The sequence below is a fragment of the Adiantum capillus-veneris genome, chromosome 2, assembly GCF_014529385.1.
Source record: "Adiantum capillus-veneris isolate H3 chromosome 2, ASM1452938v2, whole genome shotgun sequence".
Lineage (NCBI taxonomy): Eukaryota > Viridiplantae > Streptophyta > Polypodiopsida > Polypodiales > Pteridaceae > Adiantum > Adiantum capillus-veneris.
The window spans coordinates 160372339-160516517 of record NC_140932.1 but is presented as its reverse complement, the minus strand read 5'-3'; the positions used below and the strand labels follow the sequence as shown (position 1 = coordinate 160516517).

At 43.9% G+C, this 144179-nt stretch overlaps 2 protein-coding genes across 6 annotated transcripts; both read right to left on the bottom strand.

Annotated features, from left to right (window-relative positions):
- Positions 1 to 13407: 13407 nt before the first annotated feature.
- LOC147463964 (uncharacterized) lies at positions 13408 to 35831 on the bottom strand. Of its 2 annotated transcripts, XM_086492074.1 has the most exons (9): positions 35711 to 35831; positions 35508 to 35568; positions 35103 to 35318; positions 34650 to 34865; positions 34188 to 34403; positions 29866 to 33909; positions 29592 to 29794; positions 18600 to 18644; positions 14016 to 18506 (listed from the first exon to the last, which is right to left on the bottom strand). In XM_086492074.1, the coding sequence occupies exons 3-8, from the start codon at positions 35307 to 35309 to the stop codon at positions 18641 to 18643; spliced, it is 4890 nt and encodes a 1629-aa protein (XP_086348200.1). In that variant the 5' UTR covers positions 35310 to 35318; positions 35508 to 35568; positions 35711 to 35831; the 3' UTR covers positions 14016 to 18506; positions 18600 to 18640. The 2 variants fall into 2 exon arrangements, with proteins under 2 accessions (XP_086348198.1, XP_086348200.1); XM_086492072.1 differs by lacking the exons at positions 14016 to 18506; positions 18600 to 18644 and adding an exon at positions 13408 to 14009 and having other exon boundaries at positions 35711 to 35828.
- A 16649-nt stretch (positions 35832 to 52480) lies between these two features.
- Positions 52481 to 141798, bottom strand: LOC147463963 (glycosylinositol phosphorylceramide mannosyl transferase 1-like). 4 transcript variants are annotated; one of them, XR_015185517.1, is made up of 6 exons: positions 140907 to 141794; positions 140171 to 140585; positions 139926 to 140092; positions 139761 to 139831; positions 55915 to 56049; positions 55658 to 55794 (listed from the first exon to the last, which is right to left on the bottom strand). XR_015185517.1 is itself a non-coding variant. In XM_086492068.1 (5 exons), the coding sequence occupies exons 1-5, from the start codon at positions 141068 to 141070 to the stop codon at positions 52660 to 52662; spliced, it is 951 nt and encodes a 316-aa protein (XP_086348194.1). In that variant the 5' UTR covers positions 141071 to 141798; the 3' UTR covers positions 52481 to 52659. The 4 variants fall into 4 exon arrangements, 3 of the variants coding, with proteins under 3 accessions (XP_086348194.1, XP_086348188.1, XP_086348192.1); XM_086492068.1 differs by lacking the exons at positions 55658 to 55794; positions 55915 to 56049 and adding an exon at positions 52481 to 52793 and having other exon boundaries at positions 140907 to 141798; XM_086492062.1 differs by lacking the exon at positions 55915 to 56049 and having other exon boundaries at positions 55054 to 55794; positions 140907 to 141790.
- Positions 141799 to 144179: the final 2381 nt, after the last annotated feature.

The following is a 144179-nucleotide window of genomic DNA, read 5'->3' as shown; positions in this document are numbered from 1 at the left end:
TGGCAGAAGTGTGCTTTCAATGTACTTCGTGTACTTACCTTTACCTACACTCTAGCAAGCTGTAATTGCTTTGGAGTGATCATACACCAAATTCATATACATAGATATGGAGCCGTGGTCCTAGAAGTATTGCCTTTTCCCTCCGCGTGATACCACAAGGAGGGCATATCAAAGATATAGTAGCCAAAGAAATCTATGGCCAACAAAATTTAGGGAGTCGTGTTCCTTAGATCAAACATGTATCGTGATGTACCTTTAATTTTTGACCTTGTCAAGGAGGATATTGTACTGGAATCATAAAAACAACTAAACAGTTGATGACCAAAATTGTGCCTGAGTTGGCCAATCCTACTTGCATTCACCCTGGAAAACCCGTCCATCTGTCGTATCGACATGGGTGGATCACGACTATTTATGACTCCATCGAGTTTTGGAAAAAAATTTCAAAAGGCAAGACCTAGAAAATCCAAAATGCCAATCTAAAAGGAAAGATGCCCGTTGGCATCGTGAATCATAATAAATCTTCACTTTAAAAGACACAAGCCTTGCTTGTATCTGGTTTACTATAATTGGAATTAGTGATCGGCCTTGCCAATTGCCTTTGCTTAACTAGTCATCACTCATGTTTGGCTCTCTTTTACTACTAGGAATCCTTGCTTTGTATGTCATAGCTAAGAGTGAGAGCTGACTTAGTAGCCCACTTTGGGTATTAGTGTTGTTGTTAGATTTTCATGTCCGTACAGCCAAGACAACCAAATCTTGTACATTTCGTACTCGTCAGTAATCCCATATGGAGCCTTGCTCCTTAGTCCAACTTGTAATAACCACATCTTTAGTTGGACAGGAACGGGATGACCATGGTCATACTTGAACCCGTATGTAGTCTCTCAGGGCACCATAGCTAATATTAACAAAATGAAAAGATGTTGATGTGTAGACCGTGATTCCACAATCGATGGATAAGGGAGTTGTGTAGGCCAAGAAGCAAGATGCACTAGTCGTTGAGGGTAAAGTGAAGGATCGTGCACTCTTCGCATAGTTATACGCACTTGCGCCATGAATGCTCCACTCCTTTTCTGCCTTGGGTTTATACCCACCGCCTGTGATGTAGCGTTCATATAGTGGTCAATCCTTGTAATCATTACTAGACAGATTCTACTACTCATTTGATCATTCATACTTTGCTAGTTATCATTATGTTTTTCAGACTTAACTGGTTGTTTGGGAGTTTGGACCTAAACAGGGACCATATCCAAGCGATCCACTGGTGTCTAGAAATCCTCCCCTACTGGCTGAGCTAGTATGATATGAAACAGGTTCGATGGTTCATCGTCTAATTTTGAATTGGCGTTGTTGGTGCGTTGTCTAATCTGGCATATTATAGTTTAATCTTGGGTCCATTGTGGACCCCTGGCAATAGTAGTCCTAATAAATCTTTCAACCTAACTCTTCCATTTGAGAAAACCCAATTCACTATATAGGGACCGGCGGACCAAGAAAATTTCAAATTAGGTTTCTTCAGGTCTAACTTAAACTAGTGTAGCAACACTAACTCCCCCTTTGTGAATAATATGACTTTGATCTTACTATCATGCCAATTTTTCCTACTCTATTGAACCACCTCTTGCTTTAGCATAGCTCTCTATCTTATCTTATCCAACCTCAGTAACTCATTCAGTCTTTGGTGATGCCTCACAAATGCTCCTGCAATGTTCATGATGGACAGGATTTTTAGAGAGTATAGGTCACTTGTGGGTACCATTGTCTCCTGTACCATAGACAATCTTGAAAGGTGTTATTCTAGTGGTCACCTTATGAGCACTCAATACGCCCATAACACAATCTGCAATTTTTTTATCCCAGCCTATGAGGCTCTTTCTGAATGATCTTTGTCAGTATGGTTTTTATGGTCTTGTTATTGCTTTCAGCTTTCCCATTGCATCGAGGATAATATCGAGTTGATTTCCTATGCTTGATTGAGAAAATGTAAGTTAGTTTCTCAATGATTTCATTAATGAAATGGGTTCCGTGATCTGACACGATCTCTACCGGATAGCCAAATCTGTGAATCACGGAAACCATGTTGTAGACTTTGCAGAGCTGTTCAGTAACGCCTTGGCCTCTACCCATTTGCTGACATAGTGTGTGGCCATCACAATATACTTGTTTTTCTTGGATGTGACCTTCTTGAATGGACCCATGAAATTCAACCGCCATTTCATGAATACTCCTCCAAAGCTCCCATTGTGAGCCTTTGTAATGACCTGCATCCTACCCTGCATAGGCACACACCTTCAAAGAACCCCATAAATGCCTACTTTGTGCAAGGCTCCTCCAATGATGGTGATTTTCAATATTTTCAAAATCAATGCCTTCTTAATCGCTTAGGACCAATCTTTTGGAAATTCTCCATATTGGAGGAAGTCATATACATCCTACCATTTTGGATCTGGTCCTTCCATTGCTAAATTTCAAAATAACTCAACGTCTGTTGGATCATCCCTCAACAAAATTTGTGAATACCCTTTAGTAGTTCTTGATAAAAAGTCAGCACCACAGTGAATTTTGTCTGGCTTATGGAATATCTTGAATTCAAACTCCATCAAAAACATCATCCATTTGATCAGTTGCCCTTGGATAATGGCTTTGTTGATTAGAAACAAAGGAGTCCGATGATCAAGATAGAAGTGAAATAACTTGCCCAAAAGGTAATGTATGAACTTACTGCATTGAAAACCATTCGGACTGCCTCACCCTCTATTGTGGAATACCCTTGTTCAGCTATACTGAACTAGCGACTGGCAAAGTAGACTGGATAGTTTGTCTTCCCGTCAGGCTTGGCCAATATTGCTCCCATTGATATTCCATATTCATCTACATAAACATAGAAAATCACATCCCATTTCAGTTTGCAAAGTATCGGTTTCGTATTGATCGCCTCCTTCAAATACTAGAAACTGGCTTCACATTCTCAGTCCAGATAAATTTCTTCCTCTTTTGAGTCAATTCATATAGTGGAAGTGCCTTTGCTGCAAACATATGAATAAATCTTTTGTAGAAATTGACATACCCCAAGAATGAGCTCAGTTCATATACATGTGTCAAAGCTCTGGCCTACTGAACACACTTCACCTTATCCTCTGTCATTTCAATACCATTTCTAGACACAATGTGTCCTAGAAATTGACCTTTCCATACCATAAAAACTGACTTGAATGGATTTAGGCAGATTCTCTTCTCTTTGCATCTCTCAAAAACCATTTCCAAAAATAATAGATGGATTTCCTTAGTTGAGAAGATCCTAAAGTTTTCCATTAAAGTAGCCAGGGCTTTGTGCAAAGACTCACTGAAGATCTCCATCATGCATCTTTGAAAGGTTGTTGGAGCATTACATAATTCAAATGGCAAATAAACGCTCCCCATTTAGTGATGAACGGTTTTTTTGCTCGATCTTTAGGTGCAATCTTCAGTTGATTGTAGCAAATGTAATCATCCATAAAGCTGTACATTTCATGGCCAGCAATCTCGTCTAGCATCATATCCATGAATGGAGTGGAAATGGATCCTTAATGGTCTAAGCATGAGATTTTGATAATCCACATACCCTCAATTTCCCATTCTTCTTCAGAAGAGTCGAAAACAACCAATCATTGCTTGCCACTTTAGTAAATGAACATTGCTTTCAGAATATTGTCAATTTCTTCTTTGACTTTCTCGGCATAATAAGGGTTCATTTTATACCTTTGTAGTCTCATTGGCGGCATCTAATTTCAGCAATATCCGATGTTGACACACTTTTAGATCTACTCCTTTCATATTTGTGTGCTCCCAGGAAAATATCTCTTTGTATTTCTCAAACAATGCCCTAGCTTTTTCTTTGATTTCTAGCTTCAGATGTTTGTTGATCTTGACCAGCTCATTTGTGCCAAGATTCCACTCTTTGACCTCTTGATCATCTGGAAGTAACCAGTTCATACCACCACCTTCTCAATTGGCCAATGACTACTTCTTTCTTAGTTCAAATACCAGGTAAAAACACAAAGGTAATCTAAAAGTGCCTTTGGGATGGTGTGTTGAACTTGCTAATCTTCTTATGCATTACATGAATCACCCAGCTCTGCAAGTAAGGTTCCATCTCTACCCGTTCAGCAGTCTGGTCTAGATGTTTTTTTTGCCATGACTTGCTTCTAATATGAGCTTGAACTTCTCTTGATCTGGCGTTCAGTCGTCAATCTAAACTATTCGTTCGCCAATATTCGACTCTTTAAATTGATTAGGATATGGACTCCTCTAACTATCAGCTTGTTCCTTATCCATCAAAATGACACTCAAATCTATTTTTGCAAGTGGAAAAACATTTAGTGATGCAAACATTCAATCGATTTTCTTGGTACCATACTTCTTGCAGAGCTCTTTTGGTCCAAGTGTCTTTTTCTAGCTTCTTGTGTTGTCATGTTTGATTTGAATTCTCATTTTGTCTTCTTGAATTTTTGGTGTCTCATTGGCATGATCATGCACCGCTCCAGCAATTTTGAGCCATGGTCTACCCAAAAGCATTCCATATGCTCACTGTACATCAAGGACTAAGAAACTGGTTTTGAATTTTTCCTTGCCAACTCTGGTCTGCATGTTCTCAATTAATCCAGTAGCTTGGCCTACCCTACGTTCAACCATTTGTATTCTAAATGGTGCTAGCTTGAGGTCCTGAATCCCCAACTTTTGTCTCAGATGCTCTCCGAGAATTTTGACTCCAGCCCCACCATTCCAATATGACTCATGTGAGAACAGTTCCCACTGCTTCCTGAGTTTGTAGTCCACTTGATTTACTGAAACCTCGTCATCCCTAATGGTTTCTAGGTCTAGTGCTCTGGCCTCTGTCTCTGTGCTCTCCGAGATGCTCTCCGAGAATTTTGACTCCAGCCCCCCCATTCCAATATGACTCATGTGAGAACAGTTCCCACTGCTTCGTGAGTTTGTAGTCCACTTGATTTACTGAAACCTCGTCATCCCTAATGGTTTCTAGGTCTAGTGCTCTGGCCTCTGTCTCTGCCTTCCTCTTCTTCCTGATAACCTTTGCAACTTCTGGTAAGGTTCTTCGAATATCATCTAGCTTAATGGTGAGCTTTTGGATTCTTTCACATACTTTAACATACATCTCACCTTGTTCATTACTAGAACTTCTATCCGGGCCGAAAGATCTTTCTTCCAACTAGGTGTCGTCACACTCCACTGAGTTGGCTTCCTTTATCGGTTGTTGTGGCTAATTTCGTGATAGATCTTCTGATTGCTCTTCAGACTTCTTCTTCCTCAGATAGTACTAGCTTCATCCAAGTCTAATGTGACTTCCTACATCCCCTCGGCCAGACTTTGAATTGCAGCAATCATAGACTCGTTCAGTCCATGTGTTACCTTCTCTCCACCAGATTCCCTAGATTGCTTTTCTTGAGCACCCAAAGACTAGGTGGCACCTTGTGGATAGTCCTGGACTCATAGCATTGTGGATACTCTGGCATCTTCTTTGTCAGGTCATGTGTAATCTTAGCTGCTAGATCTCTTTGTCCCTGCCACTCACCCACTACCTTGGCCTTACCTTTCACCTTCTAAATAGCCCTCTGTTGCTCCCAAAATTCATTTCATCATCTTGCTTTACCTCCTTTCCAGGTTCCTTTGAATTTCTTTGATTACAATATGCCTCTACTTTTGGGAACCGCTCTCACTGGTACTGGCTAGCAGGTGGCTTCTGCTCAGCTACTTCTGGTTTTGCATTGTCTCAGCACTGAGTTGAAAAATCGGCGTACTTCCCATGGGTGTATCAGCTGAAATCTATCTTCTCAGAGTCATCTCTACCCCTGCCTTGACCACTGCCTCCCTGGTATCTCCCTCTACTAGCTCCGTTATTAAAAATCATAGACAAGTCCTTTCCCTTTGTGAAATGTTGAATTTTAATTTCACAAATATTCTAAATGTGATTGTAGGCTTTACAATATGTACATTAACTCCATTCGTCTGACATGTGCACAATCCATAGATCTGCACTTCGAACACAGGTCTCCACTTTGCTGATTGAGGGTCTATTCTGCGCCATTTCAACAATTTTCTTGGACATCTCCTCCAGTTTCTTCATCCAGGATCCTTTTTTTTTGCTCTTAGCCTTATCATTTGAATTGTTATCTGATGAATTGGAAGTAGAGGTGGATCAGACTCCTCAATCGTCATCTTAGTATCACTTGAATTTTTTCTACTCTTGTGACCCTTCTCCTTCTTGGGTTGTTGTTCGAGTTTCAGAGCACGATGCACGAGATCATTGAATTTCTTTGTCGAGGTTGGAACCTCTTGCTCCCTTAGCTTTTTACTTCTAAACACACTAAGGAACCAAGCCCTCATTCTTTTTCCGGGTGGAATTCATGCAAATCTCTGGTCAATTCCTTAATTTTCTCAACATAGCTCCAAACTAACAATTTACCTTGTTTAATTAGGTCCAGCTCACATAAGATGTCTTCCTCCCCTTTGTTATCTGAATATTCAAGACAAAATACTTTATTAGCTTACTGTATGTTCTAAGTTAGCATGTTGGGTAATGGTAGGACCACTTCCGAGCTACATCCTTCAATGTCTAAGGAAAACATTCTCCCCACTCGTCTTCGCCAATGTCTTTGAGCTCAGCATATTGCTCGAAAGCCTGAATATGGACATATGGGTTGTCTTTCTTACCCCCTTTAAAAACTGGAAAGGCAATCTTCAAAGAAGTGGATCCCTCATGGTGCATGCTTTTCTCTTTTGAAACAGACTTGCACTCTCTGGTTCTTCTTTTGCTATAGTGATCAATGTCTGCTTCCCACCGATCGTTATCATTTGTTTAAGTTACAATATCTGGGTCTGGTTTTCGCTCCGTCTTGCTGTTTCCTGACATGTGACCCTTTTTGCTTCCATCACTCTCATCCGTATGCTTTCTGCTTTGCCCTTGTCTTTCTTTTGAGACCGACCAGATCGAGAGCCTCGCTCTCCCTTCTTTGAATGCCTCCTCCTAGACTGATAAGAATGATGGGACTCCTCTAGCTCCTCAATATTTCGTTGATCCAATTTGGCCGAAGGTCTCATTGTCAAGCTCAACGTCAATTTCAGAGCCTTGCTCTGACTCCTTCGAGATGATGGCGTTGACCCGATCTGGATCCTCCATAAATCAGGTTGCAGGTCTCCGGCCACGAGCAATTTGTTTGAACAGCATGACTATAATAAGCTAACTTGAAAAACGCAACCATGGGAGCAATTCAACTCACCACCGTGATCGGCAAATGGAATGGGTTGGTCACTTATGAGAGCTATTCAAGGTTCAGTTAGTAGAGTTAGCTAAACGAGTTCATGCAAGTTGACTTTCAGTCCACCACAGCATACAAAAACAAGATAGATCTGAAATGGAAATGTGAGACTGATACTGGAAATGGAAATGAAACTAGAATATATTCAGATAAGTACATCTCATAATGAGTACAACAGCATGAGCCAAAAGGATACTCTTAGCTAAATGACAAAAGAGTACAAGAGGATGATGAGCTCTAAGAATAGCAATACACAAAAATAGCCCATCAAATGAGTAATGGGCCCTATTTATAGTTATCGCACTAGGCCTCTGTTTGTTTGTCCATTATACACTTATCGCAGTAATTTGGCTCGATATTTACCGATTTCGATGCTAATCTTACTTCCCAATTGGGGGATATTCCCACTGTCTACACTCCGTTTCATGGTGGAGCTTTCTTTAAGGAGCCACATATATCAATAATCAATACTGACCTACAAACTTGGCACACATACATAGTTGGATTGTACCGTGTCCCCCAGCAAGCACCCATCCATAGCCACAAGAGCCTCGACTTGCCATCACGAGATTCTTCACCCACTCGATGGTAAGGAAATCCGTATGTGGCCTTTAGCATGGACAAGCAATAGACCGCATGGATTTACAAGGTGAAAATATCATGAAATCCATGTGCCCATGGATACACTTGCTGCTTTCAGTAACACACATTTAAGGGGGCACTAACTGAGCGTGGTTTACCTATTGAATGGACGATGCAGATTGATGTGTAGATCCACAAAGCAAGCGCTATGCTTGATCCGAGCAACTATAGGATGATTACAGTTGGTGACGTCTTGGCCAAACTATATGGTGCATTGTTCAAGTAGGAGCTCAATTTAATGTGAAGAGCGAGGGCTTAACATGACAAGGATAGGCAAGCTTCAAGAGAGCTTTTCCTACCACTGATCGTTGTAAGGTGTGAGCTTTGTCCTCGAGTCACTAGAGTATGAGCCAATGAGAGAGAAAAGGTGGAATTCTCCCACATGTAGTGGACCTACAAGGTTGTAGAGCTACTTAAAGCTCATTTCATGAATAAAAATTCATTTCATGTTTGCATTACATCTCTTGTTTATGGTTAGTTTGTGATGGGTTAGCAAACTACTCAAGATCGTGTTTATGAGTCCAAGATAATCTATCTTGGAACCTAATTCGCTTGAGTAACAATCTAGCCTAGACACACTTACTTGTGTGCATTATGTTTGTCTTTCATCCACCCTAGCTAGCACGATCCCATTCCCATCAAGTGGTATCAGAGCTTTGGTGTGCTAGCTAGGTTTGTGACAATGTAATAATTATTTCCGTTAGGCTTCTCTTCTCTCTAATTAATTCATGAATAGGCTATGTGTGGGCAAGTTCATGGTGAAAGTTCATTGAGCCACTACTCTCCACAATTAGGTTAAGCTTGATTAAGAGACGTAGGTTCTTTGCATTCAATTAGTGTATCGTTGCATTCATGTAGTGTACCTCCCCCTCCGATTTCTCTTCCAATAAGCTCTCTAATTGAGCATCATTGAGTAGGTTCTTGCATTTTCTTTTGGTATCGATTTTTCAATGTTTTAATCCCTCGGTTATTTCCATCGCACATACCTATTGCTTACAATTTTTATGTGTGGAAATAGTGCTCATTGCAAGCTTTCCATAGACTCATCGAACACTCCATTCCGAACCCCGAAGCTCCTTCAAACATCTCACCATTTTCATTCCAAAAATGTGTGTGTGTGTGTGTGTGTGTGTGTGTGTGTGTGAGAGAGAGAGAGAGAGAGAGAGAGTTTGGTGTGTGGAGCTTTGCATAGGTTAGATTAGATTTATTATATTAGAAGTGTATTGACGATCAAAGCTAATAGCCTTGTTGGCTAGCTTAACTTGGCTATGGTACTGTTGGTGTGGGTCATGGGTTCAAGGTGGGCTCATGAGCGGACCTGAAGCAGGCAATCAATTGCAGTAGAATCCTCGGTCAGGTCCGCAAGAAAGTGCTCACGCGCAAAAAGTTTGGAGCCCGCAGGAAGCCATGTGTGCTGCTCGGTGCCCTGCATAGTCTGCCCGTGCCTGTCCAAAAGGCTGCCCATCATGACCCTGCTACCCGAAGACTGACTGTTTGTTTTTGCTAGGATCGCCCTCCCACGGCTTGCCCTTTGCTCCCCACTTTGCCAAGCTCCAACCCCCTTGCCAAAGGGCAGTTCCTACAGCAGAGAGCAACAGCAGCCCAACACCCTCAGCGCAAGGCCTTCATTGGAGTTTTCCAAAAGCTCTCAAAGCCTTTCAAGGACACGTAAAGACTTCCTTCGAGCATCAATTCAACCGACAAATTTCGAAGGCTTCTTGCGAGCATCCAAAGAAGCTTCACATTTATTCATTCAAAGGCCTTCTTCAAGGTTTTCAAAGCAAAGCAAGGGCTACTTCCGTTTGTAAATAGGGGCTTCACCAACGATGAAGAGGAGCTTCGAAAAGGGGGTAGAGCTTCACTAAAGGGGAAAAAATCTATCTCTCTCTCTCTCTCTCTCTCTCTCTCTCTCACACACACACACACACACACACACACACACACACACAACTTACTCCAAATACTTTGCAACCAAGCACAGCAGTTTTTTACAATATATATCATAATCTACATTTTTGGTGATGATTTCATAGTTGTGCTAGTGTAAAGAGGTAGACACTGCATAGGAGAGTCTCCTAAGCTAAGACCCTTCTATTAGCACAGTGGGGGAGAAGGGAGTAGACAAGTTCAATGGGGAAGGGTTCCATACATGGACGAAGTGAAGGGGATACTTCATGAAGAAATGTTTGTGGTATGTTATCAGTACAACCTTAAAGCAGCAAGGCAAAGCCAATGAAGTGCATACTAGGGCATCTGCGCTCACAGCAAGGCACAAAATTTAGGCAAAGATGAACAAGCCTAGGAATTATCGTCACTTCCTTGCAAGACAATTATGTGCATTTCATAGACGAATGTAAACATGCACATGAAGCCTGGCAAGTTCTAGAGAGCAATTTTGGAGCTAGGACTAAAAGTAGTATAGTCAATCTCAAAAGACAACTTTACAAGCTCACTATGATTGAAGGGGAGGATATTGCTAGCTTAGTTAATAAGCTTAAGAGCATTGTTCTACATCTTACTTACATTCACTATGAGGTACCAAAAGATGACAAAGTGGCCGTACTTTTAAGTGCACGTCCACCCTCCAAATTCACTTAGTCTCACCATCCTTGAAGAAAAAGAACCAGCTCCAACATTTCAAGACGTCATCAATTCTCTTCAAGCAAAGAGAAGAAGTAAAACGGCACATCGACATCATCAGGAGGAGCTTTTGTCGTATCATCACCAAGAAGATGATATTCAACGTCATTATCAAGTGTAAAGAAATGTTAGGATTGTGGGAGAATGGGACATGTAACAAAGGATTGCCACACCAAGTCTTGCAACAAATATGGTAAGAAGGGGCATCCTCCTCGATGCTACTTAAGTGGAGGCAACATGAGTGGAGAACGCAACAGTGGCCGCAACAACAAAAAAATTTACAAAGGCAAAAAACCTGTAAGAGGATCGGCTCATGTGGTGGAGGACGAAGAAGAAGAAGAAGACAAGAGTAAGAACAACTTTGTCTACTACAATAACATACGGTGAAGATTGTAGCCTCTCTTCTAGGGGAGGATTTTTGTCATCCTTTGTGGATCTACCATCCTTAGTTGATATATATTGACATCTTGTGTGGATATTGTGTCATCCTTAGAATCTTCAATGTATTATCCTAGTCCAAATCGCGAGGGGAAGATTGTAAGGTGTGAGCTTTGTCCTAGGGTCACTAGAGTACAAGTCAATGAGAGAAAAGGTGGAATTATTCTACATGTAGTGGTGCAAGGTTGTAGAGCTACTTAAAGCTCATTTCATCAATAAACATTCATTCCATGTTTGCATTACATTTCTCTTGTTTATGGTGAGCTTTTGATGGGTTAGCAAACTACTCAAGATCGTGTTTACGAGTCAAAAGTTAAATCTTGGAGCCTAATTCGCTCGAGTAACAATCTAGTCTATACTCACTTGTGTGCATTATTCCTAGCTAGCACAATCCCATTCCCATCAGCCACATATTCATCATGAGATGTTTAATTGGCCACGCCAAAGTGAGAAAGAGACAACTTAATTGATCCTTTGCAAAGCCCTTCATAAAGTGCCACTAGAGATGCTCTTCCAATGCCTATAGTGATTTGGCATAACATCAAGTATGACATGGAACATTTATACATTATATAAGCGAGTATTTGGGAGGGTCCAATGTTGGGCAGATATATCAAAAACCATGGCTAGCAAGATGCCAACTCTCCCCCACACTATTTGCATTGTACATAGATGAGGTAGCCGATTGCATTACACGTGGAGTGGCAATAGAGTCAACTTGGAAAGTACTCCGCTTCATGTTATGCTCTGTTGGTTCTCGAGTCTCCGAGGTCTAGAATAGCACCTACGGAGTTGCAATATGGGCACCAATGTAGCCGCCTACTAGTGGATACAAATAGAGCCACCACATGTACTCGTAATGGCGTGCATGACACGACAAAGCATCAATACCTCATGACATCAGCACCACCCATGATAGTGGAGGCCAACCATTTGCCTTCTAAAAAGAGTAAAACAAACCCCACTTCATTGAGTATCATAGAGACCTTTCAAGGCTGCCGAAAAATGGATGGGGAAGGGGATGGAGGATCATGCTATGCCCCAATAATACAGTAGTTAACACATCGACAAGAAGAATCTTGATATGAACCACTCCCATCACTCTAGAATGACAAACATGCCACGCATCCACCTCACATGTGTGAGGAACAGAGCCTTGAAGCAAGATATAAGAGACATCGATATCACCCAAGCTAACCCCGTATCCAAAGATACTATACTAAAAAGATGAGTTCACGAGGATGGATTCCTAGAGAGACCCAAATACATGACTTCTTACCACATGGCTCTAGGAAAGAGACTCTCAAGCCCGAGGTTGATCACCTCTCCTTGAGATCAAGAATGGCAGAGCAGCTCAGATCCTTAAAGATGCAAGGATACACATTTTACGCGAGGAGGAGGAGGGGGGTAAGGAGCTAAAGTGAAGCGCGTTGTGTACATAGATGAGCAGCCTACACCATAATCAAGGCCAGATACACAAACCTGTTCAAAGAGCCGAGTTTGTAGACTCTAGAGTGATCTGCTCAGATTAGATAAGCTGTTGACACCCTTCACCAATGTAGTACACCATACTAACACTCCCAATGTAGAGTAATATGGGAGCTAGCTAGATTTCACATCATGTTCCCCCAAAACAGTTTATGGTAAAAATGAATTCAATCATTAACCATTGAAGAATGAGAAAAACCCAATTCACAGGGTACAGAAATGGAGCGAGCAAACTGAATAAGTTGCTGAAGAGAGATAGGAATGCATATTTGTGTACACGGACCACATTTAGCATGGCAGAAAATGAAGCACAAGTCAAAGTACTTTAGTACCTTGGATTAGCTGGCATCTCATTTACCTTCTAGTAAACCACAACTTTTAAAACACAAGGGAGCTATAAATGAGAGCATTTACATCACGAAATTCACCCCTTGCCAAACATGATTAGCTTGAGATGAGTTTACCCACAGCAGATATAAGCAACCATAGTTTTCTACCGGAAAGAATAATCATTGAAGAGTTATAATTTAGTTCGTCAATGGTGATTTAACCAGTGCCATGGAACTGTAAGCAAAAGCACTACTTATAAAATGCAACAGTTTTAAAACTTAGTGACAGCGAAATCAGGTGTCATCAGAACTTGAAAAGGGTATGACATGGGCTTTTGAGCTTTTATTTCTTTCACTGTTTTGCTTAAGCTAAATTTCCCTTCTTTTAAGAAATCATTGAATGTTCTTCTCCTTTCTGTGGAGCACAAATATGTGCACAATTACAAATAGAAAGAGGGAGGGACAAGCTACTGTAGATAAAAGAGTGACTGCACTCCAGCTGCGAGAAATATCATCACGCAATCAATCTTTACATCACATCGATGGTTCGCTACTCTTGAACAACTCTTGAAAATTAAAAATGGTTGAACAACTTTGTTTCACTGGAGGTTGGCAAAATGGAAAGACTTAATCAGAAAGGAGATAAAACTGATTACTCAAGAACCTCGATACAGCAGAGCCTTCATAGAATCCTTTCCCACCACTACTTTAAACAGCACATATGCACAAATGACCAGCACACTGGGCACCACCTTCCCTCCAATACTGAAATTGCAAATGCTAATCAGACAGCCCAAAAAAAAAAAATTAAGGTTTAGGAAAGAAAAGAGGCCACAAAACAGATAATGTCAAGACAGAGTAGACTGACGTGACAAGAGTAACAGACGCACCAACTAGCTACCCTAGCCCATTCAACTACTACATGCACACTGCCAAAAGAGACTCCATCAAAGTGTGAGCCAACTTGATCCAACTCTGATCCATCATCATCCTCATGACAACCTCCCAACAGAGTAAACCCACTTAATCTGACTCAGACCCGTCATCGTCGTCATCGTCATCGTCGTCCTCCTCCTCCTCCTCGGCCTTTACTGGTTTCTCCTCCTTTATTGGTGACTTTTTGGGAGATTCTTTTGGGGCTTCCGCCTGGTTTGACCTGCAAAACACAAAAGGCCTCAGCAATCCTTTTTATGATTAAGCAAGCAAATCCAGAACAGAAATTCCTGGTGTCAGCTGTTTGGGGTCGACTAGAGAACTTTCTGAAGAAACCCACAGTTTCGGAAGAAGCTTCCAGAGTATCTGCCATTGCTCAAGTCAAAAAAGAGGACAACGTAGGCCGCAGCTAATTGAAAAAGGGCAGAGGGGAAAGCAAAAAGAAACAACAGTCAAGGGTACCACAAAACCAAACACAAATCCGTCTGAAAAAATAGAAGCACACATATATCAAAGCTTATTTTCCAGTGAAACCAATAGTACATTAAGACCCGAAAAGCGTGGATAAGTATAGAGGTTCAAACTGCTAAATTTCCAATAAATCCGGAATTCGTGAAACAATGATTCCACATAGCCACTCGCCACAATGTGGTCCTCAAACGTTGGAATTTTTCATTGTCCCTCATTTGTCGGCCACTGTTGAAGTTTGTTTTGCTAGGTCCAAACAAAAAGCCAATCAACACTACATACATGATAGCCAAAAATTCTCTAGTTCAAGGCAACACCAGCCATGACATCCACTCACATTGCGGACATTGGGTAACCTTTTTACGAGGGCACCTGCTCCAATCTTCTTGGGAAAAAGGATGCTTGTTCCAGTTTTCTCGAATCATTAAGAGTAATAGCATACGTACTTTGTAAGGGGGGGTTTCCTAAAAAATGCAATATCGTCCCAAACGCTAAGTATAAACAAAGCCATTCCAGAAAAGTCTCTTCTTTCAATTTTCAGTTTTTGGGCAGATACAGTCTTTGGGTATCATCCTTGGTCCTTTGAACGAAGTATCGTCAGTCTTCATTACGTCAAGGTCATGGAACGAAAATCCTAACATATTATCTTGTACATTCATGTGCAAGACACGGGACACGTCTGTTTTAACAACAGGAGACCCTCACATGGTCACCGGAAGAATCTGCTCTTCAACCCGAGACTGGTCAACTCAACTGGCAAGACCCTAACATGGTGACGGGAGAGGTTCTGCTCTCGCCAAAAAAACATCTTCAACCGAAGACAGGTCAAGTCAACAGGAAGTAGTGTGAACATAGCTTCTACTATTAAAGGCAATGAAGACTTTTCGTAGAGGAGGCACACAATCCAGCTTGTGTGTTTGCCATAGAAACATAATCACGCACCCACCAAAAGCATCTCTCCAATAGCAGGTTTAAAAGTCAGCAAGATCCCACAGTAATGCACTGAAATTGACAGATTAGGTGACTGGCAAATTACACGATCCCTCAGAAATTACAACAACATATTCTCGTGCAAAAAACCACGTAAAGGAGTTTTAATCCAGCTGGGAAGCATACAGTTTACCTAAGCAAATTCGTTGCCTAAAGCTTGTGAGGATAGAGCTGCTAAACCAGTTTACAAAGGTAAATAAGCCCAACCACTGAATGCCAGACATCCATCTTTCTTACATGAGATAAAATGCCAGGAGACTGCAGCATTTGGGATTCAAGTCCAGTTCTCTGGTAAAATTATTGCCCATTCTCTGGTAAAGTTATTGATCATGTCTTGCATCCTGCAAACTAAGCTGGAGAGGTGCCTTATGATAACATGTTAGTGCATCTCAGACATGCCATCATCCTTTTTGAAGTGAAGGCCAGGATAAGTCAAAGCACAACACGTATCACATTTGTAAGTAAAAAGCCTTGATTGCAATTAAGTGCACAACCAAATTTGCAAATACTATGGCAACTAGTGTACAAAACCGCTACATTATGTACGCCCCTTGTAATCACTACATAGATGGAACTGGCATAACTAAACAACAGCCCAAATCACACAAACCTGTAAGAATCCTCTTGATGAAGATACAGAGATCACAGGCAAAACAAGTAGCTTTTCAATTCCCAGTGCCATATACCAGACTCGACATTTAGCAGTCAACCTTATGGATGAGGCTCTTTACTATGCGCATTTCGTACGGCTAATTAGGAGAGAAACCTTTCAGCTAATAGATGCCTAGCCTGGCCCCAGGGCCCACATTTGTTTAATACTACCTAGCTGATAGTAGCTAACGCTCTAAATAAGTTATAAAGAAAACTGATAGTTAAAATCTCATGGTATTAGGTATCCAAAACTACCACCACACACACTCATAATTGAGCATACATTAATCATATGTCTTATGTACACCTTCATAAACTTTACTATCGTATCAAAACCTACATTTGAAGGAGAGCACAAGCTATTGACTCATGGCAGTCACCAGCAAGACAGTACACCCATCCAACCCGTTTATGTATGACTCATATGAAAAAGTGTGTGACTAACAAATGTCACAAGCCCCATAGGCATGTGGATTCTGTGATGCTAGCAAATACAGCAGCCTTTTATAGGAAAATTAGTGCTCATGTCCCAACGTTCTTCTTAATAGACCGTTGGCTGAATCACCAACAGAGGCAGTAGAAGTCTCACTCGTAGATTCTATAGATGTGACATATTTTGCTGAAGAAATAAGCATGACTCTCTGTATACCAGACTTTACAAGCTTTGTAAGCATGCAGAGTCTGTAATGATAGCAAATAGGACAGCCATTTACAGCAAAATAAAAGCTGATGTTCAGAAGGTACCTTTACCGGCTCATCAAGGAATGAGTAAAGTCGGGCCTGGCCACGTCCCAGAGCTTTCTGGAGTGAAGAATTCTGGATCTAGATCTACGATAGCGTACTACTTTCTACAAGTCCAGTGACCAATATGGTCAAAATACTGATATCTTTTCTTTTAAGACCAGTTTATTTTATAGACGCCCCACTCTTGCCAAAACCTCTGAGACAGCAAAATCGTCTAACTGTAAGTTTCATGCGTCTCTATTAAAGTGTGTCAGGACGCATATATATTTTTTCTCGAAGTTTTAGAGCCCATAACCCTGAAACATTTCTTGATTCCCAAAGCCTTTGTAAGCTATTTGATGCTCATTGCTTGTTTGCAAATAAAGGGTTTCAGTGCAAGCATCATCCTGATCCTAGCAAGGAAAAAGTACAACATTGTGTCTGTTTATAGAACTTGTTGAGACAAATCCTAGCTCTAAAGAGCTACCTCACATAAGGTCATGGTGTCATTCTTGGCCAATTCAGATTTTATTAATAGGTTTGAGAAATAACATGGAGGGCTCTTCAGCCGTAACTCAACCCATTACTTGCTTTCCCAACCCCATTTCTAGGCCGTAGTAAAAGCCTAAATGAAACCCGTTTCCTAAAATCTTTGCCCCTTTTTCATCAACATTATGTTCCCAATATACATATATTTGACACCTATAGCTCTCTGTAGCAAAAACCTTCTGGAATTTGAATCAGCTGAAAAGGTCACAAGCCAAAGACTATCCATGGAATATTTTTTAGTCGATCGAGTCTATGAATTGCTAACAAATGACATAAGAATCAACATTGAGACTTGTTTGGTCAAGCCCTGCAACGACTACATCAAAGGTCAGCCATGATGATGAGACCAGAAACGATCAGCACGAAAGGGAACAGACTTGTTTGGTCAAGCCCTGCAACGACTACATAAAAGGTCAGCCATGATGATGAGACCAGAAACGATCAGCACGAAAGGGAACAACCAGTGGCATATAGAGACCACTAGATAAACTAAAAGTGACATCTTAAACCGCACATGAAGACCTACAGCTTCTAGCCTAACAAAGGTCTGGTTCAATGCACTACAGCCAGATGGTGCTTATCAGCAAAAGAAGATAACCACTAAAAGCAGACTTGGCCGGCCAGTATCATAACTAGGCAAAGCTAATTCCTAAGTCACACCAGCTTCTCATAAATGCCCAAGATTTGTCTAAAGCTTGTAAATGATACACTAGAGCATACACCTAATGTTTTGTTGGTGAAAGAGGTGCAACCACAGTCTTCAATCAGCCACCCAAAATAAGGGTTTTAAAAGTGCTCCACACACACTAAGGATTCTCGAAGGTCATCCACCATATGATCGATAACCAGCCATGAGGGAGCTCCCAAGTCGTCATTACATTAGTTCAAAAGAACAACTTTTGCCCAGAAAGATTTGCTAAAGCCAGGGACATGGCATAGAGCCAGTTCAAGAAACCTTTACTGTCAATGGGATACCCTCATCTATTTAAATGCACATATCAGCCAATAAATTTGCCTCCACACTTTTTAACTGGGACAATTACGCCTCACATAAAGTGTGTCACAACTAACTTTTGAGAGAAGAACATGTTAATAAAGATTGCCCACTCTCCAGCATTAAATGTAAATGCAAAGAGTACAGAGAGGCTAGCTTACCTTTCACCGTAAATAAGCTTTCGACAAGAGGTCAAAGATCTTAACAAAGGTATAATCCCCTCTCCCACTGTAGAGTGTGAATGTGTCTCACCTGCTAATTTACCTCAATCTAATTGATGAAAGACCCTTCATGAATATTTCACGAGTATAAGCTGTCACATTGCTTGACAAGCTGCGACAAAACCTTGCAAAAAGGAAATTTTAAATGTGAATCATCCTAATTTCGTTATAAGACCCTCACTCTGGACCTTTAGTAATTTTAACATAGCCATATTACCTTTTGTCTGCACGTGACTCGAAAACAACTCCAGGGCAGTATTACCTTTACAACAGAAAAAGAGAATGTGGACCAACATCCATCAAATGTCAAGGCTTATCACCCTTTGTATTAATCTTGAAACCTTTTAAAATTTTTGATAACGAAATTGATAGGATGATCAACGGCTCTTACTATGCACAAGGAACATATGTAGCTAGTGAATACAGCCAATTAGTGATTAACAAGACACAGAAAAGAGAGAGCCAATGACAGCATAGAGTAGTTAGTGGTGTAACCTATTCCAGCCTTGGCAGATTTGAAGACTTCAAGACCCAGCATTTTGAGGGTCTGAGAACATCTCCAAATCTTCAAAAACTATTCACCCTACTCGCAGGCCCAAGGAACACAAACTTCACGAGAGAATAAACTTGAGGCTATGCCTGTTAGACAAGGTAAAACTGACAGTGCAATGTGATAAGTAGCACACCCAGTACCATCTACTTAAGATCTTCAATTAAGTATCCAGCCTGGATACTTAAGATTTTCAATTAAGTATCTAGCCTGGAAACCTAGCAGACTGCCAGTTTAAGAAACCTTCTAAAAACTAACTCGAGCCAGATTGCCTAAGAGTGGAAGGAAATACTGTCTTGTGCTACCTGTTCGTCAGTCAGAAACTGAAATCACAAAACACCGAGCAGAAAGCCAAAATTTTCCAACCAGCCTCAAGTGCACGTGCACACTCAACTGGACCCAATTGAAATGAAAGCACATCATGACTAGTCTACTTCTTGCATGGCCTTTGAAGTTTTAAGGCCTTGTGGTTTTCTGTACAAACTGGTGATGGTCACCGCACATTTCCTCTCCCCCAATTCCTATAAACATACGGCCTTAGCAAGGTCAAACATATTACAGCCTCTAGAATTAGGAGTAGCACATGGGTCTTGGCAATTAGCCAGCTCTGATCTGGAATTTTTTCCCTGATTACTGTGTGAACAAGAGTGTACTAAGAATATAGACTTATAAAAATGTATTCTAACGAGAGGGCAGATCTACATGACAGCTACAGGAAAATGACAAATGATCCATCAACTCCATGGACAACAAGTCCAACCAGCACAGGCTATCCAACTTTCAGACGTAAGTATGAACATCCCAAACCTTTTGTCGTTAATGAAAGGTGGCAACCTAAACATGCCTCTCAGTGCACTACCCCCATAGCAACAGAGACCAAAAGCAACCAAAAGCCAGTCTACATATGGTTTGTCACTTTACACTCCTCCGACTTTTCTGATTACGATAAGCTTCTCTAGTGACCAAATCACCCACTGTAAACACGAGTAAAAGTCACCAGTTGATAGCATGGCAGTCACATGGCAGATGACAGTAAAAGTCTGGAAGCAGCCAACTGATGTCTTGACTTGGATAGCCCAGGATAAACACTGGGTCTGTGCCAATGTGGCAAAAGTTGGGACCACTGGCAGTAGCCCGGCTTGTGGAGGACTCGCTCACAGAGACTGACATGGCAACTACGAGTGACAAGCCAATTAAGTATGGCCATTGGCCACCAGCAGACAGGAAATCGTAGGTGATTGAGTGGCTGATTGTGCCAGATTATGGGAACGGTACAGTGTGGAACCAGAGCTCTTTGACGAATAAACTTGCACTCACGTTGTTGGAGATGAACATGATGATGACGAGGACAAATTAGTATATCATTAAGCGCCATAGTCGGAAATAGGCTAAGATGTGGAATACTTGTTGAAGAATATAAATTAGAGTGGAGGAGGAGGGATAGATGCATAGAAGGTGGTGAGACTTGTCTCATGCAAATGGCATGGTAGTGGTCATTCTCAGGTGCAGAGTACAGAGCTGATGAAGTGTCACATGGCACTGCCGTTACAGATGATACCATATCCGATTGGCAATCTGGCAGCAGGGCATATTGCCAGTGCCACAATAACAGCTAATAATTACTCTGGCAGGGTTGCCACTTCGCAGCAATGCAAAAGAATCGCCTTGAATGGCCTGCACAGCAGAAAAGCAGCTGGAAGTCAAGCAGATAAAGAAAGGAATAGATGCAGTCAAAAAGCGAGAGGCAAAGAAAGAGAGAGAGAAAAGGCCAAAGTGACCTTTGAGAGAAAGTTACAATGTGGTGGATCTGATACAAAGTCTGAGTAACAAAAATTATAAAAGAAAAACTATAGAGAGAGAGAGAGAGAAGCATCCACAGAACAAGTAATTCGCAGATTCTTTTTGGTGGGCAAAAAGTTCCAACATAGACCATCATGCAGAATTAAAAAGCAGCTGGAATTTAGAAAATTAAAAGCTCTTCTGAACTAAGTTGAAGCCCAAGGGGCTTTTCAAACAGCTTCTGAAGTTGGTTTTTTGGCTAGTTTGTGAGTACCTGTCACAAAGTGATGACGTGGCGGACAGCAGAAACCCTAATTTCTGCCAGAAACCCTAAAATTCCTGCAAACCCTAATTTTTGCCAAAAACCCTAAATTCCGGAAATCGCGGAGGCGGATTATTTTATTTTTTTTTAAAAAAAAAAATTGGAAAATGATGAGCGACGCGAATTTTGCTTTTGCTTTTTTTTTTATAAAAAAAAAAGAGAAAAGACTCTCTAAGAGAGAGAGAGAACTGATGCTTTTGATTTTAAAAGCTTTTGGGGCTCTGCTTTTGGGCATCCCTTGTAACCTTTAAATTAGTGGTGAGGGCCTCACTTCTCAGAGCATCTGGACGCAGAGTCTGAGAGTGAAACCCTAACCGCTCTCTTGTACTTTGATGATTGATTAATACAAAAAGAAATACCGAAAGGGGCGCCAGTCTTTGGGGCCAATATCTCTAGGCACGGAACTCCGCCGGGCCAGTGCAAATCTATTGTGATCTGTGAATTGTTTTGAAGTGGTTATTTGGTGTTGTCGCGGTTGATTCTTGACTTGGAGTGTCCAAGTTTGTTACAGTGGTATCAGAGCACGGCCGATTTCTCTTCTACGGGAAATCCGATCCCCGAAATTTTTTTTCCGCGGCACCTATGGCTTCAGGCAATGATCAGTCGACTCCCTCTGCATCTGGAGATGCGGGCTGGGATCACAACGAAGATTCAGACAAAGAGTATGGCCCGCCTTGGCCTACGTAGGCGGAGCGGCGAGAGATAGAGCGTCGCCAGTTGATCGGCGATGCAACAAAGATGATGCTCAATTTTGCCAAGGACCCGAAGATGGCAAAATATATGAACCAGATCTCTTTGGAAGAGGTACAAATGAAGTGGCAGAGAACCACAACACCACTCCCGAAACCCGCTCTCAAGAAACCTTCTGCCTCCAAGAAAATATACGGAGCAGGAACTGGAGAACGTGGTTGATGCACGGATTGCTCAGCTTTTCGACATGCAAAAGAAAGGCAAAAAGCACGGTAAAAAGCAGAACAAAGGTACTGACTTCCCGGGATACTTGGGTCGTCAGTCGACATTCGACAAAGCAAAGAAACGGAAGAAGCGTGTTCGATTTGAAGGAGTACCCAGTTCTTCTTCTTCTTCTTCTAACAGTTCTTCTAGCTCCTCGGATTAGAGCGAAGAAGACAGAAAAAAAGCAAAAAGCGAAGCAAGACACAAAGCTTCGGAACGGGCAAGAAAAAGGCAAAGAAGGCTACATCTCGCCCAGAGACTGACAGTTCTACTAAGGACTCGTCTACAGACAGCTCAGATTCCGATGACGGAAAGTTTTATGCGAACAAGAAGAATTTTTACAAAGCCAACCAGTATGACTTTCTCGAAGATAACAGCAAGAAAGTCCGAGAGTTTAAGGAAGGTGGCCACTCGATCAAGTTTGATACTTTTCAGGATACTCAGATGCTTCGAAGGCTTTGTCTTTTATACAGCAGTTTGACATCGCTTTCGCGGGAGGACGCTATTCAGAGCACTCCAAGATTCGGAGAACTGCCTCTTACTCTGAGGGGAATGCTCGTACTTGGTGGTCCACGCTTCTATTAAGCAAGACTGTGCCAGTTACATGGCTGAAATTCAAGAGGCTTTTTATTTCTTCTTGGTTGACTCAAGAGTTTGAGCGAGATATACGAGCTGCTTGGAACCATCTCCGGATGACCAAGAGCGATACAGTGAATTCTTATTGTGAAAGATTCTGGAGCTCTTTTCTACCCGCCTCTTCATTCAAGAAGATCTCGTTCAGAGAACAGATTGAGCGGTTTACCTTGGGTCTACCTACAGAGATCCGAGATCACTGCTTGGAACAGAAGTCAGCTTCTATTCAGGAGTTGATGAGTCATGCGAAGCGGGGCTTTGCCATTCACTCTGGCAGTCTGACCTACCCCACAGATGAGGCCATGACACAACGAGCCGAACAGACTTCTGGGAATGAAAGTAGAATGAAAAAGAGCAACCCAGAGAAAAAAAAAGGATGCACGACCCAAGCTTACTCCTGAGGAGACAGCTCGCTTCATCAGAGAGGGGAAGTGCTTTGGATGCGGGAAACATGGACATATTTCCGCAAAGTGCCCTAATAAGGCACAGAAAGAACAGAATGATAAAGACGACGACAGGTCTGAGAGTTCGAGAGCAGCTGAGGAATGTGGCAGAAAAGGCAGATAGAAAAGCAGAATTGGTACCACATGGCGTGGGACTTGCACCGAATCAAATGAATGAAAGTACAAACTTTGCCGTTTTTTTTTTGGGGCAAAGTGAAGGATCAGGAAGCTCTTTTGAAGGAGCCAAGGCCAACTTCTTTTCACTTGGAATTGACGGCTCGATTTGGAACTACGCCCGACAGACTGACGCCACAGGCGGAGGTAGTTCGACTGGCACCCGGATGGGATGTTGCCATTACACCGAGCATTGGCAAACTTTGTTTGCAATGATAGGGGTGTTCAGGGCACGCGAGTGACGTTCTACTCGGGATCCCTTGGTACCACAAGAACTACGCCGTGGTTGACTACCGGGCCGAGAAAGCGACTTTGATAAATGAAGGGCTTAGAGATTGTACTTGATGAACTTCAGTTTTCTTACTCATTCTTTTGGGAGAACTGAACAATGGATAAAGATTGAATATGTTTTGACCTGAAGAAAAGAACGCCAATATTTTTTTTTCTCCACGCTCATGCCGATTGCTTTTGAGAGGGCCTGAAGATCATACCATTGATCTGATATCTGGAAGCACGCCACCGAATCGGCCACCTTATCGTGTGAGCCGAGTACAGAATGAAAAGATTATGAACTCAGTGAAAGACCTCTTGGAAAAGAGTCTTGTCCAGCCTAGTACTTCACCGTATTGCTCTCCAGTGTTGTTGGTTTTGAAGAAAGACAGATCTTGGAGAATGTGCATCGATTATAGCACTCTCAACGAAATCACCATCAAGAACAGATTTCCGATTCCTAGGATCGATGATATACTCGACAGGTTACAGGGATCCTCGTGCTTTAGCAGGATTGACTTGAAGAGTGGATATCATCAGATCAGGATAGCGCCAGGAGATGTCTACGAGACAGCTTTTCGGACGACTTTTGGGTTATTTGAGTTTTTGGTGATGCCTTTTGGCTTAACCAATGCTCCTGCGAAATTTAACCGGATGATGGACAGGATTTTTCGAGAGTACAGGCTATTTGTTGGCACTTTCTTTGACGACATCATTGTTTTCTCGAAGAATGAGGCAGAACACAGAGATCATCTGCTTCAAGTCTTTTAGGCATTACGAGATCACACGCTAGTGATTAATGCAAAGAAAAGTGAATTTTTTCCTACCATGGATACACTTTTTGGGACACATTGTGTCAGCAGCACAACAGGAGTGCAAATGAACCCGGCCAAGATAGAGACTATCCGTGATTGGCCCGATTTGAGGAATGTCCATGAAGTTAGAAGCTTCTTGGGACTGTGTTCGTACTACAGGCGGTTCATACGAAAGTTTGCAGAGGTTGCTTCCCCTTTGCATACCTTGACACAGAAAGGAGTACCTTTTTCGTGGGGACCCACAGAGGTGACTGCCTTTCGGACATTGAAAGAGAAATTGACTACAGGACCAGATTTGACTTTGTCGGACTTGCAGAAGTCATTTGAAGTATTTTGTGATGCTTGTGGTCGTAGTCTGGGTGCGGTCTTGATGCAAGAAGGCCATGTCATAGCTTACAAGAGCCGTTTGTTCTCTAGGCCGAAGATGACAGCACAGATCTATGGGAAAGAGCTTTTGGCGGTTATCCATGCTCTTACTCAGTGGCGGCATTACCTACTCGGAGCGGATTTTACTGTCTTTACAAACCATCAGAGTTTGCGCTACTTCTTGTCACAGAAGCAGCTTTCGGAAAAGCAGATGCGGTGGGTGAACATCTTGTCACAGTTCCACTTCCAGATTGTCCATGTGCAGGGACAGAAGAATGTGGTGGCAGATGCTTTGTCTCGGAAACCGTTGGTTCTGGCTATTTCCGCGATACATCATAGGAGCTTCGAGGATATGGTCGATCAGTATGCCACAGATACAGGTTTTGAAGATATTTTCACACGGATACGGGATGGGGAGACAGTAGCTGGATACACCCTTCGGGAAGGCTACTTGATGAAAAAGACTATGTTGTGCGTTACACAGCCGTTGAGGGAAAAGGTTATGACTGATTGCCACTGTCCACCTTTTACGGGTCACCGCGGCATTGCTACCACCATGAAAGGGGTAGAGAGAGATTTCTTTTGGTGGAGACTGAAGAAGGATGTGGAAGAGTTTGTGCGCAGTTGCTTGGTATGCCAGAAGGTCAAGTTTGACAGGCATAAAGCATAGGGATTGTTACAGCCTTTACCCATACCCACCCGCCCCTGGGAAAGTATTGAAATGGATTTCATTTTTTTTTTATCTCCCGAGAATACAGAATGATCACGATGATTTTCCGATTACATGGCACGCCTGAGACGATTGTCTCCGACAGAGACCCTAGATTTATGAGTTTGTTTTGGAAGGCAATTTGGGAGAACATTGGCACGCGGTTGCAGTTCTCGTCATCGTTCCACTTGCAGACTGACGGGCAATTTGAGATTGCCAATTCAGTGATTTTAGATTTATTGAAGTCTTGTATCTCGCATCATAAGACTCAATGGGAAAAGAACTTACCTTTGGTGGAATTTGCCTACAATAACACGATACACTCTTCGACGGGGAAGACGCCATGAGAGATTGTTGAAACTGCTGCGAAGGTTCCATCCTTCCTGAGCACGAAAGATTAGAAATTTGAAGCGGATGAATATTCGCGAGATTTGGATACGGCTTTTGCCAAGGTTCACGAGACTTTCATAGTGTCAAGAACGACAGAAAAAGGCAGCGGATCGCCATCGTCGCGACTGGAAACTGAAGGAGGATGATTGGGTGCTCTTACTTTTGAGAAGGCACGCCTAAGAAAAAAAAAAGGGAAAGGAGAGGCTTTTTCCAAAGCTTAGTATGTGATACTACGGACCTTTCCAGATTACTGACAAGATAAATGATGTCTCCTTCCGATTGAAACTGCCAGATACTTGGAGGATTCACAATGCATTGCATGTGAGTCTCTTGAACCCTGTTAAGGGTGATGTGCCTGATGATGGGGAGCCTGATGAGCAACCCAAAGTGGAAGAAAACGAGGAGATCCTTGTTCCTGAACAGATTTTGGCACATAATGATACGAAGAAAGGTAAAGTCCGAAGGCGGTTCTTGGTTAAGTTCAAGAACTTTCCTGCATTTGATGCGAAGTGGATGGAGGAGGAGGACCTAGCAGATACTCCTCGGATTGTGAAACTTTACCTCGATGTTTTGGTTTAGCATAGTCTACTCCAAACGGAACGCAGGATTCAGCTTGGCCGGAGATCTGGTGCAGTGGGATGCACAAGAGGGGAGTCACTGCACTCCTTTGTCAACAGATGCCTCGATTTTGATACTAAAGTCACTGATGTCTCTTTGAGCTTCAGGGATACTGAGAGCTGACAGTATTCTGCTGGATGACTTTATGAAATGGAATTCCTGATTATGATACTGATTTGTTCTTGACTTCTTGTGAGTGCAGGAACTGATAGCCGAAATGACTGCAGCATTTTGGTCTGATTGATCTCGAATAGACATGGTTGCAATAGGGGTTAGTCAATCGGACATCGATGAGGTCCCGATTGGACCTAGATGTGATTGCTAGCTACATTGCCGATAAATCATGGTCTAAGATCCGAATGAATGTTGAATGTCATGTGATGTCCTGTGATGTCTGGTGATGTCCTGTGATGTCGTGTGATGTGACTGTCGATTTTGTACATGTGCTAGATGTGTGTTCCTAGTACGTAGGTACTAACAGTCAGTGTTTGCTAAGACGGTTTATGGCTTTTGTCGGTTTTGCAGGCGTAATCGCGGTCGATTTCAAGAGGGGGGTATGTCACAAAGTGATGACGTGGCGGACAGCAGAAACCCTAATTTCTGCCAGAAACCCTAAAATTCCTGCAAACCCTAATTTTTGCCAAAAACCCTAAATTCCGGAAATCGCGGAGGCGGATTATTTTTTTTTTTTTAAAAAAAAAATTGGAAAATGATGAGCGACGCGAATTTTGCTTTTGCTTTTTAAAAAAAAAAAGAGAAAAGACTCTCTAAGAGAGAGAGAGAACTGATGCTTTTGATTTTAAAAGCTTTTGGGGCTCTGCTTTTGGGCATCCCTTGTAACCTTTAAATTAGTGGTGAGGGCCTCACTTCTCAGAGCATCTGGACGCAGAGTCTGAGAGTGAAACCCTAACCGCTCTCTTGTACTTTGATGATTGATTAATACAAAAAGAAATACCGAAAGGGGCGCCAGTCTTTGGGGCCAGTATCTCTAGGCACGGAACTCCGCCGGGCCAGTGCAAATCTATTGTGATCTGTGAATTGTTTTGAAGTGGTTATTTGGTGTTGTCGCGGTTGATTCTTGACTTGGAGTGTCCAAGTTTGTTACAGTACCCACAGGGGCGGTGGCGGTTTAGAACAAACGAAGGCTACAGAGAACAAGTAAGAGCCCTCATGTTCGCACACTTGAACAGAGGTCCAAATACTTGAACGCAGAGTTGAGGCTGAGTTGATGCACCTCAGTGGGTATGAAGGGTACCAACACTCCGTGCCAGCAAATTTCAAGTAAAAATGCAAAGAGGTGGTCTTCCCATGTAGATTGCGTGTTTTGACAGTTTCATCACTGTTCACTTTTCAGGGCAATGCTTCTCCGCCAAGTGGTGGTCTCCCCATTTAAATTGTGCAAGTGTCAATTATGACAGTTAGTTACTATTTTGTCTCTAATTGTCATGGTTTACTAGATTTTGTTTGTTGTTTGTCTCTAATTGTGAGTTGTACATTTGTTTGTTATTTGTCTCTAGCTCTAGTGGTTTGCTACTTTACTGCAGCCTACCTTATCCATGAGAACATTAGGACAAGACGGTTTACAAGCACATGCTGTTAAAAAATCATCAGCCTACCACTGACAAAGCCAAGAACTCCTGCTCTGGAAAAAATGGACAAGATAGCCACAGCACAACGGAATGAACTCGCAATGTGAGAGGCCAAGACAAGCCAGCGCTACTCCCAGGACACCTCAAAGACATTAGATACGCATCCCTTTGACCCTTTTGCTTTTCACTATAGATGCATCTTGTCTAATGCTTTTGGCCCAACTTTGAACAATTTTTAGAAAAATCACTCCAACTTTTTAGTTTTTCTTTATCACGACTAGTGTTTGTAAAGCATATATTTGTAGGTTTGTATGTATGTAGAGTAAGGTATATAAATTTGATATATATGCACATGTACATGCACGTGCATATGCATGCATGCATACATATACATACATACACACACACCTCCAAAATCATCGTATGAGACAAGATGAACGACCTCAAAAATCGAATCAGTATGTAGCTTAACGGTAGTGTAAAGCTGACGTATGAGCTGGCATGGAAAGACGAAGAAATATTCTTTCGTGACGGACAATTGGGTAGTCTCAAACATGCTGTAGACGAGTTGGAGAATCTACCACTTTAGAATCTTCCAAGAGAAGTGTCCCAAGGTGACTTGCATATCCACGAACTCCATGTTTCATGCTTAGACAATGCATGTTATTCACCTTCGTCAATTTACTACACATCAAATAATGCCAAACCCTCATAGTCTTCATCATGGAATACCCTCACGATCAACATAGAGCCTGGCCCAAAATACACATGTAGCGCTAGCCACTCATACAACTCTAGTTTACATAGCAAAAATAATAAGTAAAGATAAACAAAATGCAAAAGGGTCTTTTGCTCCAAATATGACCAGCATATAGATTACTTGCTCAAGTAAGCTTAGGATAATAAGCAACCTTGTGAAACAAACAACAAAGAAGAACTTGCATGCATTACCCGCAAGCGCACCCCAAAAAAAAAGGGAAAAAAAGTCACTATCACACAATCGATAACACAAGGAAGACTAAAGAAACTCGCGACTGCACTAAATTCAATACAGGACAAGGGACAACCTACATGAAGCTACATAACATATACCAAAAGTAATCCTCTAAGGTGCGAAGCTTATAAGGTCGCAAAGTGTCACAGTACTCTACACTATCTGCTGTACTGTTTTACAGAGCTTGAAAGCAGCAGTGTAGCAGATTTCAGAATCCAAGCACTTAATGGTGAAGGCTTCTACAGTTCCCATGTTTGTTTCTACATCAATGTCCAGATTTTTCTCCCTTACATTCCCTTTGGTGCTTCAGCTTCAAGGATCACATATAGGTGTTCAAAATCAAATTCAAGCAGTGATAAAAACGGGAACAAAGCCTAGACTGCCGGACAACTATCATATAAAGTGGTCACAATAGCAAAGAGAATCAACCAAAAAAAGGGTTTTCAGAAAAAAAATGTGGCAAGATGAAATGGCATAGTAAAACAAATAAGGAAGAAGGCACCTGGTTGAAGCCAGAAGTTTCCAATGATTACCCTACGAAGCTGGCCATAAAGAGCCTAAAACAAAACAATGTATTAAAAAAGCCAAAGAAAATGCACTTACTGCTTTTGCTTTTTTGCACTATCTTGCTTGATAGTCATGACCAAGTCCAAGGTTTTCTTCTGGTGCTCTTCGGACTTTGAATGTTCCTCGAGCCCCTGCACAGTGTAGCAATCAACACGACATATACGACACCACCCTGAACTTCCTCCTTGTTTCCTCTTCCTTCCAAAGTCACTGCGATCTGCATCATCATTAAAGGGGCCCTACAAAGGAAAAACACCATAAGAAGCCAGTTCACAGGAGATTACCCACAGAGGACACAAGACTTACTTACAGGGTTAAATGGAGGACCGCCGTTCAACGAACCAAGAGGAGGCCTATGCCCTGCAAACCCATGAGGGAAACCCGGACCTGGACCACCCTTAAAATGGCCTCGACCAGCATGAAGAAAAGGCCTTCCAGGGTTGACAGATTCATGTAAAAGAGGATTTGGATGCACATCCAGCCCCTTGACTCGAGAATCTTCAAACCTGAAATTCTCACGTCCAAGATCTGGTCCAGAATGTAAAGGAGGGCCTCCATGTAAAGAATCGAAATGCCCTGGCAGCCCAAAAGGCTCCCTCCAACCTGAGCCAAAAGCATCTCTTCTGGGAGGGAGAGACAAGGAATCTCTTCCAGGACTGCGCATCGATGAAATAGAATCTGACCTGCTTCTGGTGCTATCTCCACGGGGCCCCAGAAAATCAGTAGATAAACCAACTCCCTCTGAACGGCCAGCCATCATCTCAGAATGAGGAAACCGCCCTTGTAATCCCATCTCAGATGAGAACCCAAGCCGGGACCTTTCCTCAAAGTTAGAACCAGGGCGTAAATCAAAATTGCGTCTTGTTTCAATGTCAGGATCAAATCTGGGTCTGGGTTCCCTGTCCAGAGAAAACTTTGACCGTTGATCAGCATCCAAATGGAGACCAGGGCGTTCACTGTCAGGGGGGAACCTAGGCCTGAAACTATCCAGATGATAAGGAGGGCGAGGGAAATCAGAATCTGAAGAGAGCTTGAAGCGAGCCTCATTATCCATTAGCATTGAGGGCCGAGAATCCAGGTCACTAAATTTAGAGCGAGGATCAGCATCAAGTTGGAATGGGGGCCTTGAATCCATATCCATGTGAAATTTAGGCCGTGATTCACTGTCCAGTTGAAAAGGTGGATGTGGAGGTGTGCGGCGGGATCCAATGTCTGACAAGGTTCCAGGTCTGGGTCCAAAATCGGGAGATCTGCCACGGTGAAAAGCATCGGATGGGTACTTGAGATGAGCTGCAGTGTCTGAAGAAAAGCCAGATCTCACACCCATATCCTCTAATGCATTGCGATGGCCACCAAATTCACTCAGTTTACGATGAGACAAACCAAGTTCTGTCGGAAAGTCACGACCACCTGGAATCTCAGGAGTAAACCCAGGCCTAGAAAATAACTCACGCCCTCCAGAGACATCGGGAGGCATGCCAGTCCTGGCTCTTATTTCCACGTCTAAGGGTGGGTGAGGAGGTGCTCTAGGAGGCATATCAGTAGAGCCAACTATTGGGAAACGGCCCCCAAAATCTAATGGTCTAGGCGGACTCCCATCCCGATAACCTGGATGCTGCAAAGGAGGGTCTGGTCTAAAACCAGCTCTTTGATTTAATCTTTTTTGGGACTCTAGTAAATAAGAGTCGTCAGCTCTGGGTCCTGAAAACTTGTCATGGTCGAAGTTCTTTCCACTTCTAGTCTCATTTTCAAACGCAGCAATCTGCTCCATCAAATGTCGACTTTGGTCAACTGACATAGGCCTTGCAGCATCAATTGGAGGTGGCGGTGGCACGAAACTTTGATTGGATGATTCAGAATAAGCTCTTTGAGGTCCACCAGCCAAGAGTGATGGAGTCAATGGAGAAGGTGCATGGGACGGTGACTGAGGCTCCTTGAAGAAAGCTGAAGCCCCACTGGGACGCCATTGAGGCGGTTGATCCCTCAAAATTCCCTGAGAGAAACTTTGCTGCTGTGATGTAGGTCCTGTTAAAGGCGGTCTCTGTTCTGGATACATGCCAGGTCGCGGAGCCATCAGCTGAGGCATTCCAAACATAGCCTCCGCAGGTGGTGGGCGTGGTGGAGCACTTTGAAGTTGTTGATTCGGGCCTGGGAAAAATGGACCAGCCCCAGGCGGTGGCGGAACAGGAGCCCGGGGTCGCGGAATCCCTGCCATCTGTGGAAAACTAGGTAGTAGTGGTTCCTGTGTTTGCTGCCCCTGTAGATCTAGCAACCTCATTTGATTAGGTGATTGATGTGTGGGCTGATGCATGCCTGGGCGTGGTATTAGAGGCTGCATCTGTGGAGGCTGATGCTGGAGATGTGACTGCATCGGTGGCATCTGCTGATGAAATGCAGGAGGAATCAAGCCAGCATGGGCCTGATTTAACTGAAGAGGAGTCAGATTATGAGGACCAGGACCCAACTGACTGCGCTGCAATAATGGGGGGTTTTGTACCTGTGGAGGCAATGGTTTCTGCTGCATTGGTGCAAGAATCTCTTTTTGCTGCACTGGAGTGGCACTTTGTATTTGAAGACCAGTTGTTGAATTTTGGCTCGAAACCACAGGCTTTGACTTTTGTGCAGGTGAAGTATTTTGCTGCCCTTGGGAACTCGGAGATTGAGGGTGCCCAATAGTACTTTTTGAGGGCGACTGAGGTGCCTGGGTTTGTCCTTCCTTTTCTTCTGATTTCTCCTCTTTAAAGTCTCGTTGTGAGCCTTTCTTGTCAGGAGGAGCTTGCTGTTTACTGTCTGAAGTGCCTGAATCCTTTGAATCCCCAGCTGGACCACCCTTCGTGACACCAGAATCCAGTAACAACAGCTTTTTTTGTTCTTCAACTTCATTCTCCACCTTATGAGGTGCCTTAGCTACAAGATGGTCAGTATTATCAGTACCTGGTGGCTTCAAAATATCTTTGCCATCAACAGCAGTTGCAACTTGACTATCCTTTGCATCCTGCTGCCCTTGCAAACCAGGCTGAGGTTGGGTTGTCCCAGGAGCCTTCTCCTGAGTTTGAGAAGGCTGTGCCTGCTGGTTACGTGGAGGCCCATTCATTGCTTGCAAGGGAGCTGCAGTGGGTGCTTGTTTTGGTGCTTGAACTCCTTGTCCAGCAGCAGACACTGGTTGACCTGACATAACTGGTGGCCCCTGTAAGACCCCCTGTCGAAATGTCTGGGGAGAAGGTTGCATGTGGCCAGCAGGACGGGGCTGCATCGACTGCTGGAAACCATGGTGTTGAGGCTGATGGGCTTGTGGATTTACAGCATGTCCTGGTAAGTTCTTTCCTTGCCAGTGTGCCTGTGTCGGTTGATGCATCTGGGCATACTGAGGCACAGATTCATGCCCTGTCGGCCCCGCTTGAGCAATGTGAGGGTGACTATCTTGTGACCATCCCGCTGGTTGTGAATGCTGAGAATGCTCCCAAGGAGGATGTTGATGAGACTGATGAGCTCCAGACATAACTTGAGGGGGAGCAACCTGGTGCTGCGCTGGCATTTGAGAGTGTGCTGCTTGTGCCTGGGGCTGTTGCGGAAAAGGATGTTGTGCATGAGGGTGCTGTGCATGGGACTGAAGAGGGTGGGGCTGCTGTTGAGGGTGGGGCTGCTGCTGAGGGTGCAGCTGCTGTTGTGGGTGAGACTGGAGCACGTGAGTGTGATGGGGATGTGGCTGCTGCTGCTGCTGCTGCTGTTGTGGCTGAAAAGTAGGAATAGACTGATGAGGCTGCTGTGCATGCATATGAGGCTGAGGTTGAAAATGTTGGGGCTGCCCAGGCATGGCAGCATTGGCTTGCTGTAGATGTACTTGCTGGGGATGGGCTTGAGGCTGAGCATTAGGCTGTGCAAATTGAACATTCTGCGGATGCCCTTGTTGAGGAAATGGTTGCTGCTGTGGAAGGGTCTGGGGTTGGTGTTGGAGTTGGGGCTGGGTTTGAGGTTGAGGTTGAGGTTGCAACTGGGATTGAACATGGGCAGCCTGAGGATGAAGTTGTTGGGCCTGCTGCTGAGCTAAGGCCTGATGGGGATGCTGCTGAACTGCTGGCATGGTTTGGGGTACAGCTTGTTGATGTGCGGCCTGTGCAGTTGGCATAGGTTGTCCTACAGGTTGTTGTGCTGGGTATACTTGTGGAGCTTGCATATACTGCTGTTGAGCTGCAGCTCCAGGCACTTGCTGCTGCTGTTGAAATTGCTGTTGTTGATACTGTTGATACTGCTGATACTGTTGATACTGTTCATACTGTTGATAGTACTGCTGATACTGCTGCTGATACCACTGATCCATTGCAGTCTGCCCCTGCTGAGGTTGGCTGGGCTGAACCTGTCATACAAACAAACACATGAACAGCTGACGATAAGTGACAAAGAAGGTAAAGATAAACATAGCATTTCAGCTGTAATAATGAGACAAACACACACACGAGCAACAACTAACAATAAATAAGAGCGTTGAAGACTATGGGTGGCATTTGCGTACATAGCAGAGCAAGCAATTATGGAGAAGGGAAGACGAGCATCTTCTCATGCAACCACATATACACAATCTGTAACCATACACATTGAAATGACCCATATCCTTCACACATTGAGGACAGGCACCTGTGCAGCAGAACCTGGCTGAACTTGGGTAGCAGGAATTTGTTGAACAACTTGTTGAGATGCGCCTGGCTGAGCCTGGGGCTGAGCCTGAACCTGCACCTGGGCCTGGGCTTGGGCTTGGGCTTGGGCTTGGGCTTGGGCCTGTGCCTGTGCCTGTGCCTGTGCCTGTGCCTGACTGGGATCAAGTGCTCCTGGTATTTGCTGGACCTGAACACCCTGCACAGAATGTAACCTTGAGCGCCTTTCCTTCTAGACTGAACAAACAAAGCTTTACAGACAAGTTGCAAACTAACTGAAACATGCACTCAAGGGTGTACAAAATATCACTATGAGAAGCATATTCCTAACAAGATATTATAAAGGAACAAAGCTGTAAGCAGACTACATATTAAATAGACATAACATATTAAAATTAAACTCTCTAGCAAATCTTTAAACTGGTTAGGAAGTCCTCATACTTACCGTACAGGTCTGAGCATGCTCTTGAACTTGCCTATGCAATATCTGCACACCACACCTGTTGCAATAGACTGGAGAATTTCCATATCCACATGTAGCTGTATGGGCAGCTGACTCGGAAAGCAAACCTTGCCAGACGCACCCACTCTTGTGAAACAGACAACGTACAGCAATACGACCAATGGCCTCAAATACTTGCGCATTCGTTTCCTGTAGGTTCTGCCAAAGGTCATAGCAATAAAAATAAGCACCGTAAACTTCAACAGCATTCATATCGAACAAAGAAACTTAACATTGGCTATAAAAGTCACTAAAAGATATCAAGCATGCATTAAGTAATGACACGCAGAAAGTAGTAAAGCTTCCATGCCAACAGTGAGTGAGAAGGCATTTGTTTAATCATTGTAGCCAAGGGCATCAAAAATAACTGACAATTTCTTGCAAACAGAATAATACCTTGGGGTCACCCTCATTGATGGGATGATTTTCGTAAGGGCAGCAGCGGGTGGTCCCGACAATGTACAGAACGCATGGTCTACAAAATAGATGTCCACAAAGAGTCTGCTGTACCTCAGCTGGATGAACGAGCTGCCTGCACAGAGGGCAATAGTATTCACCAGGAACCTGTTCGGGATGGACAATGCACTCCGGATCGAAACCCATCTTATAAACCTACAATCAACCACAGCATACTCCAGCTTTACATAAAAGCGAGGGGTGAAAACATGATCAAATTTACAACCTATCATACACAGTCTAAAAATACAGACCTCTATTTCTTTGAGACAAAACACAAAGGCTACCTACGTCTGATCCTCAAAAGAAGAAAAATACCGCAGCCGATCATTACCAAGCCCTTACCTGCAACGAGGCCTAGCAAAAACGTCCAAGCATTATTCACTTCTAGGGCACAAGATGGACTCTGCAAAAGAAAGTGGAAATTAGAACGATTTGATGAGCTACGCCAGAGAATCAGTCCATCCCCGCTTCTCTCTCCTTCGCTCTCTCGCTAAAGAGACCTTGACAGCTCGAAGTCCATAGCTAAGGGCAGCAAAAACACTCACAGAAATGCGACGAGGAGCGCGAACGAAGAGGCCGTGCAGCACAAGAAGACCCCAACTACAGAGAGTCTCGCGGCCTTTAGGTTTTTTTCTTGCTTCGCCTAACGAGGAACTATAAACCCAAGATAATTATTTGCGTATCAATGCAACTAACATTGAGAATTTGAGAGGCCGTGAATGCTTCATGAGAGAGAGAGAGAGAGAGAGAGAGAGATGGGCTAAGTCTAACTTTCTATCATTGTCGATTATTATTACTATTATTAATAGGCAAAATTACCAAAATACCCCTCTAATTTGTGGAAATTCTCAAAATACCCCTCAAATTTCAAAAATTCCCAAAATACCCTTGTATCTATTTTGGTTGGATTGTTCAAGGTTTTTTAATCTTTATTCCTTTTTGATAATTGAGATCCGTTTTAGCATGCTTAACATGTAATTTTCCACAAATTACCTCACAAAAAAAGGCAATTATGTCTAAAGATAATGAAGCAATTCATCTCCAAAGCCTACATAATCAACTAAATTCTGGATTTAGCATCTTTTATTGATAAGCAATGAGTCTTCTTATGAAAAGCTACAAATTTTTTAATCTTTGGAGAAATTTAATTTCACAACCAAGGGTATTTAGGGAATTTTGGAAAATTTGAAGGGCATTTTAGGATTTATGACAAAATATTGAGGGTGTTTTGGGAATTTTTGAAATTTAAGGGGTATTTTGGGATTTCCACAAATTAGAGGGGTATTTTGGTCATTTTCCCTTATTATTATTATCAACAATTAAAAAATTGGTTGAATTAGCACGAAGCTTGAGCACATCACTCAGATAGCCAAAGAGACTAGCAAGACGATCTTGTTGCCTTTAAAAGGACCTTCACACATGGAACATTGTGATTCCAACCCCTTCATTTGCTGAATGTAACCAATTTCCCGTAAGTTGCAGCAACTTGCAGCAAAGGTGGTTGGCCATGTAGTCAAGAGCCTAGATTATCTCGACCACAACCCAGCCAAGAAGGGGGATCCAACTCATTCATACCCCTCTATTGCTTTACAAATCAGCTCTCAGGCTGCTTTGTGCTCGTTACTCGAGAGAGAGGAGAAGAAGAAGAAGAGGAGGAGGAGAATTTTAACGTAGTAGGAAACTATCCCAAGAGACCTTAAAGATCTATCTGACGAGGAGAGTTGACCTCGAGAGGGAAATGGCATAACCAATCTACCACACTTGGGTGATAGAGAGAGAGTGAGAGAGTGGACACATCCATACGCTCGTAGAGGATAGATTATCGTCCTCAATTCTAATACGATGTGTGCCATTCACATAATCTATACTTTGACAATGGTTCTAGATGGCACATCTTGTCTCATTGTGATATATTCACTTCTCTTGAGCTTGTTCCTAGCAAGTATCCTATACACATATGTCCACAAATGCCTCTTATCCAACCAAAGGAGTTGGTAAACTAGTGCAAGCTAGTGGCAGCTCTTTCTTCACTTGGTGATGCAATTATGTACCTAAGATCAACAAGAATTTACGATATGTCTATGTGCTTGTTGTTCTTCTTGCTAAATTTGTGGTTGACAAATGTATTGTTCGTGATCTTGATTGAGGTGATACAATTGTGGTATGTGGCACTTGTTTTGTAGGCTATGTAAGATTAATCTTTCGAAGAGAAATGTGTTGCTCACACACGAACAATGGTCATAGAGGTGAAGTGTGGCAGTCATGTTGTATAGAGTGTTCGAACTTCTAATAGCATATGCTTTCTTTAGTATTATTGGAAAATGTACAAATTGTGGAGCTATCTTTATTACTACTTTGGAGCTCAAAAATCTTTAAAACGTTACAAATGGATTGATCGGGTCTACATCAATTATGGGACCTGATGAATATAAACAGTTTTTGAATAAGAACATGGTGAGAAATGCCCCCCCTCACAGAGTGTGAGGAGTTGTGTCACGTGTTTTGGCCAAGGTTATAGGTTAATTTGCCAAGAGCAAAGCTAAACCTTGTGAAGCATGCAATGTAATGGAAATGGCCTATGAATTTTGAGAGTAGAGGAATTAGGAAATTAGATAAAGCACTTTTGTGAGATTACTTTGTGAGCATAGCGGGTGAACTTAATTGATGGTAGCAACATAAACATGGTACTTAGTTAACTTGGCATGAACAATACTTTTGCAAGAGAGAGAGAGAGAGTTTAGAGAACATGACAATAGTTGAGGATCGATTCATACGGAGCCGGTCCCCCCTCCAATAGGCATTTGTATTATAGTTTCTCCCATCAAGAGAGACTTGGTACAATACAATCTTTGTGTTCCTTGTGACCTAGGTGATGCAACGAAGATGGAAAGCTGCATGCATCACAAACATGACATAAACTTTGTAGAAAGCATTAACTATCCCAAGCCTTAGTCCCAAGGCCTCAAACACCTTCGAAGGTGGAGAGAGCTAGTGGGAAATGAGGATAGGGAAGAGAAAGAAGAAACATTCCATAGGAGAAAGAAATAGTTCCTCACTTATCATCACTCTTCTTGCTAGCATACATAATAGCATAGTAATGAAGATGGAGAAGATGGCAAGCTTAAGCATTGAAGCATGGCTCTTGGTTGGATTTGCATTCCATAGCCAAGAGTGTTGGTGTAGGCTCTCACTTCTCACAAGCTTGGAGAAGGAGGTGGAGTTCCTCAACTTTCACCAAGTGAGAATGAATCCACAAAATGAGTGTGTGTGTGTGTGGTGTATACCCCCCCAACAACCCCCTTGCTTGCTTGGGGCGAGTTCTAGCCTTTCCACATGCTTCAAGCTCATTGGACCCCTCTCCCCCTAGCCAATCACATGCAGCATGCATTCAAGTACATGGGTAATCTTTGGACAAGTGTCCTCCTTACCCCTTAGAGAGAGCGAGCTTGAAAATATCTAGACATTTGTTGGATGGAACTAGAAGCTCATTGGACCCCTCTTTAGCCCAACCAATAGCATTTATCGAAATAACAAATGATAGTTTAAATGCCTAAGATTGTCCATAATGAGTCAATTGATAACAAATGCAATTGTGTGTGCAGGCATGAAGTGCTCTTAACCTACTCTAATACCAATTTGAGAACAAAGGGAGGGAGCCTCTATACACGGTGAGATCTACACACTAAGCTTCACACGACCAACTTCTTATATAGTAAGGCCATCCTCTACCATATATAGGACCCCTTTACATGCGTGCATCTCTATGGATAATTGCTCCCTATCCTCCTAGATAGGCCCTAGCCCTTAGGCATGTAGCCTCTAGGCTTATCAATCATAAGCGACACTCTAGGACATGTGTCCTAACATGGCGATTGCTCATTCATCCATGAAAGGATTTTTGTTATCAAGTTAGCCATCTTTTGAAAGCATTGGCCAACTTACAAATGTAGCCTGCGAGCGCATGCAATAAGTTTTGAACCCCCTACTCGCTGCAACTTGGACTAGAATTTTTTGTGATAAGGGGTCAGCCAGTGAACAAATCAAAGGTGGACATGCGCATCTTTATGACAATATCCACGATCATTGCTTTCACAAAAGGGTTGTGCAAGGGGAGGTGGCACAATTCTATTATCGTAGGGAAATGTGCCCTCTTACCACTTCTCAACCCCACATCTATGACAATTTTTCATTTTCATTAAAAGTTGAATCCTTGATTCTTACAAGATATCCATCTATGCACAAAGCATTTGAACCATATAAAAGCTTTGACAAGTAGCTTTATCTTTTTTGCTTGTTTCACTTTTGCTTTTAGCTTAAACGGATAACAAATTCGGATTTCCAAACATCATGCTCTTGACCGTCAAGAAACTAGAATGAAATAGAAGGTACATACTTAACCGTTACACAAAAATTGAGACGGAGAGGGAAGAGAGAACAGAGATAACATTTTCATGATGTGAAAACAAAACTAAGAAATTATAGTGATAAACTCAATGTCTATTGAGATCAAGAACTTATGCTTTTAAAAGGAAATGGAAGAACTAATACATCACAGTCGGGGAGAGAAAGGTTAGTTCTTTTTGGCCTACCCAAAGGGCAAGTCCATAGCATTGCTTAGCCTTTTTGGCTTAACTAAATCTCTAAAATTTCAATGGTATTTTTAGATATTTTATTGCTGGTACATAAATAGAGTAATTCTTGGATTAGACTATACAATCCTTCAAAACATATTGTTTTTGTCCTCTCTTTTCCCAATAGATGAGATAATTGTTATAATTTATCTATGCACTAAAGACTAAGGTTGAATATAAATTATTATTTACAGTTTAAGATACTTGTTCCATATAGTAGATATTAACCTTTAGAAATCAAGAGATGGGACTTGAGATGGGCAAGTCTTGTTATCTCATTCTCCTCTAACCCACACATAGTCCCGAAAACCAAAATACTTTCATGAAAAATAATAGGAAGAAACAAATAATATTTATTCAATGATGCTAAACTAATCAAAGAATATGTGTCTACACAATGGTCTTATGGGACAATGTCAACAAAGATTAAATATGTTCAACTATCTCAACATAGTTAGAGAGAGTATATGTATAAGGGTCTCATAGGAGCCATGCCCCCAAAAGAGCCGGTTAGATAGGAATTTTACATAGGGTAGTGTCTTTATTTAAGAAAATTGGGTGATGAGGTCTCAAGGGAGCTTCTCAAAGGTCTTGAATTGGAAGTGATAGTTCCAAAGATGCCATGATAGACTTATTGTATAATTTACATGGAACCTAATAACTTGGTTAATCCTTGTACGAGTCTTCATTCTGTATGGTGGCTAATTATTAAGCTATAGCACCTCGGCATGGTCATATAGGCACTACAACATGTACGAGGAAGCCAAAGATCTATACAAAAGAGATAATGAGGAATGACCTTCATGGCCATCGGGCCATGTATAGAGGTAGCTTGGTCATCCATATTATACTAACCACTTGTGGTCTCTGTTGGGCACCCTTAGTCTTGTGCCTTGGGCATCCTCATTGATAGTGCTCTGGCTTTTGATATTGTCAATCAATTGAGCTTCCTCTTTATGGCTGCTATGGGGTACATATCATGTCGCCACCCTTTGCGGCCCGAGTATTACCACATCCCGAGCGAGATCTCTAGAGCAAGCAAAAACATGAGCAAATGGCTAAACGGTTATGATTTATGTGGTGTTATGTGGTTTGCTCTATGTTGTCCTTAGTTACATGGTTGTATTGTCCTCTATCAAGCCCATGCAATGGTCCTCCCACCACTCGTGCACAAAGTCCCATACAAGCATGCTCATGCTAGGAGCAACTATGACATCAATTTAGATAAAGTAAGAAAGCAACTAGGTATCAACAAAGAAAACCGTTGCACAATAAGCCATAGCTCACTACGCTCTTAATCTATGTGCTCATCTATACTGGTCTCAACAATGACCTCCTTTCCCTTGCAGGAAGTTTGCATCTGGAGGACAAAAAATCATGTCAAAACACTCCAAAATGCAACACACATAATAACTGCTCCTTGGATGTGCCACTAGTTCTCATTGCAAGGCAAAGCTCTCTTTCTCTCTCTCTCTCTCTCTCTCTCTCTCTCTCTCTCTCTCTCTCTCTCTCTCTCTCTCTCTCTCTCTCTCTCTCTCATGTCTTTGTGGACATGTTTATACACCATGGAGATCTCTCTATCTCTCAAACAATGGTGGATAGACACGTCTATCCACCATGGACATCTCTCTATCTCCCAAACAACGGTGGATAGAGCCTTGTAGACATGTCTATCCACCCTGGAGATGTCTCTATCTCCCAAACAATGAGCTTGTGCAAGGGAGGAGAGTACATGCATTCTTCCCCTTATGTCGGTGGTTATGCCCACCTCTTCGCTAAGTAAGAGACTTCTCAAAGGTAACCTTTTTTCATTGGGAATAATAGATATATGAAACACACAATCCAAACAATATCATTCAAATTATCCATGAATAAAAAAACTCTATCTGAATGCTTGTATGTGGAACTCCACTTGTAGGCTAGCTCTTGAGCTACCATGCATATTTTGTCTACTTTCCTCAAACCTTATTGACATCTTTTGTTTTAGCGTCAAGCGAGGTTTCCAAAGGATAAAAATATTGTGGTCAAAATGAAGTGTACCACTGACTTCATGGTCTTGTCAAGAATCCTAAAAAAAAGACTTCTTGGTGAGTACAACTAGATAACAAAGAAAACATAGCATATGGGCCCATCTCTTTCTTTGACAATTGTCTCTATTTCCATCCCTTCTCTCTATCTCTATTGCCAGCTCATCCCTAACCACATAAGGGACTATGTGTAAGCATGCCTCTATCTCTATCTCTATCTTTATCTATACTACCACCTGATCCCCAACCACATGTATATTGCCTCTTGCAGAGAAAAAGACTCAACAGCTTCATGTATGAAGGCGTGGCCAAAGTTCTAAATCTACATCTACTCCTTATTGTGTCTATAAACTCGTACTCATTTCTATGATAGCTATCACATTAACTTGATCACCATCGTCCATCATATCAAAAGCTCTTGAAACAAGACGTCTCTCTCTATGGGCCCCTCATGATGAGGAATGGTAGAGGAAAACACCATTTGCATCTTAGAATCTCTTTTGTAAAAGTTCTTATCATATATGTACACAAAAATTCTAGATTTTGATTGCATAGTTTAGTAAACTTAACTTTCATTGCATAAAGTCAATCACAAAAATGTTTTAACTTTTCAAAAGCAAAAAAACATTTTGTGTAATACGGAACTCAAGCTTAGGGAAATGCTTCACACTGGAATAGAGAATGATGTCAAATTACATTGGCAAAACAAAAACAAACCGAGATTGTTGACTTGAAAAAAAGACAGTACACCTGTCTCTAGACATCAAAGACTGACATAGGATACTACTACTGGACAAGTGTGACAAAGAGCAATCTCTATCACTACTTTTGAACAACTTTAACACTAAAAAATTGGTCAAAGTTAGAATTCAATCAATCCAATCCATGTGTTTTGACCCTAGCCTCAAGCCATCCACACGCAACATGGATTGCTAGAGATAGGTGCTAGAGAGCAATTATATCAGCGGCTTTCTAAATATGAGCATCAACAATCATTAATGATGTCTATATAGTCCTTTCTCAGCTCTCACAAAGATCAGTGCTCGCCTTTGGATCAATTTTTCTTCAAGGTGCTATAAAACACATCCTAGATAGCCAATTCCTTCAAGCATTATTTCCATCTAAGTTTTCCATCAAGTGCCATAACCTCAATAGCTTGCAACATCGAAGACGAACATGGCAAGACAATCATTAATCTCAAGATAAAATATATTTATCCATCCATGTTGGCATGGATGGCTTCAGGAAATATAATCACTTGCAATAAACAAAAATAGTGGAAATATCAAAAGGAATAGGATGATGAAAGAAGGGGACTATTTTCTAAAATAAAGAGAATATGTTGCCTCTAGCCATCCACATTGGCGTGGATGGTTTTTAGGTAGATCTTCTTGATATCTCAAAAGCCTTAACTATGTTAAACACATACAAAAGCTAGACATATAAATCATGGGACATTCACAATCTTGACACAAATGCTTGAAAATTCCCAACATTAACACCTACAAAATTGTTACACAAACTCTTGGAAAACATAAACAGAAATTTCTACATATCCTGACACAAATCCTTTCAAATGTTTCACATTCCAAAGCATACCATTGGATGATATGCACAAGATTTAGCACTTCTCACACCAATGCTAATCTCTAAGTTGACGTGCATTCTTGCAACTACCTCAAGCCATCCATGGGAGCATGGATGGCTAGAGGCAATGACTTGAGGACACATGATCCTTATCATGGAAAATTAAATTAACTCTAGGCATGCCTTCTTGCAACTGCCTCAAGCCATCCACATCGGAGTGGATGGCTTGATGTAGTGACTTGAGGACACATGATCCTTATTGTGAAATATCAGATTTACCTTAGACAAGCCTTCTTGCAAGTGCCTCCAACCATCAATGTTGGCACGGATGTCTAAAAGGCACTAACTTGAGGCCATGTGATCCTTAGCGTGGGAAATTATATTAACTCTAGACATGCCTTTTTGCCTCAAGCCATCCACGTCGGCGTGGATGGCTAGAGGCACTATCTTAAGGGATACGTAAAAGTTATATTAACTCTAGACATGCCTTCTTTGCTTGTAGTCATCCACTCCAGTGTGGATTGCTAGAGGCGCTATCTTGAGGATACGTATAACTTCTTGTAGCTTGCCTCAAGCCATCCACTCTAGCCTGGATGGCTTAAGTTAATTTAGTTTTTCAAGCTAAAGATCATAAAAAAGTTTTACCTATCTTTAAGATAGTGCCTCTAGCCATCCACACCGGCATGCATGGCTTGACGTAGTGCACAAGGGCAAGGCTACCTAGTCGGAGGCCTGTTTGGGATGACAAAAAGCTCGCTTTCCCATTCAATACCTCCAAGGAAATGCAAAGTAGAGGTATTTTTGAAGCACTGGCTTCATGAAGAATTTGCAAAAGTAGTAGTGGTTTAGTGCAGTGCAGAATCCGAAGGTGGGAAGAGAGGAATAATCCAAAGGGGTGTAGATTGAGTCCGTAGGCTATATCTCCTAACAAACGGCGTCTCTTGCTGGTGTTAGTAGATAGGACAACAATATGTGCATGGCTACATCACCATATTTTCCTTTGTAGACTTTATCATCATTTTCTGTAGTGAAAAACAAGAAGCAACCTTCAATCTCCATCTCCATTGAGTCCACTCTTGGTTATGTGTATGTGAATGCTTGCAAGAGCTCTCTCCTTGTCTATCTCTTTACATGGTATTAGACCATGGTTGTGGTTGAAGAAGTGGCAATCAAGAGCAGAAGAAGAAGTCGTTGAGACTAAGGGTTTCTCCATTCTCCTCCCTTGTGTGTTGGTCCTTGACTCACTGCCAGGATTTTCAAGAGGCGTCAATAATGATCTCAAATTTTGACAATTTCTGGGAGATCGTGCAATTTGAGACTCTGTATGGTCCTTTGGATTGTTACCATATACATGTGTTAGTGATGTGTGTGAACACACTAGGACCGCCGGGGCATTTTTTCCCTCTTTAGGAGGTTTTTTCCCCCATGCATTGTATATACGCCCATCACTCTAGGGCTATCCGTCTTTCCATTGCACACTAAGTAATACACACTCTATTGTGTGCCTTGAGCTTCCTTCGTCTTCTCCAAGATGTGTGCGTTTCTCTGCAACCCTAATTCCAACAGTTGGTATCAGAGCAGGTCACGTCCTCCCGGGCTTAGTCGCCAGCTGCTCCAGCACACGCCTGCTCACTTTCTCCGTTCCACTACAGGCAGTACTACACAGGCTATTTCGTCATTTTGTGCAGAATTTCTGTCAGTACCGTTTTCTACATAACAGGTGCCTTATAGTCTTCTACGGTTTGTGCTATATAGCACAGGTTGTTCCCGCTCCGTTTCTCCTATTTTCGGGCGGTTTTCACATCAGGTGCAGCATTTACCATGGCTGACAACAACAACACAGATGTGTTCAAGATGTTTGCTGCTGAGGACAGGTTGGATGGGGACAACTACCCTATGTGGGCTTATATGATGCAACATGTTCTTGTGTCAAAGGGTGTCTGGAACATTGTGCAGGGCATTGATGTACGTCCTGGTTCTGAGAATGTAGGCGATGTTGAGGATGTTGCAGGTCTTACTGCAAGGATTGCAGCTGTTAGAGTTGTTTTGCCTACGACAGAACAAGCTCGTTGGGATGTTAAGGATGCGCAGGCTCGTGCATTGATTGCATTGTCTGTGAAGCGCACCATTGTTCCTCACATCCGTTCAGCAAAATCTGCAAAACAGGCTTGGGATATTCTAGCAGGTCTTTATGCAAGCCGCAATGAGGCTAAAATTGCTTTGCTGCGTAAAGAGCTGGAGTCGAAGATTATGCATGAGGAAGATGATATGGACACTTTCCTTGCTAGTGTCAAGGATATCAATGAGCAGCTTATTTCTGCAGGTGAAGTCATTTCAGACAGTTCCCTTGTGCAAACTGTTCTTGATGCCTTACCAGATTCCTACCAGACTTTTGCTAGTACTTGGAGACTTATGACCCAAGGAAATCCTGAAGTTGTCAAGTTTGATGCATTATGCACATTGCTGTTACAAGAGTCACTTTCCAGAAAAAACAGGACTAGGCAGCGTGCAGTTGAACAGGCTTTTATTGCTTCTCAAAGAAAGGGTGGTAACAGTAATGCAGCCACTTCTTATGGTTTTGCTGCAAGTGGCAAAAACTCTGTTTCTAATGCTTCTGCTAGCAGCACTTCGTCTGGAAATTATGGTGATAAGGGCAAAAAGAAGATGCGTTGCCATTATTGTAAAGCTAATGATCACTTGATCAAGTTGTGTCCTAAGTTGAAGGCCAAAGAGGCTAAGAAGAAAGAGGGTGGTTCCATTGCAAATGCTGGTTCCACTACAAATGCATCCATTGTTGAGTCTTCTGTAAAAGGAGACTGTAATGCTGATGTGATGCAGAATGGGCTTTTAGTGCAGACTGCACTTACAATCCTGCTGTCCATGATGCATGCTTGTTAGTTGCTGCAGATTCACATGTGTGGTATTTCGATAGTGGTGCTACAAAGCACATTACCTCACATCGTGAATTGTTTACCTCTCTCGAGTCTGTCCCTCATGGGAATTCAGTCACTTGTGCCAACAATGCCTCTTATCCAGTTCAGGGAGTTGGAAAGATTGTGCTTACTGCTGCTAATGGCAGTTCTTTCACACTTGTTGATGCACTTTATGTACCTGGGATCAAGAAGAATCTCTTATCTGTATCCGCACTTGCTAGACTTGGACTTGTAGTCAAATTTGTGGATGACAGATGTACAGTTCATGATCTCAGTTTTGGTGATGAAATTGTTGCATCTGGCCATTTGTGCCGTGGGCTGTATAAGCTCACTTTGTATGACAAGTGTGGACAAAATTTTGCAAATGCTGTTGCATATTCAAGGGCTATTTCAGATGCAAAACTTTGGCATGCACGTTTTGGTCATCTGAATTTTGTCAGTTTGTTGCGTTTGCAAAAATCTGATGTGGTTGCTTCTTTGCCGCCTCTTGAAGCACCTGTCAAACATGTTTGTGAAGGCTGTATTTTGGGTAAGATGCAGCGTTCTAAGTTTGCAAAGGATGGTTCAGTTCGGGCCACATGCAAGTTGCAGCTTGTGCATGGTGATGTTTGTGGGCCCATGCAAACTCTGTCCTTGGGCAATTACCTGTACTTTGTGACTTTCATTGATGATTACTCCAGGCATGCATGGGTATTTCCTCTTAAAGCAAAGTCCGAAGTTTTTATGTGCTTCAAACAATTTCTGGCTATGGCTCTCAAAATGTACTATGGGCACCCTCCGTTTAGATCGAGGGGGGGAGTATATGTCTCATGAATTCAATGCATTTCTAGCTAGTCGTGGGATAAAACACCAATGTATAGTGCCTTATACACCTCAGCAAAATGGTGTTGCTGAGAGGAAAAACAGGCCGCTGATGGAAATGGCACGATGTATGGTCAAGAGTCAACCTTTGCCGCATTCTTTTTGGCTTGAGGCCATCATGTGTGCCACTTATGTACTTAATAGGTGTCCTACGAAAGCTTTGCAGTCTATTACTCCATATGAAGCATGGCATGATAGAAAGCCTTCTATTGAGCACATGCGTGTTTTTGGCTGTTTGCCATATGCTTTGGTGCCACAAGTGCAGCGCAGAAAATTGGATGATAAAGCTGTCAAATGTATTTTTGTTGGTTATAGTGCTGAAAGCAAAGGTTACAGGTTGTATCATCCGCAAACAAAATTTCTTCTGGTTTCTCGAGATGTAGTGTTTGTGGAAGATTCTGTTCAACCCTTGCTGTCATGTACTAGAGACAGTAATGTAAGCTCACAGGACATTTATGACACTTTCTTGCCTCTTTTCAGTGGTGGAAATACGAATGTAAGTTCCAATGAGGCAAATGTACAGCCTATGGGGGTTTCTGAAAATGTTCTAGATCAGCCTATTACTGATGCAGATGTACATGATGTACTTGATGAGGAAAGGGCTGAAAATGAGCAGGCTAGAGGTATGCCAAAATGGATGGTGCACACTTTGCGTGACAGTAAATTGGATGCACCTTTGTCTAGTCGTACTCGTTCAGGCTCTCGCCATGCATCTTATGCATCAGATTGTTATGCTTTGGCTGTGTCTAGCTTACATGATGTTGAGGAGCCTCTGTCTTTTGATGAAGCACAGAATTCAGAAAATTGGATGGCTGCCATGCAATCAGAATATGATGCACTTATAGAAAATGACACATGGACTTTATGTGATTTGCCTCCTGGCAAAAAGGCCATTGGTACGAAGTGGGTTTACAAGTTGAAACGCAAGCTGGATGGTGAGATTGATCGCCATAAGGCTCGACTTGTTGCAAAGGGTTATGCACAGCAAAAAGGCATAGATTATGAAGAGACTTTTGCTCCCACTTGTCGTATGACTACTGTGCGTTTTCTATGTGCATTGGCAGCTCATTTTGGTTGGGATGTACATCAATCAAACATTGTTACCGCTTTCTTGAATGGTGACATATTTGAGGAAGTTTATGTAACGCAGCCTCGCGGTTTTGTCATAAAAGGACAAGAGGACAAAGTGTGCAGATGTAAGAAGGCTTTGTATGGGTTGAAGCAATCTCCTCGTGCTTGGTATGAGAAAGCTAACACTCATTTGGTCAAACAAAGCTTTCGTAACAGTCCAACAGAAAGCACATTGTATGTAAAGCGTGAGGGTGATGTACTTCTCATTGTGGTTCTTTATGTTGATGATTTGCTGATCACTGGACCAAATGAGAGACATATTGCTGAATTTAAGGTTGATTTGAATGCTATTTTCAAGATGAAAGATTTGGGGCTGTTGCATCATTACTTGGGTATACAGTTTAAGCAGTGTGATGGTGGTATTGCCTTGTGTCAGAAAAGTTACATAGAGACATTGCTATGTAAGTTTGGACTTGAGGATTGCAAACCTATTGCCACTCCCATGGAAACAGGTTTGAAGTTGAGTCTACATGATGCTGGTGATCCTGCTGATGTCACTCTTTATCAAACTGCTGTTGGCTGCTTCATTTATGTATGCAACACGAGGCCGGATATTCAGTTTGCAGTCTCACAGGTCAGCAGATTTATGCATAGCCCAGGGTCTAAGCATTGGTAGGCTGTCAAGAGGATTTTCCGCTACCTTAGTGGCACTTTACATCTTGGCTTGTTTTATCCCAAGGGGGGATCATTGCCGCCAAACTTACATGCTTTTTCAGACTCAGATTGGGCTGGTCGTTTTGACACGAGAGTGTCCACAAGTGGTTTTTGTTTCATGCTTGGCAGTTCATGTATATCATGGTTGAGCAAGAAGCAACCTACTGTGGCCACTTCGAGTTGTGAGGCTGAGTACAGGGCAGTCTTCACAGCTACGGTTGAGTGTGTATGGCTCAGACGCCTTATGGCTGATTTGGGTGTTGGACAGGGCACTGCCAACACTATCTACATTGACAGTCAGCGCATTGGCAGTTGCGAGGAACCCAGTTTTTCATGCTTGCACAAAGCACATTGAGGTGCATTACCACTATGTCAGGGAGAGGCTCTCAGCAGGAGAGATCAACTTGGCTTATGTGCCAACACAGGACAACCTTGCAGATCTTTTCACAAAGGCATTGTCTCGTGAGAAGCTTGAAGCTTTCCGCAAAGCTTTGGGCTTACTCCCCTTTGTGGATTGATCCTGTCCTTAGGGCATGGCACTTCCCTTTACTCATGTGCCAGCTCTCGTTCACCGCATCACTCCAGGGGGGATTTGTTACCATATACATGTGGTAGTGATGTGTGTGAACACACTAGGACCGTGGGGCATTTTTTCCCTCTTTAGGAGGTTTTTTCCCCCATGCATTGTATATACGCCCATCACTCTAGGGCTATCCATCTTTCCATTGCACACTAAGTAATACACACTCTATTGTGTGCCTTGAGCTTCCTTCGTCTTCTCCAAGCTGTGTGCGTTTCTCTGCAACCCTAATTCCAACATGGATTGTTCCCCTACAACCACATTTCCATTTTGGGCACATTTAACCTCCATTTTGGAGTTAGAGTGCATGTGCAAACGCAAAGATTTGGCTTTTTACAAATTTAAAGGCATTTCACGAAGCTCGATCGGTGCTGCAATTTGCACATCCACTAAGGTGGGTATTGTGCTCATATGATATATGTGGATAATTTCATTGCTGGTGGCAATCATGAAGCTGAAGTTGAGCATGTAAATAGTCTCTTAAAGCAAGACTTTGACAATAAGGATTTGGGAAAGTTGTGTTACCTTTTGAACATCAAGATAATACACACAAAAGAGTGCACTTGGTTGTTACAAAGGCTATATGCATTGGATATGCTATCAAAGTATGGTATGATTGATAAGCATATGGCTATTCCCTTAGATCAAAATGTGGGTGATGTGTTTGAGAATGCCACTATGAATAGAAAGATTGTGGGTAGTTTGATCATTTTGCAATCTCATGCCCACATTTGAGTTACACGGTTGGGCTTGACAGCAGGTTTATGCAGCCTTTTAGGAAGCCACACTTGGATGCATTGAGATGCACATTGCACTATATGTGAGTGTTGCATTGGATTAAGCGCTCTTTTATGAGATGGGCACAAAGGAACATCTCTATGGTTACATCAATGTGAATTGGGCTGGTAGTTTATCTAATTGGTGATCTATCAAGGGGTTCATTTTTCCACTTGGGTGCACATGGAGCAATAAGAAGCAACCCACGATTGCTTCATAGAGTACAAAGATTGATTACATGGGCGTTGCAATGGTAGCATGTGATGTGGCATGGTTGGAGATGTTATGTAGAGAGGAGTATACAGGTTAAGGGGCGAGTAGTCATCCATTGCGACAACTTTAACAACATACACTTGGCACGAAACCTAGTGCTTCATGCAAGGACAAAGCACATTGAGGTGCACAATAACTATATCAGAGATAGGGTCTTGGTTGGCAAAATTGACCTTAGGTACGAGAGGACATATGAGGAGGTTGCGTACATCGTCACGAAGGCTTTGGGAGTAGAGAAACTGAGGCAATTGTGAGCTATGTTTGGAGTACGAGAAATGGAATTTAGCTTGAGGGGGAGTGTTGACTCATCAAACTCAACACATGGTACACCTGGATGACTGCTTGCCCTATATTTATCACTAGCACAAGGTTCATCATTGCCAGTGGTACTACATCTACCTACATGGAGTAATACCAATTATTTTGCCAGCTAACTCACTAGTAGTGTCACACTAACAATTGTTACATAATCTCTTGTTATGTTATTTCCCAATTATGTTTTGACCTTATCATCAGCTTGTGTAGTGAAGAAGAAGAAGAAGCAGTTTTTAACCTCCCTCTGCATTGTGTGCACTCTTGGTTGTTTATGTGTGCATGCAAGAGATCGATCTCTCTTCTTCTCTATTGCTTTGCAAAACAACCACTATTTTCCACCAAAAAAACAAATCATGCATGTGCATTTGCTGGCATATAAGCAATCATGATGCATATCAATATATTAGCTAGCTCCAAGGATAATCACATAGTCGTACCAAGGACTAAAGTAGCATGATCCTGAACTATGGGAAGCCAATGATGCCCCACAAACATGAATACACCTCCACTATTGCAAGCCATCAATGCTCCACAAAAATCTATACATCTCCAATGCAAGACAATGATCTAACTGCAAGCTCCCAAATATTACGAGAAGGCTGTGGAAGTAGCTTGCAACAACTCCTTATGTGTGCATAAGAAAACCGGTGCTCTTGCACAAGTAGAATATCCACAAGTCCACGATACATGTTTGTGCCAATCCCTTTGCATCAACATCTTGCAAGGACCACTTGCACTGGCTATATGTAACCCACTATTATTCTAGAAAACAACCTGTAAGTCCACGAGAAAACCACAAGAGCATGCATGTGGCACATCTGTAAGCACATAACAACCAAAACAACATATAGCTTATTTAGACAGGTTTTGAGAACTAATTACGATTGCACTTGTTCTCCTCTTGCAAGGAGCCCCTTCAATATCTGCCAATACATCTTGGTCCAGTGGAAGGAATTTCACTCGATAGCCAAAAGTAAAGGAGTGTGTCAAATGCATTTCTTTATGAAAATAAGAGTGCAAACAACAGTCTTAATTGCACACATCCACATACTAACTCTTGTATAACTAGAGAGTACTCCCAACATGGATCCACAAAAAGTAGCACTACAAATTATCCAACCATGCAACTGAACTAATGCAAGTGGGAAAGTGCATGGTGAGCCAAAAACTTCACTAGTAATAATGGGGAGACATCACGTGTGCATTGAATGCTCCTAAATTATATGTATCTATGGCATGATGCTTTGTAAAAAGCATTGTCTACCCCCTTTATAACCCCCTCCCTTACACTCACATGATACCATAGAATAACTCTTAGTAAGTCCCCTCCACTCGTAGGGGGAAGGGCAAGTCCACATGGATTCACACTAACCAAGCATAGATAGCCTAAGACATATGATGAATCACAAACTACAACACTGTCTCCTGAGATTGTACCTTGTGCCTATGAGGTAGAAGAAGAGCATCAAGCGTTGACAACTCCCCAACAAAGAAACCTTGGACCTTGATAAATGCAATTTATACAATCTCACCTGAACAAGCGCCAAGCCATATGTTGGTCATCTCTGTGAGAACTGTAAAATGCACATGGGCTACACTCCATGAAAGTATGCGAAAAAGTCACCAAATCTTTGTTTTAGGAAAGTACAAGAAAAAGGCAATCTATGATGGCCAACATGGCATTTCCTACCTTTTTAGATAGACTTGGTGAGGATGCAGTAGATATTATGGATAACTTGGATCCCCATCTTTGGGAGGAATGATGATGCTCCCGCTTACACATTTCCCCGCTTCAAACAAAAGCAAAAGAAAGCTCATGGTACAACGCTTTGCCACATACCACCAAGGATGTGTGCGACCTATATTTCAAGGCACATAAGACAATACAAGTAAGAATGATAATCTAGGAACATTATATATAATGACATTAATTTGATTTCAAAGATTAAAATAATTCACATAATAACTATACAAAGTCTTGTATGTAAGATAGGGATTCAAGTCATAAAATAAGGGAGTTTCCTAAGCTCGTCGCTCACAAGTGCTATGTCCATTTCTATAGAAGTGAATTTATTGGGCAAGGGAAATATCACCTATGTAGGCCAAAGCTAGCATATTGAAACCACGCAGAAGGTTACATTTAAACAAGGGGCCAACTACTACCATTCCTTGGAGAAGCCCCAAGGGGAGGGATTGCATGCTAATATGGTGTGGTATGAGGCTAATGCCAAGACAAGGTAGCAATAGGCACTCTTGCATCATGTGACCAAACTCATGCACAAACGCTAATCAAGTCAACCACGTTGAATCATTGCCAACAAGTAAGAGGACATTGGTTGGATTGGAGGTCTTAGTTATGTGCATATATGTGGTGACATTACTAGATGGATGATCTCAAAAGTTTCCCCCCATTTTCTAGCAATTGGTACCACAACCAAGTTGATATGTCTTGCACTTGGATTTGGAGTCATTGGCTAGCAAAGTTGGCTTTTGCTTGTGCCATTTCAATTTGGTTGGTAGCCATTGTTCATTTTGCTTTGGTTCTCGAGCGTGGTGGACGTGACTACATGCATAAATAAGTTGACTTCAAGAGGGGTATTGAAATGTTTCCAACATGTAAGAGGACCCAAATTGGCCAGATCAGAGGTCTCCATTAGCTTGAGGTTTTGGGGTCTAGATGGATAGATAAACTTGATGCACCTTGCACTTCAAAGATGAAGTGGCTAGCATTTGGAAGTCATTGGCTAACAAAGTGGCCTTGTGCTTATGCCCATTTAAATCATTTAACGACCATTGTTTACACTATTTACACTCTTTTGCATGGTTGTTAGGTGTACGTAGGATGCAGGCTTGACACACATGGTGACCAATTGATAAGAAGAACCGAAAATAACAATACCCTAGTATCCAATAATATGCTCTACTAAAGCTGGCATGTCTAGGACAAAGTTTGATGGAGAATGTCTAGGTCTTATGATGATCAAAATCCTCCCACAAAGAAGTCAAGGGCGAGTACCAGCAGGCAAAGCCTAATACAATGGGTGAGTGAGACATAATGGAGACAACACTCCAAAAGAGAACAATGAAGAGAAATGATATTTCCGAGATATGACCGGAGGTGATGGCCAAAGTGGAATGAAGCCAATTACAGATCAAAGGGCAGGTGGACGACTGTTATGCCTCAATAACACCAGTACGGACTACATCTAATTTGTCGGAAAGAAGTGACTTTGGGGTTATGTATTATCTAGCATCAATATTGTAAACAACACTCCTATCTTAGCTGTCAAGGATATACAATTTCCAAAAAAGTGATGTCACTGAGCTCACAAGGATAAGGATTGGATTTAAGGATAAAGATTCATGTGTTTAATTAGGTGGTAGAAAGGTCTACCATTTGTTCCTTTCTTGCTTTGCTCCAATAGATGGCAGGAAACAACATCTAACCACCCATATAGTGAACAATATTTACAACCAATTAACACTAAAGATTTATGTAGAAGAATATAGCCCCTCTACACCTTTCCTTAGTATCATGTTTGGGACATTGATATTTGTAAAAGACCCTTCTTTAGATTGTAGTGGTCTTAGCAATTTTGCAACCATAACCCATTACATGAGAGAAAAGAGTTTCAGTACATGCTTCTCCAACCTTAACAGTTTCAGATAACCTTAACCAACGCTGACTTGCCGTTATTGGCACTAGAATGTTGTTGTAAGCAACCGTTGTAACCAGGCTAAAAACAGTGTAACTTTATCAATCATTCATGATGCTTGGAGGTCAAACAATCCTCATCAATGTAAGACATCCTTTCTAAGAAAAGAAGCAATAAGTGAATTGACTACATAGAAAGACCTAATTCAACAAGTTTCAACTCCAAATGTGCGGTTTATGAGGCCAAGAATTCCTAATCTTTTAATGAAACTCAATTGCGAATGATCCTTTGTCAAGAGATGAATGTGACATCTCTACACCTGACTCCTCAAAACTATGGCTTTTAACAATCACACTTTGTTACACAAGTGACACTAAAATCAAAGTTGCCCTAAGAAGGAAAGCTAGAGTTGGAGTTCGCTGCGAGCCTACCCAAAAATGGTCCAAATAAAAACTATTGACAATTAGCACCCAACAAGTTATACTAAGAAAGCAATACACAAGAATTGAAGTCTTATAGCCCTTTACACCATCTTTGAAAGTAAGCCAATTACAGTCCATCTTACACTTTTACAAATGACTTTCTTTGCCCCCAAATTTTTGGATCTGACACCTCACCTTCCAGAAAAAATCCGCGAGCTCCAAGGCAGATCATCCTTCAGGACACCGCACATGATAACATGAAATAATGTGTAGTGCACATTAGACAATGTTGAAGAATGGCCTCCACTGTCATGTAGCATCCAGATGATTAAGCTTAGGCATTAGTAAGCCTGTACTCTTTGGAAACTTCTGGTTGCTGTGTCAGTTGCCGTTTGGCAGCATTCTTTAGAGAAATAGCGAAGAATCGACAATAACCATTGCATCACTGCCAATAAGTATCATATCTCAAGTATGTCATTTGCGATATGAATTCACTTTCCACGGTGGCAATGTGCACATCTGGAAGCCCCCGTGTAAGTTGGCATCTTCATCTGTGGCTAAAACTGCAGCTATTTTCCAACAAGCCAGCATTGCACAAAAGTTCCGGACACTCCAGAGTTGTCACCATATCCAAGTTGACCTCGCATCCATAGCCTTGAAATTGCTCGACACCAGAGGCATATGTCCATACATATCAACGAATGCATTCAAACAAGATGACCTATGCTCACTGTGCCCACTCAAACTGCTGATCCCACTGCTCCCTATCTCAAAGATCTTACCTGCACGCCACCAGTGAAAGAATCGGTGAACAAACTAGTCACAATTGGCTAATTCCAAGTTCCTTACCAAACATGACCGCAGATATTCAACCATGAGTACTCTATCAGGTTAGAGGTCACCTCTTGCTTCTTCACATTGATGCGTGGTGGGTTGTCCTGGACTTGCCACCTACAAGCATGGCGTTAAGCCATTGTAAATCCCTATGTGCATGCCGTCCTTTCTATGCTGCCATACCCTCTGTCAGGCTGGGCTACCTATTTTGTATTAGCTATGTAAGGCTAACTTCGAATACATGTAAAGGGTCTTGAAACCTTAAATTATGATAGATGAAAAGCTTCTGCTATTATAAATGTACTCGTACAGATTTTGCCCATTTTACAAATTTTGTACCTTATGATCACTTTCTTCTAGCTATTTTGGAGCTATTAGAGGGCATTTAGCAACTTGGGAAAGTTCAGAGGTCCCATCCCATTGTAAAAGAGCCGCGATTCAAAAGTTTGACTAGTTTGAATACTTTGCCCCTGTTTCAAGGTCACTTCATCAATCTGGGCTTCTTGAATTCGAGGACGTATTGGCCTACAGATAACTCTAGGCCACGTACAAAAAAGAAAAACATATATATAAATTCATAAGTTCAGAATAGTCTGAACTCACGAACTGTGAGAGGGGACGATAGCTGTTGGGGTATGCACACCCACCCAATATATCTCCTTTAAGATCAACAGCTGGTCACCACTCGGACGAAAATAAAAAAGATTTGCATGTCCGCCAGATGACTGAAAAATATACCGTCATAAGCAAAGTATCTAAACTCGCGAATTATAAGAGGGGACAAAACACTCACAAAAAACAGCAATCCCAATGCCTCTATAGCCCGCCAGAAACCCCTATTTTTGGCCGGCTTGATAACGCTCCATATCCTTGTGGACGCACAATCAAGATGAATGCTCCAAATCGTAAAGAACGCAGCCGGTATGTTTCCTCTCCAACCTGGCTCCACCCCTCTGGGTCCTCTAAAACTCGCACAGAACATGACTGAACCAGATCTGATGCAAAGTCAGTAATAAATCTCCTCTCTATAGACACTACACTGGCACTTAATCTTTCCGCAAAACACTAAAAACACATACCACCCGGAGCTGCAGAAAATCAGGCCGCCCAACCTCTCTCAAACTCACCAAACAAGCACCGAAATAGCCGCACTGCAAACTACAAGATGGATCAAAACTCGATCTCCAATACAACGTTAGAGAACTACAAACTCCAAGGCCACATCACTACAGCTCAGAAATGTAGATCCAAGGGAACTCTTTGGGCCATTGTCACAAACTGGTGACGTGGCTGCTGGCTGTCCAGTACACACACACACACACTCCTTCAAGCATGGACAGTCCGGCGAATTCCGGCTGAAACGATGACGTGGCACAGCCGTACGGTCAGCTCCACGTTTTGAGGCGGGAAAAGCGGAATGCTGACATGGCAGCAGCGTACGGCAAAAAGCATAAGCGTGGGCTGTTTTTGGCTACGCAAGTTGGCCTTGCTTTATTTTACACGAGAAATGAGAGAGAGAGAGAGAGAGAGAGAGAGAGAGAGAGAGAGAGAGAGAGAGAGAGAGAGAGAGCTCTTTTGCTTTATTTCAAAAAGGCTTTTGATTTTGAAGCTTTTGGGCTCTACTTTTAGCATCCCTTGTAAACCTATATAATAGTGGCCTGGGCTCTCACTTCTCAGAGCATCTGGACGCAAAGTCTGAGAGTGAGTCCCGACCACTCCCTTGTACTTTTGAGTTGCAGATTAATACAAAAAGAAATACCAAAAGTCTTTGGGGCCAATATCTCTAGGCACGGAACTCCATCGGGCCAGTGTCGAATCAATTGTGAAATGTGATCTGTTTTGAAGTGAATTCTTGTGGTGTTACGGTAGAATCTCGGCTTGGAGTGTCCAAGTCTGTTACAGTGGTATCAGAGCGCGGCCGATTTCTCTTCTACCAGGATATCCGATCCTTTTCTCGCGGCACTTATGGATTCCAACAAGAACCAGTCGAATTCTTCTGCATCTGCGAATGCGGGAGGAGATCACGAAGAAGATTCTCATGAGCAAACAGAGGAAGAGTACGGCTCACCTCGGCCTCCTCAGTTCGAGATTGAAGAGATGGAAAGTCGACAATTGGTTGACGAAGCAACAAAGCAGATGATTAAAATTGCGAAGGATCCGAAATTTGCAAATTTTTTGTCTTAGCAATCCATCGCAAAAGTGCACACAAGGTGGCAGAAAGCCACAGAACCACCCATCAAACCGGCAATCAAGAAACCTCTTCCTCCGAGGATGTTTACAGAGCAAGAATTACAAGAGGCGATTCAAAAAACAGATTAGCCGGCTTTTGGATGCAAACAACAAATCCAAAAAGCACGAGGAAAAGACAAGAAGGGACTGACTTCCCGGGTTATTTGGGTCGTCATCTTCTTTTGCATCGGCAAGAAAGCAGAAGAAGCATGTAGGATTTGAAGGACTACTCAGTTCTTCTTCTTCTTCTGATAGTTCTTCTAGCTCTTCTGACTCGAGCGAAGACAGAAAAGGCAAAAAGCGAAGCAAAAAGCAAAGCTCTTCATTTTAGAAGGTCTCGTTTAAAGAATAGATTGAGCGGTTTTGCTACGGACTCCCTACAGAGATCCGAGACTACTGCTTGGAACAAAAGTCTAATTCTATTCAAGAATTGATGGTTCATGCAAAACGGGGTTTTGCGATACATTCGGGAAACTTGACTTACCCCACTGATGAGATCTTGACTCAGAGAACCCAATAGACTTCTAACAATGAAAGTAGAAAGAGGAAGAGTAACCCAGAAAAGAAAGAAAAGGATGCACGACCCAAACTCACTCCTCAAGAGAGAGTTCTTTACATCAAGGAGGGGAAGTGCTTTGGATGCGGGGAAACTGGGCATATCTTTGCGAAGTGCCCTAAAAAGGCACCGAAAGAACAGAATGACAAGGATGAAGACAAGCCAGAGGGTTCGAGAGCAGCTGAGGAACGTGGACGAAAAGGCAAGATGAAAACAGGATTGGTTCCAGATTGCGTGGGTACTGACCCAAGCACGATGGATGAGAGTACAGAACTTTGCCGAGCATGGGACCAAGAAGCCCTGATCTTCTGTGATGGAGGAGCCAAGGACAACTTCATTTCACCTGAATTGGCGGCACGGCTTGAGATCACACCCGATCGGATGGGACCACTAACAGAGGCAGTTCTAGCGGCACCCTGCAGGGATGTAGCCATTACACTTGTCATTGGCAAACTTCGGTTGCATTGTCAGGGGTATTTAGGTCATGAGGACTTCTACATGATGCCTTTGGAAGGTTATGATGTCCTCTTGGGAATTCCCAGGTACCACAAGAACAACGTCGTGGTCGACTATCGGGCGAGAAAAGCGACGTTGACTACAGAGAAGGGCAGAACCATTGTACTTGATGTAAAACTTAAGGGCAAGTCTGTCCCTATTGTATCGGCTTCGGCCATTTCAAAATTAATGAAATCCAGTCTGTTTGTTTACTCGATCTTTTTGAGAGATAAATGATGAGAATAGGACAAATATGTCTGAACTTGATAAAGAACGCCAAGATTTTCTCCACACTCATGCTGATTGCTTCTCAGAGGGCTTGCCAGGTGAGTTACACCACCCGCTCGTCCTGAGGATCATACCCTTGATCTGATACCTGGAAGCACACCACCGAACCGGCCACCTTACCGTGTGGGCCGAGCCCAGAATGAAGAAATTATGAACCAAGTGAAAGTCCTCTTGGAAAAGGGTCTTGTCCAATCTAGTACTTCACCGTACTGCTCTCCTGTGTTGTTGGTTTTGAAGAAAGACGGATCTTGGAGAATGTGCATCGATTATAGTGCTCTCAACAAAATCACCATCAAGAGCAGATTTCGGATTCCTAGGATCGATGATATACTTGACTGACTACAGGGATCCTCGTGCTTTAGCAGGATCGACTTGAAAAGTGGATATCATAAGATTCGAATCGTGCTGGGAGATGTCTATAAGACAGCTTTTCGGACGACTTTTGGGTTATTTGAGTTTTTGGTGATACCTTTTGGCCTAACCAATGCTCCTGCGACATTTAACCGGCTGATGGACAGGATTTTTTGAGAGTACAGACTATTTGTTGGCACTTTCTTTGATGACATCATTGTTTTCTCCAAGGATGAGGCAGAACATAGAGACCATCTGCTTCAGGTCTTTCAGGCATTACGAGATCACAAGTTAGTGATTAATGCGAAGAAAAGTGAATTTTTCTTACCAGAGATACACTTTTTGGGACCCATTGTCTCAACAGCAGGAGTGCAGATGGACCCGGCCAAGATAGAGACTATCCGTGATTGGCCCGATTGAAGAATGTCCATGAAGTTAGAAGCTTCTTGGGCTTGTGTTTGTACTATTACAGGCGGTTCATTAGAAAGTTTGCAGAGCTTGCTTCTCCTTTGCATATCTTGACACAGAAAGGAGTCGCTTTCACGTGGGGACCCACAGAGGTGACTGCCTTTCAGACTAAAGTATATGTCATGCTTGTGGTCATAGTCTGGGTGCGGTCTTAAGGCAAGAAGGCCATGTCATTGCCTACGAGAGCCGATTGTTCTCAAGGCTGGAATTCGGGGCAGATTTATGAGAAAGAGCTTTTGGCGGTTATCCATGCTCTTACTCAGTGGCGACATTACCTACTCGGAGCAGATTTTACTGTCTTTACAGACCATCAAAGTTTACGCTACTTCTTGTCACAAAAGCAGCTATCGGAAAAGCAGATGCGGTGGGCGAACATCTTGTCATAGTTTTGCTTCTAGATTGTCCATGTGCAGGGACAGAAGAATTTGGTGACAGATGCTTTGTTTCGGAAGTTGTTGGTTCTCGCTATTTCCACGATACATCATAGGAGTTTCGAGGATATGGTCGATCAGTATGCCATGGATACAGATTTTGCAGGCATTTTCACACGGATACGGGATGGGGAGATAGTAGCAAGATATTCCATTCGGGATGGCTACTTGATGAGGAAAACCATGTTGTGCGTTACACAGCCGTTGAGGGAAAAGGTTATGACCGAATGCCACTGTCTACCTTTTACGGGTCACCGCGGCATTGCTACCACCTTGAAAGGGGTAGTCAAGTTTGACAGGCATAAAGCACAGGGATTGTTACAGCCTTTGCCCATATCCACCCGCCCCTGGGAAAGTAATGCAATGGATTTCATTTTTGATCTCCCGAGAACACAGAGTGGTCACGATGGTATTTGGACTGTTATTGACAGATTTAGCAAGCAAGCTCATTTCATTCCAGTGAAGAAAACAGTCAAGCAGGATCACTTAGCGAGACTGTTTATGGCCCAGATCTTCAGATTACATGGCATGCCCGAGACTATTGTCTCCGACAGGGACCCCAGATTCACGAGTTTGTTTTGGAAGGCTATTTGGGAGAACATTGGCACACGGTTGCAGTTCTCGTCATCTTTCCACCCACAGACAGACGGGCAATCTGAGATTGCCAACTCAGTGATACTAGATTTATTGAAGTCTTCGAGATATAAGCCTACAACAACACGATACACTCTTCGACGGGGAAGGCGCCATTTGAGATTATTGAAGGTGCTACGAAGGTTCCACCCATCCTAAGCACGAAAGATAAGATTTTTGAAGCCGATGAGTACACGCGAGACTTGGACACGGCTTTTGCCAAGGTCCGGGAGGCTTTGCAGAAATCTCAAGAAAGATAGAAAAAGGCAACAGATCGCCATCGACGCGATTTGAAATTGAAGGACAACGATTGGGTGCTCTTACGTTTTGAGAAGGCACGCCTGAGAAAGAACAAGTGAAAGGGTCACGACGGCTTTCAAAAACAATAAGAAAGTGATAAAATTGTTAGGTTGAATTAAACTAGTATTAGTGTTTGGGAAAGGATTGCCTCAGCTTAGTCTTGAGTTGATTGAAAATCGAGACTAGCTAATTGCAAACCATGGTAAATTGAAGAAAAACCGATGAAATATGTGAGAAAGTCGTCCAAAAATTTTGCAAATCTCAAAATTTCTGCTAGTATTTCTGATTTTCTTCTTTGTGAGGAAGAAACTTGATCAGCAGTTGCTTAATAAAAGAGACTTTCTCGAACGTTAACACTGACTGGAATCAAGCTATAAAATGTGTGTATAGAATTTATTAGAATTATGCAAAGTGAAGCTTCACTTAATCATTCTAAAACAATAGAATTCAACAAAAGTAAAGACATGTCAGGATGTGAAATGAAAGGTAAGTCTCCATCATGTCAGGATGTGAAATGAAAGGAGTCTCCCTAACCCAACACAACACTAAGGGTTTCTTTTAGAAAGCCAAAAAGGGAAAGGAAGGCTTTTTTCAAAGCTTAGTATGTGATACTACGGACCTTCCCAGATCTCCGAGAAGATAAATGATGTCTCCTTCCGACTGACGCAGCCCGACACTTGGAGGATTCACAATGCTTTTCGTGCGAGTCTCTTGAAGCCTTTTAAAGGCGATGTGTCCGAAGATGGGGAGCCTGATGAGAAACCCAAAGTGGAAGAAAACGAGGAGATCCTTGTTCCATAACAGATATTGGCACATAAAGACAGAAAGATTAAGGGTAAAGTGAGAAGGCAGTTCTTGGTTAAATTCAAGAACTATCCTGCATTGGGTGCGAAGTGGATGGAGGAGAAGGACCTAGCAGATACTCCTCAGATTGTGAAACATTACCTTGAAGCTTTTGGTTTAGCATAGTCTATTCCAAATGGAACCCCGAATTCAGCTTGGCCGGATATATGGTGCAGTGGGTATGCACAAGAGGGGAGTTACTCCGCTCCTTAGTCAACAGATGCCTCGATTTTTGATACTAGAGTCACTGATGTCTCTTTGAGCTTCAGGGATATTGAGAGCTGACAGTATTTTGCTGTATGATTTTATGAACTGGAATTCCGGATAATATGATACTGATTTGTTCTTGACTTGTTTACGTGAAGGAATTGATAGACGAAATGATTGCAACATTTTGGTTTGAATGATCTCAATAGACATGGTTGCAAACTTGCAATAGGGATTAGTCAATCGGGCATCTATGAGGTCCTGAGTGGATCTAGATGCGATTGCTAATTGCATTGCCGATAAATCATGGTCTGAGATCTGAATGAATGTCCTGTGATGTCCTGTGATGTGACTGTCGATTGGTACATGTGCTAGATGTGTGTTCCTAGTGCGTAGGTACTAACAATCAGTGTCTGCTAAGACAATTTATGGCTTCTGTCTGTTCTGCAGGCGTAATCGAGGGCGATTACAATGCTTTCAAGAGGGGGGTATGTCACAAACTGGTGACGTGGCTGTTGGCTGTCCAGTACACGCGCGCACACACACACACACACACACTCCTTCAAGCATGGACAGTCCGGCGAATTCTGACTGAAACGATGATGTGGCACAGCCGTACGGTCAACTCCGTGTTTTGCGGCGGGAAAAGCGAAATGCTGACGTGGCAACAACGTACGGCAAAAAGCATAAGTGTGGGCTGTTTTGGCTACGCAAATTGGCCTTGCTTTTTTTTACGCAAGAGAATTCAGAGAGAGAGAGAGAGAGAGAGAGAGAGAGAGAGAGAGAGAGAGAGAGAGAGAGAGAGAGAGAGAGAGAGAGAGAGAGAGAGAGAGAGCCCTTTTGCTTTATTTAAAAAAGGCTTTTGATTTTGAAGCTTTTGGGCTTTGCTTTTAGCATCCCTTGTAAACCTATATATAACAGTGGCCTGGGCTCTTACTTCTCAGAGCATTTGGACGCAGAGTCTGAGAGTGAGTCCCGACCACTCCCTTGTACTTTGAGTTGCAGATTAATACAAAAGAAATACCGAAAGGGGCGCCAGTCTTTGGGGCCAAATGTCTAGGCACAAAACTCCGCCAGGCCAGTGTCAAATCAATTGTGAACTGTGATCTATTTTGAAGTGAATTCTTGTGGTGTTGCGGTAGAATCTTGACTTGGAGTGTCCAAGTCTATTACAGCCATAACCAAAGCAAATCCAAAGCAAAATCTCCACCAACTCCCCTCTAGATTAAAAAACGCAAATGACGGTGTCACAAACTACTGACGTGTCAAGCCACTGAACACCCAGAGGGTTAGGTATCCCTAGCCCTAACCCTAGCCAACCTTCAGATCCCGGCCGAGGGGCATAAACCCTAGTAGAAACAGAAGAAGATGAAGTTCTCAGGTGAGAACTTCTAGATCCTATGGGTTAGGATTAAAATCCTAACCCCCAACAACTTGGGGGAACCCCGTCTGATGGGGCCTAAAAGTAAAGCGCACACACCCCAATGATAATAACTTACGTAAAAGCTGATGACGTGGCTTGCAATACGGATTTCACAGATATGCGCTAGCGTGGCAGGTTGTATGGACAGCCCATGGGATGCATGCTTTTGGGACCATATGATTTTAGACTTGATGATTTTCATGTAAACTGCTTTTGGATGGCCAAGGGCCTTTAAATATGTACTCAGGCTCACTCTCTAGCAGTCTACCAAAGGGAGATGCAAAGTAGTGCCGCCAGTGTTGTACGGTGTTGAAGCAATATAAAGAAATACCAAAAGGCACACCACAGTTTGGGGCGCCAGTGCACTCTGGGGGTTGAACTATGCCTCTCTCTCTCTCTCTCTCTCTCTCTCTCTCTCTCTCTCTCTCTCTCTCAGTTTAGTTGTTTTGAAGTTCTTGAATCTGTTCTTTTCCATTGGCACGTGGTGCCGTCCCATTACAGTGGTCCTAGAGCTCCAATGTAAACATTTGTGTTGCATCGTGATGTGCCATCCTACTTAAGTGAGACTGCCTGGGCATGTAACATTAGTGCATTGTGTCACAAAATTATGACGTGGCAGTCCTGCCCGGGCACACACGCAGCAGCGGCAGATGACGTGGTAGACTGTACGGCGGATTGATGATGTGGTAGATTGTCCAAAAATTGCGCTCATTGGCTGATGACGTGTCAGTTATACGAACGCCCGCAATTCACACTAACATGCTGACGTGGCAACTGTACGGAATTCTATAATTTGCGCTGGTTGCTTTTTGCCAGTTTTTGAGGACTAGTTGCTTTTGGGACAGTTTGCTTTTGATTTTAACTTCTTTTGGGGCTCTGCTTTTGGCAACCCTTTGTAAGAATATAAAAAACCCGAGTGCGTCACTCTACAAAGCATCTGGACGCAAAGTTTGAGAGCCGAGGATCCGCGGGAGTTGTACTTTGATCAAGCAAAAATACCAAAAGGGCCAGTCTTTGGGGCCAACACCTCTAGGCACGTAACTACGTCGGGCCGTGTCGTCTCGAATTGAACTGTGATTTAAAGTTGTGAAGTATTTAAAGTGATTCTCTTTTGTGTCGCGATAGATTCTAGACTTGGGGTGCCCAAGCCTATAAAAGTGTATCAGAGAATCAGGCGTGTGCTTTTCTCAAAGCATACCGGTCCTATCAAAGAGCAAGCAGGGCACTCGGACACTTTTTAGAATTTGATATTGATATTAAAGAATCTCCATGTCGCGACCCTTGACTTATTAGCCACTCCCACCCTTCGTATATCGCGCATCGAGCACGCTCCCGTCTTCATCGCTTTGTCTTACAAAGCATATAGACGTAAAGAATCCCAAATTACACATGGGTTCTCGTGGACAACCTGACAAAGATAACCCCTCCCAGTTGTAATCAGGCGTGGGAATTGAAGAAAAGAATGAAGATTTGGGCAAATTTTTCGGCGGAAAAGTTTGCCTAAGCCAAGTCCAAGTGTCAACTGCAGGTTGACACATGTGTGAAAAGGTTGATCAAGTACTCCAGAGACCTGAGATTTGCGAAACACTTGAAGGATCATCCGACTGATGAGATTCACTAGAGATGGCGTGAGGCCATCGATTCTCCTTTCATGACACGAGGAAAGCTGAAAGGACAGACGATGCAAAAAGCGAAAGCTTTACTCACAGAACGAGCTGTTGACCAAAAGATGAACCAGATATTGAAAAGGACACTGAAAGGAATACTGATGAACTGACAATCTGATTGTTTGTGACAGATAACCGGAAATAGGAGCGAGGAACTCATATCTGTATGGATTGGGAAGCATGGAGCTGGACATCCACTCTTTTGCAACGAGGTGAGCGATCTCCTTGCCTGTTTTGCAGGTGAAATCGAGGATGAGATGGTGACATCGAGAGTGACGGAAGCTCAGGAACAAATCGCGGATATCCTTTCGATTAGAGATAAGAATGATGAATTTGAATGAACGAATGATGATGCATGTTAAATGATTCTAGTGCATCAAGATTCCCATATGAATGAGATGACTGTATACTGTGTGAGCGCATCAAGAGTTCTTGCGGGATGAGATGGCTACACAGGGATCTAGGTGCATCAAGACTTCTTGACGGATGAGATGACCAGATGATTGAAACAAGTGTTCAGTATGAACTAAGTGTGTGAATGAAAAACTTTAAAATAGGAATTTTCGAAGATGATTCTGAATTATGTATGAGATTGATGTTGTCTGGAAGAACTTGCTAGTTGTGTGCAGATAACATGTGAAATCGACCATGATGAATGTAGTGGGAAGCAATGACCGCTCCAGAATGAATCCGATAAGTATCATGAATTTTGAATGAAACTAATATGGAAGAACCTTCTATTTGCGGACACACAATAGGATTGAGAATGAGATGATGATTTTGGAGCAATGACAACTCATGAATGAACCTGATAACGAATCATGGATCATGAATGATTCAATCGAATGAATGATTAAACCACTCTGTTCAGTATGAACTTGTGATGGATTGGGACCCCCATAAAAGATTTCTCGCACACGATAGTGCTTAAGGCAACCGATACTCGCACACGACAGTGCTTGAGGCAAATGACTACTTGCACACGACAATGCTTGACTTGGGAATCTCTATAGACATGTTCGCAATATGGGATTAGTTAATCCGACATCAGTGAGGTCCGGGATGGATCTAGATGCGGTTACTAAATACGTTGCTGGCAGTCATGTTCTGAGATTTAAAATGAATTTTTTTGTGATTGATTTGTCATGTGATGTCCTGTGATGTCATGTGTAGTGATGTGATTGTCGTCTTTGTACAAGTGCTGGATTTGTGTCGTCTAGTGCGTCGGTACTTAAGAGTCACTGTCCACTGAACTGGTTTATGGCTTATGTCTGATTTTGCAGACGTAATTGAGGGCGATTACAATTCTTTCAAGAGGGGGGTATATCACAAAATTATGACGTGGTAGTGCTGCCTGGACACACACACAGTAGCGGCATATGACAGGGCAGACTGTACAGCGGACTGATGACGTGGCAGATTGTACGAACTGTCCGAAAATTCAGCTGACTCGCTGATGACATGGCAACTGTACGAACGCCCGCAATTCGTGCTGACGTGGCAGCTGTACGGAATTCCGTAATTTGCGCTGGTTGCTTTTTGCCAGTTTTTGAGGACTAGTTTCTTTTGGGGCAGTTTGCTTTTGAGTTTAACTGCTTTTGGCAACCCTTTGTAAGAATAAAAGAAACCCAAGGGCCTCACTCTACAGAGCATCTGGACGCAGAATCTCAGAGCCGAGGACCTGCTGGAGTTGCACTTTGATCAAGCATTAAGATAAAAGAAATACCGAAAGGGGCGCCAATCTTTGGGGCCAATACCTCTGGGCACAGAACTACGTTGGGCAGTGTCATCTCAAATTGCGCTGTGATTTCGAGAATTCCATTTCATAAAGTCATACAGCAGAATACTGTCAGCTTTCAGTATCCCTGAAGCTCAAAGAGACATCAGTGACTCTAGTATCAAAATCAAGGCATCTGTTGACAAGGGAGCGGAGTAACTCCCCTCTTGTGCATCCCACTGCACCATATCTCCGGCCAAGCTGAATTCTGGGTTCCATTTGGAGTAGACTATGCTAAACCAAAAGCCTCAAGGTAAAGTTTCACATCTGAGGAGTATCTGCTAGGTCCTCCTTCTCCATCCACTTCGCATCCAATGCAGGATAGTTCTTGCACTTAACCAAGAACCGCCTTCGGACTTTACCTTTATTCTTCGTATCCTTATGCGCCAAAATCTGTTCAGGAACAAGGATCTCCTCGTTTTCTTCCACTTGGGTTGCTCATCAGGCACATCACCTTTGAAAGGTTTCAAGAGACTCGCATGAAATGCATTGTGAATCCCCCAAGTATCAGGCAGTTTCAGTCGAAAGGAGACATCATTTATCTTTTCAGAGATCTAAAAAAGTTCGTAGTACCGCATACTAAGCTTTGGAAAAAGCCTCTCCTTTCCTTTCTTCTTTCTCAGGCGTGCTTTCTCAAAATGTAAGAGCACCCAATCATCCTCCTTCAATTTCAAATCGTGATGATGGCGATCCGCTGCCTTTTTCTGTCGTTCTTGAGATTTCTGCAAAGCCTCGCGAACCTTGGCAAAAGCCGTATCTAAGTCTCGCGTACATTCATCCACTTCAAAAATCTTATCTTTCATGCTTAGGAAGGGTGGAACCTTCGCAGCACCTTCAACAATCTCAAATGGCGCCTTCCCCGTCGAAGAGTGTATTGTGTTATTGTAGGCAAATTCCACCAAAGGTAGGTACTTTTCCCATTGAGTCTTCTAATCCGAGATATAAGACTTCAATAAATCTAAAACCACTAAATTGGCAATCTCAAATTGCCCGTCAGTTTGCGGGTGGAACGATGACAAGAACTGCAACCACGTGCCAATGTTCTCCCAAATTGCCTTCCAAAACAAACTCGTAGATCTAGGGTCCCTGTCGGAGACAATCGTCTCAGGCATGCCATGTAATCTGAAAATCTGGGCGACAAACAGTCTCGCTAAGTGATCCGGCTTGACTGTTTTCTTCACTGGAATGAAACGACCCTGTTTGCTAAATCTATCAATAACAGTCCAGATACCATCGTGACCACTCCGTGTTCTCGGGAGATCCATTGCAATACTTTCCGAGGGGCGGGTGGGTATGAGTAAAGGCTGTAACAATCCCTGTGCTTTATGCCTGTCAAACTTGACCTTCTGGCATACTAAGAAACTGCGCACAAACTCTTCCACACCCTTTTTGAGTCTCGGCCAAGAGAAGTATCTCTCTACCCCTTTCATGGTGGTAGCAATGCCGCGGTGACCTGTAAAAGGTGGACAGTGGCATTCAGTCATAACCTTTTGCCTCAACGGCTGTGTAACGCACAACATGGTTTTTCTCATCAAGTAGCCATCCCGAATGGAACATCCCGCTACTGTCTCCCCATCCTGTATCCGTGTGAAAACTTCTACAAAATCTGTATCTGTGGCATACTGGTCGACCATATCCTCGAAGCTCCTATGATGTATCGCGGAAATAGCCAGAACCAACGGTTTCCGAGACAAAGCATCTGCCTTCTGTCCCTGCACAAGGACAATCTGGAAGTGAAACTGTGACAAGATGTTCGCCCACCGCATCTGCTTTTCCGAAAGCTGCTTCTGTGACAAGAAGTAGCGCAAACTCTGATGGTTTGTAAAGAAAGTAAAATCCGCTCCGAGTAGGTAGTGCCGCCACTGAGTAAGAGCATAGATAACTGCCAAAAGCTCTTTCTCATAAATCTGTGCTGTCAATTCCGGCCTTGAGAACAATCGGCTCTCGTAAGCAATGACATGGCCTTCTTGCGTTAAGACCGCACCCAGACTACGACCACAAGCATCACAATATACTTCAAATGACTTCTGCAAGTCCGGCAAAGTCAAAACTGGTCCCGTAGTCAATTTCTCTTTCAAAGTCTGAAAAGCAGTCACCTCTGTGGGTCCCCACGAGAAAGGGACTCCTTTCTCTTCAAGATATGCAAAGGGGAAGCAACCTTTGCAAACTTTCGAATGAATTGCCTGTACTACGAACACAGTCCCAAGAAGCTTCTAGCTTCATGAACATTCTTCAAGTCGCGCCAATCGCGAATAGTCTCTATCTTGGCCGGATCCATTTGCACTCCTGCTGGCTGAGACAATGTGTCCCAAAAAGTGTATCTCTGGTAGGAAAAATTCACTTTTCTTTGCATTCATAACTAACTTGTGATCTCAAAAGTGCCAACAAATAGCCTGTACTCTCAAAAAATCATGTCCATCATCCGGTTAAATGTCGCAAGAGCATTGGTTAAGCCAAAAGGCATCACCAAAAACTCAAATAACCCAAAAGTCATCCGAAAAGCTGTCTTGTAGACATCTCCGGACGCGATTCTGATATGATAATATCCATTCTTTAAATCAATCCTGCTAAAGCACGAGGATCCCTGTAATCTGTCGAGTATATCATCAATCCTAGGAATCGGAAATCTGTTCTTGATGGTGATTTTGTTGAGAGATCTATAATCTGTGCACATTCTCCAAGATCCATCTTTCTTCAAAACCAACAACACTGGAGAGCAATACGGTGAAGTACTAGGCTGGACAAGACCCTTTTCCAAGAGGTCTTTCACTTGGTTCATAATCTTTTCATTTTGTGCTCGGCTCACACGGTAAGGTGTCCGGTTCGGTGGTGTGCTTCCAAGTATCAGATCAATGGTATGATCTTTAGGACGAGCAGGTGGTAACTCGCTTGGTAGGCCCTTAGAGAAGCAATCGACGTGAGAGTGGAGAAAATCTTGGCGTTCTTTATCAAGTTTAGACATATTTGTCCTATCCTTATCACTCAGTTCTTTCATAAAGATCAAGTAAACAAACAGACTGGATTTCATTAATTTAGAAATGGCCGAAGCCGATACAATAGGGACATACTCGCCCTTCAGCTTAATGTCAAGTACAATGGTTCTGCCCTTCTCTGTAGTCAATGTCGCTTTCCTTGCCCGATAATCGACCACGGCGTTGTTCTTGTGGTACTAGAGAATCCCCAAGAGAACATCACAACCTTCCAAAGGCATTATGAAAAAGTCCTCATGCCCCAAATACCCCTGACAATGCAACCGAAGTTTGCCAATGACGGGTGTAATGGCTACCTCCCTGCTGGGTGCCGCTAGAACAGCCTCCGCAAGTGGTCCCATCTGATCGGGAGTGATCTCGAGCCGCGCCGCCAATTCTGGTGAAATGAAGTTGGCCTTGGCTCCTCCATCAAAGAAGATCAGGGCCTCTTGGTCTTTCACTTTGCCCCAAGCTCGGCAAAGTTCTGTACTCTCGTCCATGGTGTTGGGATCGGTACCCACACAATCTGGAACCAGTCATGTTTTCATCTTGCCTTTTCTTCCACGCTCTTCAGTTGCTCTCGAACTCTTAGGCCTTTCGTCGTCCTTGTCATTTTGTTCTTTCTCTACCTTTTTAGGGCACTTCGCGGAGATATGTCCATGTTCCCCGTATCCAAAGCACTTTCCCTCCCTGATGAAGCGAGCTCTCTCCTGAGGAGTAAGCTTGGGTCATGCATCCTTCTTTTCTGGGTTGCTCTTCCTTTTTCTACTTTCATTCGCTGAAGTCTGTTCGGCTCGTTGTGTCATGACCTCATCGGTGGGGTAGGTCAGACTGCCAGAGTGAATGGCAAAACCCCGCTTCGCATGACTCATCAACTCCTGAATAGAAGCCGACTTCTGTTCCAAGCAGTGATCTCGGATCTCTGTAGGTAGACCCAAGGTAAACCGCTCAATCTGTTCTCTGAACGAGATCTTCTTGAATGAAGAGGCGGGTAGAAAAGAGCTCCAGCATCTCTCGCAATCAACGTCCACTGTATCTCTCTTGGTCATCCGAAGATGGTTCCAAACAGCTCGTATATCGCGTTTCATACTCTTGAGTTAGCCAAGAAGAAATAAAAAGCTTCTTAAATTTCAGCCATTTAACTGGCGCAGTCTTGTTTAAAAGAAGCGTGGACCACCCAGTTCGAGCATTCCCCTTAAAATAAGAGGCAGCTCTTCGAATCTTGGAGTGCTCTGAGTAGCGTTCTCTCGCGAAAGCGATGGCAAACTGCTGTATAAAAGACAAAGCCTTCGAAGCATCTTTATATCCTGAGAAAGTGTCAAATTTGATCGATTGTCCACCTTCCTTAAACTCTCGGACTTTCTTGCTTTTATCTTCCAGAAAGTCATACTGGTTGGCTTTATAAAAATTCTTCTTGTTCGCATAAAAGTTGCCGTCGTCAGAGTCTGAACTGTCTGTAGACGAGTCCTCTATAGAACTGTCATCACTAGGCGAGATTTAGACTTCTTTGCCTTTTTCTTGCCCTTTCCGAAGCGTTGTTTCTTGCTTCGCATTTTGCCTTTTCTTTCTTCTTCGCTCGAATCTGAAGAGCTAGAAGAACTGGGTACTCCTTCAAATCGAACACGCTTCTTCTGTTTCTTTGCCTTATCAAATGTCGACTGACGACCCAAATAACCCCGGAAGTCAGTGTCTTTCTTTTGCTTTTTGCCATGCTTTTTAGCTTTGTTCTGCGCGTCAAAAAGCTGAGCAATCCGTGCATCAACCACCTCTTCTAATTCCTTCTCTGAATATGTCTTGTGAGCAGAAGGTTTCTTGAGAGCGGGTTTCGGGGGGGGTGGTGTGGTTTTCTGCCACTGCTCGTGCACTTCCTGAAAAGAAGTCTCGCTCATATATTTTGCCAATTTTAAGTCCTTCGCAAAACTGAGCATCATCTTTGTTGCATCGCCGATCAATTGACGACGCTTCATCTCTCGTTCATCTCTCTCTTCGTTGTGATCCCTTCCCGCATCTTCGGATGCAGAGGGAGTCGACTGATCCTTGCGTGAAGCCATAGGTGCCGCGGAAAAAAAATAATTGGGATCGGATTTCCCGTAGAAGAGAAATAGGCCGAGCTTTGATACCACTGTAACAGACTTGGACACTCCAAGTCAACAATCAATCGCGACAGCACCAATAACCACTTCAAAAAAAGTTCACAGTTCACAATAGATTTGCACTGGCCCGTCGGAGTTCCGTGCCTAGAGATATTGGCCCCTAAGACTGGCGCCCCTTTCGGTATTTCTTTTTATATTTATCAGTGTTCAAAGTACAAGAGTGGTTGGGTCTCACTCTCAGACTCTGCGTCCAGATGCTCTACAGAGTGGGAGCCCAATCCACTTATTTATTTTACAAGGGTTGCCAAAAGCAGAGTCCCAAAAGCTTAAAATAAAGCAAAGGTTCTTTTCTCTCACAAGCTCTCTCTTAGCTTTCCAAATTAAAGCAAAGTTTCTTTCTCTCTCTCTCTTCTTGCGTAGAAAAAAGCATCAGCTGGCCTTCCGTAAATCACGCCGCAAAAAGCGGGATTCTGCCGTACGGTGCCAGGTGGATGCTTCCGCACTTTTGGGGTTCTGCCCTGCTGCCATTAGGGTTAGGGTTTCTACAGTTTTAGGGTTTCTGGCAGGTTTTAGGGTTAGGGTTTCCAGAATTAGGGTTTTCAGCAGCAGCTAGGGTTAGGGTTTCCAGAATGCTCTCGGATAGCCACGTCATCACTTTGTGACAAAAGAACCCACAGAACCCACTTCCTTTGTCAATGCAATAAATGAGAACATGAGTGTGACCCAAGTCTCTCATGATCCTCCCATTGATGAGAGTGTTATGGTCATGTGAAGGGTCAGCGTTTTGTCATATTGTTTGACCTAGGCAGTATGCATGATTTGATTAGTGACTCTCTTGTCAAAAGAGCCCGCTTGGAGGTTAGCAAGACATCTTCTTTCGAGGTGTCAGGCTGTCACGTGACACATCCAACCCTATGTGTCCGTGGACAAGCTATAGCATGATCAGGGTTCAGTCAGTCCAGTCAAGTTTAGAAGTGATCTGGCACTTTTGTGAGTCTATTCGTAGACCGTGCATGCCTAGTCACTTAGTGTAGATGCATATCCTATGGTTGCACACAGCATGATCATCAGTATTCCCTTCAGAATCCATCAAATTCAGTCAGGGAAATTTTCCAGCGCATTTAGCCTATTTTCCCTATTTTTGGTATTTTTCACTTATTATTTTTAAGTGACTTTCCAACAAAAGTAGGTAGGGCAATTTTGCTAAGAAAATATATAAGCAAACCCAAGTTAGCACTCAATGGCAGAAGAGGCAGCAGGAGCACCTTGCTCAACAGGAAACCTCTCAGCAGAACCCAAGGACTTCTAGCATTTTTGGACAAGACCACCGCAGATCAGCCAATGTCTTGCTCTTGCAAATCCCTGGCGACAAGACCACAGCAGATCAGTCTAGCGTTTTTGCATTTGCAGAACCACGGCAACAGAAAGACCAATTTCAGCCCCTAGCGTTTTTGGTTGCAGATCAACCCCGGCGTTTTGCACCTTTCTGAAACCGGCCTGTTTAATCCAAAAAGGACGGTAGACTTTACTTCAAACCTTGGTTTAGCTTTCACCCATTATCGTCTATTCTACCTGTACTTTCAAGACACAACACGGGGGAAAGGGATACAGGCTGCTAGAATGTACCTGTATGAGAAGATTGGCCCCTAACTTAGGCGCCCCTTTCGGTATTTCTTTATTGTTTAAAAGAGGGAATAAACACTGTGGTTCCCTACAAGCTGCCCCGCACAAGCTTGGCTGAATTTCAACTGTTCCAACCCGATTTCGGCAACATAACTGTACTAGGATCCTTCACAGTCAGTATTCCCACGCATTGAGTGACTTTCCCGACGCATATGGGCACTTTGCAAAACCTGGAGAGAATCTGCAGCACGCTGAATTCTCTGTTTTCAGCCCCGAAAATGCGCCAGATCACCTGTACAACGGTCCCCTCGCGTCCCCGAACCCCCTGGGGGTATTAGGGTCCGTTTAAGGCCAAAACCCTAAACCTGCAAAAATACACAGCAGGCTGTAATTTACTGTTTCGGGTTCCGTTTCGCGTGCCGGTCACATCAGTAGCAAGCCCTCGAGCTCCTGCACCTGTAGGGCTACTTGCCCTTTGAATCGGACAAGATTTCTGACGTGAAACCTCTCCGAATTCACCTGTACCTGAGGGGGATTAGCCGCTAGCTAATCCAATACCTGTGCAAGAGGCTCTTGCCTCGGCAATCGTGCATGAACCCACACAACTGTACATTGGTCAATTGAAAAGCCCACTAGAGGGGCATAACATACTGCCGTAGAGGAGAGAGGGGGCAGTGCGTAGCGTGCAGGGCATCACTCCTGGCACCGCACTGTACATAAGAGGGAAAGGAAGCACTCCATAGCTCTTAACCTGTGACAAAAACTGCAAATGAGCCTCTCTCTCCTTCAAATTCAGTGCCACCTTCTCTTGCATGAGGAAACTGCACAGAAATGTGCCACTTGGCACATTTACAAGCCATTTCCCGTTTCGGGGTTGCCGCCTAAAAATCTCCTGATCGGTTGCCAAGTTGACTTCGTGGCAGAGTTGTAAAATGTTCCCCTAGTCATACCGGAGGTAATGACGCGGACACATTTTCAGGTCCCAAAATAGCAGTTCCCTAAATTTTAGGAGATGCTGCCATTGTATCTTTCTAGGTCATCTGACCCCCTTTGTACACTGCAGCCACACCCAGAACTCAAATGTAGCCTCTGTAGCAAAGGATTCCACTTTGGCTAGTTAATGACCCCACTTTGGCTAACCATAGTCCTTGTCCAACCTTAGTGCTCTCTTGCCCTCAGGCCTGGACTCCCTCTGAACAGTTCCACACTAGCTATGCAATGCAAGGTAGTTAGATTTCCCGAGGGGTGTTTCCAAAAAGTGAAAGTAAATAAATAATAAGAAAGAAATCAACAAAAAGGATAGATAGTAGTCACATGCTAGTGACACTTTCCCGCGACGGAAAGTCAAGGAACATTAGCGTTTTCAGTTTTCAGCAGCAATTAGTACCCGCAGATCAAGTCCCGAACCTCGTAGATCTCACCTTCCCGCAGCAGTTCCTCGCCGCACGATCAGTTTCCGCAAGGTTTACAGTTTCAGCCCGGAAAACACAGATTTCAGCATCTACGTTTTCAGCGTGTCGTCGTCGCATCGTCGCCATCGACATCGTCATCGACATAGAGTCAGAATTCAGCAGATAGAAGATTCCAGATTTCAGCCCATAGCGTTTTTGGACAACAGTAGAAAGATTGCAGATTTCAGCCCTTTGGTCGACTTCGTCATCACCGTCGTCATCGTCAACATAGTCTAGACTTGCATCAGTCTCATGCATACCGTTTGTACCAGATTGTGCAATCATAAGTAGACTACTCTCGCCGACGAGAGTGGGACCTTTGGAGGAGGGTTTTACAACGTCTCTGGTGTCGTATCTCTCTTCTCTCTCTATCTCTCAGTCTCATACACTTGCACGCACAATGTCCATTCACTTTGTTTGTGATCATAGCATTCTCTCATTAAGAACGGAAGGCTCTCCCTTCAATAAGAACAAAAGGAACCTTGAGCACAGTTCGGAGCACTCATCTTGAGCAAAGCGCAAACATTCATTCCGTTGCACCTAACATTGGTATCAGAGCTTTGGCAGTGTTCTGTATCACTCAAGGAAAGAACCACAAGAATCACAAGATTTTTTTTGCTTGTTGCGGTTGCACGAACCCAAGCTCGCTTGGGCGTGTCGATTCCTAATTGTGTTTTTTTGAAGAGTGACAGGAATCCCAAGAAAGAAGGGCTTGTCAAACCTCCCCTTGTGTCTCTTTTCACTCATTGAGAGCGGACCATGTACTTAGCGGCCGGCCAATCGACGTGAGGTGGGAAAAAGCAACCTTGGTGTGAGCGCAAGGCCGCCAAGGAGTGCGCCCGTAGAAAGAAGTAGAAGTCGGGTGAAGAGAAGATCCTTCTCAAACACAGATTGCAAGCAAAAGAAAACCTCAAGAATGTCAAGAACCCAAGACCCGCAAGAACCCAAGTTCCTCGTGAACTTAAGAACCCACAAGAACCCACGACTTCAGAATGATCATCACTCGAAGCGGAATGGATACTTCGCTTGGAGGTGATGAGCATGAGAGAGGCGAAGAAGAATTTTCTCCACCAGGAGGTTTTTCCGACCCTCCCCCTTTTCCATCTACAACAAGGATTGCACTAACTCCAATGGAGGCTTTCGACAAGAGGATGATGGACAGGGAGTTAGAAAGCGAAGAAAGAATCGCAACCATCGAGCGTAAGGACCAAGAAAGAATGACAGCCATAGCGCGTGAGAGCGAGCAAGCACGCTTGGAAGCCAAAGCAAGAGAAGCGGAATTTGATCGAAAGAACAAAGCAAGAGAAGCAAAATTTGATCGCGAGAGCAAAGAAAGAGAAGCAAGATTTTATCGCGAGAACAAAGCACGAATGCAAGAGATGTTGCGACTCTTTTCTCAAGTGCCGGCACCGATGCAAGAGATTCGGGAAAAGAAGACTCTCTCAGTCTCTTCTTCTCCAAAGAATGACACAGAGGATTTGCATAATTGTGTGAAGCATGATGATGATTTGGATAACAAAGATAAGCATGATGATTTGAATGATATTGCTAAGCATGATGATTTGGATGCCAATGACAAGCATGATGATTTGCATGATCAAGATGTGATTTCTCACAAGCATGATGAGTTGCATGAAGATGATGTGATTGTTCACAAGGATGATGTGTTAGTGGATGCTTTTTCTAGCGAAGCTAACCTCGTTGTAGATTCGATTAATCACGAAGAACCGATCTTGGCTTTCGAGCCTAGGTCCAAAGAGCCCCCACAGGACGATTCGATCATTCAGGAAGAACCGATCTTGGCTCTCGAGCCTAGGTTCAAAGAACCCTCACAGGAAGTATTATGTGTTCGCATGATTGATACGCACGCATTGATCGAGTGTTTCATTCGTGACCGTTTCCTGTAGTTTAGTCAGCGTCTTTATGTGATCCCTTTTCCTAGGCATGACAAAGTGTACGTTGAGCACGTTTCACTCATGAATGAGCACGAAAGTATACGGATTTTTCATGAAAAAATGAAAAGTATATATGTAAGGAAGTCACATTCCATGTCTCTTCCTTGGCATGACACAGGTTCCAAACGAGCACATGACAATATGAGCACCAAGCATGGGCATTTCCATTGTGAATTGCCAGAGTTGATTGCTCTAGATCATAAGAGAAAGATTCGATCTCATTGTTTGCGTGTGTGTGATGAAAGGCTTAGCACTCCGTCTATTGGTTCAACTACATTGCATGCACAGTCTTTGAGAAAGACAAGATTTTTTCCACTCATTTTACATAGAATAGGTATGTTCATGGTTTTGTGTTGGAAGTGGTTTCAGGGATTTTCAGCCATGGAGATTCTTGAAGAAGAAAGAAGCATGACTAAAGACAAAGTTGAAGCATCGAAGGAGCCACCGAAGACTTTGTGTCGCTTTTGCCGCGGCCCGAAGCAGCAGGCATTGCAAACCTTTATGAAGTTCAAGTATCGCACAACCCACACATCACAGTGGGCCGACGAAGAGTCTCTTCCAGGATTTCGGATGCTATTGGCAATCTCCCTCGACGCCATACAGTTCGGTACCAATACCTCACTTTGAAAAGGAGGGGATGTCACGTGACACATCCAACCCTATGTGTCCGTGGACAAGCTATAGCATGATCAAGGTTCAGTCAGTCCAGTCAAGTCTAGATTAGAAGTGATCTGGCACTTTTGTGAGTCTATTCATAGACCGTGCATGCCCAATCACTTAGTGTAGATGCATATCCTCTGGTTGCACACAGCATGATCATCAGTATTCCCTTCAGAATCCATCAGATTCAGACGAGGGAATTTTCCAGTGCATTTAGCCTATTTTTCCTATTTTTGGTATTTTTCACTTATTATTTTTAAGTGACTTTCCGACAAAAGAGCAGGAGCACCTCAGTAGAACCCAAGGATTTCTAGTGTTTTTGCTTCACAACAACTTGGCTAGCGTTTTTGGACAAGACCACCGCAGATCAGCCAATGTTTTGCTCTTGCAAATCCCTCGCGACAAGACCACAGCAGATCAACCTAGCGTTTTTGCATTTGCAGAACCACGGCGACAGAAAGACCAATTTCAGCCCCTAGCGTTTTTGGTTACAGATCAGCCCCGGCGTTTTGCACCTTCCCCGCGTCGGAAAGTCAAGGAACATTAGCGTTTTCAGTTTTCAGCAGTTAGTACCCGCAGATCATGTCCCGAACCTTGCAGATCTCACCTTCCCGCAACAATTCCTCGCCGCACGATCAGTTTCCGCAAGGTTTACAATTTCAGCCTGGAAAACGCAGATTTCAGCATCTGTGTTTTCAGCGTGTCGTCGTCGCATCGTCGCCATCGACATCGTCATCGACATAGAGTCAAAATTCAGCAGATAGAAGATTTGCAGATTTCTACCCATAGCGTTTTTGGACAACAGTAGAAAGATTGCAGATTTCAGCCCTTAGGTCGACTTCGTCATCACCGTCGTCATTGTCAACATAGTCTAAACTTGCATCAGTCTCATGCATACCATTTGTACCAGATTGTGCAATCATAAGTAGACCACTCTCGCCGACGAGTGGGGCCTTCGGAGGAGGGTTTTACGTCTCTGGTGTCGTATCTCTCTTCTCTCTCTATCTCTCAGTCTCATACACTTGCACGCACAGTGTCCATTCACTTTGTTTGTGATCATAGCATTCTCTCATTAAGAACGGAAGGCTCTCCCTTCCATAAGAACAAAAGGAACCTTGAGCACAATTCGGAGCACTCATCTTGAGCAAAGCGCAAACATTCATTCCGTTGCACCTAACACAAGCTTCTCTCCCGGTATGGACTCTCTCATCAGGCACGAGTGCCTTGATATTTTGTTCACTGTCCAACAAGCGTCCTCTTGCAGAAAATTTGTAGTCTCTCCTCTTTCAGGATGTGATATGCTTTTGGGCATTCGATGGTTTCGTGAGCATAACCCTCTCATTGATTGGGCAGAAAATACGTTCACTTCCAATGCCAAAAGTGACTCTCCCATTGTCATTCGTGGAGAGCAAGTTGTTCATTCTTCATCTCTCATTTCTATTGTGCAGGCGAAGATTGAAAAGACCCGGGAGAAGGAGACTCTCTCAGTCTCTTCTTTTCCAAAGCGCGACACACATGATTTGCATGATAATGGTAAGCATGATGATTTTCATGATCAAGATGTGATTATTCACGAGCATGATGATTTGCATGATCAAGATGTGATTATTCACGAGCATAATGATTTGCAGGAAGAAACTGTGATTGTTCAAAAGGATGATACTTTGTCTAGTGAAGCTAACCTCGTTGCAAATTCGATCAATCACGATGAACCGATGTTGGCTCTTAAGTCGAGGTCCATAGAACCCCCACAGGAAGATTCGATCAATCACGAAGAACCGACCTTGGCTCTCGAGTCGAGGTCCAAAGAACCACCACAAAAAGTATTATGTGTTCGAATGATTAGTCAACACGCATTGTTCGAGTGTTTCATTCGTGATGCTTTCGTGTATTTTAGTCACCATCCTGATCCATTTTCATGGGCATCACATATTGTACGATGAACAGGATTCGCATCATTCACGGATGTATGCGAATTACTCATGAAAAGATGAAATGTTTGCATTCAAGGAATTCACATTCCATGTCTCTTCCTTGGCATGACACGGTATCCAAAAGAGCACAAGAAGGATTGAACATCAAGCATCGGCATTTCCATTGTGATTTTCCACAGTTAATAGATTTAGATAAAAAAGACAAGTTTTGATTCCATTGGTTGCGTATGTTTGATGAACAGTTTAGCACTCCGTCTATGTCCATCTACACTGCATGCACAATCTTTACAGAAGACTAGAACTTGTCCAGTCACTTTATATGGAATGGGCATGTTCATGTTTTAGTGTTGGAAGTGGTTTCAGGAATTTTCATCCTCGGAGATTCTTGAAGAAGGTAGACACATGACTATAGACGACATTGAAGCATTGAAGGAGCCACATATGACTTTGTGTCGCTTTCGGCGCAGCCTAAAGAAGCAAGCGTTGCAGACCTTTATGAAGTTCAAGTATCGCATAACCCATGCATCAGAGTGGGCCGACGAAGAGTCCTTCCCAGGATTCCAGACGTTGTTGGCGATCTCCCTCGACGCCATATAGTTCGGTACCAGTACCTCAGTTTGAAAAGGAGGGGATGTCATGTGCACATCTAACCCTATGTGTACGTGGACAAGCTACTTCATGACATGGGTTCAGTTCAATTAGATTAGGAAGTGTTTTGGCACTTTTGTGAGTCTGTTCGCAAACCGTGTATATCCACGCACTTAGATTAGATGCATATCCTCTGGTTGCACACAACATGAACCATCAGAACCCATTAGGAGCATTTTTACAGTGCATAGAACTATTTTCCCTATTTTAGCCAATTTTCACTTATTATTTTAAGTGACTTTTGTTGGGAACTCGATAGGGCAATTTAGCAAGCCAAGTACATAAGAAACCCTAGCGCTAGCACTTTCTAGCACAAGAGGCAGCAGGGACCTGACATCCACCAGTGTACCTTCTCAAGCAAGACCCTACCCCCCCCCCCCGGGCAAGAAGACTCGGCGTTTTCAGTTTTCAGTCATCAACAAGAAGAGCCAGCGTTTCCTTCCATTGCAGATCAGCCCTAACGTTTTGCATTTGCAGGCCAACCTGGCGACAACAGGACCACAGACCCTCTAGCGTTTTTGCAACAAGACCCCAATTCAGCCCTAGCGTTTTTGGATCAGCATAGCAGCCCAACGTTTTACAGATTCATCGCGACAAGATAATCATTAGCATCAGCGTTTTCAGCTTTCAGCATCAAGACACCGCTGTAGAAGTCCCGAACCTCGCAAATCTCATCCCCCCGCAGATCCTTGCCGCACGGTTAGATCAGCGAGCGGTTGCAGATTCAGCCCAGAAAACGCAGATTTCAGCATCTGCGTTTTCAGAACGTCGTCGTCGCATCGTCGCCATCAACATAGAGTCAGAATTCAGCAGATACAAGATTTGCAGATTTCAGCCATTAGCGTTTTCAGATTTCAGCCCGTCTCGTCGTCGACATCATCGGCAAGTCTAAAGCATTGTAGAGATTTGTGCAATCAATAGTAGACCGCTCTCGCCATAGAGAGTGGGGCCTTCGGAGGAGGGTTTGACAACATTCTGGTGTTGTATTCTTCTCTCTCTATCTCTGAGTCTCAGCACCTTCATTCACAATGTTATTCACTTATTTGTGATCATTTGCACTCTCTCACTAAAGGAATGGAAGGCTCTCCCTTCCGTAAGTAAAAGGAACCCTTGAGCACAGTTCGGAGCACTCATCTTGAGCAAAGTTCAACATTCACTTCCGCTGCACCTTACAATATCCCTACTATCACATTCGGCGTTTGCACCAAACCAGCCAAAAGATTTCAAGGATGGTGATAATAAAAATTTTCACTTTTTATGTAGTGAAAAATAGAAAGAAAGCCTTGCAGTTTCTCCGGCAATTTGTGACATCCCCCCTTCTTGAAAGAAGAGTAATCGTCCGCGATTACCATATATCTGCAAACAACTCAACTTAGCTAAAAAAATTCAGAGAGACATTCCGAGGGACAATTAGTTTCATCATTCCAAACCGGAGCTCTTGATATCCTAGGTCATTGACTTCCCAGAAAATCTCATCCAATAAGGAGTATATTCTCATTCTAGATCGGAACTCTTGATATTCCGGCGTAGCAAAATTAGCCATCACACCCAGACCGCGCTGATCTGTAACGAGTGTCTTCATGCACCAAAATTACATACCCAAGGAATCTCACCCAATTAGGAATATTTGGTGGTTGGCACATCACAATGCAACACATGCTCACATATGCATGTTACATGACACAATGTATAGCAACGCTAAGCACTCCTCCGAGACAAACAGTATGTGGTATGAAGCTACTCAACGACTACCTCGTCGCTCCCCCCGCAAATAACCTAAAAAGGTCCGAGTCATGAGCTCAAAGGATTGACACAAACAAACGCTCCCCAGACTGCAACTTGCGTCGCTTGGAGGTTTCAAGCATACAACCAAACGCTCCCCAGACCTTTCCTAAGCGTAGTTCGAAGGTTTTCCAGTACACAATGAAACGCTCTGAGGGCATCCCGTCTGCGTCGTTCTGAGGTTTTCAAGCATACAAAGAAACGCTCGACATCCCGTCCGCATTGTTCCGATGTTCAAACATCGTTGACAGCCATGCAGAAGCAAACATCTCCTTGAAGTGTGGCCGGTGCCTGTCCTTGCATCCACAGTGTCGTCCACCATGTAAGCGCATTGCCTTTCAAGAAAGTGGTGGCTTTCCTGACCTTAGAGGCCTCTGTAAAATTCCCCCCTGCATAAGTTGTATCAAACTGTTGGAGGAAAGTAAGAGCCTTTGCCTTATCCTCAAAGCCGTTGAAAGTATCAAACTTCACAGTTGCACCACTTCTTTGTATGCTTTTGGCTCTTCCAGTGCTCCAAAATTGTCATAGGGAATTGTCTGCAACATGGGCACTGTAATAGGGATCATCAACGCCCCTTGGCCATTGACATTTTGCGTCACTGATGCAAAATGTGTCTGCTAGTCGGAGAAACCAGCCATGCCAAAATTGCCATGTGGCACACCAAACTCGCCCGGATTGCACTGAAACCCTTGCTGCATGCTAATATTACCATACTTGGGGTTTGGCATCATGCTTTGGATACCCCCAAACACTCTTCCTGGCATATATTGCTCATTTCCAGGTGCATAACCAGCCATGCTTTGAAACACTGATCCACCCTGGAAATACCCAGAATGTTCCGTGGGCGGTGGAAAAACTTGTTGCATAGCCTGGAAACCGGTTCCCTAGTCATTTAATGCAACATGCGGACTCTAAAAGGTGGTTGGTTGAATTGGTAAAGCCTGTGGAATAGGCGTCCTAACCACCTGTTCGTGGACAGAAGGAACTTGTCTTGGAGCCTCAACTGACTCCATAACATGAGTACTCCCTACCTTGCTCGGACGCACAAGGGACCTCGGATTGAGCCTCAACAGGCTCTATTGCATGAGACGGTTTCCTTGTCTGCTGTGAAACTAGTGGCGCTTGCAGAAATTCCATAAACCTAGGATTCTGCACCAACAGAGAAAACACATTCACAACGGCAACCAACTGTGTCCTGAATGCATCCTCATCTAGTTGCCCAGTCATATACCCTTGACCTTGTGGAGCATTCAAATCAACAAAAAGGATAGACATGGGTGGCCGTGAACTCTCGCCAACCTCGAACACTGGAGGAATAGCCTATCTGCCTTGTGAAGAGGAACCCTCTTCCCTGGCGTCGTTTGTCCTGTCAGCCATAGTGTAATTCCAAGTTCTTGTGCTCTCTGTCTTCGCCGCAAACCATGAAACCGGCTTGTAGGACGGTAGACTTTAGCTTTCACACGATTCTTTACTTGAAAAACTTTACTTGAACTTTATAACACAGAGAACCTTCGCAAATAAACTTATAACTGGAATTAACACTTCAAACAAACCACAGCTTGGCAGCTAGAGTTCTATCAAACAGACAGTGACACCCTATAGGCCCCAAAGACTCGCGCCCCTTTTGGTATTTCTTTATTTCTATCAAACTTGAGACAAAACTTGCAAGTTCCTACGAGCTATCCCGCTTTTACCAGGCAGAAAATGACCTACTCTAGCTCGATTTCGGCAGCATAACTACAACAGGAGGCTTCACAGATAAAAGGTGACTTCCCCAGCGCATACAAGCACTTTCCCAAACCTGGCGAGAATCTGCAGCACGCTGAGTTCTCTGTTTTTTGCCCCAAAAATGCACTCGATTTCTCGCGTGAAATCTCTCCGAATGCACCTGTACCTGCCGGGGATTAGCAATTAGCTAATCCAGTACCTGGACAAGAGGCTCTTGCCTCGGCATATGCGCATGAACCCACACAACTGTACATACAGATGAAAAGCCCTCGAGCGGGGCATTATGATTCTGTACCTCTTCTGATTGCCCATCAATTTGTGGATAAAATGAGGATGAAAACTTCCGCGTGGTGCAAATGTTTTCAAACAAGCCTCTCCAAAACAGGCTCGTCATACGAGGAACACGATCACTGACAATAGACTGTGGCATACCATGGTGCTAGAAGACATTGTACATAAACAATCGTGCCATGTGATCATATTTTATCTTCTTCATGACAGGAATAAAATGGGCTTGCTTGCTTGTCACGTGACACATCCAGCCCTATGTGTTCGTGGACAAGCTACAGCATGACCAAGGTTCAATCAATCAAGTCAGTCTAGAATAGGAAGTGATCTGGCACTTTTGTGAGTATGTTCACAGACTGTGCATGTCCAAACACTTACATTAGATGCATATCCTCCGGTTGCACACAGCATGATCATCAGCATTCCCATCCGAATCCATCAGGGGAATTTTCCAGTGCATTAAACCTATTTTCCCTATTTTTGACATTTTTCACTTATTTAGTAAGTGACTTTTGTTGGGAACTAGGTAGAGCAATTTTGCTAAGATAATGTATAGGCAAACCAAAGCTAGCACTTTTTGGCAGAAGAGGCAACAGGAGCACCTTGCTCAACAAGCAACTTCTCAGCAAGACCGACCCCCACGACAACTCTAGCATTTTCAGCATTGCAGAAGGCCTAGCGTTTTTGCATCAGATCAGCCAGCGTTTTTGCACTTGCAAATTCACGGCGACAGTAGACAGCAGATCAGCCCTAGCGTTAGCAGATTCCCCCACAACAATAGATCAGCCCTAGAGTTAGTAGAACCCCAAATCAGCCTAGCGTTTTTGGATCAGCCAGAGACCTAGCGTTTTTGCAGATCTTCGCGACAGAAGCAACAATAGCACCAACGTTTTCAGTTTTCAGCAGTCAGACTCCGCAGTAGAACCCTCTAACCTTGCAGATCTCACCTTCCCGCAGCAGATCCTCGCTGCACAGTCAAATCCCGCGAAGTTTGCAGTTTAGCAGCTTTCGGAAAAACAGATGCGGTGGGCGAACATTTGTCACAGTTCCACTTCAGATTGTCCATGTGCAGGGACAGAAGATGTGGTGGCAGATGCTTGTCTTCGGGAAACCGTTGGTTCTCGCTATTTCCGCGATATCATAGGAGCTTCGAGGATATGGTCGATCAGTATGCCACAGATACGATTTTGCAGATATATTTCACACGGATACGGGGAGGGGAGATAGTAGCTGGATACTCCCTTCGGGAAGGCTACTTGATGAAAAAGACTATGTTGTGCGTTACACAGCCGTTGAGGGAAAAGGTTATGACTGAATTTGCCATTGTCCACCTTTACGGGTCACCGCGCATTGCTACCACCATGAAAGGGGTAGAGAGATATTTCTTTTGGCCGAGACCAAGAAAGATGTGGAAGAGTTTGTGCGCAGTTGCTTGGTATGCCAGAAGGTTAAGTTTAATAGGCATAAAGCACAGGGATTGTTAAGCCTTTACCCATACCCACCCGCCTGGGAAGTATAGCGATGGATTTCATTTTGATCTCCGAGAACACAGAGTGGTCACGATGGTATCTGGACTGTTATTGACAGATTTAGCAAACAGCTCATTTCATTCCAGTGAAGAAACAGACAAGCCGGATCACTTAGCGAGACTGTTTGTGGCCCAGATTTTCAGATTACATGGCATGCCTGAGACAATTGTCTCCGACAGAGACCCCAGATTTACGAGTATGTTTTGGAAGGCAATTTGGAGAAACATTGGCACGCGGTTACAGTTCTCGTCATCGTTCCACCCGCAGACTGATGGCAATCCCGAGATTGCCCAATTCATGGTTCTCAGATTTATTGAAGTCTTATATCTCAGATCAGAAGACTCAATGGGAAAGATATTAACCTCTGGTGGAATTTGCCTACATAACACGATACACTCGTCGACGGGTAAGGCGCCATTTGAGATTGTTTGAAGGTGCTGCGAAGGTTCCACCCTTCCTGAGCACAGAAAGATAAGATCTTTGAAGCGGATAAATATACGCGAGATCTGGATACGGCTTTTGCCAAGGTTCGCGAGACTTTGCAGAAAGTCTCAAGAACGACAGAAAAAGGCAGCGGATCGCCGTCGTCGCGACATGAAATTGAAGGAGGATGATTGGGTGCTCTTACGTTTTGAGAAGGCACGCCTACGAAAGAACAAGGGAAAGGAGAGGCTTTTTCCAAAGCTTAGTATGCGATACTATGGCCCTTTCCAGATTACTGAAAAGATAAATGAAGTCTCCTTCCGATTGAAACTGCCAGATACTTGGAGGATTCACAATGCATTTCATGTGAATCTCTTGAAACCTTTTAAAGGTGATGTGCCTGATGATGGGGAGTGATGAGCAACCCGAAGTGGAAGAAAACGAGGAGATCCTTGTTCCTGAACCAGATTTTGGCACATAAGGATACGAAGAAAGGTAAAGTCCGAAGGCGGTTCTTGGTTAAGTTCAAGAACTTTCCTGCATTTGATGCGAAGTGGATGGAGGAGGAGGACCTAGCAGATACTCCTCAGATTGTGAAACTTTACCTCGATGCTTTTTGGTTTAGCATAGTCTACTCCAAATGGAACCCAGAATTCAGCTTGGCCGAAGATCTGGTGCAGTGGGATGCACAAGAGGGGAGTTACTCCACTCCTTTGTCAACGATGCCTCGATTTTGATACTAAAGTCACTGATGTCTCTTTGAGCTTCAGGGATACTGAGAGCTGACAGTATTCTGCTGGATGACTTTATGAAATGGAATTCCTGATTATGATACTGATTGTTGTCTTGACTTCTTGTGAGTGCAGGAACTGATAGCCGAAATGACTGCAGCATTTTGGTCTGATTGATCTCGAATAGACATGTTGCATTAGGGGTTAGTCAATCGGACATCGATGATGTCCCGATTGGACCTAGATGTGATTGCTAGCTACATTGCCGATAAATCATGGTCTAAGATCCGAATGAATGTTGAATGTCATGTGATGTCCTGTGATGTCTGGTGATGTCCTGTGATGTCATGTGATGTGACTGTCGATTTTGTACATGTGCTAGATGTGTGTTCCTAGTACGTAGGTACTAACAGTCAGTGTCTGCTAAGACGGTTTATGGCTTTTTGTCGGTTTTGCAGGCGTAATCGCGGTCGATTACAATGCTTTCAAGAGGGGGGTATGTCACAAAGTGATGACGTGGCGGACAGCAGAAACCCTAATTTCTGCCAGAAACCCTAAAATTCCTGCAAACCCTAATTTTTGCCAAAAACCCTAAATTCCGGAAATCGCGGAGGCGAATTATTAAATTAAAAAAAATTATTATTTTTTTTTTTTTGGAAAATGATGAGCGACGCGAATTTTGCTTTTGCTTTTTTTTTATTAAAAAAAAAAGAGAAAAGACTCTCTAAGAGAGAGAGAGAACTGATGCTTTTGATTTTAAAAGCTTTTGGGGCTCTGCTTTTGGGCATCCCTTGTAACCTTTAAATTAGTGGTGAGGGCCTCACTTCTCAGGGCATCTGGACGCAGAGTCTGAGAGTGAAACCCTAACCGCTCTCTTGTACTTTGATGATTGATTAATACAAAAAGAAATACCGAAAGGGGCGCCAGTCTTTGGGCCAATATCTCTAGGCACGGAACTCCGCCGGGCCAGTGCAAATCTATTGTGATCTGTGAATTGTTTTGAAGTGGTTATTTGGTGCTGTCGCGGTTGATTCTTGACTTGGAGTGTCCAAGTTTGTTACAGTGGTATCAGAGCACGGCCGATTTCTCTTCTACGGGAAATCCGATCCCCGAATTTTTTTTTCCGCGGCACCTATGGCTTCAGGCAATGATCAGTCGACTCCCTCTGCATCTGGAGATGCGGGCTGGGATCACAACGAAGATTCAGGCAGAGAGTATGGCCCGCCTCGGCCTACTCAGGCGGAGCAAAGAGAGATAGAGCGTCGTCAATTGATTGGTGATGCAACAAAGATGATGCTCAATTTTGCCAAGGACCCGAAGATGGCAAAATATATGAATCAGACCTCTTTGGAAGAGGTAAGACAGAGTGGCAGAGAACCACAACACCACTCCCGAAACCCGCTCTCAAGAAACCTTCTGCCTCCAAGAAATATACGGAGAAGGAACTGGAGAACGTGGTTGATGCACGGATTGCTCAGCTTTTTGACGCGCAAACGAAAGCCAAAAAGCACGGCAAAAAGCAGAAGAAAGGCACTGACTTCCCGGGATATTTGGGTCGTCAGTCGACATTCGATAAAGCAAAGAAACTGAAGAAGCGCGTCAAGTTTGCAGGCCTACCCAGTTCTTCTTCTTCTTCTAACAGTTCTTCTAGCTCCTCGGATTCAAGCGAAGAAGACAGACAAGGTAAAAAGCGAAGCAAGAAGCAAAGCTTTGGAAAGGGCAAGCAAAAGGCAAAGAAGGCTAAATCTCGCCCAGTGACTGACACTTCTACAGAGGACTCGTCTACGGACAGTTCAGACTCTGACAACGGAAACTTTTATACGAACAAGAGGAATTTTTACAAAGCCAACCAGTATGACTTTCTCGAAGATAAAAGCAAGAAAGTTCGAGAGTTTAAGGAAGGTGGCCAAGCACTTAAGTTTGATACTTTTTCGGGATACTCCGATGCTTCGAAGGCTTTGTCTTTTATACAGCAGTTTGACATCGCTTTCGCGGGAGGACGCTATTCAGAGCACTCCAAGATTCCAAGAGCTGCCTCTTATTTTAAGGGAAATGCTCGCACTTGGTGGTCCACGCTTCTATTAAGCAAGACTGTGCCGGTTACATGGCTGAAATTCAAGAGGCTTTTAATTTCTTCTTGGTTGACTCAAGAGTTTTGAGCGAGATATACGAGCTGCTTGGAACCATCTCCGGATGACCAAGAGCGATACAGTGAATTCTTACTGTGAAAGATTCTGGAACTCTTTTCTACCTGCCTCTTCATTCAAGAAGATCTCGTTCAGAGAACAAATTGAGCGGTTTACATTGGGTCTACCTACAGAGATCCGAGACCACTGCTTGGAACAGAAGTCAGCTTCTATTCAGGAGTTGATGAGTCATGCGAAGCGGGGCTTTGCAATTCACTCTGGCAGTCTGACCTACCCCACAGATGAGGTCATGACACAACGAACCGGACACACTTCTGGAATGAAAGTAGAAAACGAAAGAGCAACCCAGAGAAAAAGGATGCACGACCCAGACTTACTCATCAGGAGCGGACTCGCTACACCACGGAGGGGAAGTGCTTTGGATGCGGAGAAACTGGACATATCTCCGCGAAGTGCCCTAAAAAGGCACAGAAAGAACAGAATGACAAGGACGACGAAAGGCCTGAGAGTTCGAGAGCAGCTGAGGACCGTGTACGAAAAGGCAAGATGAAAACAGGACTGGTTCCAGATTGTGTGGGTACTGATCCGACACCATGGATGAGAGTACAGAACTTTGCCGAGCTTGGGGCAAAGTGAAAGATCAAGAGGCCCTGATTTTCTTTGATGGAGGAGCCAAGGCCAACTTCATTTCACCGGAATAGGCGGCGCGGCTCGAGATTACTCCCGATCGGATGGGACCATTTGCAGAGGCAGTTCTAGCGGCACCCGGCAGGGACATAGCCATTACACCTGTCATTGGCAAACTTCGGTTGCATTGTCAGGGGTATTTGGGGCATGAGGACTTCTTCATAATGCCTTTGGAGGGTTGTGATGTTCTCTTAGGGATTCCCTGGTACCACAAGAACAATGCCGTGGTCGATTATCGGGCGAGAAAAGCGACTTGACTACAGAAAAGGGCAGAACAATTGTACTTGATATTAAACTAAAGGGCGAGTCTGTCCCTACTGTATCGGCTTCGGCTATTTCAAAATTAATGAAATCCAGTCTGTTTGTTTACTCGATCTTTATGAAAGAGTTGAGTGGTGATGATAGGACAAATATGTCTAAACTTGATAAAGAACGCCAAGATTTTCTACACTCTCACGCCGATTGCTTCTCAGAAGGCCTGCCAGGAGAGTTACCACCTACTCGTCCTGAAGATCATACCATTGATCTGATACCTGGTAGTACACCACCGAACCGGCCACCCTACCGTGTGAGCCGAGCACAGAATGAAGAGATTATGAACCAAGTGAAAGACCTCTTGGAAAAGGGTCTTGTCCAGCCTAGTACTTCACCGTATTGCTCTCCAGTATTGTTGGTTTTGAAGAAAGACGGATCTTGGAGAATGTGCATCGATTATAGAGCTCTCAACAAAATCACCATCAAGAACAGATTTCCAATTCCTAGGATCGATGATATACTCGACAGGTTACAGGGATCCTCATGCTTTAGCAGGATTGACTTGAAGAGTGGATATCATCAGATCAGAATAGCACCGGAGACGTCTACAAGACAGCTTTTTCGGACGACTTTTGGTTATTTGAGTTTTTGGTGATGCCTTTTGGCTTAACCAATGCTCCTGCGACATTTAACCGGATGATGGATAGGATTTTTCGAGAGTACAGGCTATTTGTTGGCACTTTCTTTGACAACATCATTGTTTTCCTCCAAGAATGAGGCAGAACACAGAGATCATCTGCTTCAAGTCTTTCAGGCATTACGAGATCACAAGTTAGTGATCAATGCAAAGAAAAGTGAATTTTTCCTACCAGAGATACACTTTTTGGGGCACATTGTGTCAGCAGCAGGAGTGCAAATGGATCCGGCCAAGATAGAGACTATCCGTGATTGGCCCGACTTGAAGAATGTCCATGAAGTTAGAAGCTTCTTGGACTATGTTCGTACTACAGGCGGTTCATACGAAAGTTTGCAAAGGTTGCTTCCCCTTTGCATATCTTGACACAGAAAGGAGTACCTTTTTCGTGGGGACCCACAGAGGTGACTGCCTTTCAGACATTGAAAGAGAAATTGACTACGGACCTATTTTGACTTTGCCGGACTTGCAGAAGTCATTCGAAGTATATTGTGATGCTTGTGGTCGTAGTCTGGGTGCGGTCTTGATGCAAGAAGGCCATGTCATAGCTTACGAGAGCCGTTTGTTCTCTAGGCCGGAGATGACAGCACAGATCTATGAGAAAGAGCTTTTGGCGGTTATCCATGCTCTTACTCAGTGGCGGCATTACCTACTCGGAGCGGATTTTACTGTCTTTACAGACCATCAGAGTTTGCGCTACTTCTTGTCACAGAAGCAGCTTTCGGAAAAACAGATGCGGTGGGCGAACATCTTGTCACAGTTCCACTTCCAGATTGTCCATGTGCAGGGACAGAAGAATGTGGTGGCAGATGCTTTGTCTCGGAAACCGTTGGTTCTCGCTATTTCCGCGATACATCATAGGAGCTTCGAGGATATGGTCGATCAGTATGACACAGATACAGATTTTGCAGATATTTTCACACGGATACGGGAGGGGGAGATAGTAGCTGGATACTCCCTTCGGGAAGGCTACTTGATGAAAAAGACTATGTTGTGCGTTACACAGCCGTTGAGGGAAAAGGTTATGACTGAATGCCATTGTCCACCTTTTACGGGTCACCGCGGCATTGCTACCACCATGAAAGGGTAGAGAGATATTTCTTTTGGCCGAGACTCAAGAAAGATGTGGAAGAGTTTGTGCGCAGTTGCTTGGTATGCCAGAAGGTTAAGTTTAATAGGCATAAAGCACAGGGATTGTTACAAGCCTTTACCCATACCCACCCGCCCCTGGGAAAGTATAGCGATGGATTTCATTTTTGATCTCCCGAGAACACAGAGTGGTCACGATGGTATCTGGACTGTTATTGACAGATTTAGCAAACAGGCTCATTTCATTCCAGTGAAGAAAACAGTCAAGCCGGATCACTTAGCGAGACTGTTTGTGGCCCAGATTTTCAGATTACATGGCATGCCTGAGACAATTGTCTCCGACAGAGACCCCAGATTTACGAGTTTGTTTTGGAAGGCAATTTGGGAGAACATTGGCACGCGGTTACAGTTCTCGTCATCGTTCCACCCGCAGACTGATGGGCAATCCGAGATTGCCAATTCAGTGGTTCTAGATTTATTGAAGTCTTATATCTCAGATCAGAAGACTCAATGGGAAAGATATTTACCTCTGGTGGAATTTGCCTACAATAACACGATACACTCGTCGACGGGTAAGGCGCCATTTGAGATTGTTGAAGGTGCTGCGAAGGTTCCACCCTTCCTGAGCACGAAAGATAAGATCTTTGAAGCGGATAAATATACGCGAGATCTGGATACGGCTTTTGCCAAGGTTCGCGAGACTTTGCAGAAGTCTCAAGAACGACAGAAAAAGGCAGCGGATCGCCGTCGTCGCGACATGAAATTGAAGGAGGATGATTGGGTGCTCTTACGTTTTGAGAAGGCACGCCTACGAAAGAACAAGGGAAAGGAGAGGCTTTTTCCAAAGCTTAGTATGCGATACTATGGCCCTTTCCAGATTACTGAAAAGATAAATGAAGTCTCCTTCCGATTGAAACTGCCAGATACTTGAGGATTCACAATGCATTTCATGTGAATCTCTTGAAACCTTTTAAAGGTGATGTGCCTGATGATGGGGAGCCTGATGAGCAACCCGAAGTGGAAGAAAACGAGGAGATCCTTGTTCCTGAACAGATTTTGGCACATAAGGATACGAAGAAAGGTAAAGTCCGAAGGCGGTTCTTGGTTAAGTTCAAGAACTTTCCTGCATTTGATGCGAAGTGGATGGAGGAGGAGGACCTAGCAGATACTCCTCAGATTGTGAAACTTTACCTCGATGCTTTTGGTTTAGCATAGTCTACTCCAAATGGAACCCAGAATTCAGCTTGGCCGAAGATCTGGTGCAGTGGGATGCACAAGAGGGGAGTTACTCCACTCCTTTGTCAACAGATGCCTCGATTTTGATACTAAAGTCACTGATGTCTCTTTGAGCTTCAGGGATACTGAGAGCTGACAGTATTCTGCTGGATGACTTTATGAAATGGAATTCCTGATTATGATACTGATTTGTTCTTGACTTCTTGTGAGTGCAGGAACTGATAGCCGAAATGACTGCAGCATTTTGGTCTGATTGATCTCGAATAGACATGGTTGCAATAGGGGTTAGTCAATCGGACATCGATGAGGTCCCGATTGGACCTAGATGTGATTGCTAGCTACATTGCCGATAAATCATGGTCTAAGATCCGAATGAATGTTGAATGTCATGTGATGTCCTGTGATGTCTGGTGATGTCCTGTGATGTCATGTGATGTGACTGTCGATTTTGTACATGTGCTAGATGTGTGTTCCTAGTACGTAGGTACTAACAGTCAGTGTCTGCTAAGACGGTTTATGGCTTTTGTCGGTTTTGCAGGCGTAATCGCGGTCGATTACAATGCTTTCAAGAGGGGGGTATGTCACAAAGTGATGACGTGGCGGACAGCAGAAACCCTAATTTCTGCCAGAAACCCTAAAATTCCTGCAAACCCTAATTTTTGCCAAAAACCCTAAATTCCGGAAATCGCGGAGGCGAATTATTAAATTAAAAAAAAAATTATTATTTTTTTTTTTTGGAAAATGATGAGCGACGCGAATTTTGCTTTTGCTTTTTTTTATTAAAAAAAAAAGAGAAAAGACTCTCTAAGAGAGAGAGAGAACTGATGCTTTTGATTTTAAAAGCTTTTGGGGCTCTGCTTTTGGGCATCCCTTGTAACCTTTAAATTAGTGGTGAGGGCCTCACTTCTCAGGGCATCTGGACGCAGAGTCTGAGAGTGAAACCCTAACCGCTCTCTTGTACTTTGATGATTGATTAATACAAAAAGAAATACCGAAAGGGGCGCCAGTCTTTGGGCCAATATCTCTAGGCACGGAACTCCGCCGGGCCAGTGCAAATCTATTGTGATCTGTGAATTGTTTTGAAGTGGTTATTTGGTGCTGTCGCGGTTGATTCTTGACTTGGAGTGTCCAAGTTTGTTACAGTGGTATCAGAGCACGGCCGATTTCTCTTCTACGGAAATCCGATCCCCGAATTTTTTTTTCCGCGGCACCTATGGCTTCAGGCAATGATCAGTCGACTCCCTCTGCATCTGGAGATGCGGGCTGGGATCACAACGAAGATTCAGGCAGAGAGTATGGCCCGCCTCGGCCTACTCAGGCGGAGCAAAGAGAGATAGAGCGTCGTCAATTGATTGGTGATGCAACAAAGATGATGCTCAATTTTGCCAAGGACCCGAAGATGGCAAAATATATGAATCAGACCTCTTTGGAAGAGGTACAGACAGAGTGGCAGAGAACCACAACACCACTCCCGAAACCCGCTCTCAAGAAACCTTCTGCCTCCAAGAAATATACGGAGAAGGAACTGGAGAACGTGGTTGATGCACGGATTGCTCAGCTTTTTGACGCGCAAACGAAAGCCAAAAAGCACGGCAAAAAGCAGAAGAAAGGCACTGACTTCCCGGGATATTTGGGTCGTCAGTCGACATTCGATAAAGCAAAGAAACTGAAGAAGCGCGTCAAGTTTGCAGGCCTACCCAGTTCTTCTTCTTCTTCTAACAGTTCTTCTAGCTCCTCGGATTCAAGCGAAGAAGACAGACAAGGTAAAAAGCGAAGCAAGAAGCAAAGCTTTGGAAAGGGCAAGCAAAAGGCAAAGAAGGCTAAATCTCGCCCAGTGACTGACACTTCTACAGAGGACTCGTCTACGGACAGTTCAGACTCTGACAACGGAAACTTTTATACGAACAAGAGGAATTTTTACAAAGCCAACCAGTATGACTTTCTCGAAGATAAAAGCAAGAAAGTTCGAGAGTTTAAGGAAGGTGGCCAAGCACTTAAGTTTGATACTTTTTCGGGATACTCCGATGCTTCGAAGGCTTTGTCTTTTATACAGCAGTTTGACATCGCTTTCGCGGGAGGACGCTATTCAGAGCACTCCAAGATTCCAAGAGCTGCCTCTTATTTTAAGGGAAATGCTCGCACTTGGTGGTCCACGCTTCTATTAAGCAAGACTGTGCCGGTTACATGGCTGAAATTCAAGAGGCTTTTAATTTCTTCTTGGTTGACTCAAGAGTTTGAGCGAGATATACGAGCTGCTTGGAACCATCTCCGGATGACCAAGAGCGATACAGTGAATTCTTACTGTGAAAGATTCTGGAACTCTTTTCTACCTGCCTCTTCATTCAAGAAGATCTCGTTCAGAGAACAAATTGAGCGGTTTACATTGGGTCTACCTACAGAGATCCGAGACCACTGCTTGGAACAGAAGTCAGCTTCTATTCAGGAGTTGATGAGTCATGCGAAGCGGGGCTTTGCAATTCACTCTGGCAGTCTGACCTACCCCACAGATGAGGTCATGACACAACGAACCGGACACACTTCTGGAATGAAAGTAGAAAACGAAAGAGCAACCCAGAGAAAAAGGATGCACGACCCAGACTTACTCATCAGGAGCGGACTCGCTACACCACGGAGGGGAAGTGCTTTGGATGCGGAGAAACTGGACATATCTCCGCGAAGTGCCCTAAAAAGGCACAGAAAGAACAGAATGACAAGGACGACGAAAGGCCTGAGAGTTCGAGAGCAGCTGAGGACCGTGTACGAAAAGGCAAGATGAAAACAGGACTGGTTCCAGATTGTGTGGGTACTGATCCCGACACCATGGATGAGAGTACAGAACTTTGCCGAGCTTGGGCAAAGTGAAAGATCAAGAGGCCCTGATTTTCTTTGATGGAGGAGCCAAGGCCAACTTCATTTCACCGGAATAGGCGGCGCGGCTCGAGATTACTCCCGATCGGATGGGACCATTTGCAGAGGCAGTTCTAGCGGCACCCGGCAGGGACATAGCCATTACACCTGTCATTGGCAAACTTCGGTTGCATTGTCAGGGGTATTTGGGGCATGAGGACTTCTTCATAATGCCTTTGGAGGGTTGTGATGTTCTCTTAGGGATTCCCTGGTACCACAAGAACAATGCCGTGGTCGATTATCGGGCGAGAAAAGCGACTTTGACTACAGAAAAGGGCAGAACAATTGTACTTGATATTAAACTAAAGGGCGAGTCTGTCCCTACTGTATCGGCTTCGGCTATTTCAAAATTAATGAAATCCAGTCTGTTTGTTTACTCGATCTTTATGAAAGAGTTGAGTGGTGATGATAGGACAAATATGTCTAAACTTGATAAAGAACGCCAAGATTTTCTACACTCTCACGCCGATTGCTTCTCAGAAGGCCTGCCAGGAGAGTTACCACCTACTCGTCCTGAAGATCATACCATTGATCTGATACCTGGTAGTACACCACCGAACCGGCCACCCTACCGTGTGAGCCGAGCACAGAATGAAGAGATTATGAACCAAGTGAAAGACCTCTTGGAAAAGGGTCTTGTCCAGCCTAGTACTTCACCGTATTGCTCTCCAGTATTGTTGGTTTTGAAGAAAGACGGATCTTGGAGAATGTGCATCGATTATAGAGCTCTCAACAAAATCACCATCAAGAACAGATTTCCAATTCCTAGGATCGATGATATACTCGACAGGTTACAGGGATCCTCATGCTTTAGCAGGATTGACTTGAAGAGTGGATATCATCAGATCAGAATAGCACCGGGAGACGTCTACAAGACAGCTTTTCGGACGACTTTTGGGTTATTTGAGTTTTTGGTGATGCCTTTTGGCTTAACCAATGCTCCTGCGACATTTAACCGGATGATGGATAGGATTTTTCGAGAGTACAGGCTATTTGTTGGCACTTTCTTTGACAACATCATTGTTTTCTCCAAGAATGAGGCAGAACACAGAGATCATCTGCTTCAAGTCTTTCAGGCATTACGAGATCACAAGTTAGTGATCAATGCAAAGAAAAGTGAATTTTTCCTACCAGAGATACACTTTTTGGGGCACATTGTGTCAGCAGCAGGAGTGCAAATGGATCCGGCCAAGATAGAGACTATCCGTGATTGGCCCGACTTGAAGAATGTCCATGAAGTTAGAAGCTTCTTGGGACTATGTTCGTACTACAGGCGGTTCATACGAAAGTTTGCAAAGGTTGCTTCCCCTTTGCATATCTTGACACAGAAAGGAGTACCTTTTTCGTGGGGACCCACAGAGGTGACTGCCTTTCAGACATTGAAAGAGAAATTGACTACGGGACCTATTTTGACTTTGCCGGACTTGCAGAAGTCATTCGAAGTATATTGTGATGCTTGTGGTCGTAGTCTGGGTGCGGTCTTGATGCAAGAAGGCCATGTCATAGCTTACGAGAGCCGTTTGTTCTCTAGGCCGGAGATGACAGCACAGATCTATGAGAAAGAGCTTTTGGCGGTTATCCATGCTCTTACTCAGTGGCGGCATTACCTACTCGGAGCGGATTTTACTGTCTTTACAGACCATCAGAGTTTGCGCTACTTCTTGTCACAGAAGCAGCTTTCGGAAAAACAGATGCGGTGGGCGAACATCTTGTCACAGTTCCACTTCCAGATTGTCCATGTGCAGGGACAGAAGAATGTGGTGGCAGATGCTTTGTCTCGGAAACCGTTGGTTCTCGCTATTTCCGCGATACATCATAGGAGCTTCGAGGATATGGTCGATCAGTATGCCACAGATACAGATTTTGCAGATATTTTCACACGGATACGGGAGGGGGAGATAGTAGCTGGATACTCCCTTCGGGAAGGCTACTTGATGAAAAAGACTATGTTGTGCGTTACACAGCCGTTGAGGGAAAAGGTTATGACTGAATGCCATTGTCCACCTTTTACGGGTCACCGCGGCATTGCTACCACCATGAAAGGGGTAGAGAGATATTTCTTTTGGCCGAGACTCAAGAAAGATGTGGAAGAGTTTGTGCGCAGTTGCTTGGTATGCCAGAAGGTTAAGTTTAATAGGCATAAAGCACAGGGATTGTTACAGCCTTTACCCATACCCACCCGCCCCTGGGAAAGTATAGCGATGGATTTCATTTTTGATCTCCCGAGAACACAGAGTGGTCACGATGGTATCTGGACTGTTATTGACAGATTTAGCAAACAGGCTCATTTCATTCCAGTGAAGAAAACAGTCAAGCCGGATCACTTAGCGAGACTGTTTGTGGCCCAGATTTTCAGATTACATGGCATGCCTGAGACAATTGTCTCCGACAGAGACCCCAGATTTACGAGTTTGTTTTGGAAGGCAATTTGGGAGAACATTGGCACGCGGTTACAGTTCTCGTCATCGTTCCACCCGCAGACTGATGGGCAATCCGAGATTGCCAATTCAGTGGTTCTAGATTTATTGAAGTCTTATATCTCAGATCAGAAGACTCAATGGGAAAGATATTTACCTCTGGTGGAATTTGCCTACAATAACACGATACACTCGTCGACGGGTAAGGCGCCATTTGAGATTGTTGAAGGTGCTGCGAAGGTTCCACCCTTCCTGAGCACGAAAGATAAGATCTTTGAAGCGGATAAATATACGCGAGATCTGGATACGGCTTTTGCCAAGGTTCGCGAGACTTTGCAGAAGTCTCAAGAACGACAGAAAAAGGCAGCGGATCGCCGTCGTCGCGACATGAAATTGAAGGAGGATGATTGGGTGCTCTTACGTTTTGAGAAGGCACGCCTACGAAAGAACAAGGGAAAGGAGAGGCTTTTTCCAAAGCTTAGTATGCGATACTATGGCCCTTTCCAGATTACTGAAAAGATAAATGAAGTCTCCTTCCGATTGAAACTGCCAGATACTTGGAGGATTCACAATGCATTTCATGTGAATCTCTTGAAACCTTTTAAAGGTGATGTGCCTGATGATGGGGAGCCTGATGAGCAACCCGAAGTGGAAGAAAACGAGGAGATCCTTGTTCCTGAACAGATTTTGGCACATAAGGATACGAAGAAAGGTAAAGTCCGAAGGCGGTTCTTGGTTAAGTTCAAGAACTTTCCTGCATTTGATGCGAAGTGGATGGAGGAGGAGGACCTAGCAGATACTCCTCAGATTGTGAAACTTTACCTCGATGCTTTTGGTTTAGCATAGTCTACTCCAAATGGAACCCAGAATTCAGCTTGGCCGAAGATCTGGTGCAGTGGGATGCACAAGAGGGGAGTTACTCCACTCCTTTGTCAACAGATGCCTCGATTTTGATACTAAAGTCACTGATGTCTCTTTGAGCTTCAGGGATACTGAGAGCTGACAGTATTCTGCTGGATGACTTTATGAAATGGAATTCCTGATTATGATACTGATTTGTTCTTGACTTCTTGTGAGTGCAGGAACTGATAGCCGAAATGACTGCAGCATTTTGGTCTGATTGATCTCGAATAGACATGGTTGCAATAGGGGTTAGTCAATCGGACATCGATGAGGTCCCGATTGGACCTAGATGTGATTGCTAGCTACATTGCCGATAAATCATGGTCTAAGATCCGAATGAATGTTGAATGTCATGTGATGTCCTGTGATGTCTGGTGATGTCCTGTGATGTCATGTGATGTGACTGTCGATTTTGTACATGTGCTAGATGTGTGTTCCTAGTACGTAGGTACTAACAGTCAGTGTCTGCTAAGACGGTTTATGGCTTTTGTCGGTTTTGCAGGCGTAATCGCGGTCGATTACAATGCTTTCAAGAGGGGGGTATGTCACAAAGTGATGACGTGGCGGACAGCAGAAACCCTAATTTCTGCCAGAAACCCTAAAATTCCTGCAAACCCTAATTTTTGCCAAAAACCCTAAATTCCGGAAATCGCGGAGGCGAATTATTAAATTAAAAAAAAAATTATTATTTTTTTTTTTTGGAAAATGATGAGCGACGCGAATTTTGCTTTTGCTTTTTTTTTATTAAAAAAAAAAGAGAAAAGACTCTCTAAGAGAGAGAGAGAACTGATGCTTTTGATTTTAAAAGCTTTTGGGGCTCTGCTTTTGGGCATCCCTTGTAACCTTTAAATTAGTGGTGAGGGCCTCACTTCTCAGGGCATCTGGACGCAGAGTCTGAGAGTGAAACCCTAACCGCTCTCTTGTACTTTGATGATTGATTAATACAAAAAGAAATACCGAAAGGGGCGCCAGTCTTTGGGGCCAATATCTCTAGGCACGGAACTCCGCCGGGCCAGTGCAAATCTATTGTGATCTGTGAATTGTTTTGAAGTGGTTATTTGGTGCTGTCGCGGTTGATTCTTGACTTGGAGTGTCCAAGTTTGTTACAGTGGTATCAGAGCACGGCCGATTTCTCTTCTACGGGAAATCCGATCCCCGAATTTTTTTTTCCGCGGCACCTATGGCTTCAGGCAATGATCAGTCGACTCCCTCTGCATCTGGAGATGCGGGCTGGGATCACAACGAAGATTCAGGCAGAGAGTATGGCCCGCCTCGGCCTACTCAGGCGGAGCAAAGAGAGATAGAGCGTCGTCAATTGATTGGTGATGCAACAAAGATGATGCTCAATTTTGCCAAGGACCCGAAGATGGCAAAATATATGAATCAGACCTCTTTGGAAGAGGTACAGACAGAGTGGCAGAGAACCACAACACCACTCCCGAAACCCGCTCTCAAGAAACCTTCTGCCTCCAAGAAATATACGGAGAAGGAACTGGAGAACGTGGTTGATGCACGGATTGCTCAGCTTTTTGACGCGCAAACGAAAGCCAAAAAGCACGGCAAAAAGCAGAAGAAAGGCACTGACTTCCCGGGATATTTGGGTCGTCAGTCGACATTCGATAAAGCAAAGAAACTGAAGAAGCGCGTCAAGTTTGCAGGCCTACCCAGTTCTTCTTCTTCTTCTAACAGTTCTTCTAGCTCCTCGGATTCAAGCGAAGAAGACAGACAAGGTAAAAAGCGAAGCAAGAAGCAAAGCTTTGGAAAGGGCAAGCAAAAGGCAAAGAAGGCTAAATCTCGCCCAGTGACTGACACTTCTACAGAGGACTCGTCTACGGACAGTTCAGACTCTGACAACGGAAACTTTTATACGAACAAGAGGAATTTTTACAAAGCCAACCAGTATGACTTTCTCGAAGATAAAAGCAAGAAAGTTCGAGAGTTTAAGGAAGGTGGCCAAGCACTTAAGTTTGATACTTTTTCGGGATACTCCGATGCTTCGAAGGCTTTGTCTTTTATACAGCAGTTTGACATCGCTTTCGCGGGAGGACGCTATTCAGAGCACTCCAAGATTCCAAGAGCTGCCTCTTATTTTAAGGGAAATGCTCGCACTTGGTGGTCCACGCTTCTATTAAGCAAGACTGTGCCGGTTACATGGCTGAAATTCAAGAGGCTTTTAATTTCTTCTTGGTTGACTCAAGAGTTTGAGCGAGATATACGAGCTGCTTGGAACCATCTCCGGATGACCAAGAGCGATACAGTGAATTCTTACTGTGAAAGATTCTGGAACTCTTTTCTACCTGCCTCTTCATTCAAGAAGATCTCGTTCAGAGAACAAATTGAGCGGTTTACATTGGGTCTACCTACAGAGATCCGAGACCACTGCTTGGAACAGAAGTCAGCTTCTATTCAGGAGTTGATGAGTCATGCGAAGCGGGGCTTTGCAATTCACTCTGGCAGTCTGACCTACCCCACAGATGAGGTCATGACACAACGAACCGGACACACTTCTGGGAATGAAAGTAGAAAACGAAAGAGCAACCCAGAGAAAAAGGATGCACGACCCAGACTTACTCATCAGGAGCGGACTCGCTACACCACGGAGGGGAAGTGCTTTGGATGCGGAGAAACTGGACATATCTCCGCGAAGTGCCCTAAAAAGGCACAGAAAGAACAGAATGACAAGGACGACGAAAGGCCTGAGAGTTCGAGAGCAGCTGAGGACCGTGTACGAAAAGGCAAGATGAAAACAGGACTGGTTCCAGATTGTGTGGGTACTGATCCCGACACCATGGATGAGAGTACAGAACTTTGCCGAGCTTGGGGCAAAGTGAAAGATCAAGAGGCCCTGATTTTCTTTGATGGAGGAGCCAAGGCCAACTTCATTTCACCGGAATAGGCGGCGCGGCTCGAGATTACTCCCGATCGGATGGGACCATTTGCAGAGGCAGTTCTAGCGGCACCCGGCAGGGACATAGCCATTACACCTGTCATTGGCAAACTTCGGTTGCATTGTCAGGGGTATTTGGGGCATGAGGACTTCTTCATAATGCCTTTGGAGGGTTGTGATGTTCTCTTAGGGATTCCCTGGTACCACAAGAACAATGCCGTGGTCGATTATCGGGCGAGAAAAGCGACTTTGACTACAGAAAAGGGCAGAACAATTGTACTTGATATTAAACTAAAGGGCGAGTCTGTCCCTACTGTATCGGCTTCGGCTATTTCAAAATTAATGAAATCCAGTCTGTTTGTTTACTCGATCTTTATGAAAGAGTTGAGTGGTGATGATAGGACAAATATGTCTAAACTTGATAAAGAACGCCAAGATTTTCTACACTCTCACGCCGATTGCTTCTCAGAAGGCCTGCCAGGAGAGTTACCACCTACTCGTCCTGAAGATCATACCATTGATCTGATACCTGGTAGTACACCACCGAACCGGCCACCCTACCGTGTGAGCCGAGCACAGAATGAAGAGATTATGAACCAAGTGAAAGACCTCTTGGAAAAGGGTCTTGTCCAGCCTAGTACTTCACCGTATTGCTCTCCAGTATTGTTGGTTTTGAAGAAAGACGGATCTTGGAGAATGTGCATCGATTATAGAGCTCTCAACAAAATCACCATCAAGAACAGATTTCCAATTCCTAGGATCGATGATATACTCGACAGGTTACAGGGATCCTCATGCTTTAGCAGGATTGACTTGAAGAGTGGATATCATCAGATCAGAATAGCACCGGGAGACGTCTACAAGACAGCTTTTCGGACGACTTTTGGGTTATTTGAGTTTTTGGTGATGCCTTTTGGCTTAACCAATGCTCCTGCGACATTTAACCGGATGATGGATAGGATTTTTCGAGAGTACAGGCTATTTGTTGGCACTTTCTTTGACAACATCATTGTTTTCTCCAAGAATGAGGCAGAACACAGAGATCATCTGCTTCAAGTCTTTCAGGCATTACGAGATCACAAGTTAGTGATCAATGCAAAGAAAAGTGAATTTTTCCTACCAGAGATACACTTTTTGGGGCACATTGTGTCAGCAGCAGGAGTGCAAATGGATCCGGCCAAGATAGAGACTATCCGTGATTGGCCCGACTTGAAGAATGTCCATGAAGTTAGAAGCTTCTTGGGACTATGTTCGTACTACAGGCGGTTCATACGAAAGTTTGCAAAGGTTGCTTCCCCTTTGCATATCTTGACACAGAAAGGAGTACCTTTTTCGTGGGGACCCACAGAGGTGACTGCCTTTCAGACATTGAAAGAGAAATTGACTACGGGACCTATTTTGACTTTGCCGGACTTGCAGAAGTCATTCGAAGTATATTGTGATGCTTGTGGTCGTAGTCTGGGTGCGGTCTTGATGCAAGAAGGCCATGTCATAGCTTACGAGAGCCGTTTGTTCTCTAGGCCGGAGATGACAGCACAGATCTATGAGAAAGAGCTTTTGGCGGTTATCCATGCTCTTACTCAGTGGCGGCATTACCTACTCGGAGCGGATTTTACTGTCTTTACAGACCATCAGAGTTTGCGCTACTTCTTGTCACAGAAGCAGCTTTCGGAAAAACAGATGCGGTGGGCGAACATCTTGTCACAGTTCCACTTCCAGATTGTCCATGTGCAGGGACAGAAGAATGTGGTGGCAGATGCTTTGTCTCGGAAACCGTTGGTTCTCGCTATTTCCGCGATACATCATAGGAGCTTCGAGGATATGGTCGATCAGTATGCCACAGATACAGATTTTGCAGATATTTTCACACGGATACGGGAGGGGGAGATAGTAGCTGGATACTCCCTTCGGGAAGGCTACTTGATGAAAAAGACTATGTTGTGCGTTACACAGCCGTTGAGGGAAAAGGTTATGACTGAATGCCATTGTCCACCTTTTACGGGTCACCGCGGCATTGCTACCACCATGAAAGGGGTAGAGAGATATTTCTTTTGGCCGAGACTCAAGAAAGATGTGGAAGAGTTTGTGCGCAGTTGCTTGGTATGCCAGAAGGTTAAGTTTAATAGGCATAAAGCACAGGGATTGTTACAGCCTTTACCCATACCCACCCGCCCCTGGGAAAGTATAGCGATGGATTTCATTTTTGATCTCCCGAGAACACAGAGTGGTCACGATGGTATCTGGACTGTTATTGACAGATTTAGCAAACAGGCTCATTTCATTCCAGTGAAGAAAACAGTCAAGCCGGATCACTTAGCGAGACTGTTTGTGGCCCAGATTTTCAGATTACATGGCATGCCTGAGACAATTGTCTCCGACAGAGACCCCAGATTTACGAGTTTGTTTTGGAAGGCAATTTGGGAGAACATTGGCACGCGGTTACAGTTCTCGTCATCGTTCCACCCGCAGACTGATGGGCAATCCGAGATTGCCAATTCAGTGGTTCTAGATTTATTGAAGTCTTATATCTCAGATCAGAAGACTCAATGGGAAAGATATTTACCTCTGGTGGAATTTGCCTACAATAACACGATACACTCGTCGACGGGTAAGGCGCCATTTGAGATTGTTGAAGGTGCTGCGAAGGTTCCACCCTTCCTGAGCACGAAAGATAAGATCTTTGAAGCGGATAAATATACGCGAGATCTGGATACGGCTTTTGCCAAGGTTCGCGAGACTTTGCAGAAGTCTCAAGAACGACAGAAAAAGGCAGCGGATCGCCGTCGTCGCGACATGAAATTGAAGGAGGATGATTGGGTGCTCTTACGTTTTGAGAAGGCACGCCTACGAAAGAACAAGGGAAAGGAGAGGCTTTTTCCAAAGCTTAGTATGCGATACTATGGCCCTTTCCAGATTACTGAAAAGATAAATGAAGTCTCCTTCCGATTGAAACTGCCAGATACTTGGAGGATTCACAATGCATTTCATGTGAATCTCTTGAAACCTTTTAAAGGTGATGTGCCTGATGATGGGGAGCCTGATGAGCAACCCGAAGTGGAAGAAAACGAGGAGATCCTTGTTCCTGAACAGATTTTGGCACATAAGGATACGAAGAAAGGTAAAGTCCGAAGGCGGTTCTTGGTTAAGTTCAAGAACTTTCCTGCATTTGATGCGAAGTGGATGGAGGAGGAGGACCTAGCAGATACTCCTCAGATTGTGAAACTTTACCTCGATGCTTTTGGTTTAGCATAGTCTACTCCAAATGGAACCCAGAATTCAGCTTGGCCGAAGATCTGGTGCAGTGGGATGCACAAGAGGGGAGTTACTCCACTCCTTTGTCAACAGATGCCTCGATTTTGATACTAAAGTCACTGATGTCTCTTTGAGCTTCAGGGATACTGAGAGCTGACAGTATTCTGCTGGATGACTTTATGAAATGGAATTCCTGATTATGATACTGATTTGTTCTTGACTTCTTGTGAGTGCAGGAACTGATAGCCGAAATGACTGCAGCATTTTGGTCTGATTGATCTCGAATAGACATGGTTGCAATAGGGGTTAGTCAATCGGACATCGATGAGGTCCCGATTGGACCTAGATGTGATTGCTAGCTACATTGCCGATAAATCATGGTCTAAGATCCGAATGAATGTTGAATGTCATGTGATGTCCTGTGATGTCTGGTGATGTCCTGTGATGTCATGTGATGTGACTGTCGATTTTGTACATGTGCTAGATGTGTGTTCCTAGTACGTAGGTACTAACAGTCAGTGTCTGCTAAGACGGTTTATGGCTTTTGTCGGTTTTGCAGGCGTAATCGCGGTCGATTACAATGCTTTCAAGAGGGGGGTATGTCACAAAGTGATGACGTGGCGGACAGCAGAAACCCTAATTTCTGCCAGAAACCCTAAAATTCCTGCAAACCCTAATTTTTGCCAAAAACCCTAAATTCCGGAAATCGCGGAGGCGAATTATTAAATTAAAAAAAAAATTATTTTTTTTTTTTTTTTGGAAAATGATGAGCGACGCGAATTTTGCTTTTGCTTTTTTTTTATTAAAAAAAAAAGAGAAAAGACTCTCTAAGAGAGAGAGAGAACTGATGCTTTTGATTTTAAAAGCTTTTGGGGCTCTGCTTTTGGGCATCCCTTGTAACCTTTAAATTAGTGGTGAGGGCCTCACTTCTCAGGGCATCTGGACGCAGAGTCTGAGAGTGAAACCCTAACCGCTCTCTTGTACTTTGATGATTGATTAATACAAAAAGAAATACCGAAAGGGGCGCCAGTCTTTGGGGCCAATATCTCTAGGCACGGAACTCCGCCGGGCCAGTGCAAATCTATTGTGATCTGTGAATTGTTTTGAAGTGGTTATTTGGTGCTGTCGCGGTTGATTCTTGACTTGGAGTGTCCAAGTTTGTTACAACAAGAACCCAAGACTTGAGTGGATGGTCATCACTCGAAGCGGAATGGATATTTTGCTTGGAGGTGGTGAGCATGGGAGTGGCGAAGAAGAGTTTTCCTCACTAGGAGGTTTTTCCGACCCTTCCCCATCTACGACAAGGACTGCATTAACTCCTATGGAGGCTTTCAACAAGAGGATGATGGACAGGGAGTTAGAACACGAAGCAAGAAAAGCAAAAAGAATAAAAGAAATTGGTCGTGAATGCGCAAAAAGAAAAGCAGAAATGGATCGCGAGAACAAAGCAAGAAGAGCAATGAACGACCGACACATGAAGGAGATGTTGCGACTCTTTTCGCAAGTACACGCACAGATGCAAGAGATTCGGGAAAAGGAGACTCTCTCAGTCTCTTCGTCTCCAAAGCATAACACACAGGATTTGCATGATGATAAGCATGATGATTTGAATGACAATGACAAGCATGATGATTTGCATGATGATCAAGATGTGTTTTCTCACAAGCATAATGATTTGTATGATCAGACGTGATTGTTCACAAGGATGATGGTTTAGTTGATGCTTTTTCTAGTGAAGCTAACCTCATTGCAGATTCGATCAATCACGAAGAACCAGTCTTGGCTCTCGATTCGAGGTCCACAGAACCCCCACAGGAAGCTTCAATCAAACACGACGAACCGATCTTGGCACTAGAGCCTAGGTCCAAAGAACCCTTACAGGAAGTACTATGTGTTCGCATGATTAGTCAGCACGCATTGTTCGAGTGTTTCATTAGTGATCATTTCCTGTATTTTAGTCAACGTCTTTATGTGATCCCTTTTCCTAGGCACGATATATTGTATGTTGAGCACGTTTCACTCATGAATGAGCACGGATGTATGCGGATTTCTCATGAAAAGCTGAAAAGTATGCATTCAAGGAAGTCACATTCCATGTCTCTTTGTAACAGACTTGGACACTCCCAAGTCAAGAATCGACCGCGACAGCACCAAATAACCAGTTCAAAACAGTTCACAGTTCACAATAGATTTACACTGGTCCGATGGAGTTCCGTGCCTAGAGATATTGGCCCCAAAGACTGGCGCCCCTTTCGGTATTTCTTTTTGTATTAATCTGAGTTCAAAGTACAAGCGTGATTAGGTCTCACTCTCAGACTCTACGTCCAGATGCTATGCAGAGTGGGAGCCCAAACCACTTATTTATTTGTTTACAAGGGATGCCCAAAAGCAGAGCCCCAAAAGCTTAAAATCAAAGCCTAAAAATAAAGCTAAGGCTCTTTCTCTCACAAGCTCTCTTGAGCCAATCAAAATAAAGCAAAAGCTTCTTCTCTCTCTCCCATCCTTTGCGTAGGAAAAAGCATCGCTGCTACCCTGCCGTAATGAGCGCCAAAAAAGCGGGTTTCTGTACAGCTAGCAGATTTTCCCCGTTTTCCGGGGGCTGCCGTACAACCATGCCACGTCAGCATTTTCAGCTTGCAGGGTTAGGGTTTCTGAAAATTAGGGTTAAGGTTTCAGCAGTTGGGATTAGGGTTTTTGCTCTCGAGCGGCCACGTCATCATTTTGTGACATACTCCCCTCTTGAAAGCATTGTAATCGCCCTTGATTACGCCTGCAAAACAGACAGAGGGCATGTATAACTGGCCTGTACAACGTAGAGGGCGGTACTATTTCAATTACCTGTTAACTTTACACAGAGCAATGAGAAGGGAAGAGAACACAGTTGCGTCTAGCGACTAGAATGTCACTGCGCACACGAGACCGACACCCTGTAGGCCCCAAAGACTGGCGCCCCTTTCGGTATTTCTTTATTCAAATTAAGGTAGACAAACTGACCACTTAGCACAAGCTTTCACAAAGCTGTCCAAACCGGGCGAGGGCTGAAAATGCAGATTTTCGACCTGATTTTGGCAACATAATGGCACAAAAACCCCTGTAGGTCAAAAGCACCTGTCTAGGACAGATTCCCTCGCTATCTGGAAGCTTTTTCAGCGGGCTGTAATTCCCTGTTTTTCACTGCCGGGTGCCCAAAAGCCTGTACACGCATCCCAAGGCTCTCACGAGGCTCCCCCGGGGTTCCCTTGCAGTTTAGGTGCGAAACCCTAAACCTGCAGAAAAACACAGCAGGCTGTAATTCGCTCTTTCGGATCGTTTTTAGCGGAGCGAACACACCTACGCGTGTCCCAAGGGCTCCCGCACGCAATGGGACAGTTCCCTTGTGAATTGGACGAGTTTTCACGCGAGGAAACTCTCCAAACTCGCAATCTTTCGCGATGGAACTGTGCATACCTGTGGGGGATTAGCAATTAGCTAATCCGGTTCCTGTTCAGAAGGCTCTTGCCTTGGCAAACGCGCATAAACCCCCAGAACTGTACATGTTCATCTAAGTAGCCCAACTAGTGGGGCATTACCATAGGTGCCAAAGGGGAGAGAGAGATGCAAGAGAGCAAATCATCGCGCTACATGAGACAGAGGAGAAGGCAAGCTTTCCATTAAAGCTGTAAACCTGCACCCACTACTCACACACACACACACACATTGTAGCTCACTTGTGTTCAAAAATCAGCCTCCTCTCTCAAATTGGGCGCCCCCTCTTCATGCTGGAAGTGGCAAAACTGCCTGGAGCCGCCATGTGTCCAGTTTGCCCCTTTTGAGTTAATTCTCTAGTTCCCACTGACTTATAACGTTATAAGTGACTTTCCGAGTGGCCCAGACTTCATTTGGCGCACACAGGCTTCCATACTCATCATAATTCAATGCTAATTGGCCCGACCAGTCCCAGACTGACCGACCCAGACTCCCGCTGTGAGAAACCTATTCGGCCGCAGCCGTTTCACACTGGCCATGCAATGTCCACTTGCACCTTTTCAAGGGTTCCGGGGAAAACAAGTAAAAATAAAAATAAATAAAAATATATAGTACTTATTTACGGAAGGCAACAGGAAAAATACACCTCCTGGTGACACACCCCACCCTTGAAATACTGCAAGCGACCTCGCTTGCATGCCAATAATACATGCGGTATCTCCTGATATCACATATATTCTATGATGGGAATCCAAGATATACATGCTTCCAGAAATGTAGCGTTGGACGATTAAACAATCCCACCAACCTGGCTACAACACATATATCAAGCATAGAAGTCTTCTAGTGTACTCTCAAGCACAAACTTCTCTAGCTAAATTCTGTATGGAAAGAGTAGATACAATTGCTTAACTACTCTCTTGAGCATCATGAACCATGCTCTTGCCTTGCTCCAGAGAAGGGTACATCAAGTCACTGTGGGTTCCATCTGAAAGGCTTCAAGATACAATTGCAAGAGCTGAGGTGAATCAACCAATTCAGACTCTTCCATCCATTTGGCATCCAATGATGGATAGTTCTTGAACTTCACCAAATAGCGTCTTGCAACCTTTCCTCTAACCTTTCTTTCTTTATGTGCCAATATCTGTTCAGGAACAAGGATTTCATCCAATTCTTCCACTTCGGGTTGTTCCTCATCAAGCATATTCTCTGGCACATCACCAACAAAGGGCCTTAGAAGGCTGACATGAAAAGCATTATGTATTTTCCAGCCTTCTGGTAGCTTTAATCTGTAAGCTACATCGCTGATCTTTTCTGAAATCTGAAAAGGACCATAATATCGCATACTGAGCTTAGGAAACAAGCGTTCCTTGCCTTTCCTTTTCCTTAACCTGGCCTTTTCAAAGCGCAAAAGCACCCAATCACCAAGTGAAAATACAAGTTCACGACGGTGACGATCGGCAGCTTTCTTTTGCTTAGCCTGAGTCTTCTCAAGAGCAATCTTTATCTTCCTGTATGTTTCATCCATATCTTGCACATACTTGTCTGCCTCAAAAATCTTGTCCTTAGTCTGCAAAATGGGCGGGACTTTCTTCCCTCCTTCCACTATCTCAAATGGTGCCTTACCTGTTGACGTATGCACAGTGTTATTGTAAGCATATTCAACCAATGGAAGCTGGTGTTCCCAAGTTGCCTTGTGCTCTGACACATAACATTTGAGCAGGTCCAGAACAGTAGAATTTGCCTCTTCTGAATGTTCATCAGTTTGCGGATGAAACGAAGAAGAGAACTTTAGCGTAGTGCCCATGTTCTCAAACAATGCCTTCCAGAAAAGACTCATCATACGTGGATCCCTGTCACTGACAATTGACTAAGGCATCCCGTGATATTTAAAGATATTGCTCATAAATATCTTGACCATGTGTTCTGGCTTTATCTTCTTCCTCACACGAATGAAATGGGCTTGCTTACTGAACCTACAAATGATAGTCCAAATCCCATCATTGCCTGTTTGCGTCCTTGGAAGATCGAAGATAAAGTCCATTGCTAATGGCCTATCTGGGATCGGCAATGGCTGCAACAATCCTGGTTGCTTTTGTCTGTCAAATTTGACTTTTTGGAATACTAAGCATGATCTTACAAATGTGTCGACATCTTGACGCAAAGCTGGCCAATAGAAGAATGCCTCAACCCCTTTCACTGTCGCATCAATTCCACGATGCCCAGCATAAGGTGGAGCATGACTTTCCATCAAAATCTTGGGCCGTAACTGTTTGGTAACGCATAACTTTCCATGCATCATGAGAAAGTCATTCTTAAGCATATAGTGCTCACGATGTTGCCCATCAACAAGCTGGTCATAGATCCTTGCAAAATCTGAATCTTCAGCATATTGTGTCTTCATTTCGTCTAGTTCACAATGGTACGGAATTGACACTGCTGAAATTTGGGGCTTTCGTGACAACGAATCAGCCACCACGTTCTTTTTCCCTTGCACATGCACAATCTGAAAATGGAACATTGACAAGATGTTTGCCCATCGCATGTGCTTCTCAGACAACTTCGTCAGTGTGAGAAAATATCGCAAGGTTTGATGATCCGTTTGGACAACAAAATCAGCCCCTAGCAGATAGTGTTTCCAACTAGTGAGAGCATGAATTACTGCCAACAATTCTTTCTCATAGACTTGCAAGTTTCTTTCAGTCTTCAAAAGAATTTTGCTCTCATATGCGACTACTCGGCCATTCTGCATTAGAACTGCACCAAGACTATGGCCACACGCATCACACTGAACCACAAAAGGTTTTGAAAGATCTGGCAAAATGATTACCGAATCTGAAGTCAGCTTCTCTTTCAAGTGTTTGAACGCTAAAATTTCCTTGGCTGTCCACTTGAAAGTAACTCCTTTTCCTTGTAGTGCATGGAGTGGAGAAGCAATCTCAGCAAAATTTCGGATGAACCTCCTGTAGTAGGAACATAAGCCTAGAAAGCTTCAAATGTCATGTACAGACTTCAAGTCTGGCCATGACCTAATTGCTTCCACTTTAGGGGACCCATGCGTACCCCATCCTTTGAAACAATGTGCCCAAGGAAGTGAATTTCTTGCAAAAAGAATTCACTCTTCTTCGCATTAATGAGTAGCGTGTTCTTACGTAACTCATTGAAAACTGCAATCAAGTGATCCCTATGCTCCTCTTCAGACTTCGAATAGACAATCATGTCATCAAAGAAGGTACCCACGAAGTTTCTATGTGGGTCTAAAAATTATGTCCATCATTCTATTAAACGTGGCAGGAGCATTTGTGAGACCAAATGGCATGACAAGAAACTCATAGAGACCAAATGTTGTCCTAAACGCAGTCTTATGAACATCTTCTGGCCTAATGCGTATCTAATGATACCCACTCTTTAGGTCTATTCTTGTAAACAATGACGCTCCCTCAAGCCGATCAAGAATGTCATCTATCCTCGGTATGGGGAACCTGTTCTTGATGGTATTCTTATTCAAGGCGCGATAGTCAATGCACATACGCCATGAACCATCCTTCTTCTGCACTAAGAGTACAGGCGAACAAAAAGGGGATGAACTGGGCTGAATCAGCCCCTTCTCTAAAAGCTCGTTGACCTGACTCATAATCTCTTTCTGCTGGGCTGCACTAACCCTGTATGGTGGTCTATTCGGTGGACTAGAACCTGGCACAAGATCTATAGTATGATCCTAAGGTCTCTCAGGAGGTAACTCCCCTGGCAAAGAGTCCGAAAAACAATCACTGAAACCACTCAAAAAAGTTGACCTGTCTTTATCTAAGGTAGACAAATTAGATACAACTTGAGGTACTTCTTTTGCAAAGATCAAGTACGCAGAAAGATGATTCTTTATTACAGATGAAATAGCAGAAGCAGAAACAACTGGAACAAACTCGCCTTTAAGCTTTACATCAAGGACATGAGTCTTTCCTCTATGTACAAGGGTAATCTTTTTGTTGTAAGTATCCACCGTAGCATGCAACCTGTAACACCATGGGATACCCAGTAACACATCACAGCCCTCAAGTGGCATAATATGAAACTCTTCCGCATCTACATAACTCTGAATGTGCAGACGAAGCTTCCCCAAAATGGGAGTAACGGGCTCTGAATGACTTGGGCATGCCAAACCTGCTTCCCCTGTCATACCCATCTCCTCTGCACGAATGCCCAACTTTGATGCCAATTCTGGTGATATGAAATTTGCAAGGGCTCCTGGATCAAAGAAAACCAGCACTGTCTGGTCTCTAACTTTGCCCCAAGCTCTGCACAGCTCCGTGGCATCTGTGTTTGGCTGGTCTCCAACCAAATCTGGAACAAGTCCTGCACTTGGCTTTGGCTTCTTCCCTTTATGGTCTGACTTGTCATCCTTATCCTGTGACTTCTTCTGTGGGCATTCATTTGCAAAATGTCCTTCCTGTTCACAAATGTAGCATTTCTTGGCCTCCCTAAGAGCTTTCCGTTCTTCAAAAGTTTTGCCAGAAAAATGCCTCTTTTGTCCTTGTCCTTGTCCCGAAGAAGACTTAGATTGCTTCTTGGACGTATCACCTTCTTCAGTGGAGGGCTTCTTTGTGGGAGGCTCAGAAGGCTTTGCTACAACATTGCCCTTGGCTGAAACCTGTTTACCCTGGGACCCTTTCTTGTGGCTATTAAATCCATCGGAATCTCCCTTCGACAAATTGCTGGCCAGTCTTGCATTCTCTATCAACTGAAACATATTCATGACAGTAGTCTTTGAGCAGTAGTCCCTGATTTTCTTGGGCAATCCGCAACAGTACTTCTCAATCTGTTCTGACAATGACACAAACCTGTAAGAGGTGACTGGCAACAGCGCGGCCCAAAACTGTTTATTGTACTCTTCCAAATTCGCACACTGTTTAGCATTCAACTCGTGCCATTCTGTCATCACATCCACTTCGAAAGTGTTTGTCAGCCATGCAGGCGCAAAAAGCTGTTTGAATTGGACCCACGTTGTTGGGGCTTGACCCTTGTTCAACAATGCGGTCCACCATCGAAGCACATTCCCTTTCAAGAAAGTGGAAGCCTTGCGTATCTTTGAAGATTCCGTGAAGTTTCCTCCAGCATAAGCTCCATCGAACTGCTGTATGAAGGTCAAAGCCTTCAATTGGTACTCAGTTCCTCTGAAAGTTTCAAACTTCACTCCCTGCCCACCTTCCTTGTAATCCTTCAGCTGACTCAAAGGAGCCACATTATCATAAACAGGTGCCTGTAACATTGGTGCTCCATGATTGTTCATTCCAGCACTCGCATCAACTGTTTTACCTGTCATATCTGCATTTTGTACGTATGGCTGCGAAAAACCAGACATACCAAATTGTGTTCCAGGCACTCGAAACTGGCCGTAGGCACCCTGAAAACCTGGTTGGACACCCATGTTCGCGTACATAGGGTTACCCATGCCTGTTTGCATTGTCCCGAACACATTCCCTGGCATATAACCTGTGGAAGGTCCAACCATAGCTTGAAACACTTAACCACCTCCAAAATAACCAGGATAAGTATTAGGTAATGGAAGGGTCTGACGCATAGCGTGTTCATTACTCCCTTGACCATTCACAAACGGCTCTTGTCCAGCTAAAGCAAGCTGCTTTGGATCATTGGACACCGCTAGTTGCTTAACCACCTGGGCTTTCCCTCAAGCATCATGAGTCCTCTGCGCATTGGAAATCTCTTTTTCCTGCAACGGCTCAGTCATGCCTTGTGTAGGAGGCTGAAAACCCTGTGTCGGAGCCTGTAAGAACTCCTACATCCTTGGGTTGTTAGCCAACTGCTGAAACATGTCCATGCAGCAACGCAGTTGAGTTCTAAACAACCTACCCTCTTCTTAAAGAGTTGAAGGAACTTTCTCCGTGCCATGTGAGGAAGATCCCTCTTCAGGTACTTGGTCTCTCTTCTCTGCCATAACGACAAGCTCTGTGTTGCTTTCACCCACAACAATCCATGCTGCACTTTTTGAAGAAAAAGTGACTATCCCGTCGATGGAACCATATAACTGGCCTGTACAACGTAGAGGGCGGTACTATTTCAATTACCTGTTAACTTTACACAGAGCACTGAGAAGGGAAGAGAACAGAGTTGCGTCCAGTGACTAGAATGTCACTGCGCACACGAGACCGACACCCTGTAGGCCCCAAAGACCGGCGCCCCTTTCGGTATTTCTTTATTCAAATTAAGGTAGACGATCCGACCACTTAGCACAAGCTTTCACAAAGCTGTCCAAACCTAGCGAGGGCTGAAAATGCAAGTTTTCGACCTGATTTTGGCAACATAACGATGCAAAAACCCCTATAGGTCAAAAGCACCTGTCTAGGACGGATTCCCTCGCTATCTGGAAGCTTTCTGGTGAGGTGTCACAGAAATTCAGCGGGCTGTAATTCCTTGTTTTTCACTGCCGGGTGCCCAAAAGCCTGTACACGCATCCCAAGGCTTTCACGAGGCTCCCCCGGGGTTCCCTTGCAGTTTAGGTGCGAAACCCTAAACCTGCAGAAAAACACAGCAGGCTGTAATTCGCTCTTTCGGATCGTTTTTAGCGGAGCGAACACGCCTACGCGTGTCCCAAGGGCTCCCGCACGCAATGGGATAGTTCCCTTGTGAATTGGACAAGTTTTCATGTGAGGAAACTCTCCAAACTTGCAATCTTTCGCGATGGAACTGTGCGTACCTGTGGGGGATTAGCAATTAGCTAATCCGGTTCCTGTTCAGAAGGCTCTTGCCTTGGCAAACGCGCATAAACCCCCAGAACATGTTCATCTGAGTAGCCCAACTAGTGGGACATTACCATAGGTGCCAAAGGGGAGAGAGAGATGCACGAGAGCAAATCATCGCGCTACATGAGACAGAGGAGAAGGCAAGCTTTCCATTAAAGCTGTAAACCTGCACCCACTACTCACACACAGACACTGTAGCTCACTTGTGTTCAAAAATCAGCCTCCTCTCTCAAATTGGGCGCCCCCTCTTCATGTTGGAAGTGGCAAAACTGCCTGGAGCCGCCATGTGTCCAGTTTGCCCCTTTTGAGTTAATTCTCTAGTTCCCACTGACTTATAAAGTTATAAGTGACTTTCCGAGTGGCCCAGACTTCATTTGGCACACACAAGCTTCCATACTCATCAGAATTCAGTGCTAATTGGCCCGACCAGTCCCAAACTGACCAACCCATACTCCCGATGTGAGAAACCTATTCGGCCGCAGCCGTTTCACACTGGCCATGCAATGTCCACTTGCACCTTTTCAAGGGTTCCAGGGAAAACAAGTAAAAATAAAATAAATAAAAATATCTAGTACTTATTTACGGAAGGCAACAGGAAAAATACACCTCCTGGTGACAGAGGCCATAAACCGTCTTAGCAAACACTGATTGTTAGCACCTACATACTAGGAACACACATCTAGCACATGTACCAATCGACAGGCACATCACACGACATCACAGGACATCACTAGACATCACCGGACATCACATGACATTCAACATTCATTCGGATCTTAGAGCATGCTTTATCGGCAATGTAGCTAGCAATCGCATCTAGATCCAGTCGGGACCTCATCGATGTCCGATTGACTAACCCCTATTGCAACCATGTCTATACAAGATCAAGTAGACCAAAATGCTGCAGTCATTTCGTCTATCAGTTCCTGCACTTAAAAACAAGTCAAGAACAAATCAGTTTCATATTCAGGAATTCCATTCCATAAAGTCATAAAGTAGAATACTGTCAGCTCCCAGTATCCCTGAAGCTCAAAGAGACATCAGTGACTCTAGTATCAAAATCGAGGCATCTGTTGACAAAGGAGCGGAGTAACTCCCCTCTTGTGCATACCACTGCACCAGATCTCCGGCCAAGCTGAATTATGGGTTCCATTGGAGTAGACTATGCTAAACCAAAAGCTTCGAGGTAAAGTTTCACAATCTGAGGAGTATCTGCTAGGTCCTCCTCCTCCATCCACTTCACATCCAATGCAGGATAGTTCTTGAACTTAACCAAGAACCACCTTCGGACTTTACCTTTATTCTTCGTATCCTTATGTGCCAAAATCTGATCAGGAACAAGGATCTCCTCGTTTTCTTCCACTTCGGGTTGCTCATGAGGCTCCCCATCATCAGGCACATCACCTTTAAAAGGTTTCAAGAGACTCACATGGAATGCATTGTGAATCCTCCAAGTGTCAGGTAGTTTCAGTCGAAGGAGACATCGTTGATCTTTTCAGAGATCTGGAAAGGTCCGTAGTATCGCATACTAAGCTTTGGAAAAAGCCTCTCCTTTCCCTTCTTCTTTCTTAAGTGTGCCTTCTCAAAACGTAAGAGCACCCAATCATCCTCCTTCAATTTCAAATCGCGACGATGGCGATCCGCTACCTTTTTCTGTCGTTCTTGAGATTTCTGCAAAGCCTCGCGGACCTTGGCAAAAGCCGTGTCTTAAGTCTCGCGTATACTCATATGCTTCAAAAATCTTAATCTTTCGTGCTTAGGAAGGGTGGAACCTTCGCAGCACCTTCAACAATCTCAAATGGCGCCTTCCCCGTCGAAGTGCTAGCCACTCGGGAAACTCAGAAAGTGGTACCTCTCATTGGTTCTATTCCAGTAACCATCCAAGGATACCATGGAAACTGGGATTTTCCATCCTGTTTGTATTATTCAATCAACCATGCCCAAGTGAACAGTCTTTTGAATTTCACCCATGTTTTAGTAGCTTTCTTAAACAAGAGCAAGGTTGACCACCATGTCTAAGCATTACCTTTAAGAGAAGATGCAAAAAGGTATCCCAAAACCTTTGGCAATAGTCATCCAAAGTGTCAACCCTATTCATTCTCAGATGATGCCAAGCCGTGACGACATCTTCTTCATATTCTTCTCTTAACCAAGCACAAGAGAAAACTCTCTTGAATTTTACCTTCTTCTTAGGTGATTCTATGTACAACAACAGAGTAGATTACCTGTCTGTGTGTTTCCTTTCAAGTAAGATGCCGCCCTTCGTACCTTGGAGCGTTTCGAGAAACGACCTCTCGAAAAGGCAATGTCAAACTGTTGTATGAATTCAAGGGCCAAATTTGACTACTTGAACTCCTTCGTCTTCTTTCTCTTTTTCGCATTGTCTGAACTGTGAGAAGAGGACAAGACCTTCTCCTCTGAGCAACTAGATTGCTTGTACTTCTTTGTGGCAAACTTCTCCGCCGAAAAATTTGCCCAAATCTTTATTCGTTCCTTCAATTCCCATGCCGGATTTCAACTTTTTTTTTTTTGCCTACCCATCGAGAAGTGTTATCTCTATCAAATTCTCCGCGAGAACCCATGTGTAATCTGGAGTTCTTTATCGCTTATGCCCTATAAGACAGAGCGATGACGACAAAAGCGCGCCCGATGAGCGATGTACGAAGCGTAGGAGTGGCTAATAAGTCCGGGGCCAGGGCACGAAATTCTTTCACAAAAACCTGCGTGTGCTGCAAAAAGTATCGGATCCTCCATAGAAGAAAAATCTTTTTGAGCTCTGATACCACTATAACAGGCTTGGACACTCCAAGCGTGAAATCAATAGCAACACATGAACGGAAACTTCAAAATCACTGAACTTTAATAGAGAGAAAGATAGTCGACACGGCCCGGTAGAGTTCCGTGCCCAAAGGTATTGGCCCCAAAGTCTGGTGTCCCTTTCGGTATTTCTTTATCATTAATCATTGCAAAGTACAACTCCCAAGGGACCACTGTTCTCAGACTCTGCGTCCAGATGCTCTGCAGAGTGAGGCCCCAGGGGCTCTTATAAATTTACAAGGGATGCCAAAAGCAGAGCCCCAAAAGCAGTTAAACTCAAAAGCAACTTGTTCCAAAAGCATCTGGTCCCAAAAACTTCCAAAAAGCAACCAACACAAATTACGGAATTCCGTACAGCCTGCCACATGGCATGCCAACGCAAAACGCGGAGGTCTGTACAGCCGACACGTCAGCATGTCAGTGCAATCTTCGGAAATCAGTACTGTTGTGATGTCCGTACTACAACGTCAGCAGTGCCACGTCATCAGTTTGTGACATGGTGTCGATGTTCTACCTCATTCTTGGAGAATACAATGATATCATCGAAAAAGGTGCCACAAATGATCTATACTCTTTTGAAATCATGTCCATCATCCTATTAAACGTTGCAAGAGTATTGTGGGATTGAAAGGCATCACCAAATACTCGTACAAGCCAAACGACGTCTTGAATGTTGTCTTACAGACATCCCAAGGAGCAATTCGTATCTGATGATAACCACTTTTCAAGTTAATTCTGCTCAAAACAAGTAGAACCCTGAGTCTATCTAGTATATCATTGATCCTGGGTATAGAAAATCTGTTCTCGATAGCGATTTTGTTGAGAGCCCTATAGTCAATGCACATTCTCCAAGATCCATCTTTCTTTAAAACCCGCAGCACTAGCAAACAATAAGGTGATGTATTGGGCTGAATGAGACCCTTCTCTAGAAGCTCTTTCACTAGGTTCATAATTTCCTCTTTCTTCTCCGAGGACCGGAATCTTTTGATGAACTTGCATCAGGTTCCCTTAGTTCGTCGGAACCCTCAGATGTGCTATCATCTGATAGCACATATGATTCTCATACTGCTCCAGAATCCTATGATGATCTATCATCCGGTTCCCCTGATTCATTCTCTTCACTGGAAGACTCTTGCCCTATTGAGGTGGGCATTGTTCTGTCCCTAGGATAAGTCAATGAGCCGGCACAAATCCCAAATTCTTGCTTAGCATGTCCCATGTGTCTTTGAATAGATTCAGACTTCTGTTGCAGATTGTCACAAATTGCTGACGTGTCAAGCGACACCACAAGAATTCACTTCAAAACAGATCACAGTTCACATTTGATTCGACACTGGCCCGACGGAGTTCCGTGCCTAGAGATATTGGCCCCAAAGACTGGCGCCCCTTTCGGTATTTCTTTTTGTATTAATCTGTAACTCAGAGTACAAGCGAGTAGCCGGGACTCACTCTCAGACTCTGCATCCAGATGCTCTGAGAAGTGAGAGCCCAAACTACTTATTTAAAGAGTTTACAAGGGGTGCCAAAAGCAAAGCCCAATCAAAAGCCTTGTAAAATAAAACAAAAGCTTTCTGCCTCTCACAATCGAGAGAGAGAGAGAGAGAGAAAATAAAGCAAACAAAAGAGAGCTCTCTCTCTCTCTCCAATTTGCGTGGAATAAAGCAGCCAAAAGCAAGTCCAAAAGTTGCGCAAAAGCTACCGCAAATTGCGTCGCGATTTGCCGGCGTCCGTACAGCTGCCACGTGTCATCCATTCCGCAATTTCCGAGGGGCTGTCGTACAGCAATGCCACGTTAGCTTTGTTCCTGTCCACCAGGACTATCCCATGCCTTAAGGAGAATGTGTGTGTGTACTGGGCAGCCACGTCACAGAGTTGTGACATACCCCCCTCTTGAAAGCATTGTAATCGCCCTCGATTACGCCTGCAAAACAGACAGAATCCATAAACTGTCGTAGGAGACACTGACTGTTAGTACCGACGCACTAGGAACACACATCTCACACATGTACCAATCGACAGTCACATCACAGGACATCACTTGACATCAGAGTATATCACATGACAATCACATTCAACATTCATTCGGATCTCAGACCATGATTTATCGGCAATGCAATTAGCAACCGCATCTAGATCCACTCAGGACCTCATAGATGCCCGATTGACTAATCCCTATTGCAACCATGTCTATCGAGATCATTCAGACCAAGATGCTACAGTCATTTCGTCTATCAGTTCCTGCACTTAAATAAGTCAAGAACAAATCAGTTTCATATAATCCGAAATTCCATTTCATAAAGTCATACAACAGAATATTGTAAGCTCTCAGTATCCCTGAAGCTCAAAGAGACATCAGTGACTCTAGTATTCAAAACTCGAGGCATCTGTTGACAAAGGAGCGGAGTAACTCCCCTCTTGTGCATACCCACTGCACCAGATCTCCGGCCAAGCTGAATTCGGGGTTCCATTTGCAGTAGACTATGCTAAACCAAAAGCTTCAAGGTAAAGTTTCACAATCTGAGGAGTATCTGCTAGGTCCTCCTCCTCCATCCACTTCACATCCAATGCAGGATAGTTCTTGAATTTAACCAAGAACCGCCTTCTCACTTTACCCTTATTCTTTCTGTCTTTATATGCCAATATCTTTTCAGGAACAAAGATCTCCTCGTTTTCTTCCACTTCGGGTTGCTCATCAAGCTCCCCATCTTCGGGCACATCACATCTAAAAGGTTTCAAGAGACTCACATGAAATGCATTGCGAATCCTCCAAGTGTCAAGCAGTTTCAATCGAAGGAGACATCATTGATCTTTTCGGAGATCTGGAAAGGTCCGTAGTATCTCATACTAAGCTTTGGAAAAAGCCTCTCCTTTCCCTTCTTTCTCAGGCGTGCCTTCTCAAAACGTAAGAGCACCCAATCATCCTCCTTCAATTTCAAATCGCGACGATGGCGATCTGCTGCCTTTTTCTGTCGTTCTTGAGATTTCTGCAAAGCCTCGCGGACCTTGGCAAAAGCCGTGTCTAAGTCTCGCGTATACTCGTATGCTTCAAAAATCTTATCTTTCGTGCTTAGGAAGGGTGGAACCTTCGCAACACCTTCAACAATCTCAAATGGCGCCTTCCCCGTCGAAGAGTGTATTGTGTTATTGTCGGCAAATTCCACCAAAGCTAGGTACTTTCCCCATTGAGTCTTCTGATCCGAGATATAAGACTTCAATAAATCTAAAACCACTGAACTGGCAATCTTAGATTGCCCGTCAGTCTGCGGGTGGAAAGATGACGAGAACTGTAACCGCGTGCCAACAAGAAGTAGCGTAAACTCTGATGGTCTATAAAGACAGTAAAATCCGCTCCGAGTAGGTAGTGCCGCCACTGAGTAAGAGCATAGATAACTGCCAAAAGCTCTTTCTCATAAATCTGTGCTGTCAATTCCGGCCTTGAGAACAATCGGCTCTCGTAAGCAATGACATGGCCTTCTTGCGTTAAGACCGCACCCAAACTACGACCACAAGCATCACAATATACTTCAAATGACTTCTGCAAGTCGGGCAAAGTCAAAATTGGTCCCGTAGTCAATTTCTCTTTCAAAGTCTGAAAGGCAATCACCTCTGTGGGTCCCCACGAGAAAGGGACTCCTTTCTCTTCAAGATATGCAAAGGGGAAGCAACCTTTGCAAACTTTCGAATTAACCGCCTATAGTACAAACACAATCCCAAGAAGCTTCTAACTTCATGGACATTCTTCAAATCGGGCCAATCACGGATAGTCTCTATCTTGGCCGGAACCATCTGCACTCCTATTGTTGACACAATGTGTCCCAAAAAGTATATCTCTGGTAGGAAAAATTCACTTTTCTTCGCATTAATCACTAACTTGTGATCTCGTAATGCCTGAAAGACTTGAAAGCAGATGTTCTATATGTTCTGCCTCATCCTTGGAGAAAACAATGTGTCATCAAAGAAAGTGCCAACAAATAGTCTGTACTCTTGAAAAATCCTATCCATCATCCGGTTATGTCACGTGACACATCCAACCCTATGTGTCCGTGGACAAGCTACAGCATGATCAGGGTTCAATTCAGTCAAGTCAGTCTAGAATAGGAAGTGATCTGGCACTTTTGTGAGTCTGTTCGTAGATCGTGCATGTCCAGACACTTAGATTAGATGCATACTCTGGTTGCACACATCATGACCATTAGATTACAGTCAGATCCCATCAGTAGCATTTTTACAGTGCATAGACCCATTTTACCTATTTTTGACATTTTTCACTTATTATTTTTAAGTGACTTTTGTTGGAAAGTAGGTAGGGCAATTTTGCTAAGTTAATATATCAGCAAACCAGAGTTAGCACTTTCTGGCAAAAGAGGCAGCAGGAGCACCTTGCTCAACAGGTAACTTCTCAGCAAGACCAACCCCCGCGACAACTGTGGCGATTTCTCTCAACAAAAGGCCTAGCGTTTTTGCACCAGATCAGCCAGCGTTTTGCACTTGCAGATTCCTGGCGACAGTAGACGGCAGATCAGCCCTAGCGTTAGCAGATTTTCCAGCAAGGTCAGTTTTCAGCCCTAGCGTTTTTGGTTTGCAGATCAACCTCAGCGTTTTTGAAGATCATCGCGACAGAATTAGCCTTAGGACCAGCGTTTTCAGTTTTCAGCCTTTATCACTCGCAGAACAAGTCCCGAACCTCGTAGATCTCACCTTTCCGCAGCAGTTCCTCGCCGCACGGTGGGATCCATCGAAGTTTGCAGTTTCAGCCCGGAAAACGCAGATTTCAGCATCTGCGTTTTCAGCGCGTCATCGTCGCATCGTCGCCATCGACATCGTCACCAACATAGAGTCAAAATTCAGCAGATAGAAGATTTGCAAATTTCACCCCTTAGCAATTTCAGTTTCCAGCCCGTCTCGTCGTCGTCCTCATCGTCGTCGACATCGTCGGCAAGTTCAAGCATTGTAGAGATTTGTGCAATTATAAGTAGACCGCTCCCGCCATAGAGAGTGGGGCCTTCGGAGGAGGGTTTTGATAACATTCTGGTGTCGTATTCTCTTCTCTCTCTATTTCTCAGTCTCATGCACTTTCACGCATAGTGTCCATTCACTTTGTTTGTGTCCATTGCACTCTCTCATTAAGAACGGAAGGCTTTCCCTTCCATAAGAACAAAAGGAACCTTGAGCACAGTTCGGAGCACTCATCTTGAGCAAAGTTCAACATTCATTCCGCTGCACCTTACAGGTTAAATGTCGCAGGAGCATTGGTTAGGCCAAAAGGCATCACCAAAAACTCAAATAACCCAAAAGTCGTCTAAAAGGCTGTCTTGTAGATGTCTCCTGACGCGATTCGGATCTGATGATCGATCTTGCTAAAGCACGAGGATCCCTAAAGTTGGTCAAGTATATCATCGATTCTAGGAATAGGAAATCTGTTCTTGATGGTGATTTTGTTGAGAGCTCTATAATCGATGCACATTCTCCATGATTCGTCTTTCTTCAAAACCAACAGCACTGGAGAGCAGTACGGTGAAGTACTAGGCTGGACAAGACCCTTTTCCAAGAGGTCTTTCACTTGGTTCATAATTTCTTCGTTCTAAGCTCGGCTCACACGATAAGGAGGCCGGTTCGGTGGTGTGCTTCCAGGTATCAAATCAATGGTATGATCTTTAGGACGAGTGGGTGGTAACTCGCCTGGCAGGCCCTCTGAGAAGCAATCGGCATGAGAGTGGAGAAAATCTTGGCATTCTTTATCAAGTTCAGACATATTTGTCCTATCCTCGTTACTCAACTCTTTCAAAAAGATCGAGTAAACAAACAAACTAGATTTCAGTAATTTAGAAATGGCCGAAGCCGATACAATAGGGACAGACTCGCCCTTAAGTTTTACATCGAATACAATCTAGTCTCTGGTGTCGTGTTTCTCTTCTCTCTCTCTCTCTCAGTCTCATGCACTTCCATTCACAGTGTCCATTCACTTTGTTTGTGTCCATTGCACTCTCTCACTAAAGGAACGGAAGGCTCTCCCTTCCGTAAGTAAAAGGAACCCTTGAGCACAATTCGGAGCACTCATCTTAAGCAAAGTTCAAACATTCATTCCGCTGCACCATTACAACATCACAACCTTCCAAAGGCATTTTGTAAAAGTCTCATGCCCCAAATACCCCTGACAATGCAACCTAAGTTTGCCAATGACACGTGTAATGGCTACGTCCTTGCCGGGTGCTGCTAGAACTGCCTCCGCTAGTGGTCCCATCTGATCGAGAGTGATCTCGAGCAGCGCCACCAATTCTGGTGAAATGAAGTTGGCCTTGGCTCCTCATCAAAGAAGATCAGGGCTTCTTGGTCTTTTACTTTGCCCCAAGCTCGACAAAGTTTTGTACTCTCGTGCATCTTGTTGGGATCAGTACCCACGCAATCTGGAACAAGTCCTGTTTTCATCTTGCCTTTTCTTCCACAGTCCTCAGCTGCTCTCGAAAACTTTCAGGCCTTTCATCGTCCTTGTCATTCTTTTCTTTCTGTGCCTTTTTAGTGCACTTCGCAAACATATGCCCAGTTTCCCCGCATCCAAAGCACTTCCCCTCCTTAATGTAGCGAGCCCTCTCTTGAGGAGTAAGTTTGGGTCGTGCATCCTTTTCTTTATGTTTTGGGTTGCTCTTTCTCTTTCTACTTTCATTTTTCGAAGTTTGTTTGGCTCTTTGCGTCATGATCTCATCTGTGGGGTAGGTCAGACTGCCAGAGTGAATGGCAAAACCCCGTTTCGCATGACTCATCAACTCCTGAATGGAAGCTGACTTTTGTTCTAAGCAGTGATCTCGGATCTCTGTAGAAAGACCCAAGGTAAACCGCTCAATCTGTTCCTTGAACAAGATCTTCTTAAATAAAGAGGCGGGTAGAAAAGAGATCCAGAATCTCTCGCAATAAGCGTCCATTGTATCCTTCTTGGTCATCCGAAGATGGTTCCAAGCAGTTCGTATGTCGCGTTCATACTCTCGAGTCAGCCATGAAGAAATAAAAAGCCTTTTGAATTTCAGCCATTTAACTGGCATTGTCTTGTTTAATAGAAGCGTGGACCACCAAGTTCGAGCGTTCCCCTTAAAGTAAAAGGCAACTCTCCGAATCTTAGAGTGCTCTGAGTAACGCCCTCCTGAGAAAGCTATTCAAACTGCTGTATAAAAGACAAAGCCTTCGAAGCATCTCTATAACCAAAAAACGTGTCAAATTTAATTGACTGTCTTCCTTAAACTCTCGGACTTTCTTGCTTTTGTCTTCCAGAAAGTCATAATGGTTGGCTTTATAAAAATTCTTCTTCTTTGCATAAAAGCTGTTGTCGTCAAAGTCTGAACTATCTAAGACGAGTCCACTGTAGAATTGTCAACCACAAGGCGAGATTTAGGCTTCTTTGCCTTTTTCTTGCCCTTTCCGAAGCTTTACTTTTTGCTTCGCTTTTGCCCTTTTCTGTCTTCTTCGCTCGAGTCAGAGGAGCTAGAAGAACTGTCAGAAGAAGAAGAACTGGGTACTACTCCTTCAAATCGAACACGCTTCTTCTGCTTCGTTGTTGATTCAAATGTAGGCTGACGACCCAAATAAACCGGGAAGTCAGTGCCTTTCTTCTGCTTTTTTTCGTGCTTTTTAGCTTTGTTCTACGCGTCAAAAAGCTGAGCAATTCGTGCATCAACCACCTCTTCTAATTCTTGCTCTGTGTACATCTTGGGAGTAGGAGGTTTCTTGAGAGCCGGTTTGAGAGGTGGTTCTGTGGTCTGCCGCCACTGTGTGTGCACCTCATCGAAAGAAGTCTGGCTCATATATTTTGCAAATTTTGGGTCCTTCGCAAAAATGAGCATCATCTTTGTTGCATCGCTGATCAATCATCGACGCTCCATCTCTTCGAGCTCCGCCTGAGTAGGCCAAGGCAGGCCATACTCCTCGTTTAAATCTTCGTTGTGACCTCTTCCCGCATCTCCGGATGCAGAGGAAGTCGACCGATCTCTGCCTGAAGCCATAAGTGCCGCGTAAAGAGAATCGGATTTCCCGTAGAAGAGAAATCAGCCGTGCTCTGATACCACTGTCACGTGACACATCCAACCCTATGTGTCCGTGGACAAGCTACAGCACGACAAGGGTTCGGTCAGTCCAGTCAGTCTAGATTTAGAAGTGATCTGGCATTTTTGTGAGTCTGTTCGCAGACCGTGCATGCCCAGGCACTTAGTGTAGATGCATATCCTCTGGTTGCACACAGCATGATCATAAGCATTCCCATCAGAATTCTTCAGGGAAATTTTCCAGTGCATTTAGCCTATTTTTCCTATTTTTGACATTTTTCACTTATTATTTTTAAGTGACTTTTGTTGGAAAGTAGGTAGAGCAATTTTGCTAAGTTTGTATATAAGCAAACCTAGCGCTAGCACTTTTTGGCAGAAGAGGTAGCAAGAGCTCCAAGCTCAACAGGCAACTTCTCAAGCAAGAACCCCTTGGTGGTTTCCCCTCCAAGCAAGAAAGACTCAGTACCTAGCGTTTTTCTCCATCAAGCCTCATCGCCATACAGTCCCTGCTCTGGCGTTTTTGGCATCAGCAACCCATCGCCACACACTTCAGCACCTAGCGTTTTTCCCAAGCCTAGCATTTCCAGATTTGCAGCATTTAGCCATGGCAATTTTCAGCAATGAAGACCTGCAGTTTCAGCCCTAAAAGACCATCAGTTTCAGCCATAAAGACCAGCAGAGAATCAGAGTTTTTCATAGCATTTTCAGCCGCAGCAGATTTCAGCCCATAGCGTTTTTGGACAACAGATAAAGAGTAATAGATTTCAGCCGTTAGATCGGTCTCGCCATCCCCGTCGTCGTCATCGATCTAGCCTAGACTTGCATCAGTCACATGCATTCAGTCTGTACCAGTTTGTGCAATCATAAGTAGACCACTCTCACCGACGAGAGTGGGACCTTCGAAGGAGGGTTTTACGACGTCTCTGGTGTCGTATTCTCTTCTCTCTCTATCTCTCAGACTTATGCACCTTCACTCACAGTGTCCATTCACTTTGTTTCTGTCCATTGCACTCTCTCACTAAAGGAACGGAAGGCTCTCCCTTCCGTAAGTAAAAGGAATCCTTGAGCACAGTTCGGAGCACTCATCTTGAGCAAAGTTCAACATTCACTTCAACTACACCTTACATTGGTATCAGAGCTTTGGTAGTGTTCTGTATCACTCAAGGAAAGAACCACAAGAACCGCATTTATTTATTTTTTCTTGTTACGGTCGCATGTAACCCAAGTCCTCTTGGGCGTGTCGATTCCTAATCGTGTTTTTGAAGAGTGACAGGAATCCCAAGAAAGAAGGGCTTGGCCAGCCTCCCCTTGTGCCTCTTTTCACTCATTGAGAGCGGACCGTGCACTTAGCGACCGGCCAATCGACGTGAGGTGGGAGAAAGCAACCTTGGTGTGAGCGTAAGGCCGCTAAGGGGTGTGCCCCCGGAAAGAGCAGAACTCAGGTGAAGAGAAGGTCCTTCTCTAACACAGATTGCAAGCGAAAGAAGAACCGCAAGAACTCAAGAACCTCGAGAACCTTAAGAACTCAAGACCCTCGAGAACCCAGAACCACAAGAACCCAAGTTCCTCGTGAACTTAAGAACACAAGACTTCAGTGGATGGTTATCACTCGAAGCGGAATGGATACTTCGCTTGGAAATGAGGAGCATGAAAGAGGCGAAGAAGAATTTTCCCCATCAAGAGGTTTTTCCGACCCTCTCCCTTCCCCATCTACGCAAAGGATTGCACTAACTCCTATGGAGGCTTTCGACATGATGATGATGGATAGGAAGTTAGAACACGAAGCAAGAAGAGCAGAAAGAATGGCAGAATTTGATCGTGAATGCGCAGAAAGAAAAGCAAAAATGGATCGCGAGAACAAAGCAAGTAAAGCCATGAACGACCGACACATGAAAGAGATGTTGCGACTCTTTTCTCAAGTGCAGGCACAGATGCAAGAGATTCGGGAAAAGGAGACTCTCTCAGTCTCTTCGTCTCCAAAGCATGACACACAGGACTTGCATGATGATAAGCATGATGATTTGAATGATAATGATAAGCATGATGATTTGAATGACAATGACAAGCATGATGATTTGTATGATCAAGACGTGATTGTTCACAAGGATGATGGTTTAGTTGATGTTTTTTTCTAGCGAAGCTAACCTCGTTGCAGAGTTGATCAATCACGAAGAATCGATCTTGGCTCTCGAGTCGAGGTCCATAGAACCCCACAGGAAGATTCGATCAATCATGAAGAACCGATCTTGGCTCTCGAGCCTAGGTCCAAAGAACCCTCACAGGAAGTATTATGTGTTCGCATGATTAGTCAACACGCATTGATCAAGTATTTCATTCGTGATCGTTTCCTGTATTTTAGTCAGCGTCTTTATGTGATCCCTTTTCCTAGGCATGACATATTGTACGTTGAGCACGTTTCACTCATGACTGAGCACGGATGTATGCGGATTGTTCATGAAAAGCTGAAAGGTATGCATTCAAGGAAGTCACATTCAATGTCTCTTCCTTGGCATGACACAATCGTAGAGAGAGCACAAGAAAGATTGAGCATCGAGCATAGGCATGTCCATTGTGATTTGCCACAGTTGATTGATTTAGATCAAAAAGTCACGATTCGACCCCATGATTTGCGTGTGTTTGATGAACGGTTTGGCACTCCGTCCATTTGTTCATCTACATTGCATGCACAGTCTTTAGGGAAGACGAGATTTTTTCCGGTCACTTTACATGGAATGGGTATGTTCATGGTTTTGTGTTGGAAATGGTTTCAGGAATTTTCAGCCATGGAGATTCTTGAAGGAGAAAGAAGCATGACTTTAGACGAAGTTGAAGCATTGAAGGAGCCACACAAGACTGTCGCTTTCGACGCGGCCCAAAGAAGCAAGCGTTGCAGACCTTTATGAAGTTCAAGTACCGCACTACCCACACATCAGAGTGGGCCGGCGAAGAGTCCCTTCCATGCTATTGGTGATCTCCCTCGACGCTATACAGTTCGGTACCAGTACCTTTGAAAAGGAGGGGATGTCACGTGACACATCCAACCCTATGGGTCCGTGGACAAGCTACAGCACAACAAGGGTTCAGTTAGTCCAGTCAGTCTAGATTTAGAAGTGATTTAGTATTTTTGTGAGTCTGTTCACAGACCGTGCATGCCCAGGCACTTAGTGTAGATGCATATCCTCTGGTTGCACACACCATGATCATAAGCATTCCCATCGAAATCCATCAGAATTCTTCAAGGGAATTTTCCAGTGCATTTAGCCTATTTTCCCTATTTTTGATATTTTTCACTTATTATTTTTAAGTAACTTTTGTTGGAAAGTAGGTAGGGCAATTTTGCTAAGTTTGTATATAAGCAAACCTAGCGCTAGCACTTTTTGGCAGAAGAGGCAGCAGGAGCTCTGTTGCTAAATTGGCTTTATCTTACAGAACAATAATTCTAAATGAATTATTGGATTTATAAGTGAGAGGGTTTTCTCGCTTGGAACACCAAGGAAAAATAATTCTAAATGAATTATTGGAATTTTAAGTGAGAGGGCTTTTCTCATTGGAGACATCCGAGTACAGAGTATTCCTAGTGCGTCATTTAAAGTAATGACGGGAACACTGAGAACGGGAATATCTGTAAGGCTACCAGGAACGGGTACTTCTGATGCGTCGCATCGGATGGGTGACAGGGAGCATCGGAAAGAAGTATCCAACCATCCGGGAACGGACATCTCTGATGCGTCATAGGATGGGTGACATAGAGCATCGTGAAGGAGATTGTACCGTAAGTTCGGTAGGAAAGGACTAGGTGATGGGTATTCCTGATGCGTCACAAGGTGGGTGATGGGTGCATCGGAAAGGGAATATCCATAGTCGGGAGGAAATTCCAAACTGTGTTAGAATTGTGCACAAGGAAAAAGCAAGCACTTGAATGAAGATGGGTTCAGAGGAAACTTTGAGGAAAAACATATGCTTTTTGAGAAAGCGGGATTGCTTTTCGAGAAAGCAGATGCTTTCCCGCGAGGAAGTCTATGTCTGCATTGCAACTGTGCATGTGATTGCATCCAGGGACGCCTGGGAAGTGTTGTGAAAGCATTGTTTTTAACTTATAAGGTTTTATTGAGTTTTTGGGCAGGTTCAGACTATTTTTAAAATACGCCGGCCGCCCACTTAATAAGTGGGCAGCCATCTGATAAATAAGGCAACAGATCAGCCAGCGTTCTCTTTTTCTGGCAGAACAACAAAAAAAAAAAAACGGCCGCGATCTCTATGCGAGCAGCTATTCGTGGCCGTGGCTAGGAGCTATAAAAGCATCACATGCCCTCACTCAGGGGGGGAAGACCAATCTTTGCAAGGAGGAGATGCTGCTGCAGATTTCAGCCGTAAAGAAGACGTTGCCGGTGATGCCCATGGCTGCCCCAAGTGTACCAGATGTCGCCAAGACCCAGTGCGCGAGTTCCCTCGCGAAGAAGTGCCTACCGAGCCTGTTTCCATCGCGAGAAGTTGCTGGGTTTCTCTGTTTTCAGCCCATAAACGTCGTAGACGGGGCTGATCTACGAGAAGGAACCCGAGAACACACCTCTTCTGTGTGTAAGATTGGAAGAGAGGATTTTCTATGTAGAGATCTCTTCCGGGGAATTGTTTTTCGAGAACGGAGTTGCGTTTCGAGCGTCGAGACTTTGAAGGTAACGATTTTCATGTTATGAACTCTGAGTATTTGTTTGCAGGTGTACTTCCTCTTAGTGAGGGAGTAGGAGCAGAGGAAGGCATGAGCCTCTGCAGGAGAAAAGCGCTCTGAGGAACTAGAGCCAGATCAGCCCAACGGTTTCGTACCCAAGTAGATCCACGGATCGAAGAGAGGTAGTCTCTCAAGTTGTGATCCGGAAGTTGGGATTCCCAAGTAAGGACTTCGTGTCCGAGAAAGCAGAGTTGTTCTGCGGGAAGAGGACTCTGGAGAGAGAGTTGGAAAAGAGTTGCAGGGATGCCATGCCCTAAGTCTGGAAGGTGAGATCCACAGGCGAGAACCTTGATTCTCGAGGAATTGGAATAAGGAACGGAAGTTCCTTGGAATAGGGTTTTGCCCTAGGAATCGGAAGCTGAGGCTTCCGGGAACCATCAAGTCTTATTCTAGAACGAACGTGGTAATACGTTCGGTTCAAGTGCTTGTATAGACTTCTCCTCAGTAATAAAGATACTATTATGGGGGGGGACCAGCCCATCTTCTGGTCCCCAGTACTGTGTCGATCTTCTCACTCTCTATTTCTCTCTATATCCTTTGGCTTCAGTATTAAGTGATAAATTCTATTTATCCGAGTATATTTTACATTGTTATGCGCTCCCGTTTGTGACAAGCTCCAAGCTCAACGGGCAACTTCTCAAGCAAGAACCCTTGGTGGTTTCCCCTCCAAGCAAGAAGGACTCGGTACCTAGCGTTTTTCTCCATCAAGCCTCATCGCCATACAGTCCCTGCTCTTGCGTTTTTGGCATCAGCAACCCATCGCCACACACTTCAGCACCTAGCGTTTTTCCCAAGCCTAGCGTTTCCAGATTTGCAGCATTTAGCCATGGCGATTTTCAGCAATGAAGACCTGCAGTTTCAGCCCTAAAAGACCATCAGTTTCAGCCATAAAGACCAGCAGAGAATCAGCGTTTTTCAAAGCATTTTCAGCCGCAGTAGATTTCAGCCCATAGCGTTTTTGGGCAGCAGATAAAGAGTAGTAGATTTCAACCCTTAGCTCGGCCTCGCCATCCCCGTCGTCGTCATCGATCTAGCCTAGACTTGCATCAGTCACATGCATTCAGTCTGTACCAGTTTGTGCAATCATAAGTAGACCACTCTCGCCGACGAGAGTGGGGCCTTCGCAGGAGGGTTTTACAACGTCTCGGGTGTCGTATTCTCTTCTCTCTCTATCTCTCAAACTCATGCACCTTCACTCACAGTGTCCATTCACTTTGTTTGTGTCCATTGCACTCTCTCACTAAAGGAACGGAAGGCTCTCCCTTCCGTAAGTAAAAGGAATCCTTGAGCACAGTGCGGAGCACTCAGCACTCATCTTGAGCAAAGTTCAACATTCACTTGCGCTGCACCTTACAACCACTTTAACAAACTTGGACACTCCAAGTCGAGAATCTACCACGACACCACAAATAATCACTTCAAAAACAGTTCACAGTTCACAATTGATTCGATACTGGCCCGACAGAGTTTCGTGCCTAGAGATATTGGCCCCAAAGACTGGAGCCCCTTTCAGTATTTCTTTTTGTATTAATCTGCAACTCAAAGTACAAGCGAGTAGCCGGGACTCACTCTCAGACTTTGCGTCCAGATGCTTTGAGAAGTGAGAGCCCAAACTACTTATGTAAAGAGTTTACAAGGGGTGCCAAAAACAGAGCCCAAAAGCTGAAATCAAAAGCCTTAGAAAATAAAGCAAAAGCTTTCTCTCTCTCTCTCTCTCTCTCTCTCTCTCTCTCTCTCTCTCTCTCTCTCTCTCTCTCTCTCTCTCTCTCTCTCTCTCTCCCATTTGCGGGGAATCAAGCAGCCAAAAGCAAGTCCAAAAGCTGCACAAAAACTGCCGCAAATTGCGCCACGATTTGCGGGCGTGTGTACAGTTGCCACGTGTCATCCATTCCGTAATTTCCGGGGGGCTGTCGTACAGCAATGCCACGTCAGCTTTGTTCCTGTCCACCGAGACTATCCCAGGCCTAAAGGGGAATGTGTGTGTGTGTATTGGGCAGCCACATCACAGAGTTATGACAACTGGACGTGCATGTCTAGGCCGGTCATAGTTGCACTTGCACAGGACAACCTTTCAGCATGTAGGCAATTTACCGCATGTGAACCACCTCTTAGTACCTTATTTTTAATATGTCAATTTCAGCCTTATTATAACTTGGTCGTTGGTCTTCTTTTGCCCTACTCGACCCATCATTTGGCACCTATATACGGGACCCAAGGGGCGCTAGCAAGAGGCAGAAGACCCAGAGTAAGAAGACTCAGGAGCACAGAGCAAGCAGTGCCCCACATGACCCAAGACCCTTGGCGTTTTTGCATCAGCGACCAGCCCTTTGCATTTTTGCATCAGCAATCAGCCTTGGCGTTTTTGCATCAACTTTCAGCCCTTAGCCTCACGGTACGCCACCATTTCTCGCAGCAGATCCTTGCTTGAAATCAGCCCTTCGCCGTCAAATCAGCCAGCATGATCAGCGCTGGGATCTACCAGCGTTTTCAGCTTTGAGCGTCAGCAGAACCTCAACCTAGCCTCGTCATTGATTGCACTTCCTTAGCCATCGGCATTGCTAGAAGATTCCGGCATTCAGCCATATCGTCGTCGCCGTCGTTGACAGAGTACCCCAGCACCTAGTACCCCTTGTGCCTTGGCTCGCCAAAAGGATCAATAGACCCATCAAAAAGTACCTCTCAGTACAGAGCATCAGTACCAGTACCCAACATCGGTAGCATCAGTACCCATTAGCATCAACATCTCAGCATTTAGCATCATTGTATCATCATTGTGCAAGAATAAAGAAAGTGCCTGCTCTTGCAACAGAGCAAGGGGGCCTTGAGGGTTTGGGACCCGACATACCGTGTCTTCTCTCTCTCTCTCGTGTCTCTCTTTCAATCAGTTTAGGTCAGTTCTTTCAAGTGAAGTAAAGTGTCCCTTGTGTTTGTGCGGAGTACTAGACCCGAGCTAAATCCGTAAACACTTCCGCTACACCTTACATCAAGCATTTCATTATCTGGTTCATCTTCTTGTCAAGAACTCTATCTAGCTCTTTCTGCGAGTATAGCTTTCGCTACTCTGCACTCGTTTGTCCTTTCAACTTTCTTCCCAACTTGAGAGGAGAATCAATGGCCTCACGCCATCTTCAGTGAATCTCATCCATCGGGTAATTCTTCAGGTGTTTCACAAATCTTGAATTTCTGAGGTACTTCATCAATCTTTTAACACACGTATTAACCTGCAGTTGACGTTTGTACTCCGCTCTGGCAAATTTCCCAACCGAAAGTTTGTCGAATTCTTCATTCTTTTCTTCCCGCACAAGATTTCAACTTTTCTTCGCCTTCCCACTGAGAGATGGCATCTTTGTCAGATTCTTCGCAAGAGCCCATGTGTGCTCTTGGGTTCTTTATGGCTTATGCCCCTTAAAACAAAGCGATGAAGACGAGAGCGCGCCCGATGCGCGATGGACGAAGGGTGGGAGTGGCTAATGGGTCGGGACATGAGATTTTTTCACAAACAAAATCTTGACTGCTCTGTCAGAATCTCCTCGAGAACCTATGTGTGCTGCAGAAGGGATAGGACCCTCCGTAGAAGAAAAATCTTTTTGAGTTCCGATACCACTGTTACAGGCGGGTACACTCCAAGAAAGAAATCAATAGCAACACACAAACAAAAATTTCAAAATCACTCAACTTTAATAGAGACACATACACACACACACACACACACTCAGTCACGAGGATGTGGCAACAGTTAACTATGTCACGGGGACGTGGCAACTGCTAACCTTAGTTGTTGGTTTCTTTCCAATGATTTTTGTTTAATTTTTGAGACCCTCTTTTTGAAGTTGCATAATGGTTGGACATTGTATGGCCAATGTGAACGGTAGTTTCACCCGTAGACGGGAAGTTGGTCGACACTGGAACTCGTATAGTAAAAGGATGTCTAGGCTTAGTTCAAGATCATGTAGGTCCCCCCGTCACACTTAGCAAGTTGGTGGATACAAGGGACTAAACTCAATAAAGGCACAATGCCAAGGTGGGGTTACCAAAGGAAAGTACCAACGCAGTCCCAGTGGGGATAGATGGTCAGATGACCAGTGGGAGTCCAACGGAAGCATCCCCTAAAATTTAGGGAATTGCTATTTTGAACCACAAAATCTATTCGCGTCATTACCTCCAGAATGACAAGGGGAACATTTTAGAACTCTGCTGCAAAGGTAACCACTCGGAAGATTTTTAAGTGGGAAGCCCAAAGTGGGAAACTGCCTGTAAATGTGCCAAGTGGCACCTTTTGGTGAACTTTTGTAACAAACTGCTGACGTGTCAAAGCCTGAAGAATGGAGCCAACTTACAAATGTGGCCGAGGGGCCTAAACTGTCACAAAGTGATGACGTGGCTACCCGAGAGCAGAAACCCTAACCCTAATTTTTGCCAAAAACCCTAACTGTTGAAACCCTAATTCTGGAAACCCTAACCCTAAAATCTGTAAACCCTAATTTTGATGCTAGAAACTCTAAAACTGTAGAAACCCTAACCCTAACCCTAAGGGCAGCAGGGAGATTTTCAAAAATTGCGCTGGCATGATATCATGGTAGGCTGTACGGATTTCCGCATTTTGCGCTGGTTGATGACGTGGCAGGCTGTACGGATTTCCATAAATTGCACTGGCAGCTTTTGGCATTGCTTTTTGAAACAGAAGCTTTTAAGTTTTAAAGGCTTTTTACTGTAACTGCTTTTCAGGCCAAGGGCCTTTAAATATGAGACTAGGGCTCATTCTCTGGCATGCTTCCTGGAGAAGGTGCATAGTCTGGAGTACCGGCTTGTACTGTGTGGATGCAATATAAAGAAATACCGAAAGGGGCGCCAAGGTTTGGGGCCAGTGCTCTCTCTCTGGGGTGGAATTCCGCCACTCCATGTCGCATGTCTCTCTTTCAGTTCAGTTGTTATTGAAGTGTTAAAAGTCTATTCAATCTGTTCTTTTCTATTGGCACGTGGTGCCCGCCTTGTGACAACTTTCCTCATGCAGAAGAGCTAGCGCTCGATTTCTAGCTGGGAGACTCCTCATTTGCAAGCTATCATAGGTTAAGAGCTATTGACTGCAAGCTTTCCCTTTCATGTATAATGTAGTGCAAGAAGTCATGTCCTGCACACCTTACATTGCTCGCTCTCTCCCCTACGCGCAGTAATGTGATGCCCCACAAGAGGGCTTTTCATTTGACCTATGTACAGTTGTGTGGTCTTATGCGTTTTTGCGGTAAGGCAAGAGCCTCTCTGAGCAGAAACAGGAGTAGCTAACTGCTGCTCCAAAAGCAGGCACCGGTGAGGGTGATAACCTCATCCTAAAGGTGCGTTTTCAGCGCTGGTTATGCGCTGAATTTGAACTGTTTTTCAGCCATACGAATGCCAGAACCATTGGGAACATTGCCCCACTGTTAGAGGACAGTTCAGGGATTGTTTAGGGCTGAAAACAAAGAAAAAACCAGTAAACAAAAACAAAGGGTTTATGTCACTGAAAGTGAGTTCTAACGAGGGAATTGGTTTCGGGCAAGTTTTGGGGCTGTTATGCTACCGAAATTTTGCCAGAACAGGTGGTATTAGTTGCATACAAGTAAAGAATTCCCAGGACTCTTCTTTGTACTTTACCCTCTTAAAGAATAAAGAAATATCGAAAGGGGCGCCAATTTTGGGGCCTACAGATTAACGATGTCTGCTCGGAGCATTTTAGCTTCCGAGCCATGTGTGTGCTTTAAGTGACAATTCCCGTTACAGGGTCCTTCTGCAAAGTAGAGAATTTGGGTGAAAGCCAAAGTCTACCACCCTACGGGCCAGTTTCAAGGTTCCGTTGCCGGAATTAAATCACTTTTTCCTCAAGAAGTGGTGTTAGATGCAGCAGAATGAATGTTTGCGCTTTGCTCAAGATAAGTGCTCTGAACTATGCTCAAGGTTCCTTTTCGTTCTTATGGAAGGTAGAGCCTTCCGTTCTTAATGAGAGAATGCTATGATCACAAATAAAGTGAATGGACATTGTGCGTGCATGTCCAAAAACGCTACGGGCTGAAATCTGCGACTAGTCCAAAAACGCTGATTTGGGGGCTGTTTTCTGTGGGTCTTTGTCGCTGAAAATCTGCAGGTTTAGGGCTGAAAACTAAGGTTCTTACCGGGCTGAATCTGCTACTTCTTTAGGGCTGAATTTGCAAGTCTTTCATTGCTGAAAACGCTGCAAAGTGTCTACTGAAAATCGCCATGCTTCTGGTGTCAAAAACACTAGGCCAATGTGTCTCTGCAAAAACGCTAGCTGTGTCTGCTTCTTCTGGCGATGGGGTTGATGCAAAATGCTAGGCAAGGCTCTACAAAAACGCTATCTGATGGGGGTTCTCGCGATGGTATCTGGATGCAAAAACGCCACGCTTGGGAAAGTCCTCGCGGAGATGCTGAATGTGAAAACGCTAGGGGAGGTTCTTGCTTCTTGCTTGGAGGAAATCCACCAAGGGGTCTTGTTGAGAAGTTGCCTGCTGAGCTTGGCTCCTGTTGCCTCTTCTACCATTTAGTGCTAGTCTAGGTTTGCTTATATACAAACTTACTCAATTTGCCCTACCTACTTTCCAACAAAAGTCACTTAAAAATAATAAGTGTAAAATGTCAAAAATAGGCTAAATGCACTGGAAAATTTCCCTAATGGAATCTGATGGATTCTGATGGGAATACTGATGATCATGTTGTGTGCAACCAGAGGATATGCATCTACACTAAGTGTCTGGGTATGCACGGTCTACGAATAGAATCACAAAAGTGCCAGATCACTTCTAATCTAAACTGACTGGACTGACTGAACCCTGATCATGCTGTAGCTTGTCCGTGAGGGTTGGATGTGTCACGTGACAAGTGGGCCTCTCTTGTTTTGGGTAAAGACACAGAGTACAGGAACACAGGATTACACTATGGCCAACAAAGGGAAAGGCATTAAGGAAGAGGGTTCCTCTCCAAATTCCTATGGTCTTTGAGGTTGGCGAGAGTTCACGGCCACCCCTGTCAGTATCTTTTCCCGATGTAAATGCTCCTTCAGGGCAGGGATTTATGACTGAGAAACTTGAGAATGATGCGTTCAGGACTCAATTAGTTGCCACGGTGAATGTGTTTTCGCAACTGGTGCAGAACCCAAAGTTTATGGAGGTCTTGCAAGCGCCACAGCAAATAAGGCAACCTACACCGCGAACAACCCGTTGAGGCTCAAGCCCAAGTACTTCATGCGTCCCAGCAAGATAGGGAGCACCTCACATGTTGCGGAGTCAGTGGCTCCAAAACAGGTTCCTCCCGTCCTTGAACATGTGGTTACGACGTCTATTCTACAGGCTTTGCCAGTTCAGCCCGCCATATTTCAGAGCCCGCATGCTGTCTTAAATGGACTAGGAACTGGTTACCAGACAATGCATCAAGTTTTTCCACCACCCACGGTACATCCTGGGTATTTTGGGGGTGGATCTGTGTTACAGAGTATGGCTTGTTATGCGCTGGAAGCCAACCGTACATGCCAGGAACAATGTTTGGGGGTATGCAAGGCCTGATGCCAAACCCCATGCATGGTAGCATCAGCATGCAGCAAGGCTTTCAGAGCAACCATGGTCAGTTTGGGGTGCCACAGGCACAGGGTCATTTTGGCATTTTGGCATGGCTGGTTTTTCTGGACAGCACCCAGATATGGCACCTATGACGCAAAATGTCAATGGCCAATACGCGCCGATGATCCCTACTACAGTGCCCATGTTGCAGACAATTCCTTTCGACAATTTGGGGGCACTGGAAAAGCCGAAAGCTTACAAAGAAGGTGGTGCATCTGTAAAGTTTAGCAATTTCAGCGTCTTTGAGGATAAGACGAAGGCTCTTACTTTCCCCCATCAGTTTGATACAGCTTATGCAGGAGGAAATTTTACAGAGGCCTCTAAGGTCAGGAAAGCTGCCACTTTCTTGAAAGACAATGTGCTTACATGGTGGACGACACCACATTAATACATCGGACTGTTCAAAAAATAGTTAACTAAGCAGTGGCACCTACAAGCTAGCACCTACAACCTGGGTGACGAATGTCAAACACTGTAAGTACTAAGCACAGTTCATGAATGAGCTAATTGAAACATGTAGAAAAGATCACGAGTTTTTAAAAAAAATGACAGCAGAAGAATACCAACCTTTAACCCAAATAGGAGGAGCCTTTGTAAGATTGGCAACAAGGAAAGACATTGCAATATCTTCACAATTTCTGAAATGAAGAAGTAATCTAAAATAATTATTCCAGGAGGACACCAGAAAGTGGCAGCTGGAGGAAGTGCAAAAAGATTTTTGGAGCTACTGACCTTTTCCTCGTCACGTAATCTCTGATCTTAGCAGGCATGTGATTAGTGTACAAATCAAGGTATTTCTTGTGAAATATTGCACACTTTGAAAGCACCATACTATATGTCCCAGTCCACCAAACAGACCACCAGCCACCATAGGTGTAAACTGGTTGATTGAACGACTCCTTCAACAACACAAGCAATTAGCCAACAGGATGTCCATCTGCAACCAAACTTTACAAAAGAAGTCGAACAGTCTCTACCTTGCCATGAAGCCAATGCATCCGTGGCACAAAACCAACCATACTGTCATGGGCACTTAACCATACTGTAAATGCAAACCCCAGTGTATTACATGGCACCAAAACGTCGTCATCTACAGAAAAAATGGCACGTGTTGCAAGATTGTCAAGGGGCTGGAATCTCGTGTTCAGATTGTCTTCTTGGTGCATATCAATCTTCAGCTTGATGGGATAAGACAATTTCTTTGATGCTTTTTTGACAGAAGCTTGCAAAGCTGTAAATAGAAGTGGGGAGGGTGGTTCCCTTGACTCACTCCAAACCACTCTGATAGAGTGAACATTGGGGCACTGTGAGTAATGTTGAACTGACTTTTTGAGTAAATCTGGACGCCTCCAAGTATTAACCAGCACAGTGAAGCGCTCATGGCTGCAACAACTAACTAATCAAATCGGTAAAGAAAATAAACAAGAAGCTTATCAAAACTCACAATCCTACACACTATGTACTGCTGTTTTAAAAAAATGCAACAAGACAAAATAAACCTAAAATTTGAGGCAACAAGGCTATTAAAAAAATTAGCATCGCAATCCTAAAGAGCAGAAAAGCTCTCAATGTGTTTGCTGTGGAGAGAGAGGAGCTCAACAAATCAAAATGACGTGAAAAATACAGAATAACATGGCAGCAAGCAACTTCCAATTTTACAACTCTGCAGAGCAGATTTCATACAAAGCATGGCATCAACCAATTAAATCTTACTTGTTACCCTTCTTAGTGTGACGATGCCAGCCCATAAGGGAAGAAGTGTGACACAACAACAGAATGAAGGCCAAAAGTGCACATATGCCCATCATAAAGTGGATGCGGCCTCCGATGAGCCACAAAACATGACGATAGCGCCAGCGGTGGGGCGCCCCGCGCATTATAACCCTCTTCTCTTGAAGTCCACCTCTCCCAAAACTTCAAACACTATAATGAAAGCTGCTGACGTCTGCTACTACCAAGTACAAGCTGGTCGCCTCTGTTTGTACTTTTGGTATGACGGCTTGAATTCGGTTCTGTCAGACTCCTTTTGCTTCGAACTGCTCTTAAATCTTTAAAAAGACTCCAAAAATCACCCACAAGCCAGCAGATGACTGAAGATGATGTTTTCAGTGATGCTCAGTACACACAAAAATGCTTTTCCTATAATGTCATTGCATGTGTTTGTGAGGTATTGCATGAGCATACACTCGCACATCTTTCTCTGCCTACCTGTATTTTACCATCGAGGATTTCTAAAACACTAGTGTTTGTTGTTGGGGTGTGTGTGTGTGTGTGTGTGTGTGTGTGTGTGTGTGTGGAGGGGGAGAGAGAGAGAGAGAAGCGGAAGAAGCCACTACAAAGTACCTGGTTCTCTCAGAAATGTGCGGCGATGGACAAAGAAGCTTATGTGTGTGTGTGTGTGTGTGTGTGTGTGTGTGTGTGTGTGTGTGTGTGTGTGTGAGAGAGAGAGAGAGAGAGAGAGAGAGAGAGAGCGTGCGTGCGTGCTGCTGCTGGTGGTCTTTTGCGATGAGTCGTTCCACGCGCGCGCGCTGCTGCTGGTGGATGAGTCGTTCCTCGCCTCCCTGAAGAACCCAGTCAATGCCTCATTCAAATCGGATTTCATTCTAATATGACCCTCAGATTTGAACTCGGGTTGCCAAGCATAAAGAGGGAGGGCTTTGTTTTCCAAGAAACTTTGTAGGTTCTACTTATCTATTTATAATCTAAGATATAAAACGAAAACAGATTCCATGGAGAGACAAATGGAGAAAAAAAAAGTGATCTCTTTTGAAACAATATTTTGAATAGCAAGTTTGGAACACTTCTAAACTTTGCTTTGAATTTTTATTGACCTCACCATAACAAATGTATATCGAGCTAAACAAGATCAATATCAGCCCTAGGCATGTTAAAACATACAAGCCTCTGTGAAAAATATGTGTCTTGACTACAGTTCTATGCTTTAAGTTTCTGAAAACTCTAGATCTAAACAAAGACAGAAGAAATAAAATGATCCTTGTAAATTTGGAAAAAGTACAAAATTACAAAGAGCATGCTCAAACATTACCGTCTCCTTGAAGAAGCCTTAAACTAAGTGTGTTTATTTGAGAAAATGTCTTTTACTAAGGCTAACCCTAAAAAAACTCAAAAAAGTGAATGGAGAGGTAGTTTTTAAAGTAAAGACCCCACCCTTCCAAAACTGGCATGACTTCTTTTAGTCCTCGATACTTTTAAAGCCCCACTTGAGGGACCCATGCCCAACACTCACATATGCATGACCTTTCATACTTCTTCCCTATGCCTTCTTTTGATGAGCCAAAAAAAAAACTACTCCTAAATAAATGAATATTCAAGCATCAAATAATCCACCCCATCTTCCAATTTTTTTAAACATGGAAAAAGAACAAGAATAATTGATGCACTTGGAGTGCTCCGTGCTATCTTAAGGCCAATTTCATAGCAAAATGTGGGTGCCCATCTGACGCTTGGGATGGTCGGGTGTGGTTTACACATTAACTGCCAAATATTGAAACAAATCAATAAATATGGCATGTAGCTTATTCATCCAAGGGGTTCCCCGTTGAGCACCTACCCACTCATGAGCAAGAGGTCTCCATTGGCCATTTGCTTATCCACGACTTTTTGCACACCCAAGTGACATCTGCCTAGGATGATGCACCTGTTGCTCATGTTTGGGCAGTGGAGACATAACATTACTCTTAGCAAAGATCAAACTTGAGAGTTTGTAGCTTGTCAAACATCCTGCATATAATACCTAACATCATCACCATGCTTGAGTCATGTGCTTTTTTAGGAGGTGTGAGGCACTCCACTGCACTCCAAAGGTCAATGAATTCATGTTAGGACAAGGGCGCTACCCCAAGGGAAGCTAGCAGTTCATGGGCTATATATATTGATGGGCGGTGATTTGTAAAGACTCAAGCATATGAGTTTAAAGATAAGGACTCGAGGGAGCCCCATGCAAACCACGACTATGGAGATGCGTAACAAACAGTCTCACTTTGGTATCAAACTTGAATGGTTTCAACAAGCTATGGAGAGCCATTAACGATTGCATTAACAAGGAGTTTTACAGTAAAATTTGCATGAAAATTTGGCAGTCGTTTACTTCCATCATTGCATCATCGTGGTTTTTCTAGGATTTAGATTGCTTAATCATGATTCTGTAAGACTTTAATCCTTGCATGCAATTTTTACTATGGGGAAACTTCTGTCAATTCCAAGTATTTGTAGACTTTAATTTTTATTTTTATTTTTGTTAACATAAAGCTTAATGTATCTATTTTTGTCCAATTGTTGCATTCTCTCATGTTCATGTCAACTTACTATTGGGGTGAAAGTGGCATGTGCCTTGCTTTGAGGTCAGACGTCCGATGTCTGGTCGTCCATTGAATTCGTTGACCACTGACCTTATTCATTTGGCATAAAAGAATAAGGAGCCTCACTAATTTAGTAGTGAGTACTCCACCCACACAACTATCCCTTTACACTCACGGCACGCACACCCGCACCACACAACTTTTGCATTAGTGTGCTCTTCAAACAATATCAGAGCAAAAGGGGAGTGGCAAAAAAAACTTTTAACATTATTCATGGAAAGTAGAGCAAAAGCAAGACCAAGAATTTTTGTAGGTTGTTTTTGCCATTTTCGGGCTCCAAAACAGTGTTTTTTCCATATCTCCGTCACACAGAGTTGGATGGATATGATCCAGGAGTTTAGGTTGGGGTGTGGGTATGTTTGGATACGATGACGATGTTTATCTTATGAAGGTTTTGTTTCAAATTATAGAAGGTGCAGTAGAAAACAGGTTTCATTGTCATAAAATCTAATATCTAGCTTACCCAAATGATTTTCTCATATTAAATTGATCATTTAATGTGGGAGAATAAACAGGAAAAGAGTTAGAATTGAGACATGTGCTTCTAGACCTATCTCAACAGGGGACCAAAAGGAGAGATGGTTGCATCTCAATACGGGTCCAAAAG

Excerpts from the sequence above, each read along its gene's own strand:
- LOC147463964 (XM_086492072.1), bottom strand. The coding sequence starts at position 35,309 with ATGGGTTTCGATCCGGAGTGCATTGTCCATCCCGAACAGGTTCCTGGT. Across the intron at positions 34,404-34,649 it reads AGCATGCTCAGACCTGTACG|GGTGTTCAGGTCCAGCAAAT; the intron begins GTAAGTATGAGG and ends CATTCTGTGCAG. Across the intron at positions 14,010-29,591 it reads AGTGCAAAAAAGCAAAAGCA|GTCAAACCAGGCGGAAGCCC; the intron begins GTAAGTGCATTT and ends TGTGTTTTGCAG.
- LOC147463963 (XM_086492062.1), bottom strand. The coding sequence starts at position 141,070 with ATGCGCGGGGCGCCCCACCGCTGGCGCTATCGTCATGTTTTGTGGCTC. Across the intron at positions 140,093-140,170 it reads TGCATTGGCTTCATGGCAAG|GAGTCGTTCAATCAACCAGT; the intron begins GTAGAGACTGTT and ends GTGTTGTTGAAG. Across the intron at positions 55,795-139,760 it reads TCCTCCTATTTGGGTTAAAG|GTAAGATCTTTGAGATAGGG; the intron begins GTTGGTATTCTT and ends GGTGGCGTGCAG.